Below are 134,888 nucleotides of genomic sequence, written 5' to 3'. Positions count from 1 at the left end.
CTTTAAGGAATGACGTAAGACCTTCAAATGGCAACTTGTCTGGGGCTGGGAGTTTGGAGTTTAGTGAGGTCTGGTGACAAACCACACCCCCTGCCCCTTGGCGGCCTCTGCCCATTCTCCTGGGGGGCGGGGCGCAGTACCAGGTCTATTTACCTCTCTGAAGTTAAGTCACAGGAAGGCACATTTTTGGAGACTGACTTTGAAAAGTAAAAGAGAAACGTGACCCATAAACACGCCTGGTGACTGGGGCCGGGCTGGAGGGCGGCGCTGGCGGCAGGGCCCCCCAGGTGTTGGCCCGTGTCTGGGAAGCGTGGCTCCTCAGGGAGCTTCCTGAAGGGATGTGGGTCCATCTTACAGGATCTGGTATACGTTTTAAATCCAACTGCTAGGGCAGCCCAGGTGGCTCAGCGGTTTAGCGCCCCCTTCAGCCCAGGGCGTGATCCTGGAGACCCGGGATCAAGTCCCACATCGGGCTTCCTGCATGGAGCCTGCTTCTCCCTCTGCCTAAGTCTCTGCCCCTCTCTGTGTGTCTCTTGTGAGTAAATAAATACAATCTTTTTTAAAAATAATTAATTTAAAAAATCAAATAAATAAATAAATCCGACTGCATGTTGCTGTCTCCTGCAGCCACGGTGTGTGGGTCTGGTGGCCAACGGGGGAGGCTAGTCCTCACAGCAACCACATCTGACAGCCGCTTGGTTTCTGCCCCCCCCCCACCCCACCCCCAGCAATGCTGGTTTGGAGGTCTAAGGCCTCGAGGGAGAAGTGTCTCTCCTTGGGGACACAGTAGTTCCACTGAGTCAGAAGAGGCTGTGCCGCCTGGCTGGCAGGGGCTCCTTAAAGGCTGCTGTCCCCACAGCAGAGAAAGGGGAGTGGTCTCCTGACTATATCAAGGGGGAGGCTGTGCCATGGAAGTGAGGACCTCCCAGCACTCAGGCGCTCCTCCTCCTAGACTCAGGAGCATCTTTTAGAGTCAGAAGCTCCTCCCAACATCCAGGAATTCCTCCTCCCAGCACTCAGGAGCACCTCCTAACACTCAGGAGCTCCTTCTAGCACTCAGGGGCACCTCCTGTGTCCAACAGGAACGGTTAGTGGGAGCCAGCAGCCCCCAGCGGTGACACACAGGGCTGTTGAGGACTCAGGCCCTCAGGGGTGAAGGGTTGGGTACTCAGCGGGGAAGAACTCTGATAGGCTGGTCTGACCAAGGGCAGGGGAGATAGGGAATGGATGGTGGAAGGAGTTGTAGGTTAGCAGGTTTCTGACCAGCTGTGGGAATGCAGACTGAAGTAGCCCCTGGGACCTGAGTCTGACATGTGTGATGATGGGTTCAAGTGGCTGCAAATATAAAACTGGACTCTCATCTGTGGAGCATCTATAAATGTCTAGGTTAGGGTGCCTGGGTAGCTCAGGTCATGATCTCAGGGTCTTGGGATGGAGTCCCACCTCAGGCTCTCTGCCCCCCCTGGGAATCTGACTCTCCCTCTGCCCCTCCCCACACTGGTTCTCTGGTTCTCTCTCTCTCTCTCTCTCTTTCTTTCTCAATTAAATAAAATCTTAAGAAAAAGTAAATGTCTAGGTTATGTCCATACCCCAGATTCCTCACCTCCTACCTCAATGCATCCTGAACTCAGAGGCCTACTGTTGCAGAACCAGTGGTGGGTGGCACTTGGGGAGCTCAGTCGGTGGAGCATCTACCCTGGGCTCAGGTCATGATCTCGGGGTCCTGGGATTGAGTCCTGTGTTGGGCTCCCTGTTCAGTAAGGAGTCTGCTTCCCCCTCTCCTCCCCCTGCTCATACGCTCACTCTCTCTCTCCTTCAAATAAATAAAATCGTAAAAAAAAAAAAAAAAAAAAAAAAACAGTGGTGGGTGCCTCATGGGAGAAGCAGAGGTCAGGACTCAAACAGATGAGTCCTGGATGCCAGGGGTTGCCTGAGCCACAGATCCCATCTGGCCCTTTCAACCAGGCCTCTCCCTCATTGACCAAAAAGATGAATCAAACCATTCACAATCCCGGAAATCTTTTGGTACCTACCTCTTTGAGTTGTTTGTTTGTTTAGAGACCTTATTTTTTTTTTTTTAAAGACCTTATTTTTAAGTGCTCTCTACATCCAGCATGGGGCTTGAACTCACAACCCCAAGATCAAGCAAGAACCACATGCTTCTACCCACGGAGCCAGCTGGGCAGCCCCTTTGAGCTGTTTTGAGAGTGTGTGTCCTAATCCCTGCAAAATACCTGGCGTGGTCCCTGACCTTGACATGCCCTCAATAAATCTCAGCCGTTCCTGCTGGAGTCCCAGAAAATGTTTGGCCGGAGTGTGAGTCCAGATGAGAATGGGGAAGCCAGGGGCCAGGGTAAAGACAGCAACCTTGTGCATGGTAGTGGGGGGTTAGACGGTCTCGGGAGGAAGAGCCCCAGGCTGTTGAGGGGCCCTGTGCCCCCTTCAATCCCCCAGCACACCGGCCTTCCCAGGGTGGCGTCGTCCGTCCATGCCTCCTGGTCACCGTCTCTGTCCAATGGGCCCAGCCTCAGCCCCTGCCCCCGCCAAGGCCTGGCCCCGCGTCCAGGCAGGCCTGCTGGGGCTCAGAATAGCCCAGCTGCTGCCTCAGCAGATGGCCGGGCTAATTTTAGCCATGTGGTGCTCACCCAGGGACCAGGCTGGGCTTTTTAGATTTGAATAAGCCAGTGTGCAGCTTTGGTTTGGAGCCAGTAACAAAGCTTTGAGTTGTTGTGATCGGGTGTCTGCTGAGCACTTTACAGGCATTCCAGAAATACACTGTTTAGAGCATTTTGTTTCTCTGAACCGACAGGAGCCCAAACTACAGAGCAAGCAGGCGGTGCAGCCTGCGGGGTGCCGGGGAGGAAGCAAGAGGCCGCGTGCTGGCAGAGGTGGCAAGAAGCAGACGCCACCCCAGCTCCTGCCCCACTCTCCCTGCTACCAGGCGGGTGGCAGGGCCTCGGGGTGCAGGCCGCGTGGGCTCTCTTGCTCCTCTGTCAAAATGAAAGCAGCGGGCTGGCTTCTCGGCGCCCTGGTTCTGGGTCTGGACCGCTCCTGGTGGATGGGCTGCATTTTGAAGCTGTGGAAGGACAGATCAGGAAGTTCCCAGCCACACAGGCCAACCAGGACCTGGGGACGGCCTAGTGTGATGTGGCCAACGTGGGACCTATTCTCACAGAAGCAGCAGACTCTGCCCAAGATCCCGACACAGGTTAGAATTGAGCCGTTTTTTCCTGCGTGGTGTTTCTTACTCATCAGCCTGCATCTTTGAAGACTGCCCTTCATGCCAATCCCCCCAGCACGTGAAAGAACTGCTGGCCCAACGTGGCTTAGAGACCTCTGTTCCAGCTGCCTTGGCCTCTCTCTCTGCTATGGAAGGTGAGGACCAGAGCAGACATCAGTAGGATGAGGAGACCCAGCTCTAGTTCGTGGCTTCCTAAACTGGTCCATGGACCCACAGAAGATGCTCCATGGCCGTTGGGGAGTCTGCTGTGACACGCCTGCTTTCAGCTACAAGAGAAGGGAAGCCCACCTGATGTCAGCTCCAATGACAAGGACACAAGTTCTATCTCTGTCAAGACATGGGCAGTGCCAGGGTTGATTAATGCAGCTCTGCATTACTCTTGGTTTCCCCTTCATTGTTGCAAGATGGCAGCTAGACTTTTTTTTTTTTTAAGATTTATTTATTTATCTATTTATGATAGATAGAGAGAGAGAGAGACAGAGGCAGAGACACAGGAGGAGGGAGAAGCAGGCTCCATGCCAGGAGCCTGACATGGGACTCAATCCCGGGACTCCAGGATCGCGCCCTGGGCCAAAGGCGGGCGCTAAACCGCTGCGCCACCCAGGGATCCCTGGCGGCTAGACTCCTAACATCAACAACCAAAAGCAGGAAAGGAGAAAGTTGCCCTGTCATCCGTCTCTGCTCCATTGCTCCCAGAAGACTAATCTCGTTGGCCAGGGTTGGGACCCAGGCCTGTGCCCTGGCTACAAGGGAGGTTGGACACACAATGATTGGTGTTTGCAGCTTGTTTTTAGGGTGAGGTGGGCTCTTCCAGCAAGGACCACGGAGTGGGGCCTGGTGGCTGCATGCAGGGCATCCCCTGGGAGCACACTCATTGGTGTAAGGACTCTCCAAAACACAGAGGATCTTAGTAGAGGATCTCGAAGTCTCCCTTAGCTGCTCTAACATTCTCTGACTTTCGTGAAGATGTAAACCACAGAAATAGAGTCAGTGCCCAGAACAGTCTAAATGGTGGTACTTAGTGCTGACCTCGCAGACCCATTGGGCTTCAATGACATTGCCAAGGTCATTGCCAGACACTCCTGGGATGACTAAGCCTCTACTTCCCTCTTTAGCTTGTTTTTTTGCTGTGAACCCCCTTGTCCTTGCCCCGAGGATGGTCCTGTCCTGCTTGTCAGTAGTGGAAATTCTTTGCCTGAGCAGTGCCTGGGTTCCAGCTGTCCTGCTGGTGATTCTGGGCCGCTGTGCTGCCAGCCATGGGCACAGCGGTAAGGGGCTGTGGTGACCTCTGGGTGGGGCTGGGGACCCTCTGCAGGTGGGACAGGTGGGCCCCACAGGAGCCACAGTGTGGTGTCCAGGCATTTCCCGCACCAGCCCCACACAAGGACCAGGGGCTGGCTCTGGGCAGCCGGCTCATGGCAACAATTGAGGGAACGCATGTGACATCCTGTCAAGCTAACAGACACTTGACACAATACATCCCATCTATGTTATGTCGACAAGCACAACAGGTGACCCAAACCATTTGTTCTTCTCCTGCTGCCCTTTAAGAATTGCTCAGCGGGCAGGGGCGCCTGGCTGGCTCATTTGATGGAGCGTGTGATTCTTGACCTCAGGGTCTTGAGTTCAAGCCCCCTACTGGGGGTGGAACCTACTTAAAAATAAATGGAATGGGATGGAATGGGATGGAATGGAATGGAACACAATAGAATAGAAAAATAAAATAGTTCAGTGAGGGAATCTTTCTCCTGCCCCTGGAAGAACATTCTGCAGGCAGGCCCTGTGACTTTGTCCTTCTGTAAAGAACAGTTGGCCTTTCACACCCCACAATGACTCTGAAATTCAAACACAGTTTCACCTTCCTTCCACACACTGACCCCTGGCCTGGCTGGAGGTTTCTAAGTGTCAGAGAACTCTTCGCAGACTGTTTCCTCCGCATGCCTGTTGTGTTTTGAAGTCTCCTTCATAAATTTGATCTGATTGCACAGCATTTATTTTTACCCTCGCACTAGCCTTATGAGGGAAACTGAGGCACAGTGTAGTTGAGTGATTTGCCCAAGGCTGTACAATGAAGTACTAAGTTCTAGACATGCCTTTCATTGCATGACTGCCACACAAACCCTGCTGAATGGGTAGGCCGAGCAACATCCCTCCTTATCCAACCCAAGGCCAGCTACTAATGACTACATGGTTGGTCATTGTACAAAGTAAGAATTATTGCACCTCCAAGAAACCTTCTGGTGGTGGTAGAGGTGCCAGGTACACTGGTTGTGGTATCAAAGTTACTATGTTGCATACTTTAAATAGATGCAGTTTATTGTAATTAAGTAACCCCTCAACGCAGTTGATTTTTCTTTTTTTTTTTTTTTGCTTTTGTTTTAAATATGCACCACATGGTGCATGGAGCCCAACGTGGGACTTGAACTCAGGACCCTGAGATCAAGACCTGAGTTGAGATCTAGTCAGACATTCAATGGACTGAGCCACCCAGCTGCCCCTTCAGTTGATTTTAAAACACCAATGGATTAAGTAGTAATAATGGCCTCTTGCCTTCAGAGGTGAAGACATCTCGCATCCAAGGCCGGGTTGGACTCTGCGTGATGAGCCCTGGGGAGTCATGAAAGGGTACAGAGGTATCCAGCAGGTTTCCAGAGAAGCCACATGACCCCACCCTGAGGGGAAGAGAAGACCAGCTCTTGACTTTCTGCCTCCTGCTTCTTGGAGAGCACGATTCCCCATGTTTCTTCCTATGGACTTTGTGACTTTACCGTAAGGTTCCTTCCTTCCTTTCTTTTTTTTTTTTAAGATTTATTTATTTATTCATGATAGATATATAGAGAGAAAGAGAGAAGCAGAGACATAGGCAGAGGGAGAAGCAGGCTCTATGCCGGGAGCCCGATGCGGGACTTGATCCTGGGACTCCAGGATCGCGCCCTGGGCCAAAGGCAGGTGCCAAACCACTGAGCCACCTAGGGATCTCCGGTTCCTTCCTTTCTTGAATCAGTTCAGGTGGGTGTCTTCCTAACCCCAGAGCCCCGAGAGCCTGTGCAGCAAGGGGACCCAAGCTCAGGCTCTCAGGCCCAGTTCCCTGCCTGTGATCCTGAGCATCACGTTTCTGCTGGGCTGGCCTTGTCCCTCCAGGTGCACAGCCAGCGACCCTCACATCCCTACAAACTGCCACCAGGGCCTCTCTGGGAAAAGCGCAGCTAACGGTGACATTCACAATGACCCCAGGAGGTAAGACACAGCCCCCTGCAGGTGTGGCTCCGGCTAGGAGAAGGAAGGCAGAGGGAAGTCGCAGAGGGAAGCCACACAGAAGCCACTGATCCTGAGTCCTGAACCAGAGACAGGAGGTCATGCCCCTGAACGGAGAGAGCCCTGGGTTTGTCCGAACATGGGAGTTACTGGGACCCTTTTCTGACTCCCTTGGGGCTTGAAGGGTGGGGGGCCTGACCCGGAGAGCCCACCAGCCGATGCCTGAGGGTAAGAGTGGCCCCTGCCAGGCTGCCTGGGCTTGAACCCTGGCTCCATCATCTGTGAGCCCTGGGACGGCTCACTGACCTCTCTGCACCTCCTCTTTTTCATCTGTGAAGTGGGGCTCACGGCACCTGCTCACGGAACTGTTTTATCTCATTTTCATGAATTAATAGGCATGAAGTTCTTAGATGGGTGCTCAGAACACAGTTATTGGCGTGTGACCATGGCAGCAAGGACCACATGGCTCTGGAAAGTCCCCCGACACTCAGTGGCCACAGGCCCCACGCCCCCCTCCTCTCGGTGGCTTCTGTCCATCTCAAGCATTTCAACCATTGTACTTGCTTATTGTGCCATCTACAGTATTGACTTTATTAGGATTGAAATCAGTTTTAAAAGGTGTTCAAGACTATATCTAAAATTTTTAAAAACTGTATTATGCAGTATAATGCAATTCTGTGAGAGAAAAACATTAAAATATACATGCCTAGAAAAATATGATTAAGACAACCACAAAACGTAAAAGTAGCAGTGTCTCTAGGTGGTAGGCTCACAGGGGACTTTTATCTTTTGGGCTTTTCACATTTTTTTCCACAATAAGCCTTTACAATCAGGTCATAGAAACAATGAATGTTTTTAATATGGTTGACGAATCTCTGCTTTCTGGCTACGCTCTCCTGATCCCCACTATGTACTACAGAGAAGCCCTGGTACTGGGGGCACCTCCTCTTTCCTGAGTTTTCCCTGGGGCAGGCAGGCCTAAGACAAGACACAAGTGGCAGGGGCCACGGGCACAGAGGCAGCTCTCTGCTGGGCCCCCCATGACCATGGCCTCCATCTGCACCAGCCAGGGCCACATCTCCAAGGAGCTCCTGGCCCTTACCCTCCAGAGCATGTCCCTGAATGATGGCTGCTGGCCTCCATGCCCCAGAAACTTCCTCCATGCCTCATGCCATCTCCAGGTGGGAAAGACACAGGGACCCAGTTTTTTTTTTTTTTAATACCTTTCCTCCATTGGTATTTTGCCCCAGGTGCTCAGCTGAGGCATTCCAAGGGCAAGTAACCAACTCTCCTAGAGTTCTCTCCTTCCATCTATCAAACCACTGGACCGAGGAGGCCACGTCACCTCCTGAAGCCTGGAAGCACTCCCTCTCCGTTTTTGAAGAGAATACTGTTAGCAAGAAATGATTTTGTGAGTGGGGGGTCAAGTGGCTGGCTCAGTCAGTAGAGCGAGCGACTCTTGATCTTGGGGTCATAAATTTGAGCCCCATGTTGGGTGTGGCAATGCCTTAAAAATAAAATATTTGAAAGAAAGAACAAAAGAAAAAAAAAAAGAAATGATTTTGAAAAACACCGAAGTCAAATATTTAAATATCTTCTGTTCTTTGTTATTCCAAGAAACCCTCTTGGAACCACCAACTTGGAAATCCTTCGGATTTAATGGACAGTAACTTAGTTGCTGGGCTTAAATGAAATAAGGTGGCAGGGCAGCCCGGGTGGCTCAGCGGTTTAGCGCCCCCTTCAGCCCAGGGCCTGATCCTGGGGTCCCGGGATGGAGTCCCACGTCGGGCCCCCTGCATGGAGCCTGCTTCTCCCTCTGCCTGTGTCTCTGTGTCTCTCATGAATAAATAAATAAAATCTTAAAAAAAGAAAAAAAGAAGGTGGCAGAAAATGGGTGAATGGCTCTGGGCCCAGGCGCTGAGCACCGCCTCCAGCCACGGAGACAGTCCTGTTGTCCTGAGGCCTCAGCTCTCGATCAGTCGGCAAACATCAGGGGCTCAGTGCCCCTGCTCCGCTTTAGAACGAAACGGAAAAGAAAAGAAAGAAAGAAAAGTAAAGAGAAGAAAACAAGAACCAAATGGAACCACACGGTAGTTGGCAAGGACCTTGGATGGAAAACACAAAGGAGGGGAGTGAAGGGGTGACGTGGAAACCAGGCTGAGCCAGGGCTGGGGGAGAAGCCTCTGGGGTTGGTTTTGGAGACTGCACCTGTCCTTGCGGATTTCCCGATCACGAGTTGTGAGCACAAGTGCTGGAGCTGGACGGTCCTCGGGGTGTTTTATGGAGGGATTCCACGGAGGGGCTGCAAGATCTGGGCCATCTCAACTTTAACATGGAAACTTCTGTTGCATGCAGGTGTGTTGGTTTAAAAATGCGTCCACATGTTCTTTGGCGATTTTCCCTTCCAAGAGTGAAAGCTAATTTATTTCCCTTTCCACGTAGGTGGTATTCAGGTAATTGCTTCTAGAAAAATAGGGCCTGAAAGGCACTGACTGTGGCTGCTCCTTGCCATCTCTTAGTTTTCTCTGGGGGAAGCCTAGGGCCGTGTTGTGAGGACACCAGAAGCCGAGGCCATGGAGGGAGTGAGCCCCTGGGAAGGAGATCTGTGGGATGGATTCAGCCAGTGGATCAGGCTTCTCAGCCTTGGCACTATGAACAATTGTGGCTGGGTCATTTTCATCATGAGCTCAAAGCACCCATCTAAGCTGCTTCCCAATCCCTGACCCACAGAAACTGAGATAATATACTATAGATAATACCTACAACATATAATTAATACAATAAATAGCATATATAGAGTATCTAAAGTTCCTGGGGGTGATTTATTGTGCAGCCATAAATTCAATTCAATGCACATAGTTTTTCAGAGGAAAAGAAGAGTCTCTACCTTTCTTCTGGTTCTCAGGGGGCATCCTACTCCAAAAGGCTTGAGGATCCCAGATCTGGTCCAGCCTCCCAGCCAGTGTAAAATTCCTTTCCACAACATGCTTGAGCGCTGGTCAAAAGGACTGCTTGGATGGTCCCAGTTTTCTTACCTCATAAGGTCACTCAGTTTGTTAAAAAATTTGGCTGTACTGTACTGAGCCAAAATCTGCTGCCTGAGCTCCAGCCTGAGAGGCTGACCTGGTTTTTCAGATTTCCTTACCAGCTCTTGATCCCTGTCAAAACTTAGCTTCTCTATGCCCCTCTTTCACTTCTCCTCCTCTCCTTCAGCCCTCTACTCCTCTCCTTCCTCCCCCACCCTTTCTTCAGACCCTCGTTAACTAGTGAACTAATTCTTGCCATTCTGAAAATAACAGCTAGCAAAAGCTCGTGCATATTCTGTTTAACACTCCTGGAAATAAGAGTGTTGGACAAATCATTTCAGGAGTGCTCTCTGCTGGTGGAGGTCCCCACTTGAGTTCAGGGCATTGGCAACTTGCAGTTGCTGGGCCTTTCTCTCCAAATTCCTTGAGGTCCTGGACATGCTGCAAACAGTTTCTTCCTGCCAGCTCCCTGGAACTGCTGTGATGTTTGAGGACTCTGGCTACCCTGACTTGCCTGCCCATCTTTCCTTTCCTGGGCTGCTACCTCCAGGGCCCCTATAGTTTCTGTTGCAATCCAACCTGATACTTCTTCGCTTCTTTGGGTTTGTTTTGTTTCTTGTTTTAAAGATTTTATTTATTTATTCATGAGAGACACAGAGAGAGAGAGAGAGGCAAAGACATAGGCAGAGGGAGAAGCAGGCTCCATGCAGAGAGCCCGATGTGGGACTTGATCCCAAGACCCTGGGATCATGCCCTGGGCGGAAGGCAGATGCTCAACCACTGAGCCACCCAGGCGTCCCTCGTGCACCTCTTTGACACAGGTCCAGCCCTATGACTTCCAAAGCTGGCCACTGTGGGCCAGAACCACTTGCCAGAAACAAAATAGCTGCATAAAGAGAAACCACAGAGCAATGAACCTCTTTCCAGAACCCATTCAATCAAGGAGAATGCAAGACTTTCATTGGCTGAGAGCTCACGCAGTAGGAGGCCCATGCTGGCGCTCATTGGCTCAGGCACACAGCACAGCCGGCTCGTCTTGGCTAAGACTGCAGACATGAAGGTACTCTTAGAGCAGGGGAAAGAGTGACCCGGTCCTGTGAAAATTTGTGCTTGGGTGTTGTTTGAAAGATTTTATTTATTTATTCATCAGACACACACACACACACACACACAGAGAGAGAGAGAGAGAGAGAGAGAGGGGCAGAGACACAGAGAGAGAAGCAGGCTCCATGCAGGGAGCCCGATGTGGGACTCGATCCCAGGATCCTGGGATCACACCCTGGGCAGAAGGCAGACGCTCAACCGCTAAGCCACCCAGGCATTCCTATTTGTTTCTTAAATAAAAATATTTCTAAAGATAAGTAACCTTGTAACGAGTTAGTGCTAGCAGGATGGCATTATGTAAGAATATGCACATATATTTACTCTCCTATTTAGAAAATAGACTAACCAAATTAAAAGCATTTGTCTCCTGAAAAGCCCTAACAATTTATTCTAACAATAGAACTTTTACATGCCTTGTGCTGACTTTGGCCACCTGGGATAAATTTGATAAACTCTCAAAAGCAGTTGATATGCTTGCCTGTGTGTTTCTCTGTTTTATTTTTTTATTTTTTAAAGATTTTATTTATTCATGAGAGACAGAGAGAGACAGAGAGAGAGGCAGAGACACAGGCAGAGGGAGAAGCAGGCTCCATGCAGGGAGCCCGACGTTGGACTCGATCCTGGGTCTCCAGGATCACACCCTGGGTTGAAGGCAGACGCTAAACCGCTGAGCCACCCGGGGATCCCCCTGTTTCTCTGTTTTAGACTGAGATCCAAGCAGGCAGGACCCATGTTCTGTTTGTCTTTGTATCCTTCAGTCCTCCATGTACAGATAATGAGTTTGTACACTGTACAAGGATGCCCAGCCAGGGGAGTGAGCCTGGGCTTAATACCAGTCTGTTCTTCCTTAATCAAACTCCACAACTTGGGGTTGTGTCTATCCAGGAGTGTAGTTCTATTTTATCTGATTCATAAATATCATTCCCTAAGAGTGCCCTTTGACTTTTCATCTCCTGAACATTGTGGGAACCCAATAAATGTTTGCTGGAAGAGGAAATGAATCCATGAAAGAATTAATGGACATACTTTGCTCTTAGGGAGGTGATTTTGTTGTTGTTGTTCTTGTTGTTGCCAGTGCAACAATCATTCCCCACCTTCCCAGCCCCATTTTTTTTTCCTATTCCCCCACCCCCATCCCACTCCTCTACCCCTAACCTATACTCAGGGTGAATCCTTAGGAGCCTAAGACAGTGGTACTGAATCTTGGCTACACATTTGGTACTTTTAAAATCCCTATGCCGAGGGCACATCCCAGCCCAATTGAAGTGGACCAGGGTGAGGTGGGCATCAGGCATCCACAGTTTTTAAACCTCCTCAGCTGATTCCACACCCGCAAGGCAGCTGGTCGATAACCTGACATTGGTGATCTAAGCCAATCACGGTGGTCCCATTCCCCTTGGTGGCACACAGCTTAGGACAAAGCATGTGGCCCAATTCTGGTCCATGAGGCTTGAGGGGAACTTCGCCAGGGGCTTTGGGAAAAGAGGTCCTCATGGAGGTAAGGTAGAAGAGTTGGCTCCTTCCCCTGGGCACCCCGATGATTGCACACGTGGATGTGGTAACCATCAGACACCATGAGAAGAGCTCTCTGCTTCTCCAGGACAAGCTGATGTGCTGAGGGGGGCAGGCTGACAACAGGGGCAGGACCCAGGTCCCTGATACCTTCCCCAAACTGCACGACCCCAGCCTGAAGACACATCATTTCCTTATCATTCAAAGACTTACAAAGGTATAACTGATATGGTTAAGAGTTCTCGATATGTAAAAGACTTTAAAAAGATTCACTTCATTGGAGGAAAAGTTTCATGATAGTGTGTGTATGTGTGGGGGAGGAGAAAGAGAGAGCAAGAAAGAGAGAGAGAGAGATCGAGAGATCATGTGTTTCCCCCAGAGGAAAGCAAGGAGGAGAGGAGCAATTGAAACACAACATGAAAACAGAGGAGGAGAGAGGACTAAACAGCCAAGAGCTAGGGGCTCCTGGCTGGTTCAGAAATCTTGGGGTTGTGAGTTCAAGTCCCATGTTGGATGTAGAGATTACTTGAAATCTTTAGGGGCACCTGGGTGGCTCAGTCAGTGAAACATCTACCTTTGGCTCAGATCATGATCTCAGGGTCCTGAGATCGAGTCCTGTATGGGGCTCCCTGCTCCACGGGGAGTCTGCTGCTCCCTCTCCCTCTGCCCCTCCCCCCTGTTCATGTGTGCGCCCTTTTTTTTTTTTCCCTTTTTTTTTAAGATTTTATTTATTTATTCATGAAAGACACACACAGAGAGAGAGAGAGAGAGAGAGAGAGAGGCAGAGACACAGGCAGAGGGAGAAGCAGGCTCCATGCAGGGAGCCCAACGTGGGACTCAATCCTGGGACTCCAGGATCATGCCCTGGGCTGAAGGGCAGGCACTAAACCGCTGAGCCACCCAGGGATCCCCTGTGCTCTCTCTCAAATAGTAGAATCTTAAATAAAATGAAATCTTTATTTAAAAAAAGCCAAGACCTAAATACAGACAAAAATTGGGGAGGAAATTATGCTTTAGAAGAGGAATTAGAATCATAAAGGAAGAAGTTAGGTTGGAGGAGGTGCTAAATAATTTTGAGGACAAAAATGCTGGTGATCAATGGAGTCGCAACATGGTTGCTGAACACAGAGGCCCAAGGGGAGGATTAGAACCCAAGAGCTAAGGTGGTAAGAGAAACAATAAATTCCAGGACCAGGTGGGAGCCAGGGAATGCACAAATAGTCATTAATACCCACTCTGTGTTTACTCATGCAGGTGACACCATAAATCCAACAACACTCGCAACCAAAGTATAAGATTTCCTCTCAAGAAGCCATTGGAGAGCACTCCATCCTGCACATAAGATGCATGCAATAAATATTAGTTGAGTCAACCAGGGACAATATATGATCAAGGAGCAAATTGTTGGATCAAGGCTATTATGTCTTTGGGATGCAGAGAAGGGGAAATTGGCAGACTTGCTGGAATGATTCTAGAAGGGACCACGAAACATAGGAGCTGGGTCTTGAAACATACAAAAGATTTACTCGGGCAGAGAAAATGGGCACAGACTCAATGACATCAGGGTGATGAATTTGCAATCGTGGATCCCTGGCAGTTGTGACAGGCCAAATAATTTCTATTACTATGATTCAGAGACAAGTACACTATTGACACAGTTACATTTGATGTATGACTACTTGTTTTTAATTTGAAAAAAGTAAAGTATTCCATTCAAACAGAAAAACATATGAAGCTGGGAGCAACTAAGGAAATCCTTGTGCCACTCTTTTCAATGTCAGTAGTTTATACATATTTTTTCTTCACAGATTTTTATTTATTTGAGAGACAGAGGGAAAGTAAGTGAGAGACAGAGCATGAATGGGGTAAGGAGCAGAGAGAGAGAAGCAGACTCACCACTGAGCAGAGTCTGATGTGGGACTCAATCCCAGGACCCCAGGATCAAGCCCTGTGCCAAAGGCAGACACTCAACCACTGAGCCACCCAGGCATCTCATCTGACTCTTGATTTTGGCTTGTCATGATCTCAAGTACCCGAAATCAAGCTCCACATTGTGCTCCACACTCAGCTTGAGTGGAGCACAGCTCCCCTTGGAGCCAGCTTGAGATTCTCTTCCTCTCTTGCTCATGATCTCTCTCAAATAAATACATCTTTAAAAAAATAAAAAATAAAGATGAAGGAGATCATTTTAAGACCATTTTCCAGCTTTGTTCTGAATTGGCTGTTTCACTCCATTTGCATTACAATCTAATCAAGTAGGTTACATTATAATCATCATTCAACACAAGGAGATAAGGCCTAAAGAGGTAAAGTCACTTACTTGTCCAAGGCACTGTGATAGTTGGTTAAGCTGATGGCCCCCAGGAACTATGCCTCCTAGTATGTACTCCCCTCACTTGGCATCTCAGCAGACCCATGGCTTGCTTTAACAAACAGAATGTGGCAGAAGTGATATTGGGCCAGTTCCAGCTTCCTGGTAGCTTCTGTTGTGCTCAGAAATCTGGCTGTTCTGCTGGAAGGGCTGGGTGGGGAGGTTAGCTGGAGGACCCCGGGGCTGGAGCTGGAGCTGGAGCCAGAGCCTGCATGGAGTCAGCGGGCTTCCCATAATTGAATACTTAAATGTATTACATGATTTTACTTAACTCTACTAGAAATATCTACTAAAAGGCCTCAGCTGTGAATTAAAAAAACCCAGAGGGAAGATCCTCATTTTACTGTATCAATAAACTGAGGACTGTCGGCTTACCTGCATCTACCTGGGGTACAGTGAGTGATGGATACAGTCAGTATTTACTCAGAAATGAATATGATTATCCAAAAGCAGAGTTCTGACACATTTTGAAAAAGCTAATCCCAATGAAAACAAAGTATTTACTTGAGTTGTCTTTTTTGTTTTATTCATGGAATAAAAGTGTTTTATTATCCTGTGTTTCCTTATCCTGTGGACACATATGTGTCCCGAAGGGATAGCTTTCCTAGATTAGAATCCAAAAGCCAGGGATCCCTGGGTGGTTCAGCGGTCTGGTGCCTGCCTTTGGCCCAGGGCGCGATCCTGGAGTCCCGGGATCGAGTCCCACGTCGGGTTCCCTGCATGGAGCCTGCTTCTCCCTCTGCCTCTCTCTCTCTGTGTGTCTATCATAAATAAATGAATGAATAAATCTTTAACAACAACAACAAAAAAGAATCCAAAAGCCACTCTATGGAGCTGTCCAACCCTCTGGTTTGGGAAGCTCTGATGACAAGGCGCTCCTCCTTGTGCAGCCTTGGTCTCCTGTGCTCCCTCATCAGTGTCCCCCAATTCAGGTAGGAATTCTGGACGATGATTTTTCATGTGTATGTGTGCTATAGGTCTTTCTACTTTCCCTCCCATGGGATAACCTGTCATAACTTTTTCATAGTTTGTTACACAAGATATCTGGTGAAAGAGGTTGCTATTATTCCTTCAAGGAAGTGGTGTTCTTAGTTCTGGCCCCATTTCACAGGCTGAAAAACAGAGGCCTCCAGAAATCACCTAGGGTACACCAATTTTGCTGAGCCAAGTCTTTAGAAGTAGTGCCTCAGAAATACAACAGACATTTAGTTCGTTTTGGGTACAAATCAGCAAAAAAGGTAGGTGACGAGGGGGGGCAGGGAGCTGGTTTTACATGCTGGGATGTGAGTCTTGTGTTTTATCTTAGTGTCCCTGTTTACTTCTCATTAGAGCCCCAGGAAATAAGTCTAATGATGCTTTCTGCTTTGTTTCATTTTGTTTGAACCAAATGATACTTTACTTGGGTCTCAGGAGAAACAGGTATTTGATGACCCTCCTAAGGGTCATTCTAAAGAAACAGGATCTGTCAAGAATTCAATTTGCGTCTACCTGCAGTCACTTGGTTCCAGTGGGAGAAGTCGCTTCTCTTTCCTGTGTAGTTTGCAAAATAGTAAGTAGCACGCTTGGCGAAAAGACAGTGGAAAGGACATTTGGATACTGTTATGTCTTTTCTTTGGTCTTTGGTTTGCAGCTATCATTGAAAATTGCCCAGAAGAGTGTCTTTGATTTTGCATTTTCATTAAGTGGCTTAGAAAAGCATTCTGTAAAAAGTGACTCCCAAGGGTTTTTGATGGAGACAAAACCCAAAAAGTCTGAAAATATGGTTCTTCTAAGAGCTTTATTGGGATATAATTCATATACCAAATGTGTCACCTATTTAAAATGTACAATTCAATGGTTTTTAGTAGAGTTGTACAAACATCACTATAGCCAATCAGTCGATTTTTTAAAAGATTTTATTTATTTATTCATGAGAGGCAGAGAGAGAGAGAGAGAGAGAGAGAGAGAGAGGCAGAGACACAGGCAGAGGGAGAAGCAGGCTCCATGCAGGGAGCCTGAGGTGGGACTCGATCCCAGGTCTCCATGATCACGCCCTGAGCTGAAGGCAGCGCTAAACTGCTGAGCCACCGGGGCTGCCCAATCAAACGATTTTAGAACATTTTCATCACTGCCAAAAGAAACCTTGTACCTTTAGCAATCTGATATCCTGCCACACCCCAGCCCCCAGTCAACTGATGACCTACTTTCTGTCTCTATTTGCTTATTCTGGACATTTCTTATAAATGGAATCATACGATATGTGGTCTTCTGTGACTGGCTGCTTTCACTTAGGATGCTTTTAAGGTTCATCTATGTTGTAGTACTTCACTTCTGAAGAATATTCTGTTATAGGGGATCTCTGGGTGGCTCAGCAGTTTAGTGCCTGCCTTTTGCCCAGGGCGCGATCCTGGAGTCCCAGGATCAAGTCCCGCGTCGGGTTCCCGGCAGTGTCTCTGCCTTTCTCTCTCTATCATAAATAAATAAATCTTCTTAAAAAAGAATATTCTGTTATATGGATGTAGCTTTTTAAAAAGTGGCTGCTTTTATTATAAAATAAAAACTTTAATTGACTGCACCTGGGTGGTACAGTCAATTAAACGTCTGACTTTTGGTTTCGGCTAAGGTTGTGATCTTAGGGTCCTGAGATTGAGCCCTGGGTCTGGCTCTGTGTTGGGCACTGAGTCTGCCTGAGGTCCTCTTTCCTTCTTCAGCCCCTCTCCCCCGTACTCTCACTCTCTCTAATTTAAAAAAAATTTACTATAGAAAAGTGATAAATGCAGCTACAAAGAAAATAAAAATCACACATAATCCCACTACCCCTGGGACGCCTGGGTGGCTCAGCGGTTAAGCATCTGCCTTCAGCTGGGGGTGTGATCCTGGAGTCCTGGATCAAGTCCCACGTCGGGCTCCCTACATGGATCCTGCTTCTCCCTCTGCCTGTGTCTGCCTCTCTCTCTCTCTCTCTCATGAATAAGTAAATAAAATCTCAAAAAAAAAAAAAAAGTAATCCCACTACCCAGGGACAGCCACTGCTGCGTATGTTTTGTTCTGGATTTTAGTTCACGCATGTATATGTGTAAATGGAATCATACTGTGTGTACTGTTTGTGCAACATGGACTTTTTTTACTGTTGTTAAATATACATAATATATAATTCTCCATTTTAACCATTTTTATTTTTAATTTATTTTTTTTAAAGCTTTTATTTATTCATGAGAGACGCAGAGAAAGAGGCAGAGACACTGGCAGAGAGAGAAGCAGGCTCCTCACAGGGAGCCCAATGCAGGACTTGATCCCAGATCCCGGGATTATGCCCTGAGCTGAAGGCAGATGCTCAACTGGTGAGCCACCCAGGCATCCCATTTTAACCATTTTTTTTTAAAGATTTTATTTATTTATTCATGAGAGATAGAGAGAGAAAGAGGCAGAGACACAGGCAGAGGGAGAAGCAGGCTCCATGCAGGGAACCTGACATGGGACTCGATCCCAGGTCTCCAGGATCACACCCTGGGCTGAAGGCGGTGCTAAACCACTGAGCCACCTGGGCTGCCCCATTTTAACCTTTTTTAAAAAAGATTTTAAGTCATCTCCACTCTGAGCGTGGGGCTTGAACATACAACCCCCGAGACCAAGAGTTGCACGTTCCACTGAAAGAGCTGGCTGGGTACCATTTTAACTTTTAAGTGTATAGTTTGGGGGTATAGTGTACAGTCCCATCGCTCTGCAACCATGGCTATCCATCTCCATTTCATTCCAAACTGAAATTCAGTACCCCCTACACAATGACTACCCCCGGCAACCACAGTTCTGTTTTTTGGCTCTACAAAGGTAACTGCTCTGGGTACTTCATGTAAGCGAGATCCTTACCGTATCTGTCTGTTTGCGACTGGCTTATCTTATTCGGCATAATGTCTTCAAAGCATATCTGAGAACTTTCCTTTTTTTTTTTTTTTTTTTTAAGAGAGCATAAGAGTCAAGGGGAGGAATCTCAAGCAGGCTCCATGTTCAGCACAGAGCTCAACATGGGGCTGGGTCGTGGATCCAGGACCATGACCTGAACCAAAATCGAGTCAGATGCTCAACCAACTGAGCCACCCAGGCACCCCTCTTATGTCATTTTAAATTGGAATACACAATTTAACAGCCTTGTAATGGATGTGTTATTGTCACACCACAGGGGGAGAGGCTGAGGCAGGGAGAGTGGGCCAGGTTCCTGATTCTTTCACCTGCTGGATGTTGTCCTTGAACAAGGTTCCAAGCTATTGGGAGAATCGAGTAAGCCAATGACTTAAACTCTTTCTCATAAATATCCAACAAAGAACCTCACTGAAAATAGTAGCTTAGTGCCTTGCTTGTAGTCCCACAGTTAACATGTGGTAGGATATGGGGCTGGGACACAGCTTCAGGCTTCAGAGTATAAGAAGACTCATTTAGGGTTTTTGCTTAACATGCAGATTACCAACTATCTATAGAAAACCTGAAAGACTCCACCAAAAAACTGCTTCAACTGATAAATGAATTCAGTGGAATCACAGGATATAAAATCAATGTGCATAAATCTGTTGCATTTCTGTGCATGAAGAAGCAGCACAAAGAAAAAGAAAACAATCCCATTTAAAAATGCACCAAAACCTAACCCAAGAGGTGAAAGACCTGTGCTCTGAAAAGTATAGAACACTGATTAAAGCAACTGAAGGCGAAATGCAAAGACAGTCCATGCTCATGGATTGGAAGAACAAATATTGTTTTTATTTTTAAAGATTTTATTTATTTATTCATGAGAGAGAGAGAGGCAGAGACACAGGCAGAAGGAGAAGCAGGCGCACTGCAAGGAGCCCGATGTGGGACTCGATCCCAGACCCCAGGATCACACCCTGATCCAAAGGCAGACATTCAACCACTGAGCTACCCAGGCATCCCAAGAACAAATATTGTTCAAATGTCTCTACTACCTCAAACAATTTACACATTCAATGCAATCCCTATCAAAATACCAACAGCACTCTTCACAGAACTAGAACAATCCTAAAATTTACATGGAACCACAAAAGACACCGAATAGCCAAAACAATCTTGGAAAAGCCAAGGTGGAGACATCAAAATTTTAGACTTCAAATTTTATTACAAAGCTGCAGTGATCAAGACAGTATGGTACTGGCCCAAAAATAGACACATAGATTAACAGAACAGAAAACCCAGAAATAAACCCACAATTATATGATCAACTAATCTTTGACAAGGCAGGAAAGAATATCCAATGGGGAAAAGATAGTCTTTTTATAGTAAATGATGCTGGGAAAACTGGACAGCCATGTGCAAAAGAATGAATTTGGACAACTTTCTCACACCATACAGAAAAATTTACTCAAAATGGATCAAAGGCCTAAATGTGAGACCTGAAACCATAAAACTCCTAGATAAGAACACAGAGAATAATCTCTCCAACATCAGCCATAGCAATGTTTTTCTAGATATGTCTCCTGAGGCACGAGAAATAAAAGCAATATAAAGTATTGGGACATTAAAATAAAAAGCTTCTGTAAGGGAGCTAGGGTGGCTCAGAGGTTGAGCGTCTACCTTTGGCTCGGGGCGTGATCCCGGAATTCTGGGATCAAGTCCCGAGATCGAGTCCCACATCAGGCTCCCTGCACAGGGCCTGCTTTTCCCTCTGCCTATGTCTCTGCCTCTCTGTGTCTCTCGTGAATAATTTTTTTTTTTTAAAGCTTCTGTAAAGGAAACACTCAACAAAAACAAAAGGCAACCTAGAGAATGAGAGAAGATATTTGCACATGAAATATCCAATAAAGGGTTAGTATGCAAAATATATAAAGAACTATACAATTCAACGCCATAAAAACAAATAATCCAACTAAAAATGGGCAGAAGACATGAACAGACATTTCTCCAAAGAAGACATACAGATGGGGCAGCCGGGTTGGCTCAGCGGTTTAGCACCGCCTTCAGCCCAGGGCATGATTCTGGAGAGCTGGGATGGAGTCCCATGTCAGGCTCCCTGCATGGAGCCTGCTTCTCTCTCTGCCTGTGTCTTTGCCTCTCTCTCTGTGTCTCTCATGAATAAATAAATAAAATCTTTAAAATATAAAAATAAATAAAAATAAAACCAGTTAAAAAAGAAAAAAGAAGACATACAGATGACCAACAGACACACAAAAAGATGCTCAACATCACTTGGCATCAGGGAAATACAAATCAGAACTACAATGAGAGGGAGAGAGGGATGCCTGAGTGGCTCAGCAGGTTAGTGTCTGCCTTCGGCCCAGGGCATGATCCTGGGGATCCAGGATCGAGTCCCACATCAGGCTCCCTACATGGAGCCTACTCCTCTCTCTGCCTATGTCTCTGCCTCTCTGTGTGTTTCTCATGGATAAATAAATAAATAAATCTTTTTAAAAAAACAGGGATGTCTTGGTGACTCAGCAGTTTACGTCTGCCTTTGGCCCAGAGTGTGATCCTGGGGTCCCGGGATCAAATCCCACATCAGGCTCCCTGTATGGAGCCTGCTTCTCTCTCTATGTCTCTCATGAAAAAATAAATAAAATCTTTAAAAAACAAAACTGCAATGAGATACCACCTCACAGCTGTCAGAATGGCTAAAATCAACAACACAAGCACAACAGGTGTTGGTGAGGATGTGGAGAGAAAGGAACTTTCCTGCTCTGTTGGTGAGAATGCAAACTGGTGTCGTTATTGTGGAAAGCAGTATGGAGGTTCCTCAAAAAGTTAAAATAGAAAAAAAAAGTTAAAATAGAACTAGTTTATGATCCAGTAATCACATTCCTGGATATTTACCCCAAAGAGCATAAGAACATTAACTCAAAGGGAAACAAGCATCCCTGTGTTTACAACAGCATTATCTACAATATGGAAGCCGCCCAAGTGCCCACTGATGGACAAATGGATAAAGATGTGGTATATATACATAATGGAATATTACTCAGCCATAAAAAAAGAATGAAATTTTTCATGTTGTTTGCAACAACATGAATAGACCTAGAGAGCATTATGCTAAGTGAAGTAGATCAGAGAAAGACAAGTGCCTACGATTTCACGCACATGTGGAATTTAAGAAACAAGGAAACAGAGGAAAAAAAGAAAAAGACATTAGGATGCCTGGGTGGTCAGCGGTTGAGTGTCTGCCTTCAGCTCAGACTGTGATCCCGGGATCAGGGATCAAGTCCCGCATCAGGCTCCCTGTGAGGAGCCTGCTTCTCCTTCTGCCTATGTCTCTGCCTCTCTCTCTGTGTCTGTCTCTCATGAATAAATAAATAAATCTTTAAAGAAAAAAGACAAACCAAGAAACAGACTCTTTATACAGAAGATGATCACTGAGGGAGGTAGGTGGGAGTATGGGGGAAACAGGTGATGGGGATTAAGGGGTGCACCTGTCCAGACGAGCAGCAGGTGATGTACGGAAGTGCTGAATCACTGAGTCATACAACTGGAATTAATATTACACTGTATGCTAACAATACTGGAATTTTAAAAAAAAGTTTAAGAAAACAAGAAAAAATAAAATGCAGATTATCAGAAGAAGGGCCTAAAATTACTTAACAGCTGGCCTGCTGTTACATGTGAAATCTGCATTAAGTTTTATCGCCTTAGTCTAATGATACATTGACCATGGGTTACTCTGCCAAAGATGACTTACTCCAGTCCTCTATTTTTTCCATTCTCAGAGCTGACCTTTTCTTGAACTCATCCCCAAATGGGTAGGACTTACTCCCACCTGCTGACAACAGGGACTCCTGGTTTGCAGCTTCTTAGAATGTAAATCAGAATGTGTTTAGAAGGCAGGGAGGCGTTCAATTAGCGAAGTCAGCGTTATTTTGTAAAACTGAATTTTCTTCACCACACCCCAGCAGCACCCAGTGTCTAAGGCAGAAGCTGGCAGCACCGGTGACACTCCCGACTGCAAAGTGGTGCTAGCAATAGCAAACATCTGAGCCACATCGGGCGAGAAACTATAATCAGGCCTGTACCTCTCTACCAACTCGCTGAATCCTTAAAACGCTCTGTGATCATCTGCACTTTGCACAGGAGAAGAGGCACAGAGATTTAAGAAACAAACCTGCGGAGCGCCTGGGGTGGCCCAGCTGGTTAAGGCCCAACGCTTGGGTTCAGCTCAGGTGGTGAGATGGAGCCCTGCAATCAGCCTCCCAGGCTCAGCGACGAGTCTGAGATTCTCTCCGCCTGCCCCTCCAGAGCCTCGCGGTAGTGCTCTCTCCCTAAATAAATGTTTAAAAAAAAAAAAAAAGAAGAAGAAGAAGAAGAAGAGGAGGAGGAGGAGGAAACAAACTTGCAATATAGATTATACAACTGGTAGCCAGAGCCGCACCCGGGCCCTAGCGCCAGGTGCAGACAGGTCTGTCCTCCCTTGCCTGCCGGCTCGCAGCAGCTTCCCCGCCACCACCGACAGGGGCTGGGCGGCCTCTGCTCTGCTCTCACCGCGCCGCAACCCGCCGCCCGCGTTTCTGTTTTGCAGCAGCGATGCTCTCTCCAGGGCCCGGCTCCCCCTGCTCCGGCGCTCTCAGCAAGTCTGGGTGCCGACTGGCCTCAGCGGCCCGCCCCGTCTGCACCCCAGCTCCAGGCACTCACCTGTGCTGTACCGTCGTTGCCTCACTGCCCCCCCCCCCGCCCCCCCGCCTTGCCGCAGACCCCCTTGGTTCCCGGAGCTGCCGCCGCGGAGTCCTGCCGCCAGCAGGGCAGCTGCCCGGGCCGGTGACCGGGCCGGGGCCCTCCCGCAGGCCCACAGATGCCGCCCGCCCGCCGCGTCTCCCCGCCCGCAGCCGCAGGCGGGGCGGACCCGGGGCGGGCTCCGTGCGGGCCTCCGGCAGCCGCGCCCCGCGCCCCGCGCCCGGCCTGGCGGCGCGGCCTCCTCCGCCACCCTCCCCCTCCCCCTCCCCCTCCCGCTCCCGCCCGCGGCCGGCCGGGGCGGGGGGCCGGGCCCGGGGACCGCGGGGCGGGGGGGGCGCGGCGCCGGGCCCGCTCGGCCGGACCCCTCCCCGGCGGCCGCGGGCGGAGCCGACCCGCCCGGGCGGGCCGCGGCGGGAGCGGGAGCGGGAGCGGCAGCGCCGCGGGCAGCGAGCTCCGCATTCGAACCTCCCTCGCAAAGACAGTCTCCGCCCCACAATGCACCGCGGCGGGCAGCCTTTGAAAAAGCGGCGCGGCTCGTTCAAGATGGCGGAGCTCGACCAGTTGCCTGACGAGAGTGAGTAGCGCCTCAAAGCGCCCCTCGCCTCCCGCCGGCCGCCCGCCCCCGGGCCGCGCCGGCCGGGGTGGGCGGCCGTGCCCTCCGCCGGGCGAGCGGGCCGGCTGCCAGCGCCCCGCGCTCCCCCGGCGCTCCCACCCTGGGGTTGCCGCCGCGTCGCCGCCTTTGTTATGGTGCCTGTGTGAGCCGCTTTCTGGGGTGGTGTGAGCGCCGGGGCCGGAAACCGGGAGCCCGGGGGCCCCGCGCGCGCGGCGGAGGCGGGGGCCGCGGCCGGGTGGGGGAGGAGCGGCCGCGGGGCCGCGGGGGCCGTCCGCGCCGCCTGCCCCGCTCGCCCGGCGCCCAGGGACGCCCGGGGGGTTATGTAAGCCGTCCCGCCGGGGCCGCGCGGGGCGGGAGCTGGGGAGGGGCGGCCGGCCCGGGGTCGCGTCCAGGCGCGGCGCCTGCCTCTGCAGGAGCTCGGGGTCCCCGTTGCCCTCCCCGCGACCCCCCCCGGGGCGTCCACCCCTGGAAGCGTTTCCGTGTCACCGGGCCGGCCCCTTCCTCTGGGACCACAGGTGGCTGTGGCCCTTCCCGGGGGGGGGCGGGGGGCGGGGGGCAGCGGGCCCCGGCCCCGGCCCGCAGACTTCCTGGTGTGCTCCGGTGCCCTCGGAGCACGGAGGGGGCGGGGGAGCCTCTGCGCGGCTGCACGCGCGGCGCCCCTGCTGACACCCACCCTGCCACTGCCCGCCTTGACCCTGTGTGCCCCCCCCCCCCCCGCCGCCTCTGACCCGCGCGCTCCCCCGCGTTGAGGAAGTGCCAGCACCAGTTCCCTAGTTTCTGCACGACTGGACTGGGGTCTTGTCATTTACAGTGTTGCGGGAAGCGTGGGAAAAGGCAGGTACTTGACTTCATTACAGAAGGGTCCTGGCCCACACTGTTACTCAGTTGGTGTGTGCCTCTGGGTGAAACAAACAAACCCAAGTCTCAATCACTGCTCAACCAACTGTGCGACCCTCGGGCAAATAGACCCTTTTAAAAGGAGAGCCCTGTACAGCCCATTCTGTCTTCTTTGTGGGGGTCCTGTATCCTTAATGTGTTACAAAGTTAAAGGTTCAAGTTACCAAACTGGTGAAAAAGGGTTTGTATTTTAAATTTGTTCTAGACCAGAGCTACCTTCCAGTAGAATTTCCTGGTTGATGGAAATACTCTATTTTGTAACGTCCAGGAGGGTAGCCACTGGGCACCCTCAGATGTGGCTAGACTGGCCCAGGAACAGAATTTTAAGTTTTATTTTCATCGATTGAAATTTAAGTGGTCACAGGTGGCTAATGGCCACTTCGTTGGACAGGGCACATCGGTAGACCATGGATGAGTTTTATAGTTTCTTGTTTGGAGAGCACAGTTGTGATTTTAGATGCTCCCAAATAAGGGTGAACCTACTAAACAAAGCGCTTGTCATCTGAAAATCTTTGCTGTCTTAAGGATAAAGATGTTTTATCACGCCTGAGAAGTCACAACCACTAGACCTCTCATTTTGATTGCTGTGGTCATTCTGTTGAGATGACCAATGTTTTAAATGCCTTTTTTTTTTTTTTTTAAGATTTTATTTATTTATTCATGAGAGACAGAGAGAGGTACAGACATAGGCAGAGGGAGAAGCCCACTGTGGGGAGCCTGATGCTGGAATCGATCCTGATCCCGGTACCATGACCTGAGTCAAAGGCATACACTCAACCACTGAGCCACCCAGGCCTCCCTAAGTGGCTTTCTTTTAACTGTCATTTGAAATATTTGCTTGTCATCGTTAAACATTTATTGAGGACTTAACTGTGGTTCTTTGTAGAGACTTGGGACTCACAGTAGGGTTCAAATTCTAGCCACACTTTCAGACTATATAGCTGACATTTATATTTGTGACAGCTCTGCTGCATTGGGGTATATATAGGAGTACATCGTGTTTGTGTGGTGTAGCCCTTGTTTGGCTAGACCACAACTTGTAGAAAGCAGGAATTGCCTTACTCTGTTGGTCACACAGTGCTACGTATCAGGTATATGTAAATACTTGATTTATACTGAATGGAAGATAGGATGAGAGGCATGCCTAATAAACCTGGAGCGGAGTCTTGGAAAGGGAAGGAAAGTGATTTCAGTTTGATACTGGAAATAGTATGTTTCTTTGCAATTTTTTTTTTGTCAAAGAGGCTAGCTAATAAACTAGCCAATAGTCGGTATAACATTATCAATAATATAAGCTATCATTTGAGTGCATACTATGAACCAGATGCTATACAAAGTATATGATACACATTTACTCATTAAATGCTTATTTCAGTTGACTACATACTCTCACCAGCAGGATTGTGTGTATGAGGCTCCCTTCTGCCCAGACCTTTCCTCTGAGCTTCCGGACCCATATCCCTTGCTGTTTCACATCTCTTAGCTGCTTCAGTGGCCCCTCAGACCTCATGGGTTAAAGACCTACATCATAATTGCACCCCTCTAGGACAGAGATATTTCCAGGGGTCCTGTCTTAATGGCTCCACTGTGTGTTCCCTGAAACCTAAAAGCTAGCTTGGCCCTTCCATGTCCCACACTGAAGCCCATACTCGCATCTTGTGACTTTGATTCTCCACGTCTCAATCTGCCTACTTCTCACCATCTCCTGCCCCAGTCCAGGTGACACTCCTGGGCACCAGTCACCATTAACCCACACCCCGCCCCTACCCTGCAGCCTTCCTGCGGTCAGAGTGGTCCTTCCAGAATGTGTACATGTCATCCTGCTGCTTGGAACACTTTCGTAGCCACAAGAGCCTTTGGACTCTGGCCACACCCCACTTCTCCAGCTTCATTTTGTACCACTCTTTCTCTCATCCCTTTGGGCTAAATTTGGCCTTTTTCGTTCCCTGTACTCACCAGGCTTTCTTCTTCCTTCTTCCTTCTTCTTCTTTCTTCTTCTTTCTCCTCCTCCTTCCTCCTCCTCCTTTTCTTCTTCCTCCTTCTTCCTCAAGGCCTTTGCATATGCTGTTCTCATTACCTGGAATGCTCTTCCTTCCCCTCGCTTGCAGTTGACGGCTACTTATCCTTCAGATCCCATTTCAGCTTCTTTAGAAAATTATTTTCTGTCCTTGACAAAGATTACATCTTATTAAAGCTGTTACAGTGGCAACTTTATGATGGTTACATGCCTAACACCTGGCTCATGCATTTCTGGTTCCATGAGTAACACCTGGCACACTTCTCTGACCCTTTTCATGACCCTCTTCCCTTGCTAGCTAGTCCCTAAGCACACTGCCCTTTCCCCCTGTTCCTTGAATGTTCTAAATGTTCTATCTCGGGGCTTTTTTTTTTTTTTTAACCTGTTATTTCTTTTGCCCAGACTCGTTGCTTTGGCCTCCTACTCCCTCAAGATGAGTCCTTTTTAGATGTAACCTTCCCAGAAAACCTTCTCTCACTACCTTGTGTAAAGCAACCCCCACCCCCCACCCCAGATCACCTCATTTGTTTCCTTTATGACAACTGCTATGTATCATTATCACTACATACTGGCTTATATAATGTGTGTCTCCCCCACTAGAGTGTAAGCTCTCAGCAGAGGCCTCCTCTCTGTGCCTTCAGGTAATCCCAGCCCACAGAATAGTGCTGTAGCAGTCATTCAGTGGGTACTTTGTTGTTGTTTTGATTGATCAAAGTAATGGTAGCAATACGCATGATCTAAAAATTAGTCATATGCTCTGTGCATTGTTCTCTAAGCACTTTTACATATGTAACTTGTTTAATCCCCATTTTACAAATGATCAGCGGCACAGAGAAGTTAAGTAAATTGCTTAAGTAACCCAGCAAAAAGAACCAGTATTCAAACACACCTCCAATGTGTGCTCTTAACCCTTAGGCTACACTGCTTCTCAGAGAAAAGGTTGAGAGTGGTAGGTCAGAATCGCCAGGACAGAGTCTTGCCTTCATGGAGCAGGAATGAATATCCTTGGGGCTTGGACTTCTTCCTGCAGATCTCTGCTCAAATATCACCTTTCACAGAAGCTGATCAAGAACACTTCTTAGAAAAATAGTCTTCTGTCTCCCAACTCCCCACCCACATTCCTGTTATATCCCCCACCCCCTCCAGTGCTCAACATCACTTGATGTATGTATTTGTCTGTCTCCCCTCACTGGAATGTAAACACCATGAGAGTGGGGACTTTGGTTCTTCTGTATGCTGTCCTATACCTAGTGCCTAGAGCAGGGACTGGGGGGGTCCTATGGCACTACATATTCACAGGGATGAGTGGATGCTATTACTTTTTCTAAAACTAGCCATGTTTCTTTTTTTTAAGATTTTATTTACTTATTCATGAGAGAGACAGAGAGAGAGAGGGAGAGACACAGGCAGAAGGAGAAGCAGGCTCCATGCAGAAGCCCGACGTGAGATTTGATCCTGGGACTCCAGGATCACGTCCTGAGCCACCCAGGGATCTCCAAACCATGTTTTTTTTTGTTGTTGTTGTTGTTTTGTTTTTTTTTTTTTTTTGGTAGCTACATGGATATGTGCCCTGTCCAGTAGCTGCTTCCCAGTTGTGCTGTTCTGTGTGAGGCTTTTTAGCTAGACTCTGCCCCAACAGTACTGCTTCTGCTTCTCATTAAACCAGCTTGCTGTTTGGAGACCGCTCAGGTATCCTATTACCTGGTCTCCATATCTAGGCAAGAGAGTAGAGTGAGAGCAAGGGTGGCTTTGGTGTTGATGGCTTATCTGTTCTACAGGCTTCTCATACTGCCCTGCAGAGGGAAAGTCAGCTGAAGCTTAGGGATCGGAGTGGCATAAAAATATTTCATTGCCCGAACTGCAGTACATTCTCGTTGCTTCTCCTTTAAAGTGTTGTCCATTTGTAAGAGTTGTAAATCATGCTACTTCTGGTAAACACCAAGAAGAATTAATCTGTCTTCTCTGATTGTTTTTCCCTAGTTAGTATTCTTCTTTCTTACTTTATCCCCTGGGATCATCCTTTATTTATTTTTATGTTTTATGAAATGCCATAATGGATTGGCTTCTTAGAGATATTTACACACATCCTAACTTGCCATTTAAAAATTTGTCTTTTCTCAGTGCAGGTAAATGACCAGCCTTTCGAATAACATTAAGTACAGCCTAATCTTAGATTACATTCTATCAAACATAAATGGATGTCATAGTACCTAATTTTAAAAATGAGGAATGATATGTAATAGTTTGACTATAATAAGAGAAAAAAGCGTTCTAAACAGGTTTTTTTTTTTAAGTTAAAAGAGGAAGATTTCACTCATCCAGAATTCTGTGACTAATTTTTATTTTGGAGCATGGAAAGGGTTTTTTTTTTTCCTGTTAATTTTTTTGATGTTGTTGAGCTATAATTGACATTTAATGTTGTATTCGTTTTAGGTGTACAACATACTGATTTGATATATGTGAAAGGATTGCCTCACCTGGGTTAGTTAACACCCATCACCACACTTGGTTACAAATTTTTTTCTTATGGTGAGCACTTTTAAGATCATTCTTAGCACCTTTCATGTCTACAATACAGTATTTTTAACTGTGATCGCTGTGCTGTACATTACATCTCCAGGATTGATTTATCTTGTAACCAGAAGTTTGTACCTTTCAACTGCTTTTACCCATTTTGCCCACACCCCCAGCCCCCACCTCTGGCAACCACCAGTCTGTTCTCTGTATCTAGGAGTTCAGGTTTTGGGGTTTGTTTTTTTTTTTTAAGATGCCAAATGTAAGTGAGAGAGATCATCCTTTATTATTTTTCGAATGACTTGGACTTTGCAATATCCATATCCAATTCTGAGATTTTAATTTAGTACTTTTTTTTTTTTTTTTTTAAAGATTTTATTTATTTATTCATGATAGTCACACACAGAGAGAGAGAGGCAGAGACATAGGCAGAGGGAGAAGCAGGCTCCATGCAGGGAGCCCGATGTGGGATTCGATCCTGGGTCTCCAGGATCGCGCCCTGGGCCAAAGGCAGGCGCCAAACCGCTGCGCCACCCAGGGATCCCTTAATTTAGTACTCTCCCAGTCTCATAAAAATGTATTTCCCTGTGGTTTCTCCTGCTTCCCTTCACCCATAGATCCCATCCTTTATTCACACCAGACCCTGTATCCCAGTGTGTCTTCAGAGTGGGCCTGAGGGTTACCTTCAACAGAACCCCCAAGCACCTTTATTAACAATACAGATTCTGCTTGCATGAGGAGCTTCCTGCTTATTTTAATGTACACTAAGGGTTGTTTTCACCTGTGAACCCCTCCATTGGTATGCTAACCCCTCTTGGCTCTTCTGAAATCCCTTTTCCAGCTTGGGTCTTGAAAGGTTGCACACACCTGCATTCTAGAGTTTCCGAGGCACTTGTTGCTTGATAACAACAGCGCCCCTGGATGATTTTTGTTTGCTCTTCTCTCCACTCTATTACCGCTTCTGATCTTTGCTTCAGTAAATGTCAGTTCCTGTCTCTTCTTCTCCAGCACCAGAACATTTCTGGATCCAAATCTCTCCAGCTCTTCCTTACCTTATCAGACTTCTGGCTGATAGCTTGAATGGCCCACTGGTTATTTCTATTTGCACATCCCACCATCACTCCAGCCTTAGCACTACTAAAAAATCAGATGGGTCACTCTCACCCTGTAGCCCAAGTTCTTTTTCTCTCACATTAATTATGAAATAATATTGATTTGTTTTAATTGCAGGCTCTTCAGCAAAGGCCCTTGTCAGTTTAAAAGGTAAGATCATAGCACGACTCTGTAGGTATGGCATAAGCTAGAAATTTAATTCATTAAATTGATTTGGATATAGTGTTTCTCTTTACTGTCAAAGTTAGCATTCATTATAGCTTTTAAGTATTGGTTTTCACTGATGATAATTTTAAATTCATGGGTTGTTTTAGAAGAATTGGTCCTTGGTTGTTGGAAATTATTAAGAAATTTATTTTTCTGAGAAATACTGATTTAAAAAACTTTTTTCTTTTTAAAAATTTTTATTTTTTTAAAAGATTTTATTTATTTGACAGAGAGAGGGAGAGATAGTGTGAGCAGGGGGAGGAGGGCAGGCAGAGGGTGAGGGAGAAACAGGATCCTCACCAAGTGTAGAGCCCAATGTGGGACTCAATCCCAACCTCGGGACCACTACCTGAGCCAAAGGCAGACACCCAACTAACTGAGCCACCGAGTCCCTCTTTTTAAAAATTTTTAAAGTAAGTTCTTGCCCAGTGTGGGGCTTGAACTCATGACCCAGAGATCAAGAGTCGCACACTACACCAACTGAGCCAGCCAGGCACCCCAAGAACTTTTTTTTTTTAAGATTTTATTTTTAAGTAATCTCCACACTGAATATGGGGCTTGAACTTATCACTTTCCTTTTTTTTTTTTTTTTTTTTAATTTTTATTTATTTATGATAGTCACACACACAGAGAGAGAGAGGCAGAGACATAGGCAGAAGGAGAAGCAGGCTCCATGCACCGGAAGCCCGACGTGGGATTCGATCCCCGCTCTCCAGGATCATGCCCTGGGCCAAAAGCAGGCGCCAAACCGCTGCGCCACCCAGGGACCCCGAACTTATCACTTCTTATCAAGAATCACACACTCCCATGTGCCAGTCAGATGCTCCAAACCCCAGGAACTATTTATTTTTATTTCTTTAAAGGTTTTTATTTTATTTGATGGAGAGAGCCAGAGAGCACGAATTGGGGGAACGGGAGAGGGAGAAGCAGGGAGCCTGATGCAGGGCTCGATCCCAGGATCCTCGGATCATGGCCTGAGCCAAAGGCAGCCACTCAACCAACTGAGCCACCCAGGTGCTCCTCACCAGGAACTTTTTTGTTAAACATTGCAGATATCTTACTAGAGTAAAAGCATTTATTGAACAGCTGTGCTCAGCTGTATTTTTGTTTGAGTTTATTATTATTTTTAGAAATTCTGCTTTCTAAGTAATGATGCAAGTCTCTTGAAATAAAAGAATGATAGTATTTTTCTTTATCTGAGAGCAGAGTTATACATATGCCTTGGTCTTGTTCTTTCTTTCTGGAAGTACTTTAGACCAACTTTCTTACTGTGGTTTGTTTTGAATTTTTGCTTGGGCAGGGTTCTACTGAGTAAGTAAATCTGGAAGCAAACTGTGCTCAAAAGTTCACTAATACTTTTAGTTTTTAAAGCTACTATGTTGTGCTTTGGACTGGTGATTTATCAAATCAATTCCTGGCTTGAGAACACCTACCTTCCAGAACTACCCTAATTTATTTGCCTAGCTGGATCAGTCCTGGTCCATCTCTTTTCTTTTGTACTTAAAAGGTACGTCTGAAAAAGTATTTCATTATTCTTTTCCTCTCAATATCAAAACCATTTTTCTTTTCAAAACAATAAATATATAAGTGATATATTTCTTACAGAAAAAAATTAGTAAATGCTGATGAACAGCTAGAAGAAATGAAAATAACTATCTTGTGTGTCTTCATCCTGGCTTTCTGTGACTTTCTCTACATAAACATATCCTTTTTATAAAAATTAAACTCACTGTTCTGTATTTTCATAATATGTCTAATCAATTACTTGATTGGAATTTTTTTCTGGTTGCATACAACTCTGAAGACATTTCTTTGAATCAAGGAAAACAGAAACACCCACACATTTTATTTTTGTATATCCATGGTTTCACTTACTAAAGCAGGAAACATTTAGAAATATACTCTAAATTCAAGGTTAGAAGCTTTTTTCCATTTTTCCACTGCCCTGTTTTCAATCAGATTATACTTAAGCTTCTTAGCAAATTAGAATAAAGAAATTACTAAAAATACAAAGAAGGAAACCACACACACTTTCTTTCTTCATTCATTCATTCATTCATTCATTCATGAGAGAGACACAGAGAAGCGGGCTCCTCACAGGGAGCCTGATGTGGGACTCGATTCCCAAACCGGGATCACACACACTGCTCAGCCACTAAGCCACCCAGGTGTCCCCCACACATACTTTAATATGAGAATGTAATACTTTCACGATGCAGCGCCTTGTCAAATTATGTAGAGTTTGACCAAAAAAAAAAAAAGATTTTTCATTTGCAATAAACCAAAATTACTGTGGTTAGTGTATTTTTTCCATATTGGTAAATATTTCATATATATTGCTATTAATAGAAGGCAGTGTTAATTGTATAAAATCCTTTGACCTAAACTTAAATCTTACTAGTAGTAATTACTTATATTACAGAGGGAAGCTTATCTAACACATGGAATGAAAAGTACAGTTCTTTACAAAAAACACCTGTTTGGAAAGGCAGGAATACGGGCTCTGCTGTGGAAATGGTAAGGAATTAATTTTTCTTACTCTTTAGAATATGATAACTAAATTGTTTGTATTTATTGTCACGTGCACAGTTCTTATACGACAGTAATAGTTTTCCAAGGTTCTCCCCAAACCCAAGTGTTTGAGGTTTTTTTGCGTTTGAGTCTTTAAGTGCCATTGAGTGTAGCGTATGAGATCAAACTTAGATAAATGGTCTGTAGCCTTTGATAATCTGGTCATCGGTAAGCATTTGTTAAGTAATTGCAATTCTTTAAATAGGCAGGGCAAAAAACTCTAACAACCCCAAATAATACTTTATTTAGAATATAAAAAAATTTCGCATGATTCTGGTCCCTGCAAAAAGATGTATAAATAAGTGTAAGATAACAAAATCCCATGAAGATCAAGGATAATTACATGTAGGGTAGAAGGGTAGAAGAGACTTCTTTCAGGGCTATGGAGTATTAAGGCTCTCAGTGGGTTTAATTTCAAGAGTCAGGACCTCTGGCTTTGACCCAGTTGGATGCTGCTCGTATGTTGCTAGTCCTCTGTAACCTACCTCCCTTCCGACTGGGCATGCAAGTCTGTCTGAAGTTCTGGCAGAAGAATTTGAAACAGGATGTTGGTATGATTGGGATATTATTTCTATTGTTCTTCTGCCTTTATGAGGCCTCTGAACCTAGAATGGATGGTAAAATTGTTCATATTACAGAGCCTTAAGTGTATGATGTCCTTTGGGTATTTCAGCAAGTTAGTTCTAGTTCTGCAATCTAGTGTAGTCTATACTCACTTACCAAATACCTGTTACAGGTACCTTGTACTTTTATTCACAGATGGAAATTCGTTAACAAATTTTGACAGTGCATATAGTGCGTTATTATACATTGAGATTGACTCTCTAGAGTGATTAGTAACTTTGTCCAGCTCAGGGCCTATGCAGCAGACACAGCATGCAATACACCCAGCTGCTTTTACTCCAAGCACTAGCATAATGAGAACTGGAATTTCCAGAACTTGTTTTCCTCTTGTCACCATTCAAGGCTGCTAAGGATACTAGGGTTCCAGTTTTAATTGTCAGCTAGGTGTTTCATTTAGTCATCAGCTAGATGTTTCAATTGTAAACAAATTGCATACATATGTACTACTTTGTAAATCTAAGATTATTTGTATTCAATGTGGTATACTTTGTATTACCCATACTTATCCTTCCAGGCTGCTGATGGTCCAGCCTTAGCTCTATCTCCCAAGTGGAGAAATGTATTTTGGAATAAAAATGGGGAGTGTTCAGTCTTTTTATTAAATCAACAAATTTCTGTCATAGCCTTTCAGAAATTCAAAGCGAAGTCGACTCTTTTCTGATGAAGATGACAGACAAATAAATACAAGGTCACCCAAAAGAAACCAGAGGGTTGCGATGGTCCCACAGGTATGTGTGTCATTAGCGTTTGGTTCCATGTGAAAGGAAGTGAGCAGTTGCTCAGCATAATAAAATTTATGTTTTAGTGTTCTATTACATGTTGAGTAACAAGCTATTTTTCTTAAATCAGTGCTCCAACTCGGCTCCTATGTTCGTCACCTAGAAAGGCCATTATTTTATTGATGGACTTTTTCCAGGAGTAGAAAGCCAATTCTCAGTCTTACAAATGCACAGTTTTAAGCATGGAGAGGAGAGATGGATTTGGCAATAGGGAATCAGTTTGGAGTTTTTCATGGAAATGAGAGGGTGAATAACACTTTATCGCTGAGGAAAGTATGTTGAAGACTTCCTTATCTAAAAGAGGAAACTATAGCACAAGATCGCATCATAGTTTTCATTTTTGGCACTCTTTTTTTCAGTAAGAGATTAATTTATTTGATTTCCTCTCCTCATTATTGTTATTTTTTAAAGATCTCATCTAATTATTTGAGAGAGAGAGAGAGAGCAAGCACAAGCAGGGGGAATGGCAGGGAGAGGGAGGAACAGACTCTCCGCTGAGCAGGGAGCCTGATGCTGGGCTCCATCCCAGGACCCTGGGATCATGACCTGAGCCGAAGGCAGAGACTTAACAGTTTGAGCACCCAATTTTTTCTCTTTAGTTTTTTTTTTTTTAACTTTTTAAAAAATTGAAGTATAATTAACACACAGTGTTACATTAGTTTCAGGTGTACAGTACAATGATTCAGCAATTTATACATTACTCAGTTTCATCATGATAAGTGTACTCTTTTTTCTTTTTTTTAAGATTTATTTATTCATTTATAGAGAAAGAGAGCAGGGTGGGGAGGGGCAGAGGGAGAGAGAATGTCAAGCTGGCTCTGAGCTGAGCACAGAGCCCGATGGGGGGCTCGATCTCATGACCCCAAGATCATAACCTGAGCCAAAAGCAAGAGTTGGATTTTTTTGTTTTTGTTTTTGTTTTTTTAAGAGTTGGACTCTTAACTGACTGCATGGCTCAGGCGCTCAATAAGTGTACTCTTAATTCCGTTCATGTAGCTCACCCACCCATCATCCCTCTGGTAACCACCAATTCTCTACATTCAAGAGTCTGGGGTTTTTTTTGTCTCTTTTTTGTTGTTGTTTTGTTTTGTTTCTTAAAATCCATGTATGAGTGAAATCATATGGTATTTATCTTTCTCTGACTTCATTTAGCATTATATTCTGTATATGTCTGTCCATGTTGTTGCAAATGGCAACATTTCATTCTTTTTTATGGCTGAGTAGTTTTCGTGTGTGTGTGTGTGTGTGTGTGTGTGTGTGTGTGTGTGTGTACTACCTCTTCTTTATCCATTCATCTATGGAGGGACACTTGGGCTGCTTCCGTATTTTGTCTATTGTATGTAATGCTGCAGTTAACATAGGAACCTATCTTTTTGAATTGTTTTTTTTTTTTTTTTTTAAGATTTTATTTATTTATTCATGAGAGAAACAGAGAGAGAGAGAGGCAGAGACACAAAGGGAGAAGCAGACCCCATGCAGGGAGCCCAACGGTGGGACTCAGTCCCGGGTGTCCAGGATCATACCCTGGGCTGAAGGCGGTGCTAAACTGCTGAGCCACCCAGGGATTCCTGAATTAGTATTTTTATTATCTTTGGGTAAATACCCAGTTGTGGGATTATTGAATCATAAGGTAGTTCTATTTTTTAAAAAATTTTTTTTTTGAGCAACCTCCATACTATTCTCCAGAGTGGCTGCACCAGTTTGTATTCCTAGCAACAGTGCACATGTGTCTGTAAGCTACCCAGGCACCCTGTAATTTAAAAAAGTTTTTTAAACAAGTTTATTTATTTTAGAGAGTGCAGAGAGGTGGGAGGAGGGATAGAGGAAGACGAAGAGTCTTAAGCAGACTTCACACTGAGTGCAGAGCCGAAATTGGGGATTAGTCTCATGACCCTGAGATCACAACCTAAGTTGAAACCAACAGTGATGCCCAACCGATGTACCACCTAGGTGCCCCCTCTTTTTAAAAATTTTTTAAAAGAATTTATTTATTTTAGAGAGAGACTTGTATAAGTTATTTATATATTTTGGGTTTTTTTTTTTTTAAGATTTTATTTATTTATTCATGAAAGACAGACACAGAGAGGAACAGACACAGGCAGAGGGAGAAGCAGGCTCCATGCAGGGAGCCTGATGTGGGACTCGATCCTGGGTCTCCAGGATCAGGCCCTGGGCCGAAGGTGGCGCTAAACCGCTGAGTCACCTGGGCTGCCCTTATTTTGGGTATTTACCCCTTTTTGGCATCTTAAAAAAAATAATAGTGGACACGTGAGAATCAAAGAGAAGAATAAAAATTATGTAAGGAAAATACTATTTTTAAAAATAATGTAATTTTTCTCTTGTCAAATTTATTTATTTATTTATTTATTTATTTATTTATTTATTTATTTAAAAGATTTTACTTATGTATTCATGAGAGATAGAGAAAGAGAGGCAGAGACACAGGCAGAGGGAGAAGCAGGCTCCATGCAGGGAACCCGATGTGGGATTCGATCCCGGGTCTCCAGGATCACCCCCTGGGCCGAAGGCAGGCACTAAACCGCTGAGCCACCCAGGGATCCCACTTGTCAAATTGATAATCTCTGATGTAATTATTGCCTTCTTCCCTTTCTTCTTTTTTTTTTTTTTTTTTAAGATTTTATTTATTTATGACACACACATGCAGAGAGAGAGAGAGAGGCAGAGACACGGCAGAGGGAGAAACAGGCTCCATGTAGGGAGCCTGACATGGGACTCGATCCAGGTCTCCAGGATCACGCCCTGTGCTAAAGGCAGCGCTAAACCGCTGAGCCACCCAGGCTGCCCACTTTCTTCCCTTTCATTTGTTTCTAAAAGTGGTATAAAATTATCCATAGGAGGGATCATAGTAGGGGTGATTTTTCTCTATCAGGATTTGGCACCAAATAAAATAAAGGCATGACCAGCAATATTTAACAACAGTTAAATGAATAACACTTATTTCTGTATTGACTTTAGAAGAGCTGTGTTATTAGAATAATTTAGATGCCTTAACTTTGTTTAGATTTTAAAGTTTCAAATAGTGATTTTTTTTTTAAGATTTTTTTCCTCTCCAACTATTTATTAGGAAAATTTTCAAACTGACAGAAAACAGGTCTTTATGACTCTGAAACCATCTTGCCCCATCTCTGTGCACTCTCCTTCCCCCAGGTACATCATTCCTTCCAGAGGTAGTTTACAGAGTGCTTTCTATTTCTGAGCCACACAGAGCAGGCAGGCATAAGTAAGACAAACATGATACAAGACTGCTTCAGATATGTGAGAAGGTTTTATATCCTGTGAGTTTTCTCTTTTCTTGTAACTTTCCTATTTCTATCCACTTTGATTTATGTGGTGTGGCTTGTTCCCTTCCCCTTCTGATCTGAATCTTGAATCTGTTCATTTGTGGGTTTCTTTAAGGAGCCCTGTCTGGAACTAACTAGTTGTAAAAACCAAATTTGACTGAGTACTTAGTGTGTACCAGGCTCTGTTTTAAGCCCCGCATATACATGGCTTTGATTTAGTCTTCAACAACCCTGATGACCTAGGCTACTGCCTTATTTCCCGTTTTTCAGCTGAGGAAACAGACATGGTGAAGTATCCTGCTCCCGATCCCAAAGATTGCAAGCGAAGGCTAAGAGGCGAATGGCCGGCAGCCTGTCTCCAGGGCCTCCTTTTTTGTGTTGTCCTAATAGCTTTATTTTTATTTATTAATTTTCAAGATTTATTTATTTATTTTAGAGCAAGCGAGCAGGGGGAGGGGTAGAGGCAGAGGGAAAGGGGAAACAGACTCCCTGCTAGCTCGGAGCCTGATGGGGGCCTCGATCTTCCCACCCTGAGATCTTGACCCCAGCCGAAACCAAGAGTCACATGCCCAACCCACCGAGCCAATCAGGCGTCCCCTAACAGCTTTATTGAGATAGGATTCACATACCATACGTTTCAACCATTTAAAGCATACTATTCAGTGTTTTAATATACGTACAGAGTTTGTAAGCAATTTTAGGACATTTTCATCACCCCCCAGAAAACCCTGTACCAGTGACTCTGTTTTCTCTCTGTTAAAACTACCCTACAAAGGGCAGCCTGGGTGGCTCAGTGGTTTGGTGCCTGCCTTCAGCCCAGGGTGTGATCCTAGAGACCTGGGATCGAGTCCCACATCCGGCTCCCTGCATGGAGCCTGCTTCTCCCTCTGCCTGTGTCTCTGCCTCTCTCTCTCTGTCACTCATGAATAAAAAAAAAAAAAAAAAAAAACTACCCTACAAGGGTGGTTGCTACAGCTGGGATATTTACATTTAAACTTTGGAAGATGCTACTAAATGTTCATGGAAGTTGTAGTAATTGATACTTCCACTAACAGGGGATCTTTAATGGTTTTATAGCCAGGGAGTCACCAATACCTTATTGAAATAAAATCTGGGTCAATAACTCAATAGAAAAATGACACTATTTCTGATAATAGTGTTTTATGATAATTTGGTTATTTGGTTGTTATTCTAAACCACTCCTAGAATACAGAAAAAAAATTTTTTTAAAGATTTTATTTATTTATTCATGAGAGACACAGAGAAAGAGAGAGGCAGAGACACAGGCAGAGGGAGAAGCAGGCTCCATGCATGAAGCCCGATGTGGGGCTCAATCCTGGGACTCCGGGATCACACCCTGAGCCAAAGGCAGACACTCAACCGCTGAGCCACCTGGGTGTGCCACAAAAAAAATTTTTTTACATTAAAAAGTTAATTTTTCAAAGTACAGTATGCTATCCTGAATTGGATTCTGGGACAGAAAAAGCACATTAATGGAAAAACTGAAGAAATCTACATGAGATCTGTAGTTTAGTTGATAGTATTGTACAGTGTTAGTTTCTTAATTTTGACACACCATGTTTATGTAAGATGTTCACGCTAGGGAAAGCTGGGTGAAAGGCATATTAGAACTCAGTACTATCTTTGCCACTTTCCTATAAATTTACAATTTTTCCAAAGCTAAAGGCTTTTGATAATAAAAAATTATTTACCTATACTAATTCTCCAGATCTACATCATTAACTGGTAACCACTGGAATTAGTTTGATTAGCCTTTTGATCTTTTTTTTTTTAAGATTTTATTTATTTATTCATGAGAGACATAGAGAGAGAGAGGGGCAGAGACACAGGCAGAGGGAGAAGCAGGCCCCATGCAGGGAGCCCGACGGGACTTGATCCCGGGACTCCAGGATCACGCCCTGGGCCGAAGGTGGCGCTAAAACGCTGTCACCCGGGCTGCCCAGACTTTTAGATCTTTATAGACCTTTCTTAAAAGTTTATATGTGTGTTCATAGAAAATACATGGTAGTTTTTTTCTCATGGTAGTTTTTAATGTTTGTAGTTTTAAAATTATAATATTTTCATGATCATATGTCATGCATCATTCTGTAATTCAGTTTTTCATTTAAAAATCTGGTTTTGAGATTTGGCTGTGCTGATTGATTTAGTTTGATAACAGATAGGCAGACTTCAATCTTTTGTTTCTTTTTCCTGTTATATATTATGCAGTCTTATGATACCGTAGTTTATACATTCTCCTATTTATGGGCATTTAAGTGGTTTCTAAGGTTTTACTATTACAGACAGTGTTATAGCGAATACCCCAACCAAGCATGTTTGTATAAATTTGCAAGTGTTTTTTCAAGGATGGATGCCTGAAATGTAGAATTGCTGGATCATAGGATATGCACATTTAAACAGTCTGAAGTAGTACTAAATTATTCTCCAAGGACATTGTACTGGTTTATACTTTCTGCCAACAATATATCATAGTACCTGTTTCCCCAAATGCCTGCCAGCTCAGTATATAAACAAACATCTGAGTTGTTGCCGATCTGATAATAGCATCTCCCTGATTCTAGGTGGCATTTCATCTATGAGTGATGTTGAGGTACTTTTCACATGGTTTTTTTTTTTTTTTTTTTGAGATTTTTTATTTACTCATGACAGACACACACACACACATACACACAGAGAGAGAAGCAGACACAGAGGGAGAAGCAGGCTCCATGCAGGGAGCCGGATGTGGAACTCGATCCCAGGTCTCCAGGATCACACCCCAGGCTAAAGGCAGCACTAAACCGCTGAGCCACTGGGACTGCCCTTCGCATATGTTTAAAAACAATTTCTTGGGATGCCTGGGTGGCTCAGTGGTTAAGTGCCTGCCTTCAGCCCAGGGCCTGATCCTGGGGGCCCGGGATTGAGTCCCACATTGGGCTCCCTGCATGGAGCCTACCTTTCTCTCAGTGTCTCTTATGAGTAAATAAATAGAAGTCTTAAAAAAAAAATTCTTTCCCATAAACTGTTTGTCTTTTGTCCCTATTTTCTAATTCGTTTGTAAGCATTTTGTATATATTAATATTAGCCCTTTGGCTGTTTATATTGGTTGTAATTTTTTTTTCAGTTTGTAGTTTGTCTTTTGACTTTTTAAATTTTTCTACAGACATGCAGGATTGAAAAAAAAATGTAAAGGTCAAATATAACTGTGTTTTCCTTCGTGTCTTTCTGGGTTTATACTTAGAAAGATCTTCTCTGGTCTAAAATTATATCTTTTGGGCAGCCCGGTGGCTCAGTGGTTTAGTGCCGCCTTCAGCCCAGGGCCTGATCCTGGGGGCCCAGGATCGAGTCCCGTGTCGGGCTCCCTGCATGGAGCCTGCTTCTCCCTCTGCCTGTGTCTCTGCCTCTGTGTGTGTGTGTGTGTGTGTGTGTGTGTGTGTGTGTGTCTGTCATGAATAAATAAATAAAATCTTTAAAAAAATAAAATTATACCTTTTAAATTCACTCATTTATTTCATTTTTTATTAATCCTTAAATTTTCAATCCATCTGGATTTATTTTGGAGTAAAAGATGAGGTAAATCTGCAACCTTGTTTTTTTTCCAGAGGACTACTTAGTTGTGCTAATAACACTGAGGAAGTAATCCATCTGCATCACAGCTAAATTCCTTTATATATTTGGGATTATTTCTGATCTTTGTATTTATCTGTATCTAGTATGTCTCTGTATGTGCTAGTGTCAGATTGTCTTAATGTGTCTTTATGTAGTGTTAATATCTGGTGAGTCATTATTACATATTCTTTTTTAGGATACTTTCTCCGTAGGAACACTCTCGAATCAACTTGACTAGGAAAAAAATCCTGTTGGGATTTTTCTTGGTATTGCACTATTATGAATTAATTTATGCTATGTGACATATTTGTAGCATTGAAATTCTCTGTCCAAGAACTGGTTTTAATTTCACTTATTTTTTTTTTTAAGATTTTATTTATTTATTCATGAGAGACACAGAGAGGCAGAGATAGAGGCAGAGTGAGAAGCAGGGAGCCCCATGTGGGGCTCAGTCCAAGGACCCTGGAATCATGACCTGAGCCAAAGGCAGATACTCAACCACTGAGCTACCCAGGCAACCTGAGAGTAGAAATTCTTAATTTTAATGAAGTCCATATTTTCTTTTATGGATCAAGCTTTTGTGTGCTTTAGCTAAGAAATCTATGCCTAACTCAAGGTCACAAAGATTTTTATATGTTTTCTTCTAGCAGAGTGGTGTTTTTATTATTTATTTATGTATGTATGTAGTTATTTATTTATTTATTTTTAAAGATTTTTATTTATTCATGGAGAGACACACAGAGAGAGGCAGAGACACAGGCACAGGGAGAGGCAGGTTCACCAGAGGGAGCCTGTTGTGGGACTCGATCCCAGGACCTTGGGATCATGACCTCAGCCAAAGGCAGACACTCAACCACTGAGCCACCCAGGCGCCCCAGAGTGGTGTTTTAAAATCAAATCACACCACTACCTTGCTTAAAACTATGCAAGGAGGGCAGCCCAGATGGCTCAGCGGTTTAGCGCCACCTTCAGCCCAGGGCATGATCCTGGAGACCCGGGATCGAGTCCCATGTCGGGCTCCCTGCGTGGAGCCTGCTTCTCCCTCTGCCTGTGTCTCTGCCTCTTCTCTGTGTCTCTCATGAATAAATAAATACAATCTTAAAAAAAAAAAAAACTATCCAAGGATGGATGCCTGGGTGGGTCAGTGGTTGAGCGTCTGCCTTTGGCTCAGGGCATGATCCTGGAGTCCCGGGATTGAGTCCCACATCAGGCTCCTTGCATGGAGCCTGCTTCTCCCTCTGCCTCTCTCTCTGTCTCTCATGAATAAATAAATAAAATAAAAAAAAAAACTGTCTAAGGATTTTCCCTCATATTTAGAATAAAAATCTAAACCCCTATTGCTGATCTACAAAGCCCACCCAAGCATTCCCTAGTTCCACTTATTCAAGCCTCAGTGTCCCTCTGTAGACTAAAATATTTTTCCAAAAAAAAAAAAAATAAATAAATAAAATAAAATGTTTTTCCATGTTGATCTTGCACATTTGTTTAGTGTATTCCTGGGTGTTTAATACTTTTGTGCTTGTCATTTTTGCTTTCATAAACAGGATATTTCTTCTGCTTTTTTTTTTTTTTTGAAAGTTTTTATTTATCATGAGAGACACAGAAAGAGAGAGGCAGAGACACAGGCAGAGCGAGAAACAGGCTCCATGTAGGGAGCCCGATGCGGGACCTGATCCCGGGACCCCAGGGTCACTCCCTGAGCTGAAGGCAGACGCCCAACCACTGAGTCACCCAGGCATCCCTTCATCTGTTTTATTATCTAACTAATTCTCCCTTATATAGAGAAAAGTAATGATTTTTTTTTCACTGTTTCCATGATTTTTTTTAAGATACTGATTTTTATATGTCAGCCTTGTATTTGCCCACTTTATTAAATTCTCTTACTATTTTAAATGATTATAGTTGTTTTCTTGAGTTTTCTAGGACAGTCTTATCACTTGCAAATAATGGCTTTTATCTTCTCCTTTACAATTATTAGTTAAAAAATAGTAGTGATTGTCAAGTAGTGATCTTCTTCCTCTAATGACAGTGTTTTGGATCATAACCTGAGACAAAGGCAGATGCTTCACTGACTAAGCCACCCAGGCGCCTCTGTCTTTTGTATCTTAACATTGAATGTGATCATGACTTTTGGATTGGAATGAGGAGAAATAAATTTTACAGGTTAAGAAAGTATCCATCTGTTTTTGTTTTCTTGGTCAGTAGAGCTAAAAGCCTTGTCAGTTTTGTTGACCTTTTTTTTGTTGTTGTTGTTGACCTGCATTTGGCTTAGGTCATGATCTCAGAGTCCTGGGATTGAGTCCCGCATCAGGCTCCCTCTTCAGCCTGAAGTCTGCTTCTTCCTCTGCCCTCCCCCCCCCTCCCCCCCCCCCCCCGCCTCGTGCACACACTCTCTCTCTCTCTCAAATAAATACATAAATAATCTTTTTAAAAAATAAATTGAGACAACATTGACATAACATTGTATGTTTCAGGTACACAACAGATTTGATATTTGTGTATGTAGTGAAATGATCACTATGTTGAGTTAACATCTGTCAGCACAGTTATAATTTTTTTTCTTGTGATAAGAACTTTTAAAATCTATTCTGTTAGTGACTTTTAACTCTGTAATATATACTATAGTCACCATGCTGTACATTACATCTCCCTAACCTACTGATTTTATTTTATTAATTTTTTTAACCTACTGATTTTATTTATTTATTTATTTATTTATTTATTTATTTATTTATTTTTAATTTATTTTTTATTGGTGTTCAATTTACTAACATACAGAATAACCCCCAGTGCCCGTCACCCATTCACTCCCACCCCCCGCCCTCCTCCCCTTCTACCACCCCTAGTTCGTTTCCCAGAGTTAGCAGTCTTTACGTTCTGTCTCCCTTTCTGATATTTCCCACACATTTCTTCTCCCTTCCCTTATATTCCCTTTCACTATTATTTATATTCCCCAAATGAATGAGAACATATAATGTTTGTCCTTCTCCGACTGACTTACTTCACTCAGCATAATACCCTCCAGTTCCATCCACGTAACCTACTGATTTTAAAACTGAGTTTGTGCCTTTTCACCCCTTTCACCCCATTACCTAGCAACCACCAGTCTGCTCTTTGTATTTATGAATTAAGTTTGTGTATGTGTGTTGTTGTTGTTGGTTTTTTTGGGTTTTTGTTTGTTTTGTTTTTCAGGGGAAGTTTTTTAGATTTCACATATAAGTGAGATCACCTGGTGTTTGTCTCTCTCTTAGTTCACTTAGCATAATGCCCTCAAGGCCCATCCATGTTACTGCAAATGGCAAGGTTTCATTCTGTTTTTATAGCTGAATAATATTCCAGTGTGTGTGTGTGTGTGTGTGTGTGTGTGTGTACCACATTTTCTTTATTTCTTCATCCAGTGATGAACACTTAGGTTGCTTCCATGTCTTGGCTATTATAAATAATACTGCACAGAGCATGGGGTGCAGATATTTTTTTCAAGTTAGGGTTTTTGTTTGCTTCGGATAAATAACCCAGCATTGGAATTATTGAATCATAAGTTTTAGTTTTAATTTTTTTGAGGAACCTCCTTATTGTTGTTCACAGTGGCTGCACTAGTTTGCATTCCCACCAACAGTGCAGGAGAGTTCCCTTTTTTCCACATTTTCACCAACACTTATTATTTCTTATCTTTTTGACTCTAGTTGTTCTGATAGGTATGAGGTGATATCCCACTGTGAATTTGCATTTCCCTGATGATAAGTGATGTTGAGTATCTTTTCATGCACCTGTTGGCCATCTGGATGTCTTTGGGAAGGTGTCTCTTCAGACCCTCTGCCCATTTTTTAATTGGATTTGGTTTTTGTTTTTAAAGATTTTATTTATTTATTCATGAGACACACAGAGAGAGAGAGAGAGGCAGAGACATAGGCAGAGAGAGAAGCAGGCTCCATGCAGGGAGCCAGATGTGGGACTTGATTCTGGGATTCCAGGATAACACCCTGGGTCAAAGGCGGGTGCTCAACCACTGAGCCACCCAGGATTGTTTTTTTTGCTATGGAGTTGCATGAGTTTTTATACAGTTTGAATATTAACTCTTTTTTTTTTTTTTGAATATTAACTCTTTATGAAATATACAACTTGCAAATATTTTCACTAGTTCTGTAGATCTCTTTTTCCTCTTGTTGATGGTTTCCTTTGCTATGCAGAAGATTTTTAGTTTGATGGAGCTCCACTTGTTAATTTTTATTTTTGATGCCTTTGCCTCTGGTGTCAAATTCAAAAAAATCATCACCAAGACCAGTGTCTACCTCACCACTTACATTTTTTCCTAGAACTTTTATGGTTTCAGGTCTTACATTCAAGCATTTAATCTATTTTTTATTATTATTTTATTAGAGAGGGGGAGGGGCGGAGGGAAAGAGAATATTAAGCAGGCTCTGCACCAAGTGTGGAGCCTGATGTGACACTCGATCTCATGACCTTGAGATCATAACCTGAGCCAAAAATCAAGAGTTGGATGCTTAGCCCACTGAGCCATGTAGGTGCCCCAAGTTTTTAATCTATTTTGAGCTAGTGTTAGTGTATGGTGTAAGACAGTGGTCCAGTTTGATTCTTTTGCATATGGCTATCCAGTGTTCCCAGCACCATTTATCAAAGAGACTGTCCTTTCTCCGTTGTATATTCTTTTTTTTTTTTTTTTTTTAAAGATTTATTTATTTGTTCATTCAGAGAGAGAGAGAGAGGCAGAGATACAGGCAGAGGGGGAAGCGGGCTCCATGCAGGGAGCCCGATGCGGGACTCGATCCGGGACTCCAGGATCCTGCCCTGGGCCAAAGGCAGATGCCAAATCGTTGAGCCACCCAGGGATCCCCTGTATACTTGTTTTTATGACATTAAGATACTGTTTTGATTACTATAGCTTATAATATAGTTTGGAATTAGGGATTTTTTTTTTTTTTTTTTTTTTTTTGAGTTAGGGAATTTGATGCCACTACTTTTGTTCTTCTTTCTCAAGATTGCTTTGGCTATTCAGGATCTTCTTTGATGCCGTACAAATTTTACGATTGTTTTACTTCTGTGAAAAATGCCATTGGAATTTTCATAGGGATTGCATTGAATTTTAGATTGTTTTAGATAATATGGATATTTTTACAGTATTCTTCCAATCTATGAGAATGGAATATCTTTCCAAGAATTTAAAAAATTCATGCAGGGGCACCTGGATGGCTCAGTCAGTTAAGTGTCTGACTCTAGCTCAGATCATGATCTTGGGGTCCTGGATATGAGCCCCACATTGGTTTCCATGCTCAGCGGGGAGTCTGGTTCTCTCTCTGCTACTTCCCCACTCATGGGCTCGCTCCTTCCTTCCTTCCTTCCTTCTTTCCTTCCTTCCTTCCTTTCATTTTTTTTTAAGACTTTATTCATTTATTCATGAGAGGCACAGAGAGAGACAGGCAGAGATATAGGCAGAGAGAGAAGCAGGCTCCATGCAGGCGATGTGGGACTTGATCCTGGGACTCCAGGATCACGCCCTGGGCCAAAGGCAGATGCTCAACCACTGAGCCACCCAAACATCCCTCTCTGTTTGTCTTTCAAATAAATAAAATCCTAAAAAATAATAATAAAGTACATGATATTTTTTGAGATTTCCTTTTATTGTACTTTGGTAAATTTTACCTATTTATGCTGCCTTTATAAAAATAGTTGGTATCAGGCTCTCTGTGAGGAGCCTGCTTCTCCCTCTGTCTGTGTTTCTGCCTCTCTCTCTCTTGAATAAATAAATAAAATATTATAAATTAAAATAAATAAATAAAATAGTTGGGAAGCTCTTTTTTTCTTGATTGAACTGAAGCATTTTATTTTCATTTCTTTTTTTTAATTTAAATTCAATTAACCAATTTATAGTAAGTACATCATTAGTTTCAGATGTAGTGTTCAATAATTTATCAGTTGCATGTAACACCCAGTGCTTATCATATCATGTGCCCTCCTTAATGCCCATCACCCAGTTACCCCGTCCCCCCACTCACCTACCCTTCAGCGACCCTCAGTTTGTTTCCTAGAGTTAAGAGTCTCTCATAGTTTGTCTCCCTCTATGATTACTTCTTATTCAGTTTTCCCTCTCTTCCCCTAAGGTCCTCTGCCCTGTTCCTTATATTCCACATATGAGTGATACCATATAATTGTCTTTTTCTGATTGACCTATTTTACTCAGCATAATACTCTCTAGTTCCATCCACTTATATGTAAATGAGTTGAAACATTTTAATAGCATTGGTGCTGTGATTTGATACAGAATTCACTGGTGAAACTTTCTGGGCCTAGTGCTGCTGTTTGCTTGCCTTTTCTCTGTCTCTCTTTCACAATTCTCTTCTCCCTACATACCTAAATTGAAATTGTACCACAGTACAAACATGGTGGGGGCAAATGATATCACTTTCCTTGTCAGAATATGTTAAGAAACTGGAGGCTTTAACTTTGTAAGAAATAATCAGAATGTTTATTTTGTTAAGTAATATGAAAAAAAACTTATGTTGTTGAGTCTTTTTTGAGTACTTAACCATAATGTACCTTTTTACAAATGCTACAGATGTTCATTTTTACTTGCTGGACCTGTAATTAATCTCTTTTTTTATTGTATAGAAATTTACAGCAACAATGTCTACACCAGATAAGAAAGCCTCACAGAAGATTGGTTTTCGATTACGTAACCTACTGAAGCTTCCCAAAGCACATAAATGGTGCATATACGAATGGTTCTACTCAAATATAGATAAGTATGTATCATGGCTTACATCATGGGTATCACTTGAACCAGAAATTTAAGTTTTTCAAACGTTACAAGCTATATTCTTTTCTGTAGGCCTGTTTTGATTCTTCTTTTCCCTTAATTTTTCCTTTTTTTTTTTTTTTTAGCAGCAAGATTTTTTTTTAAAGATTTTATTTATTTATTCATAGAGATGCAGAGAGAGAGAGAGAGAGAGGCAGAGACACAGGCAGAGGGAGAAGCAGGCTCCATACAGAGAGCCTGACGTACGACTCAATCCAGCATCTCCAGGATCACGCCCTGGGCTGCAGGCGGCGCTAAACCGCTGCGCCACTGGGGCTGCCCAATTTCTTTTTTTTTTTTATTCTTCATTCTTCTTTGATCCATTTCCATTCCTCATAGCTTTCTTTTCCCCTTCCCCGCTTTGGAGAAGTTATACTTTTTTTTTGTTATACATTTTTATGAAAGTATAACCTATATTATAATTTACAAAGACTGTGGAATGGAGATACCCTAGAACAAAACTCCTTTATTTGTAATGAACGAGATATGTTTTTTCTTTTTTTTTTTTTTAAAGACTTTTATTTATTTTAGAGACAGGAAGTATGAGCAGGGAGAGGGGCAAAGGGAAAGGGGGAAGCAGACTCCGCTCTAGGCAGGGAGCCTGACGTAGGGCTTGATTCCAGGAGCCTGGGATCATGACCTGAGCTGAAGGCAGACACTTAACCTACTGAGCTGAGCCTCCCAGACGCCTCTAGGATAGTCTTTCTATTTCAGACATAACATTTATATACTTTAATTATACGTAAATGTTTAAACAGAACATAGTAAGAGATTTGGGTGAAATCCAATTATTCAACAGCAGTATTTACTGAGAAAAATTTAAATTTCTTATGCATCTTAATTTAATTGAATCCATGCTAGTCACTGATGCTTGCTTTGCTGGTTCCTTGTCTTTACTTCCCTTTCCTGGTTTTTAAACCAGTTACCTATGCTACAGGGAATCTCGTGAATGTTTGTATTTTTTTTTTAAGATTTTATTTATTTATTCATGAGAGACACAGAGAGAGAGAGAGGCAGAGACACAGGCAGAGGGAGAAGCAGGCTCCATGCAGGGAGCCTGACGTGGGACTCTACCCTGGGTCTCCAGGATCACACCCTGGGCTGAAGGCAGCACTAAACCCGCTGGGCCACCGGGGCTGTCCGAATGTATTTGAACCCAAGACCTTCATGTGTCATTGATTGCTGAGACTGGTTCCTGGTTTCCTAAACTCATGAATGAAATTGTTTTATTTTGTGTTTTAAATTTTTAATTAATTTGTAAAAGATTTTATTTATTTATTCATGAGAGACACAAAGAAAGAGGCAGAGACACAGGCAGAGGGAGAAGCAGGCTCCACCCAGGGAGCCCAATGTGGGACTCGATCCCGGGTCTCCAGGATCACGCCCAGGGCCAAAGGCAGCACTAAACCGCTGAGCCACCCGGGCTGCCCTAAAATTTTTAATTTTTTTTAAAGCTTTATTAATTTTATTTGACACAGAAGAAAACAAGCAGGGGGAGCAGCAGGCAGAAGGAGAGAGAGAAGCAGACTCTCACTGAGCAGGGAGCCCGATGTGGGGCTCAATCCCAGGACCCCTGGGATCGTGACCCGAGCAAAGGCAGATGCTTCACCAAGCCACCCAGATGCCCCAAAATTGTAAATTTATTTTATTATTATTATTTAAGGTTTTATTTCTTTATTTGACAGAGAGAAAGCACAGCATGGGGAGCAGCAGAGGAAGAGGGAGAGAGAAGCAGGCTCTCTGCTGAGCAGGGAGCCCGATGTGGGGTTTGATCCCAATCCTGAGACCATGACCTGAGCTAAAGGCAGATGCTTAACCAACTGAGCCACCCAGGCACCCCTAATTTCTTTTTTTTTTTTTTAAGATTTTATTTATTTATTCATGAGAGAGACAGAGAGAGAGAGGCAAAGACACAGAGGGAGAAGCAGGCTCCATGCAGGAAACCTGACGTGGGACTCGATCCTGGGTCTCCAGGACCACACCCTGGGCTAAAGGCAGCACTAAACTGCTGAACCACCCGGGCTGCCCCCTAATTTCATTTCATTTCATTTCATTTCATTTCATTTCATTTCATTTCATTTCATTTCTTTATTTTATTTTATTTCTTTATTTTATTTATTTTTATTTATTTTATTTATTTATTTTATTTATTTTAATTTAATTTAATTTAATTTAATTGATTTGATTTTTTTTTTTTTTTTTTTTTTTTTTTTTTAGATTTTATTTATTTACTCATAGACACAGAGAGAGAGAGGCAGAGACACAGGCAGAGGGAGAAGCAGGCTCCATGCAGGGAGCCTGATGTGGGACTCGATCCCGGGTCTCCAAGATCACGCCCCAGGCTGCAGGCGGCGCCAAACCGCTGCGCCACCAGGGCTGCCCTAATTGATTTGATTTTATAAGATTTTATTTATTTGGGGATCCCTGGGTGGCACAACGGTTTAGCGCCTGCCTTTGGCCCAGGGCGCGATCCTGGAGACCCGGGATCGAGTCCCACATCGGGCTCCCGGTGCATGGAGCCTGCTTCTCCTTCTGCCTGTGTCTCTGCCTCAATCTCTCTCTCTGTGACTATCATAAATAAAAATTAAATTAAAAAAAAAGATTTTATTTATTTATTCATGAGAGACACAGAGAGAGAGAGAGGCAGAGACATAGGCAGAGGGAGAAACAGGCTCCATGCAAGGAGCCCGATGTGGGATTCGATCCCGGGACTCAGGGATCACGCCCTGGGCCGAAGGCAGGCACTAAACTGCTGAGCCACCCAGGTATCCCCCTAATTTCTTTTTAAAAGACCTTATTGAAGTCTAATCTCTGTATCCAACGTGAGGCTCAGATTTACAGTCCCAAAATCAAGAGTCACATGCTCTACGTACTGACCCAGCCATGCCCCCCTGAAATTGTTTTATTTTCGTCCACTGATTTTTCCATAGTTTATGAGGCTTTCAGGGTATCTTGGTGTGATCTGAGTTCTAGAATTCCCAAGAACTGATATAACCCTCTAGAGTCCCTATTTTTCTAAAATTTACTTAATCTCAAAGAGGACTCCTTGCTGTTGGTATTACCTTTGGGACAAAGATACTTTGTAGCTAACATTGTTCATCCTCACTGGATGTAATGACAGTGCCAAGATATACTAGGATACTCATATGTGAGATTTAGCAAAAATCAGAGTCTCCTGGAATCTCCAGCACAGACATTTCTTGAGTAAATTGTATACATTAATTGTTTCACAAATGCCACTTTTAGTTTTAACAGTTTGAAATTGTGCCAATTTTGTATATGTCCTGGGTAGAAGTGAAAGATGCATTTGAGGATTAGTATAATGTTGAAAATTGTAAAGCATATTTTGAATTTATGCCTCTGAAATAATTGTGATTAACCACTAAATTACCATTTCTGTCTTACAGACCACTCTTTGAAGGTGATAATGACTTCTGTGTATGTCTGAAGGAATCTTTTCCTAATTTAAAAACAAGAAAGTTAACAAGAGTAGAATGGGGAAAAATCAGGCGACTTATGGGAAAACCACGGAGGTAAAAATATTTTTATTTAAAATAAACCAGTAAGTTAGTTGGTAGTATAATTACCACATTGATTACTTTTCATCTTTGCAAAGACTAGTCCTGAAACATAACTTTTCAGAATCATTATATTTTAAATATATCCTGATAACTAGCTTTTTTTTTTTTTAATTTTTATTTATTTATGATAGTCACAGAGAGAGAGAGAGAGAGAGAGAGAGGCAGAGACACAGGCAGAGGGAGAAGCAGGCTCCATGCACTGGGAGCCCGATGTGGGATTCGATCCTGGGTCTCCAGGATCGCGCCCTAGGCCAAAGGCAGGCGCCAAACCGCTGCGCCACCCAGGGATCCCATAACTAGCTTTATTTTTTTTTTTTTTTTTTTTTTTAATTTTTATTTATTTATGATAGGCACACAGAGAGAGAGAGGAGAGAGGCAGAAACACAGGCAGAGGGAGAAGCAGGCTCCACGCACCGGGAGCCCGACGTGGGATTCGATCCCGGGTCTCCAGGATCGCGCCCTGGGCCAAAGGCAGGCGCCAAACCGCTGCGCCACCCAGGGATCCCCCATAACTAGCTTTAATATAGGTGCTTTTTATATCGATGCATCTTAAGATTAAATACAGTTCCATTTTTCAAATTATAGGATTCGAACATAATTTTCTTACATTCTCTATGCCCCACTATGTTCCAAAAAATATTTAAGAATACACTAGAAAATATATTTGATCCTTTAACAATATGGAGGTTAGGGATGCCGACCCTGCACAGTCAAATCTTCATATAACTTTTGACTCCCCCCAAAACCTAACTACTAGTAGTTTACTATTGACTGGAAATCTTACTGATAATATAAACAGTCAATAACACATATATATTACTGTGTTCTTACAATAAAATAAGCTGGAGAAAAGAAAATGGTATTAAGAAAATCATAAGAACGGAAGATACATTTATAGTACCATACTATATTAAAAAATAAAATCCATGCATAAGTGGACCTGAGTGGTCACATCCTTGTTTTTTAGGAGTACACTATATTTAATGAAGCTCTCGGGGTATACTAATACATTGTTATCTTTTTAGAAACCATCTATCACCGCAAAAGCCTTCTTACATATTTTACTTTATATAAAAACAAGATAAAGGGGTAGGGTGAGATGGGTGAAGGGGATCAAAAGATAGAACCTTGCAGTTATGAGTCATGGAATGTAATGTATAGTGTGATGACTATAGTTAATAGTATTGTAAAGCTTTTTTTAAAAAAAGATTTTATTTATTTATTAGACTGTGAGAGAGCATGAGTGAAGGGTGGGGAGAGGGAGAGGGAGAAGCAGGCTCCCCACTGAACAGGGAGTCTGATGTGGGGCTCGATCCCAGGACCCCGAGATCATGACCTGAGCCAAAGGCAGATGCTTAACTGAGCCACCCAAGTGGCTGTAAAGCATATTTTAAAGTTGCTGACGGTAGATCTTAAAAGTTCTTATCACAAGAAAAAAAAATTGTAACTATATATGGTGACAGATGTTAACTAGACTTAGTGTGGTGATCATTTCACAATATATACAAATATTGAATCATTCTCTTGTACACCTGAAGGTTACATAGTGTCTTATATATCTATTATACCTCAGTAAAACAAAAACGCATTCTATCTAAAAACAAAAACAGAAAAACCCCAGAAAGAAAAATCAAGTGAATCTCTCCAATATGTTATTTTCTGAAAATTACTTTTCATGTGAAATGACTTTTCCCTTTGTAGTGTTATCTTGCTTTCTAACATAGCCACCCAGACATCCCTGGCTTCTTTGGTTTCTTAAAAGGGTTAAACATACACTGACCATACGACCCCGCCATTCCACTCTTAGGTATTTAGTTAAGAGAAATGAAAGCCTATATTTATACAAAAACCTATACACAGGGACACCTGGGTGGCTCAGCAGCTAAGTGTCTGTCTGTCTTTGGCTCAGGCATGATCCTGGAGTCCCAGAATCGAGTCCCACATCAGGTTCCCTGCATGGAGTCTGCTTTTCCCTCTGCCTATGTGTCTGCCTCTCTCTCTCTCTCTCTCTCTCTCCCTCTCTCTCTGTCTCTCGTGAACAAATAAATAAAATCTTAAAAAAAAACCAAACCTATACACATAAATGTTCATATCAACTTTGTTGTAATAGCGCCAAACTGAAAATAATACAAATGTCCACCAGTAGGTGAATGGGTAAACGGTGGCCATTCATAGAAATGGATACTGTTCTCCAATAAAAAGAATGAACCATTGGTACATGTAACAACACAGATTAATCTTGGAATAATTCTGCTGAGTGAAAGAAGCCTGACAAAAGAGTTCATTCTACATGATTTCATTTGTATAAGATTTTATTTTTATTTATTTATTTATTTTGTATAAGATTTTAAAAGGTAGAAACTATAATGACTGAGAGCACTTCAGCAATTGCTTGAGAAGTAGGGGTACAGAAATGGGAGGGATGCGAAGGAGGGATAATAAAATGCCACAAGGAAACTTTGTGGAGTGATTGATGTCTTCAAATGTTCATTATCTTGTCTGTGATGATTGTTTTATGGATATATATTTTGTGACACGAAAGCTATATTTAAGTTACTTTGATTCATCCCAGTATTTGAAAATAGAAGTAAAACAGTCCCTAAAGATAAGAGTAAATTCGGTATTTATGCTTCAAGGCAGGAAGTATGATTAAACATTTACACAGTGGTAAGCCTCATCTTTAGTTCTATATTGGTGTGCTCATGGGGTCACAGGGAAAATATCATGTTCTTCTGAATAGAATATTGTAATTGAACATTGTCCCAGAGGGAGTCCTATGATCCAGATGCAGTGTTGTCAGAGGATGGTGGACAAATCCTCCTGCTTTGTAGGAAAGGATGATGTAGACTTGCTTATAAATCTTTAAGTCTTGCAAAGTCCTGTTTTTAAAAAGATATAATTTACTTTAAAGATAATTATTATTTCTAAGAACTCATTTTTAAATACAATTACTTGAAAGAAAGAGAGGAAAAGAAGTAACAGTGAGATGGATGGTTTGATTTCAAGTTTTGGGTTTTTTTTTTTTTTTTTTTTTTTTAAGATTTATTCACTTTAGAGAGATAGAGAGTGAGTGAGCACAGAGTGGGTAAAGGGAGTGGGAGAGAAAAACTTTTGCAGACTCTCCCTGAGCTCGGAGCCCAACCTGGGGCTCAGTCTCATGACTCTGGGATCATGACCTGAGCTGAACCCAGGAGTCAGATCTCAGCCGACTGTGCCACCCATGGACCCCCTGATTGCAAGTTTTTGTATAGGATAGTTATCAGTTTATATGATTTTTATAATTTATTCTAGATGTTCTTCTGCATTTTTTGAGGAAGAGAGATCAGCATTAAAACAGAAACGACAGAAAATAAGGCTTTTGCAACAAAGGAAAGTTGCAGATGTTTCCCAGTTCAAAGATCTCCCAGATGAAATTCCTTTGCCTCTGGTTATCGGGACCAAAGTTACGGGTAAGTGAAGATAAGCTCCTTACCATTTTGCTTTATAATTTTAACCTAGATAACCACTAGACCAATGGCTTTTAAATTTAAAAAGCGTAAACTATAGTTCTATAGGAGTATATTATAGAAGTTATTATTTTATCATCTGTGATGTCTGGTTTTTTGGTGTTTTTTTTTCTTTTTTAAGATTTATTTTTTATTTATTCACGAGAGACACAGGGAAGCAGAGACATAGGCAGAGAGAGAAGCAGGCTCCCTATGGGGAGCCCAATGCGGGACTTGATCCCAGGACTCCTGGATCGTGGTCCTCAGCTGAAGGCAGATGCTCAACTGCTGAGCCACCTGTAATGCCTCAACTGCTGTAATGTCTATTTTTTAAATTACTTGGGAAAAAGTACAATTTATGTAATCAAGAAATAACAAAGGAGTTAAGTGAGTAGATAAATTAGTAATTATACTGAAAGGGCCCCCTAAAGCTCTCTAAAAGCAATATTTTAATGTTTTTATTTGATCTAGAGCAGGGGTCAGCAAACTATGGCCCATGGCCCAAATCTAGTTTGCTACATATTTATCTATGGTCTGTCAGATAAGAATGGACCTCATTAAGGAGGAAAGATGCTCTCAATTTAGTTCATACCTGAAACAGACTTAACAATAAGAGCAAGCAGGCAGGGCCAAAAAAATTTGCCAGTAATTTTTTGTCTACCAGAAAAAGTTCAACATATTGTCTAACATACAATACAAAATGACTGAACCTATGAAGAAACATGAACACAAGTTCTGTAGTCGAGAAAAAGCCATCAGTAGAATTAGTTGCTGAGATGGCTCAGATATTGGAATTAGCAGTGGCTTCAAAATGTTTGTTATAAAACATGTTCAAGAATTTAAATGTAAATGAAATCATAATGAGGGGGGATATCTCAGTAGATAGAGGAATTATTTAGATGTAACAAATTTAGAAGTGAAAAGTGCAGTATCTGAAAAGAAATTCTAAGTGGGCTTAAAAACAGATTGGAAACAGCAAAGCAAGGGTCATTGAATCTGAGAATATATCCATAGAAATTATCCCACTCTGAGAACAGGGTGGAAAAACTGGAGAAAACTGTAGTAGAGCCTCAGAGACCTCTGAGACAATTATTAAGCAATGTAACAGATGTTTAATTAGAGTCCCTAAAAGGAAAGGAGAGACACAATGGCCCCGGGGGGCGGGGGGAGACAAAGGATAAAATGTTCCCACATTTTTTTTTCCTTTGCCACATTTGTTTTTAAAAAGGTACAGATCCAAAATACTCTGAACCCAAGCCAGATAACCCACATGTATGCAAAGCCCATAATTAGATACCATACAGAAAAAGTACAGAGAAAATCTGGAAAGCGGTCATAGAAAAACAACATACTACATAAGAGGAACACTGATATGAATAGCAGCTGACTTTACATCAAAAAATATGCCAAAAAAAAAAAAAAAAAAAAAGCCAGAAGTAATGCCAAAGATATTTTTCAGATTGAAGGGAAATGATGGAACCGCAAATCTACAGAAAGAAGAAAACACCAGAAAATGGCAAATATGTGTAAAATAGAACAATCATGTTGTAAGCTTGTTGAATTTTTTATAAGACCATACAATGTTGACTATGAGTAGAGTGTAATAAGTAAAGACTGGGTATTCTAATCTGTAGAGTATTGAGGTTCAGAACCTTCAAGGTGCATCAGAATTACCTAGAGGGCTAGATGAAACAGATTGCAGACCCCACCCCCTTCTGAGTTTCTGATGCAGAAGATCAGGCGTAGGGCCTGAGAATTTTCATTTTTTAACAAGGTTCCAAGTGATGTTGATGCTGTTGGTGTGGGGTTATCCTTTGAGAACTAGTAGAAGGACCTACTTTTTTTTAAAGCGAGAGAGAGTAAAGGTATCTTTAGCAGGCTGCACACCCAGTGCAGAGCTGGATATGGAGGTCAATCTCACAAAAGATTGAGTCACAATCAAGACTCAGACACTTGGGATCCCTGGGTGGCGCAGCGGTTTAGTGCCTGCCTTTGGCCCAGGGCGCGATCCTGGAGACCCGGGATCGAATCCCACGTCAGGCTCCCGGTGCATGCTTCTCCCTCTGCCTGTGTCTCTGCCTCTCTCTCTCTCTCTGTGACTATCATAAATAAAAAATTTTTAAAAAAAATTAAAAAAAAAAAAAAAAGACTCAGACACTTAATCAACTGAGCCAGCCAGGCTCCCCAGGAGCTACTTTTTTAAAAAATGCTAAGAGGCATACTTAAAAAAGCCAATAGAGAAGTTAATTTTGAAATTCTAACAGTTAAAACATGATGAGAAAGAAAGGACAGGGAAACAAAAAACACATGGAGTAAATAAAAAATAAATAGCAAGATGGTAGACTCAAGTCTGATCCTATTTTCATTATATTAAATGTCAGTGAACCAAGCACTATACTGAAAAAGTAGAGATTATCAGACTGAATAAAAAAAAAAAAAAAAGAAGTGCCCAACAATATGCTATCTTTAAGAATTGTACTTAAAATATATAATCACAGATAGATTTTTTTTTTGTTTTTTTTTTTAATTCATGAGAGAGAAAGAGAGGCAGAGACACAGGCAGAGGGAGAAGCAGGCTCCATGCAGGGAGCCCGACATGGGACTTGTTCCCCAGACTCCAGGATCATGCCCTGGGCCAAAGGCAGGCGCTCAACCGCTGAGCCACCCAGGTGTCCCGAATCACAGATAGATTAAACAAAAGTGTGAAGGGACTCCTGAGAAGCTCAGTGGATTAGTGTCTGCCTTTGGCTCAGGGCATGATCCCAGTCCTGGGATCGAGTCCTGCATCCGGCTCCCTGTGAGGGGCCTTTGCCTGTGTCATTGCCTCTCTCTGTGTATCTCTCATGAATAAATAAATAAAATCTTTAAAGAAAAAAAAAGTGTGAAAAAGATGTGGCATGCAGATACTGACCACAGACTGTTGAGGTGGCTATATTGACATTAGACAAAGTAGAGTTCAAAACAAGGAGTATTACCAGAGAGAGAGAGGAATATTTGATAATGATAAAATGGTCAATTCAGCAGAAAAATGCAACAATCCTAATTACATTCATTAGTAAGTCCCTAATAGCAGAACTTTAAAATACTTAAAGCAAAAACTGAGACAGCTAAAGGAAGCTATATACAGAAGATCATATGGTAAATTTTAACACCTCTCTCCCAGGAACTGAGAAGAGGGAAAAAAATCAGTACAAACATAGAGAATCTGAAAAACACTGTCAATTATGTCAGTTGATATATATTTTTAAAGATTTTATTTATTTGAGGGCAGCCCCGGTGGAGCAGCGGTTTGGCACCGCCTGCAGCCTGGGGTGTGATCCTGGAGACCTGGGATCGAGTCCCACGTCGGGCTTCCTGCATGGAGCCTGCTTCTCCCTCCGCCTGTCTCTCTCTCTCTCTGAATGAATGAATGAATGAATGAAATCTTTAAAAAAAATGATTTTATTTATTTGAGAGAGAAAGCAGAAGCTTGGAAGAGGGGCAGAGGAAGAGGGAGAAGCAGACTCCCTCCTCAGCAGGAAGCCCAATGTGGGGCTCGATCCCAAGACCTTGAGATCATGACCTGAGCCAAAGGCAGATGCTTCATGGGCTGAGCAACCCAGACCCCTCCTAAATAAATCTTTAAAAAAATATATATCTGTTCTGGGGTACTTGGCTGGCTCAGTTGGAAGAGCATATGATTCTTGGTCATCGATTTGAGCCCCCATGTTGGGGGTAGAATTTAACGTCTAAAAAAAAGAATTAAGGGATCCCTGGGTGGCGCAGCGGTTTGGCGCCTGCCTTTGGCCCAGGGCGCGATCCTGGAGACCCGGGATCGAATCCCACGTCGGGCTCCCGGTGCATGGAGCCTGCTTCTCCCTCTGCCTGTGTCTCTGCCTCTCTCTCTCTCTGTGTGTGTGATTATCATAAATAAATTTAAAAAAAAAAAAAAGAATTAATAGGGCAGCCTGAGTGACTCAGCAGTTTAGCGCTGCCTTTGGCCAAGGGCCTGATTCTGGAGACCGGGAATCGAGTCCCACATCAGGCTCCCTGCATGGAGCCTGTTTCTCCCTCTGCCTGTGTCTCTGCCTCTGTGTGTGTGTGTCTCATGAATAAATAAATAAAATCTTAAAAAAAAAATAAATTTTTTTTTAAAAAGTCAGTTCTGCCAAGATTGATATGCTGAGGCAGACAGTCCAAATCACAGTGGACATTTTCTTTTTTCTAATTGAAATTGATATGCTTATTATAATATTTCTATGAAAGTGGGAAGGATAATCTAACTCAGAAGTAGATCCTCACATATGTGCAGTTGACTTCCCAAAGGTATCAAAGTATTTCAGTGGAAAGGAACGGCATTCCAGTAATGCTGGAGTAATTAGATATCCATATGAAACTTGGCGTTTCCTCACACCATGCAAAAAAACTTTACCTAGGATGGACCAAAGGGCAGGGACCTGAGTGGTTCAGTCGGTCGAGCATTTGCCTTCATTGCAGGTCATGATCTCAGGTTCTTGGGATGGAGCCCCGCATCAGGCTCCCTGCTCAGCGGAGAGTCTGCTTCTCTCTCTGCCCCTCCCCTCTGCTTGTTTTCTCTCTCTTTCTGTCTCTGTCTCTCTCTCTCAAATAAATTAAGTCTTAAAAAAAAAAAAAAAAAAACCAAAGGGCCAAACATGAAAGCTAAAATTATAAAGCTTCTATAAGTAAATACAGGAAAATATCTTTGGGATTTGTAAATAGGCAGAAATTTCTTGGATCTGACAAAGAAGATAACAAAAGATGATTTTTAGGTTTAATTTAAAAACTTGCTCTTTAAAAGCACCATTAAGAAAATAAATAGGCAGGCCACATATTGAGAATAAATATTTCCAAAATATATATTTGAAAAAAGACCTGTATCTAGAAAATATAAAGAACTCTAAGTTAGTAATAGAAAGGCAATCTGGTTCAAATAACTAGACAAAACACTTGAATGGACACTTATGAAAGGAAAATATATGAATGGCCAATAAGCATATAAAAAAGTACTCAACATCATCAGTCATTAAGAGAATGCAAATTAAAAGCATAATGAAGTACTCACACCAGAATGGCTAATGTTGAAACAACCAATGCCACCAAGTGTTGTTAAAAATGTGGAGCTACCATAGTTCCTGGGCTTTTTTGGTGGTATTGTGAAATGGTCCGCCACTTTGTAGAAAAGTGTTGTAGTGTTTTACAAAATTAATTCTATGCCTGCCCTGTGATCGGGTTGTTGTCTTCCAAGGTATTTAATTAAGAGAAGTGAAAACAGCTGTCCACAGAAAGCTAGCTATGTCCTAGAATGTTCATAGCATCTTTGTTCACCATTTTAAAGCCAAAACCTGGAAATAATGGGAAAATGGATAGATGTGGTATTTTCTTATGATAGAATACAAATTGGCAATTAAGAGAAACTAGCTACTGACATATAGATTAACTTTTGCTGAGCAAAAGAAGCTGAAAACTATAGAATGCATTAGGGTTTCATATCTATGAAGTTGTAGAACAAGCAAAATTAATTCATGGCAGAAAAATAACAGAAAAGTGATTACTGCTGAAAAAGGTGTTGACTAGGAAGGAGGAAATTTCCAGAGTGATAGGAATATTCTGTGACTTGATAAAGGTTTCTTTTACATGGATATTTGTCATAATTTATAAAATTATACACATTTTTAAAAGATTTTATTATCATATATATATAAATAAATTATTATTTATTCATGAGAGAGACAGAGAGAGAGAAGCAGAGACATGGCAGAGGGAGAAACAGGCTCCATGCAGGAAGCCTGATGTGGGACTGAGCAACTCAGGCACCCCAACATGACTGTTAACGGTTGTGTCGGAATTTTGATTTCAGTTCCAGTCATGATCTCATGGTTGTGAGATTGAGCCCCACGTTAGGCTCCGTGTTCAGTGCAGAGTCCGCTTGAGATTCTTTCCCTTTCCCTCTGCCCATCCTGTTTGTCTGTGCATGCTCTCTCTTTCTCTCTCTAAAATAAATTAATAAATCTTAAGAAAGAAATGACTGTTAGGGCAAAAGCTATATTAGAGACAAAGAAGTTTAAACCAAAATTTTTTAAGTTTTTGAACCAGTTAGTTTCGAATAGAAGTTAGTCATCCCTTGAACCGATAGATACTACTTTAATAATTGGGGAACCTGACTTGACCTTCAGGCAGAGATCTGTGGAAGAGGGGCACAAATGTCATCTGCAGATAATTTATTTAAAATGTGGCAATATCTTTTTTTCTTGATCTATGAAAGTAATATATACTCAAAAAAAATCCCCAGTAGCTCCCTTCACCCCCCGCCCCCAGCTTTATATTTCCTCCTCTAAAGTTTGGTGTATTTAGGCCTAGAATACATGGACTAATTACCATACATGTCACAATACTGTACACACTACAATACTGTACATGCGACAGTACCATACAGGCCACAAATTAGCTTGTACTCCCTCCCAATTTTCCCTTGAGTTAGTTGCTTTATATTCAAATTCCTACATTTTTCATTTTACAAGTATTCTCTCAGGTTATTTTATATACTCAAGTGCTTTTGGAGAAGACTCACTGATTTCTAACAATTTTGTTGTGGTTTGAGCATGCACTTTGTATGACTTCAGTTCTCTTGAAGTTATTGAGACTTGTTTGGCCAGCAGATAGTCTGTCTTACAGAATGTCCCATGTGTGTTCCAGAGGACTGTTGTGATGCTGGGTCACACATTCATATGTGTTAGATCAAAATGGTTGAGAGTGTTGTTCATGTCTTCTATATACTCACTGATTTTTCTGTCTCATATCAACTACTGAGAAAAATATTTATTTTGTTTTTACATTCTGGCAGTTTTTGCTTTGTGTATTTTGGTGCTCTATTAAGGTATACATGTATTTTTTTATTTGTCATATTTTCCTGATACATTGACTCTTTCATCATTATGAAATGTCCCTTTTTGTTTCTAGTAATATTCCTTATTTTTAATTTTTGTCTATTATTAGTATAGCCATTTTGCTACTCCTACAGTGATTGCTACCTTGGTGTATCTTCTTCTATCTTTTCACTTTCAGCTTCTTTGTGTCTGAATCTAAACATGACTCAGGCATTTAGAAATATATAGATAGCATATAGTTAAGTCTTGTTTTTTTTTTAATATTTTATTTATTTATTAATGAGAGACACAAAGAGAAAGAGAGGCAGAGACACAGGCAGAGGGAGAAGCAGGCTCCATGCAGCGAGCCCGACCTGACATGAGACTTGATCCCGGGTCTCCAGGATCACGCCCTGGACTGAAGGCAGCACTAAACCGCTGAGCCACCCAGTCTGCCCTTGTTTGTTTTTTTTTAATCCAGTCTACAAAGCTCCACTTTTTGATTAGTGTTTAAGTCCATTTGCATTTCATGTAATTATTGATATGGTTGTGTTGATGTCTGTAACTTTGCTATTTGTTTACAATATGTCTCATCTTTTATGTTCCTTTGTACCTCCTTTGCTGCTGGCTTTTGTGTTACACAAATATTTTTAATATACAATTTTAATTTTTCTTTTGTTATTTTTGAGGGGTTTGTGTGTGTGTTTGCTTTAGGCAGTATGATGCATTTTTAACATGTCACAACCTAGTTAAGGTTAATTACTGGCTTCTGGTGAAATATAGCAACTTTGCTTCAGTTTAGCCCCATTTCTTCCCACTTCCTTTTTACTGTCGTCATCATCTGTATTACATTTATATCTGTGATAAACCTGGGTATACAGTATTATAATTATTGCTTTAAGTGATCTTATGTTTTTAAGATGAAATTAAGAGAACAGGGAAGAAAAGTGTGTATGTATGTATTCTGTACACACAGTTTTTTATGGGTACCCACATATTTAAAATTTCTGGTGTTCTTCTTTCCTCACTGTGGATTTTAGTTAATGTCTGGTATTTCCTTTTATCTCAAAGGGTGTTTTTTAGTATTTCTTCCTAATTTGTTTTGTAGCAACAGATTCTCTAGATTTTTATCAGAGAATGTCTTTATTTCTCCTACGTTTGTGAAGAATAGTTTCGTGGGATTCAGAATTCTTGCTTATTTTTTCTTATTGGCACATTGAATATATTGCTCTATTGCCCTTGACCTTCCTTATTTCTGATGAGATTGTGTCTAGTGAGATGTACCTGTTAAGCGTGTTGCTATTCTTCTATATATGAGGTCATTTTTCTTTTGATGTTTTCTCTCTGACATTGGATTTTGGAAATTTCACTATGATGTTTTGAGTATGATGCTATTTGTATTTCAGTGAGCTCTTTGAATGTTCAGTGAGCTGCTTGGATTGGTAGGTTAATTTTTAAATCAAATATGGGAGATATTTGGCCATTAATTCTTCAGATATTTTTTCTGCTTTCTGTCTTTTGGGACTTTTATTACAAATAGGTTGATAACTTGATATCTTCACATAGGTGTCTGAGGCTCTGTTCTTTTTCTTCCAGTCTTTTTTTCTCTGTGTTTTTGGATCAAATAATTTCTGTTGGTCTCTTCTTCATAGATCATAATCCAGACTTCTACAATATATAATTTGAAACATTCACTGATTCTTCTGCTACCTCAAATTTGCTCTTTAATTCTGGAGTTTTCATTTGGTTCTTTTGTAGGTTCTATTTGTTAAGATACCCAATCAAGTATTGTCATCTTTCTTTGACTTCTCTGAACATATTTATAGTATTTACTTTTGAAGTCTTTGCTAACTCTATAATTTCCATCAATTTCTACTTAATACCCCTTTAATCCTGAGTTAAAAGTCATGCTTTTTTATTTCATTACATGTCTAGTAATTTTTGGTTGAAAACTTGACATTTTAGATAATGATCATATTAACTCTGCCTTCTGATTTTTTTTTTTGGTAGTTGTTGGGTTTGCTTTAGTAACTTGCCTTATATAACCACTGATGTCTCTGCTCAGTGTTTTTGTTCTTATATTTTTAAGCTTGGCCTCCTAGTGGTTGCACCTGTGTCTGTATAATTTAGTGAGCACCCAGTGACTTGGGCAGAGGTTATGAAAAAGGCCTCAGATTTATCTGTATGTGAGTTGGGAAACACACACAAAGTTGCTTTCAGTTTTCAAGTGAACCTCAGCTTTTACTTTTTACCAGGCTTGCTTACATCTTCTCTAGCCATTTATATAGTTTTCTAGTTAGCTAGAGATTTATGGAGAGTATTCAGCCCTTTTCAGCTCTTTGGTTTCCAGGATCTCCCTGTTCTGCCAATCTCCTCAGGCAATACTACACCTTGGCCTTACAAAGCTGTGGGCTTCTCTTTTTCTCTCCTGATCAAGTTTACCACTTCTAACTGGCAGACTCACAGCTTTTACCCATTGGTCCACATTGAATCTGCCCTCTCTGGAGATCACACTACCGTTTTCATGACCCAGACATACACTAATAAAACCATTATTACTGGGGCACCTGGGTGGCTCAGTCAGTTGAGCATCTACCTTCTGCTCAGGTCATGATCTCTCAGTCCTGATATTGAGTTCCACATTGGGCACGCAGCTCAGCAGGGCGTTTGCTTCAACCTCTCCCTCTCCTTCTCCCCCTCCCCCTGCTCATGCTCTCTCTCTCTCCAATAAATAAACAAAATCTTTAAAAAAAAAACAAAACAAAACCTTTTTACCAACCAAAGTAGTGGTGATGGTAGGGATATGAATAGCCTCATGCAAAAGGGCTACTGACTTCCCCTGTCCTTACCTGAAGGTGTAGCAGTTTTTCAACAGTAAATGTTTCTTTTTTTTTTTTTTTCTTTAAGATTTATTTATTTGAGAGAGGGCACAAGGGGGAGGGGGGCAGAGGGAGAGGGAGTAAAGCAGACTCTGTGCTTGATCCCACAACTCTGAGGTCATGACCTGAGCCAAAAGCAAGAGTCAGATGCCTAACCAACTGAGCCACCCAGGTGCCCCGACAGTAAACGTTTTATAATTGTTTTTCTGCATTTGGTCCATTTCTAGTACCCTGAAATGGTTGTCTTGGACAATCACAGTCCAAGTACAGTATACCACCTCCGTTAGTATCAGAACAGTGGAAACACTCCTGAAATTCAGGTTCCAAGATGCCAACCGTGCAGGCAGGCCTTTGTGAGGATAACGATCTTAGCTGTAGTGTATTAATCTTTTCTGAACATCATCCCAGCCTTTTTTTTGTAGTTAAACTGTTCCTAGTGTTTCACTTGAGTATAATAACTAAATTTCTTCTGTCAACTTTTTTTTTTCAATTTGGGGTTTAAAGCAATGATTTAAAAATATTTTTCCCAGGTAGATATATGATTACTTCAAATATCAAATTAGCGATCATCATTTATAGTTGTATTTAAATTTTTTTTGTTGTTTCTCTAAACCTAAAATCCTTCTTTGAAACTAGAATGGACAATAATACTATACTTTCTATATTTTAAATATATATATTATAAATATATATATATTGGAGCAGTTTAAATTTGACAATTTGTTGTATCTTCCAAATATCTTAATGTCTTTTTGTTTGTTTTTCCAGCTCGATTACGAGGTGTTCATGATGGTCTCTTCACTGGACAAATAGATGCGGTGGATACTTTTAATGCTACCTATAGAGTAACTTTTGATAGGGCAGGGCTTGGAACCCATACCATCCCTGACTATGAAGTTCTTGTAAGTATTTCATGATACCTTCTGTTTTATGCCTATTAAATATGCTATATGGGGCACCTGGCTGGCTCAGTCAGTAGAGCATGTAACTCTTGCCCTTGGGCTTCTGAGTTCGAGCCCCGTGTTCTGTGTGGAGTTTACTTTAAAAATAAAAAATAAAAAAAATTCTTTTTAAAAATTTTATTTATTTGAGAGAGCACACACAAGCACGGGGAGCAACAGGTAGAGGGAGAAGCAGGCTTCCTTCCCACTGAGCAGGGAGCCCAACCTGAGATCCCAGCGCAGGACCCCGGGATCGTGACCTGAGCTGAAGACAGATGCTCAACCGACCAAGCCACACAGGCGTCCCAAAATTTTAAAAATCTTAAAAAAAAAATGTGTAGAATTTTCTACAGACTGTATTTTGTGGTAGAATCAAGACTTCAGGTCACGGAGGAAGAAATCCTTAGGAGTTTGCGGTCCTACCTACCAGGCCCCTAGACCAGAACTACACTCAAGTCTTCAGCATTGTCTAGAAGTAAACATCCTTCCATTATACCCATAGAGCATTTTAGTGTGACAGAACTCATTAAATAACCTTGGGGGATAAGCTACAAGATACTTTTATTCTAGCTATTTTTTTAAAGTATGGTCATCTTGCAAAATTATTTTAAAAATATGAAGTAATATCTTGCATGTTAAGATTTATTCTTCTATTTTATCCTCAGGATTATGCAGGGTAGATGTTAATTACCCTCATTTTTTGCATGATGAAACTTAAGACATAGTACATTAAATAATTTATTCAAGGCTCTAGAGCTGGTTTCCTGACAGGGTGAGAACAGATTCCATATCTTTCAAATTCTTGAATCAGTCCTTTAAGCTACTAGGCCATTACTTCATGCTCATGTGTGATTTAGCAGTGTCATGAGAGTTATGCACCTTTCTAATAAGTCAAAATTATTTTAAGAAGACAACCAACTCTGCAATCTAATAAAGTTTTTAAAAAGTTGAATAATGAACTTTCTTTTTTTTTTAAGATTTTAACTAATCTCTGCACCCATTGTGAGGCTTAGACTCACAACCCTGAGATCAAGAGTTGCATGTGGCATACTGTACTGACTGAGGTGGCTAGGCACCTCAGTAATGAACTTTTTATAACAGAATTGTTTGCCTTTAGGACACCTGGGTTGCTCAGCAGTTGAGTGTCTGCCTTTGGCTCAGGGCATGATCCTGGAATCCCAGGATCAAATCCCACATTGGGCTCCCTGCCTGGAGCCTGCTTCTCCCTCTGCCTATGTCTCTGCCTCTCTCTGTGTCTCTCATGAATAAATAAAATCTTATTTAAAAAAAAAAAAAAGAATCGTTTGCCTCTAAGCATTATATTTTTTTTTTTTTTTTTTTTTATTAATTTTTTTATTTATTTATGATAGTCACAGAGAGAGAAAGAGAGGCAGAGACACAGGCAGAGAGAAGCAGGCTCCATGCACCGGGAGCCCGACGTGGGAATCGATCCTGGGTCTCCAGGATCGCGCCCTAGGCCAAAGGCAGGCGCCAAACCGCTGCGCCACCCAGGGATCCCGCCTCTAAGCATTATAGAAATTAAATTGTTCACTTTTAATCTTTCTTTTTTCATTTCTTTGTTGTAAACTTGATTTTTAAGGATTGTCATCTTACAATTAAAAATCAAAATTTCTTTATCTCCTTAGTGCAAATATAGAAGAATCTTCTTTTTCTGATATGTACTTTTTAAAAATTAAGACTGTTTATTGTGAGCATTTCCTTATTTTTTTTAATAAATTTTTATTTATTTATGATAGTCACACAGAGGGGGGGGTTGGGGCAGAGACACAGACAGAGGGAGAAGCAGGCTCCATGCACCGGGAGCCCGACATGGGATTCGATTCCGGGTCTCTAGGATCGCGCCCTGGGCCAAAGGCAGGCGCCAAACCGCTGCGCCACCCAGGGATCCCGAGCATTTCCTTATTAAACATACTTTTTTTTAAAGAGGAGAAATGGGAGAGAAAATTTGGACTATATTTGTAGAGCAAAGTATACGAATCCTAAGTGTTTTTCCTTAAAGGATGCAATCTTTCAACCTCCCCTTTCAAAAAAGGAAAGTTGCTTTTCTGGTTCATTAATGCAGTTTCCTTTATGAGATATTTCTTGCTGGACAGATAAAAGAGGACTCTAACTGCAGAAGGTAATACTGAGACAGCCTTTAGCCCATAACAAGCACAGATAACCATAGTACACTAATATTTTTTATTTTCCAAATATTTCCGTCCAGTGGTCTTTTTCTTTTCTTAATTCTTCTATTTTGTGAATTACTTTTTTGTGTGTGTGTGAGTTACTTTTTGATCGCAAAGTAGTGTTTTCATACTCGGACTTCAATTTTAGCCCTCTGACCTTTGTAGAATAATAGATTCTGTGATAAATCATAGCACATGAGTTGGTACACATCTCCAGCTGCAACGTAATGTTTATAAAGCTAAGATGATTGGTAAAATTCTTCAAGATTTCTGGACTTTTCTCTTTTCTCAAAGAGTAATGAGCCTCACGAGACAATGCCAATTGCTGCCTTCGGACAAAAACAGCGGCCTTCTCGATTCTTTATGACTCCACCACGATTACATTATACTCCTCCTCTCCAATCACCGATCACAGTAAGTAATATTTTTTAAATGTCATCAGTAATTTAAATGATTATTATGAATGGGAGTTGGTTTTTATGAAATACAAATCATTAAAGCAACTTTAGAAGGTAGCTGCATTATTTTAAGTTGTCAGTTATTAAATAAGCAAATAATTGCTTCAACTCTGGAATTATTTTCCTTTTTGTAAGATTCTTAATGTAATAGTAATTACAAATGGATTTACTTTTTATCTAAAAATAAAATGCTTTCTTTTGAACAGTCAGTAGTTAAATGATTCCCTTTTGTTCCCATAGGATAATGACCCTTTACTAGGACAGTCACCTTGGAGAAGTAAAATTTCTGGCTCTGACACTGAAACATTAGGTGGTTTTCCGGTAGAATTCCTTATCCAAGTGGTAAGAATTGCTCTGAGTATCTTGACTTGTTTATGAAAAAAACTCAACATCTTTTGTGTTGATCAAAATTGAAAATTTTTCTATGACCAAATATTTTTAGTTTTTTTTTTTTTTAATCATTGTGTTGGTTTTATTTTATTTTATTTTTTTTATTTTTTATTTTTTTTAATTTATTTATTTACGATAGTCACACTCAGGGAGAGAGAGAGAGAGAGGCAGAGACACAGGCAGAGGGAGAAGCAGGCTCCATGCACCGGGAGCCCGACGTGGGATTCGATCCTGGGTCTCCAGGATCGCGCCCTGAGCCAAAGGCAGGCGCCAAACCGCTGCGCCACCCAGGGATCCCCATTGTGTTGGTTTTAAGAACTCAGTTATTTCCAGCAAAGCTCAAAAATAAAAGGGCACTTGGGTGGCTCAGTCAGTTGAGTGTCCACTCTTGATTTCAGCTCAGGTTGTGATCTCAGGGTCCTGAGATCTAGTCCCACATGAGGTTCCACGCTCAGCAAAGAGTCTGCTTGAGATTCTCTCCCTTTGCCCCTCCCGTCCACTCTCTCTCTCTCTCTCTCTCTCAAAAAAGAAAGAAAGAAAGAGAGAGAGAGAGAGAGAAAGAAAGAAAGAGAGAAAAGAAAAGAAAAGAAAAGAAAAGAAAAGAAAAGAAAGAATAATAATAGTAAAGTAACCTTAAGAAAGTAAAAGTCATAACAGCCAAAAGAGACCTATAGGTCTTTTTTGTTGACTCTTCTTCGGTTTGGTTCTTATTTTGCTACATTAAGGACTCCAACATCAGAGCATGTGCTCTATCAAACCTAAATGGTTGGCTGTTAATAACCTGTGTACGGGGAGCCACATCTGGGTGGCTCAGTGGTTGAACGTCTGCCTTTGGCTCAGGGCATGATCCCAGAGTCCCAGGATCGAGTCCCGCATCGAGGTTCCTGCATGGAGCCTGCTTCTCCTTCTGCCTATGTCTCTGCCTCTCTCTCTCTCTCTCTCTCTGTGTGTCTCTCGTGAATAAATAAATAAAATCTTAAAAAAAATAACCTGTGTACATAAAAAGGCCTTTATTAGTGACCTCAGTGCATCCCTCAATTATCAATCACTTGAGCAGTTACAGTGCATTGGCTTGCTAAACTAGTGATCGACACCGAGAACTAGAAGCCTCACCTGAAACAAGTTTAGAATTATTATGTAGAACAATATTCTTGAATAGACTGACTCATCAGAATGTAATGAGCTGTCCACTTTGAAAATTAAATTAGTCGTTTATTTTGAATCATAGTCTAATAATGCTTGATTTCCTTTTCTGAAAAGAAAAACTACTTTGGCTTGAGGTAGAGTATAAATAAAAATATTTGTAACAGAATCCACTAAAATGTTCAGTGTTACCACTTGCAATTGATATTTTAAGGAAACATTTTTTCATTTATGTGCATATGTATAGCATTTTGTATTCCTTGATCATATGTTGTTGGTTATCCTTACAATGCAGAATTTCTTATGCCTTTTAGCTTCCAAAGATAAGATATTTTTATATGAAAAGTTGAAATTATGAACAGAGCCAAGGCTTATCTTCTTCACATATAGGACACTTGTTTTTTTAAAGAAATTCTTTTAGGTAGTAGAAGTAAAAACAAAGCTACTATGACCTATTTGGATGTGTTGTGTGTGTGTGTGTGTGTGTGTGTGTGTGTGTGTGTGTATGTTTGAGAGAGAGGGAGGGAGATACCAGCAGAGGGAGCCAGAAGCTAGGTACTTCTGCACTACCTCTAATATACTAATATTTTTATTGATGCTTACATATTTGGTTTAATTGCTTAATTTTAACTTCAAAAACTAGGTGTAAAGCCCAGCTAAAACACTTTCATTATTATTTAAAGCCATCTCAGAGGTAAAAATAAAAGTTCTTGTATGTACTTTTCTTTTATAATCTGTAAGGTTTTATGAAACTCAGGTTGCTCTTGTTAACTTTAAGGTTTGAAGTAGAGAAAAAAAATAGAAAAAAAAAGGTTTGAAGTAGATATGTCTGTATAATTTTTTTTTAGTAAGCTCTGCTCAATGTGGGATGCTTTATTTTTTTTATTTTTATTTTTTTTAAGATTTTATTTGTTTATTTGAGAGAAAGAGATATCGAGAGAGAGTACAAGCAGGGAGGAGAGGGAGAAGCAGAGTCCCAGCCAGGCAGGGAGCCTGACATGGGGCTTGATCCCAGGACCCCAGGATTACGACCTGAGCCGAAGGCAGACGTACTCAACTGAGCCCCCCAGGCTTAAACTCAAGACCCTGAGATTAAGAGTTGCACCCTCTACTGACTGAGCCAGTCAGGTGCCCTTGAAATAGATATATTTTTATTTTATTTTATTTTATTTTTATTTATGATAGTCACACAGAGAGAGAGGCAGAGACATAGGCAGAGGAAGAAGCAGGCTCCATGCACCGGGAGCCTGACGTGGAATTCGATCCCGGGTCTCCAGGATCGCGCCCTGGGCCAAAGGCAGGCGCTAAACCGCTGCGCCACCCAGGGATCCCGAAATAGATATATTTTTATCTTTCTCTGTTCTTAATAGTTTTTTCTTATGACAAAACAAGTATTAAAAATATTTTGCAAGTTTCAGGGCACCTGGATGTCTCAGTAACTTAAGTGTCCGACTTGATTTCGACTCAGGCAGGATCACGGTCTTGAGATGGAGCCCCGGGGCTGGTTCTGCCCTCAGTGGGGAGCCTGCTTAGATTCCATCTGCCCCTCTGCTGCCTCCCCCCCAACTCCCTCTGCTCACTCTCAGAAAAGAAAATTGCAAGTTTCATAATTCGTAGTTTACAACGGATTTTCTTTTTGAGGAAACTTTTTATTTCCTGGGGTTGAGGATTTTGAGGAATCCAAAGAGACTGATCTGATTTCTCCCAGAGAACTCAGGGTTGAAAATAATGAAAATGTAACGGCATGATTTTCTATCAAAAACAAGCAACAGGGATCCCTGGGTGGCGCAGTGGTTTGGCGCCTGCCTTTGGCCCAGGGCGTGATCCTGGAGACCCGAGATCGAGTCCCACATCAGGCTCCCGGTGCATGGAGACTGCTTCTCCCTCTGCCTGTGTCTCTGCCTCTCTCTCTCTCTGTAACTATCATAAATAAATAAAAATTTAAAAAAAAATAAAAATAAAATAAAAAAAAACAAGCAACACAAAACTGAAGTAGAAACAAAAAAGGGACAGTTGCCTTCACCCACCTTTTCCTGCTTTCATCTCTAAAGAATCACACATATTTCTGTACAAATCCAATAGTTTGGAAGAGAAGGGAGATGTGTCCCCAGCTCTGGACCTGCTGAGCACTAAATACACTCAGTTCCATAACAAGTATGGGGCCCTCTGCCTGTATCAATTTAGGCCAATTCTTAGGGGTTTTTAATTATTGAAAATTAAAGCATATCAAAGCAGACAGGGGCACCTGGGTGGCTCAGTCAGTGAAGCATCTGCCTTTGGCTCAGGTCATGATCCCGGGGTCCTGAGATCAAGCGCCATGTTGGGCTCCCTGCTCACCGGGGAGTCTGCTCCTTCTGCCTCTCACCCCACTCGTGTTCTCCCCCCCTCCATAAATGAATAAATAAATAAATAACTCTTTTAAGAAAGGTTTTATTTATTTATTCATGAGAGACACAGAGAAAGAGGCAGAGACATAGGCAGAAGGAGAAGCAAGCTCCGTGCAGGAAGCCTGATGTGTGGGACTCGATCCCGGGACCCAGGGATGACACTCAACCACTGAGCCATCCAGGTGTCCCAAAAATATATTTTTTCATTAAGAAAAAAAAGCAGACAGTTGTTCCCTCTCCACTGTGTACCCATCAGGCTAGATGGTTCTCAGCAACTCCTGGCTGGTCCTGTTTCATTTGTACTTCCACATACCTTTTCACTTTTGCATTATTTGGAAACAAATACCAGACATATCATTTATATGTAAATATTTTATTATGTGTCTCTAAGAAATAAGGGCTTTTTTTTTTTTTTAATTAAAGAAACCTAACTAAAGGATACCTGGCAGAAACATAAGTAAAGGATATCTGGCTGGCTCAGCTGTAGGAACATGCAGCTCTTAATCTCCAGGTTATGAGTTCGAGCCTCACACTGGGTGTAGAGATTACTTAAAGAAAAAAAAAAAGGAAAAGAAACATAACTATAATATCATTATTATAGCTAAAAAGTTAACAGAATTGCTTTTTTTTTTTTTTCCAGAATTGCTTTAATCAGTTGTCAAGTCAGCATTCAAATTCAAATACTTGTCTCTTAACATTTTGGTTTTTTTTTTTTAATTTTTATTTATTTATGATAGTCACAGAGAGAGAGAGAGAGGCAGAGACACAGGCAGAGGGAGAAGCAGGCTCCCTGCACCGGGAGCCTGATGTGGGATTCGATCCCGGGTCTCCAGGATCGCGCCCTGGGCCAAAGGCAGGCGCCAAACCGCTGCGCCACCCAGGGATCCCATCATTTTGGATGCTCTTTTCCCTGTAGTACTTACTTGTTGAAGAAACTGGATTATTTGTCCAGAGAGTCCAGTAGTCGATTTTTCTAACTGAATCCTTCTGGTATCATTCAACATGTTTTTTTGTCTTTTGTATTTCATGTAAGTTGCTCACTGGATATAGTTTGATTAGATTTGGGGTTTTTATTTTGTTCTTTTGTTTTTATTAGGACTACTTTTATAGGTGGTTTTGTGCTCTGACAGATCCACGCTATTTTGTTTTTTAGATAAAATTAGCTGCCACTGATTATCAGTGCCTAGATCCAGTCGTTTATTAGGATTGCAAAATGGCCTTGTTCTTGTTCTGTCATTCCTTCTTTGTTTGCTAACTGAAATAGTCTTTTTTAAAGATTTATTTATTTATTTATTTATTTATTTATTTATTTATTTATAGGATTCCCACGTACATGAGAGAGAGGAGAGAGAGAGCGCAGGGGGAGGGGGAGAGGGAAAGGGAGAAACAGACTCCCCACTGAGCAGGGAGCCTAACGTGGGGCTTGATCCAAGGACCCCGGGATCATGACCTGAGACAAAGGCAGATGATGAACCAACTGAGCTGCCTGAGTACCCTGCACTGGTTATTCTTACTGTTCAATGAATTGTCCTATGTGGGCCAGCAAAAGCTTGTTCAAGTTGACTCCTTAGTCCTTTTGACATATTCTTGTTACAGTGGATTTTAAGAAAATATTTTTCTGGAAGCCAGTCAGATTTATTTTTTAAAAAATGCCTGTGTTATATTTATTTATTTTGAAACACTAAAATTTGCCAGAATACCTTAGTGAAAAATTGGTAATTTGATGTTTGTTGTACTTATATGCCTCTATTCCAAAACTTTTCTTTTTCTTTGTCTATAGACCAAATTATCAAAAATTCTCATGATTAAAAAGGAACATATCAAAAAATTAAGGGAAATGAACACAGAAGCAGAAAAATTGGTAAGGATGTTTCTTGTTTTTCTTTGTCAACTTTTAAAATGGTGGGGACTTCTATAAGAAATTAAAAATACTTTATGGAAGAAAACCTTGAGATAAATGTTATTTTTAAATCCTCGTTTGCTATCTTTAGCTCTTTTTATACTGAACACATGCTAAATAAATTAGCAGTGCAATGCAGTTCATTACCCCAGACCTCATTATGCCACTGACTGTCCGGTTGAATAGGATTAATGGGTATGCTGGGTTCTTTGACAGTTTGCATGAATGTAGAATCCCTAGCACTGGGTGTCTTGACTAAGGAAGTCATGTTAACAGAGGTTATTAAAAATGATTCAGAATAAATTAGGAAATATGTAAGTTGGCATATTCAGGTTATCTTGACAGTGCTTTATATCCTATTAATCTAGTCAGTCCAAAAATATGAAAGTCAGTTTTAGTCATAGGAGAGAATTATCAGAGTTTTTTTTTTTTTAATGTAGAAAATGTTCACTAAGAAAGTTTTTTAATTGTACTGAAAGTCATAACTTGCTTATGGATTTGTAGGATGGCAAACATTTCATCTCAAGTACCATCTCCAAGTAATTGCAAATGGCCATGTGGAGGTTTGAAAGTAAGAGAGAACTCAGTCACTAGACCCAGGCAAGCACTGTAGCTCATTACCAGCATCTGCCTTGAGTACAGGACTAGGAAATCATAGCATTAGTCATCTCTAGCATGTGTGGGCAGACAGATGGACAAGGGATGCCAAGCTGAAAGAGGAATAGTCTCCTTTTAAGATGATAGAACTTTTTATCTGAACTTGACTTTGAATTTTCTAATTTGAACCTCCATTTTTATGGAATTGGAAACTGAAAACCCAAGATGTAAAGGCATTTCAATCTATGATCATCCTGCTCTTTCGTAGTAGAGATACTAAACCAGGCTTCATGGGGCAGGGCGCCTGGCTGGCTCAGTTGGTTAAGTGTCTGATTCTTGATCTCAGCTCAGGTCTTGATCTCAAGGTGATGAGTTCAAGCCCCATATTGGGCTCCATACTGGGTATGGAGCCTGCTTAAAAAAAAAAGTGAAATAGACTTCTTGGTCCCAGCTTAACTCATTTAGGCACAATATGAAAACAGTATTGACAGATAAATAGACTATCAAAGACAGCAAAAAATTAGCCATACCGCATTGCAATTACACATGCTAAATATAAAAATGTATATATTTGCTTCTTTCCTACTGGACTCTTAATTCTTTTTTCTTTTTTTTTTAATATTTTATTTATTTATTCATGAGAGATAGAGAGTCAGAGACATAGGCAGAGGGAGAAGCAGGCTGCCCACAGGGACCCTGATGTGGGACTCGATCCCTGAACCCTAGGATCATGACCTGAGCCAAATGCAGACACTCAGCCACTAAGCCACCCAGGCTTCCCAGGACTTATCTTGGGATGGACTCTCTTAATTCTTATCTTGATTTCCAGCAGTTCTATTTCTACCCTTTTCTCTAGGCCTTTTTTTTTTTTCTCTATGCCTTTTCATTGCTCCCACGCTATGTCTCTTCTGTTCATCTTACCATCTCTTCCATCTTTTCTTTTAATGTTTTATTTATTTGCTTTTTTTTTAAATTTTTTTAAATTTATTTATGATAGTGACAGAGAGAGAGAGAGAGAGAGAGAGAGAGGGGCAGAGACATAGGCAGAGGGAGAAGCAGGCTCCATGCACCGGGAGCCCGACGTGGGATTCGATCCCGGGTCTCCAGGATCGCGCCCTGGGCCAAAGGCAGGCGCCAAACCGCTGCGCCACCCAAGGATCCCTAATGTTTTATTTATTTATGGCGTCCCCATCTCTTCCATCTTTATGCATAATCAAATCATATTACTTCTACAGCACTAGGTAGGACTTTTCCCTGTGTCTAGGTTCCACTTCTAAAAGTGCTGGGCTTGCTTTAGCCTGGTTAGTGCTACCTACTTCGAATAGAGGCCTGTTTGTGTGTGTGTGTGTGTGTGTGTGTGTGTGTGTGTTGTTTTTTTTTTTTTTAGATTTTATTTAGGGGCACTTGGGTGGCTCAGTGGTTGAGCATTTGCCTTCGGCTTAGGGCGTGATCCTAAGGTCCAGGGATTGAGTCCCATGTTAGGCTCCCCACAGAGAGCCTACTTCTTCCTCTGCCTATGTCTCTGCCTCTTTCCATGTCTCTCATGAATAAATAAATAAAATCTTTTTAGGGATCCCTGGGTGGTGCAGCGGTTTAGCGCCTGCCTTTGGCCCAGGGCGCGATTCTGGAGACCCGGGATCGAATCCCACGTTGGGTTCCCGGTGCATGGAGCCTGCCTCTCCCTCTGCCTGTGTCTCTGCCTCTCTCTCTCTCTCTCTGTGTGACTATCATAAATTAATAAATAAAAATTTAAAAAAATAAAAAAATAAAAAAAATTTAAAAAAATAAAATCTTTTTAAAAAAAGATTTATTTGTTTATTCGAAAGACAGTACACATGAGGGGAGGGGAAGAGGGTGAAGCAGACTCCCTGCTGAGCCAGGAACCTGACATGGAGCTCAATCCTAGGACATTGAGATCACAACCTGTGCCAAGAGTCTAATGCCCAACCGAACCACCCAGGCATCCCGTAAATGAACATTTTAAAGATTTAATGAAACTTTTAGTTTAAGGTGGTAAGCTGAAAACATGTTTTCTTCCTGTCCCCTGCAATTCCACATAAAATAAGATGTACAAGAAGAAATAAATAGAATAAATGAAAGCAGACTGTTTAACAATGTATGCGAGATTTAAAAAATGTTTCATATTGGATGAAACACAAACCATGGCTAAGAATTTGCATGTTGGAACCCTAAAGAGGCTCCAGGCCCACAGTTGCACGTATGATGGAGGAATGCAGAAGTGAGGTGCAGTGCTTAAAAGGAATTGATCCAATGTCTGTTTCCTCATTCCCCTTTTTTATCCTAGTGATAGAACTGGGTAAATGTGACATTTACCCAGGGTAAAAGGAAGAGAAGGAAACAGCTGCTCCTCTAAAGAATTTGAATATGGTATTTGGGGGAAATTTGAGGCTTCTGCTTCTAGTAGTGCTAGACTAGGTAATTTGGATTAACCTTTCTATCCAAATAGTTGAAAACAACTACTTCCTCTGGAATTAAATACAAAAATAACCTCCTTGAAAGCACTAGAGCATTAACTAGATCTTAAAGAATTATAGGGATAGGATCTGGGAAAAGAAGTAAACTCAGAAGGGGAACCTGGTATTTAGCCTCAATTTTTTCTTCAGGGGTTTTCCACAGTTCCAGAAAGGGTAGCTGAGAAGCTGAGTGGCATTCCTAAAGCTGTACAAGGGTAGAGGGGACAAAATAGAGTCCAGATACCACCAAGGGTCAGGGGAAGCTGACAAACCTTCCATCCTCTGTGTTGGCACTCCAAATGCAACATTGGCCCAGCTTCAGATTATCTCATCTTTATTTTTTTTTTTTTTAAGATTTTATTTATTTATTCATGAGAGACAGAGGCAGAGACACAAGCAGAGGGAGAACCAGGCTCCATGCAGGAAGCCGGACGTGGGACTCGATCCCAGGACCCCGGGATCATGCCCTGACCCAAAGGCAGATGCTCAACCGCTGAGCCACCCTGGTGTCCTAGATTATCTCATCTTTAAAATGGAATTAAGATGATTATAGAACTTGAGGCCCTTAAGCAGCCCACCAGAAGTAAATATTCTTCTCAATATAATATATCATTACACCAGGCCTCAAATTATTTCTGTACTTTTTTTTTAAGATTTATTTTTATTTATTTATGAGAGAGAGAGAGGCAGAGACACAGGCAGAGGGAGAAGCAGACTCCATGCCTGGAGCCCCGACACAGGACTCGATCCTGGGACTCCAGGATCGCACCCTGGGCCAAAGGCAGGCGTGAAACCACTGAGCCACCCTGGGATTCCCTACTTTTTCATATACAGTGTCTAACACTCAATTTTAAACCTCAGACACAATAGGAAACAAGATAACCCTAACAAAAAACAAAAGACAGTATAGACAATTGGCAGGTTCTAGATAATGGAATTTTTTATTTTTTATTTATTTTAAAGATTTTATTTATTCATGAGAGACACACAGAGAGAGAGAGAGGCAGAGACACAGGCAGAGGAGAAGCAGGCTCCATGCAGGGAGCCCGACATGGTACTCGATCCGCGGTCTCCAGGATCACGCCCTGGGCCAAAGGCAAGTGCTAAACCGCTGAGCTACCCAGGCGTCCCGATAATGAAATTTTTTAGACGTAGATTTTAAGTCCTTAATTGGTTTAAAGAAATGGAAAAGTTTTATTATTTTTCATTTTTTTTATTTTTTAAATATTTTATTTATTTATTGAGACACAGAGAAAGAGAAGCAGAGACACAGGCAGAGGGAGAAGCAGGCTCCATGCAGGGAACCCGACGTGGGACTCCATCCCAGATCTCCAGGATCACACCTGGGCTGCAGGCGGCGCTAAACCGCTGTGCCACCGGGGCCGCCCAGAAATGGAAAATTTTAGAAGAGAACTGGAAGCCACGAAAAAGGACCAAATGAAAGCTCTAGAAATAAGCTACAGCAATCAAAATTAAGAACTCAGGGCAGCCCCGGTGGCCTGGTGGTTTAGCGCTGCCTTCAGTCCAGGCTGTGATCCTGGAGACCCGGGATCGAGCCCCACATCAGGCTCCCTGCATGGAGCCTGCTTCTCCCTCTGCCTGTGTCTCCGCCTCTCTCTCTGTGTCTCTCATGAATAAATAAATAAAGTCTTAAAAAAAAAATTAAGAACTCAGTTGGGAGGTATTATCACTGCAGATTAGGAACAGTTGAAGAGAGAGCTAATAATTGAAAATATATCAGAAAATATCCAGAACAGGGATCCCTGGGTGGCGCAGCGGTTTAGCGCCTGCCTTTGGCCCAGGGCGCGATCCTGGAGACCCGGGATCGAATCCCACGTCAGGCTCCCGGTGCATGGAGCCTGCTTCTCCCTCTGCCTATGTCTCTGCCTCTCTCTCTCTCTCTCTCTCTCTTTCTCTCTGTGTGTGTGTGACTATCATAAATAAATAAATAATTAAAAAAAAAAAAAGAAAATATCCAGAACAAAACATAGAAGGAAAATGGATGGAAAATACAGAAGAGAAATAAGGGATAGTGAGAGGTCTAACATATCTAATGTATTAAGAAAAGGAGAAGAGATGATGGGACAGAAAGAATACTTAAAGCAATAATGACCGAGAACTTTCCAAAACTGATAAATAATAGACCACAGATTCAAGAAGCCCTATGAATCTCAATGGAATAAATAAAAAGGTAAAAACTCTAAGGCACAAGATAGTAAAACTGCTAAAAACTAAACACAAAGTGAAAAATATTTAAAGTACCCTGAACCAGGGGCACCTGGCTGGCTCAGTCAGTAGAGCATGTGACTATTGATCATAGGGTCATGAGATTAAGCCCCACATTGGATGCAGAGATTACTTAAATAAAGTACCCAGAGCCACATGGGTACCAAGCAACAATTTATTTGACATCTCACTTCTCCACAGAAATAATAGAGAACAGAAAATGGAATGACATCTTCATAGAGCTGAAACAAAATTGCTACCAACCTAGATTTCTCTACTCAATGAAAATTGCATCAAGGTAAAGTTAACATAAGGACAATTTGCAGAAAAAAATTATAGAAATTGTTAACAGAATACCTATACTAAGAGAAATAATAAAATTTTTGTTCAAGCAAAAAAAAAAAAACGACGTTTCAGAGAGAATGAAGAGAAACAAGAAGGATAAATATGTGGATTAATCTAAATGATACTATTTAAAGTCATACCTTATGGCATTTAAAACATAAAGATTTTAAAATACAACTCTGGGACACCTGGATGGCTCAGCAGTTGAGTGTCTGCTTTTGGCTGAGCGCATGATCCCGGATTCCTGGGATCGAGTCCCACATTGGGCTCCTTGAATGGAGCCTGCTTCTCCTCCCACTGCCTGTGTCTCTGCCTCTCTCTAGGTCTCTCATGAATAAATAAATAAAATCTTTTAAAAATATAAAATAAAAATAAAACTCAACAATTGCCTATTGGTTAGAATGGGGGGGTATACATATAGACTTTGATAAATCAAGGATGCACATTTTAATTTCTGAGGTACCTCTTAAAATAATAATAAAAGATGCATAACAACTAAGCTAATCAGGGAGAGGTGGGTAGGGAAATATAACAATAAAAATGTTCAATCAGTCTTTAAAAAAAGAAGGCAAGAAAAAAAGAATGACACCAAACAGGGACAAATAGAAGGGAAATAGTAAGATGGTAGATTTAAGTCCAAATATATCAGTAATAATATTAAATACAAGTGAACCAAATCTTCTGAATAAAAGGCAAAGATTGCCAAACTGGATAAAAAGTAAAACCTCAACTCTATAATGCATGTAAGAGACACATTTAATATTAAAGGATCCTGAAAATAAAAAAATTTAAATGTATGAAAAGTATACAGTGCAAAGTTTTAAAATAACAGTGGAAGGTCTCATAGCTATAGTAATATCTGACAGTAAAATTCAGGGCAACAGATATTATTGGGTATAAAGAAGTGTGCTTCTTAATGAAAGATTTCAAAATAATTTCAAAGTTATTTATACATAATAATGGCTTCCAAATACATAAAGCAAAAATTGGCAAAAATCAAAGGAAAAAGACATTACCACTATATAAAGGGACAATTTCCATAGTCTTCTTAATAACTAAAAGCAAGTAGCAAAAAAAAAATCTAATGAGGAGGTCCTGACTGACTCTTGATCTTGGAGTCATGAGTTCAAGCCTCATTTTGGGCATAGAACTTATTTTTAAAAAAATCAAAATAAATCTACTGGTTTTAATAAAAATTTTAAAAAATCAATGTTATTTTAAAAGTCTGGGCAGGGATCCCTGGGTGGCTCAGCGGTTTAGCGCCTGCCTTTGGCCCAGGGCGTGATCCTGGAGTCATGGGATCGAGTCTACATTGGGCTCCCTGCATGGAGCCTGCTTCTCCCTCTGCCTGCGTCTCTGCCTTGCTCTCTGTGTCTTTCATGAATGAATGAATAAATAAATAAATAAATAAATAAATATTTTTTTAAAAATTAAATAAATAAAAGTCTGGGCAGCCCGGTGGCTCAGTGGTTTAGCACTGCCTTCAGCCCAGGATGTGATCCTGGAGACCTGGTATCGAGTCCCACATCAGGCTCCCTGCATGGAGCCTGCTTCTCCCTCTGCCTGTGTCTCTGCCTCTCTGTGTGTGTGTCTCTCATGAGTAAATTTAAAAAAAAAAAAGGGGGGGGGGGTTAGCACTGCCTTCAGCTCGGGGCACGATCCCAGAATCCAGGTCGAGTTCACACCTGGTTTCCTGCAGGGAGCCGCCTTCTCCCTCTGCCTATGTCTCGGCCTCTCTCTCTCTCTCTCTCTCTCTCTCTCTCTCTCTCATGAATAAATAAATAAATCTTTAAAAAAAAATCAAGTAAGGATATAGATTTCAAAAACACAGTTAACAAACTTGATCACATTGACATACCTAACAGCTGCTGGATACCTATTATTTTCAAGCTTACATAGAATATTTACAAAATTTAATTGTATGCTGGCCCTAAATAAAATTTCAACAAATTTCAGAATGATTAGACTTCTCCAGATTATATTCTGGGATTGAGTCCTAAATCAAGCTCTGTACTCAGCAAGGAGTCTGCTTAAGGATTCTCTCACCCTCTGCCCTTCCCCCACACACTCACGTGTTCATGCTCTCTCTGTCTCTAAAATAAATCTTATTTATTTTTAAAGATTTTATTTATTTATGAGAGACAGAAAGAAGGCAGAAACATAGGCAGAGAGAGAAGCTGGCTCCTTGCAGGAAGCCTGATATGGGACTCGATCTCGGAACCCCGGGATCATGTCCTGAGTCGAAGGCAGACACTCAACCGCTGAGCCACCCAGGCATCCCAATAAATCTTTTTAAAAAGGATTTTTAAAAACCTTTCATGCTTGAAAATTAAAGGATGCAATTTTAAATTTCCCTTAATTTCCATTAAATGTTTTTAATTGGATGGTATTGAAAATTACATGTCAGAATGTTGGGATGCAGCCATGCCTATTTCAGAGTAAAAGAACATGTTTGAATTGAAGAAAGACTGGAAAAAGCAGAAAGTCAAGCATACATCTCAAGAAGTGCAAATAAGAACAAATTAAATCCAGAGAGAAAAGTAATGAAATAGAAACAAATCTAAAATAGGAATGATCTGGGGCACTTGGGTGACTCAGTGGTTGAGCATCTGCTTTTGGCTCAGGCCATGATCCCGGGATCCTGGGATTGAATCCCATACCCGGTTCCTGGTGGGGGGGCCTGCTTCTCTCTCTGCCGGTGTTTCTGCCTCTATCTCTGTGTCTCTCATGAATAAATAAAATCTTTTTAAAAAATACAATAGGAATGATCCACAAAGTAAAAAATTGGCTCTTTGAAAGAAGTAATAAATATGATAATCCTGCAAATGCCAATCAAGAATGATACAAATAAGAAAGAGGGCACATTACTACAGTGCCTACAGATACTAAAGATCATAGGAAGATATTGTGTTACACATTGAATTGTGCCTTCTAGGATTCATAGGTTGAAGCCCTAACCCCCAAGGTGATTTTATGTAGAGCTTCAATCTCCAAAGAGGTAATTAAGGTTAAATGAGGCCATAAGGGTGAGGTCCTAAGCCAATAGGACTGGTGTCCTTACGAGAAGAGGAAGAGGCACAGAGATTTTTCTGATTGTGCAGTGTGAAGAGAGCCAGGAAGAAAGTTCTCATCAGAAACCAATCCAGCCAGCATCTTGATCTTGGATGTCCAGCCTCCAGACTGAGAAAATGTACTTCTGTTTAAGCCACCTAGTCAATGGTATCTTATAATGGCCAAAGCTGTACATATTATAAAGAACTTTCTGCAAATAATGTTTGAAGATTGAGGTGAAGTGGACATATTTCTGGAAAAATACAGCTTGTTAAAATGGATACAAGAAGAAATGTTAAATTGGAATAGTCCTGTCACTACCTTATAAATGAGTCAGTAATTTAAAACTTGACCAAAAAGAAACTACAACCCTCGATGAATTCTTCCAAAGAAGTTAATTCAGCCAAGTAGTTATCTTTAACATCCATTTTTCAAAACTTATTTGAAGTGGGACACCTGTGTGACTTAGCCAGTTAAGTGTCTGCCTTCCTCTCAGGTCATGATCTCCAGGTCCTTGGATCAAGCCCTGCTTCCCATTCCCTGCTCAGTGGGGAGTCTGCTTCTCCCTCACCGTCTCCCTCTGCTCCTTTTCAGGCTTTCTCTCTCTCTCTCTCTCTGCCTCAAATAAATAAAAAATAAAATCTAAGAAAAAAAAATTCTTCTAGAGAACAGAAGAAAAGGAACAGTTTCCAATTCATTTTATAATGCTTGAATAATTTGATATCAAAACCTAACAAGATGCTACAAAAGAATTAGTAGTCAGCCTCATTCATGAACATAGATGCAAGAATTCTAAACAAAATATTAACGAATAGGAATTTGATATGTATTTTAAAAAATACATCAGGGGGCCTGGCTGGCTCAGGCAATTAAGCATCTCCTTTCAGCTGAGGTCATGATCTTGGGGTCCTGGGATCAAGCCCCACATCAGGCTCCCTGCTCAGCAGGAAGTCTACTTCTCCCTCCCTTTTGCCTTTGTCCCTGTTCATGCTTTCTCTCTCTCTTAATCTTGAATAAATAAATAAAATCTTTTTAAAAAATGTATGCTGCAAGGGAGGAGCAGGCCAGTCAACAGAGACAAAGGCCTTGAAACTCCGGGGTTTTGAGCTTACATCAATTTTTTTCTTTTGGGTGAGTCCTAAGGACACAACATCTAGTGACAGGCCTGGATTATATAATAATTACCCAATTGTATTTAAAATGCCTACACCTGGTAGGAAACCACACATTATTGCTATTCTAGAGGTACAGGTCAGATAAGGACAGGTGGCTTTCTGTACAACACTTTCTGCAAGTACAGCACTTAACTCTTCCTCTGCCAGGATGTTGTCACTGCACACCAACTGCGAGATGGGTGGACTGGGGTGGTCCATGGGCAGTTGCTCCCTGTCAGGATGTCTGAGGTCCATCCTCTTGTCACTCATGCCTAACTTTGGCCTAACAGAGTGATCTAAATATCCAGAAGTTCCTCCATTAGTTAGATTGGCAGGAAAATTTAATATGGATAGGGTATTTCCCATGTTCTGTTAATGGCAGATTAACAGAACATAGCAGACTTAACAAAATGGCAAAATTCATGTAGCATTAAAACATTACTTGAAGAGGACGCCTGGTTGGCTCTGCAGTGGAGAGTCAGCCTTCGGCTTAGGGCGTGTTCCTGGGATCCGGGATCGAATTCTGCATCGGGCTTCATGTGGGGAGCCTGCTTCTCCCTCTGCCTGTGTCTCTCATTAATAAACAAATAAATAAATCAAGGGATCCCTGAGTGGCTCAGCGGTTTGGTGCCTGCCTTTGGCCCAGGGCGCAATCCTGGAGTCCCAGGATCGAGTCCTGCGTTGGGCTCCCGGCGTGGAGCCTACTTCTCCCTCTGCCTGTGTCTCTGCCTCTCTCTCTGTGTGTGTGTGTGTGTGTCTATCATGAATGAATGAATGAATGAATAAATAAATCTTTAAAAAAACCTTACTTGAACTAGGAAGTCTGATGATACTGAAACAAAATATGAAACTTCCACAGGCATCAAAAAAGTTGAAATAGACAGCAATTGATTTTAGGAGATCTCCAAGTTGTCATAAATCAACAACCTTCTACTTATGTTAATACCTTGACTGAGTATTACAGTGCAAAGCACTCAACATTTAATAAAATAATTCCAACTGGTTAGGTAATAAAATATTTAAGACACACATACTCAGGACACCTGGCTGGCTCAATCAGAAGAGTGTGCAACTCTTGATCTCAGGCTCGTATGTTTGAGCCCCACATTGGGTGTGGAGGTTACTAAATAATCTTTAAAACATAAAATATAAAACAAAATACACACGCTCATATTTTCAGACAACAGGAGGAAAAATGTACCACGATATTTTTTCTCCTATCAAGGCCCTATCATTTGAACACAAACCTGGAAGCGCTCCAGTGGCTCAGTTGGTGAAGTATCTGCCTTTGGCTCAGGTCATGATTTCAGGGTCCTGGGTTGGAGCCCCACATCAGGCTCCCTGCTCAGTGGGGAGTCTGCTTCTCTCTCTACCTGCTGCTCCCCCTGCTCGTGCTCTCTCTCTGACAAACAGAAAAAAAGAATCTAAACATAAACTTGGAATTCAGGTTTACAGGATAAGAACAAGACAAGAAGTATCAGATTACTGTAGAATAATGTTTGTTTCCCAAAGGAGGAAAAGCATAAATAACATGTTTACTTGGTGAGAGAGCTGAAATTTAAATTGTTTAAAGTAGCAGGTAAAATGAATACTATTGCAAATTATGTTATTTTTGAAGAGATGCTTGTAACTAGTGATATCAGAAGTATGTTCAGGAATGTTTTTGATACCTGTATTTATTACAAACAAATGGTGGGGCAGGATGGATTTATATTCAAAGTACCTCCTTTGTATTACATGTAACAAACCATACTTTTAAGTGAAATAATCAAAAAAAGGAAATAGGTGTATGATACATGATTTGGGGATTAGTTGTAGAATGTAAACAAAATGTTGCAAGTATCTTTAGAGACTGTACCAGTTCTATTATATTGATGTATATATGTACAGTGCCTTGTAGAGTGGTAAAAATCGAATGCTATCTTTTTTTTTAAGATTTTGTTTATTTATTAGAGTGAGCATAAGAAGGAAGAGGGGCAGAGGGAGAGGGTGAAGCCGACTCCCCACTGAGCAGGGAGGGAGCCTGATGCAGGGCTCAATCCCAGGACCCTGGGACCACGACCTGAGCTGAAGGCAGATGTTTAACAGACTGAGCCACCCAGGTACCCCCAAATGCTGTCTTATCTTCACACAGCTGTTACTCATCCTATTTTCTGTATTACTTATAAATTGGAAATTTTACGGAGTATTTCAGGGACAAATACAAATTATTCAATTTGGACAGCCCAGGTGGCTCAGTGGTTTAGCACCCCTTTCAGCCCAGGGAGTGGTCCTGGAGACCCAAGATCGAGTCCCACATCCGGCTCCCTGCATGGAGCCTACTTCTCCCTCTGCCTATGTCTCTGCTTCTCTCTCTTTCTCTCTCTGTCTCTCATGAATAAATAAATAAAATCTTTAAAAAATTATTCAATTTAATTCCTTCTTTGCAGAAGAATTCCAGATATAATGTGAGATTTTATTTTTTAATACCTTGAGACCTAATATTTTAAAAAACTTTCAGAAATACAGTAGTTCTTTCAGATTTATGAATTATAAGTTTTCTGGGTATATATTCCATTTATTCCTTATGACTTTTTTCCTTATTTTTCTATGAAGCTTCAGGTTAATGACATGAAACTAACTGAACGTTTACATGGCTAACCCCTCGTGTATTTAGCAACAAGGAGGAGTAATTTTATCTACCTTATCCCCATCTAGCCTCTGCCCTAACATATATGTAATTTAATTTAATTTGATTTTGAAGCTGAAAACTAATTTATATTCTATTTTTACCAAATGTCCTGATTAGTTTACTGTTTCTCACCTCAAAGGACTGGACATATTATTTTGTTCAAAGTTTATTTTCTTATGGAATTTACAAAAATAAATAAAATATTGGTCTGATAAAGTCTCCTTTAAATTTGGAAAGCTTGTTTATCTCATACTTTACTCAGGAAAAGCAAACTAAAACCAAAGTAGTCAAACTATGAAATCAGATGTTCAAACTTTCTATTTGTAAAGTGAAAGGGAAAAATTACTTTATATTAAAATGTTTAGTCACTTTTATAATCCAACAAGGACAAATTTCTCAGTCATACACCTGAGAAATTTTTATGGAGTTTATTGAAAGTTAAAGCTTTGAGCAACCTGTTGTAAGTCAAATTATATAGTATATTAAAATCAGTGAAAATGTGAGTTTATTCATTTCAAAATGCCCTTTCTATTTTGAATATCTTAAAATACACATACAGAATGTTCACAGATTAATAGAGCATATGGAATTTATTAAAATAGGTTTGAATTGCTTCAGCACTATATAAAAGCAGATATTAAACCAATCATCTCTAATAATTACTTTCTCACTTGAAAATGTGTCTTGTCATACCTGGAGATTAGTAATAATTCAAGAGGAGGAGGGATCTATCCCCGAGAATTCTGTCTCAATTAACCATGTTTAAAATCTCATATTAGGGTTCTCTGGGTAATAGACCTCTGTGCTTCTTCCTCTGTCCTGTCCTGTTGTAAGTTGGTTTTCTTGCCCAAAATATGTTGTCAGAATTATCCTTGTCATGTTTTTAGTCGTCTTTTATTTGGATCTCTGCAGGAACCTGCTTACTAGTAAACCAGTCTTCAAAATAGAGTCCATTTTGTATGTTACGCTCAACCTGTACGTGGCAGTCTAAAACAGACTGGTTGATTATAGGAGTATTGGTAGGAAAGCATGTTCAATTATAGTAAATATTTAAAAGGCCAGGTTTCTTTTTTTATAACAGCTTTTTATTTTTTTAAGATTTATTTATTTGTTCGAGAGAGTGATCAGGAAGAGGAAAACAAGCAGATTCCCTGCTGAGTGGGGACCCCAATGCGAGGCTCAGTCTCAGTACCCTGAGATCACGACCTGAGCCAAAAATCAAAAGTCAGATGCCCCTATAACAGCTTTATTGAGACATTGGTCATATTCATTTGTCATGAATAAATAAATAAAAATCTTTTTAAAAAAAAAATCTTTTTTAAAAATTTAAAGATTTTATTTATTCATGAGAGACACACAGAGAGAGAGGCAGAGACACAGGCAGAGGGAGAAGCAGGCATCATACAGAGAGCCTGATGTGGGACTCAATTCAGGGTCTCCAGGATCACACCCTGGGTTGCAGGCAGCGCTAAACCGCTGCGCCACTGGGGCTGCCCTAATAAGAAAATTTTTAATGTGATTTACCATGTTAAGAGTGTAAAGAGAATCCACAAGAGCATCTCAGTAGTTGCAAAAAAAAATAAAAATAAAAATTAAAAAAAAAATTACATAATTAAGCATCCCTTCCTGGTGGAATAATAAATACTCTTATCAAACTAGGAATAATTAAGATCAAGATCCCTTAATCTAAAAAAAAAAAAAAAAAAAAAAGATCCCTTAATCTGACAGGGAATATTTACCAGGCTACTTATAGCAAATGTTATACTTACTAGTGAAGTGTTAAAAAATTTCTCTTTAGGGACACATGACTGTAGAGCATGTGACTCTTGATCTCAGAGTTGTGAGTTCAAGTCCCGTATTGGGCATACAGCTTATTTAAAAACATTTTTTTTCTCTTTAAAAATGAAAATGAGATATGAAAGCCTACTATCACAATTGCTATTCAGTAGTATAGTGGAGATTCTAGTCAGTGTAATAAAGCAAAAAATTTATAAAGATTGGAAAGGAAGAAATAAAACCAATTTGTTTTATTCACTGATGATGTATTTGTATACCTAGAAAATCTGAAAGAATCTTCAGATAAATTATTAGAATTAGTGAGTTTAACAAAATTGCTAGATTAAAGATTAGTTTTTTTAAAAAGCAGTTATGTTTCCATATATCAGTAATAAGTAGTTAGAAAATGAGATTTCAAAAATACCATTTAAATATATACCTTGGGGGCAGGGAAGCCCAGGTGGCTCAGCGGTTTAGTGCCACCTTCAGCCCAGGGTATGATACTGGAGACCTGGGATCGAGTCCCACATCCAGCTTCCTGCATGGAGCCTGCTTCTCCCTCTGCCTGTGTCCCTGCTTCTCTCACTCTCTCTCTGTGTCTCTCATGAATAAATAAAATATTTTTTAAAAAATATAAATAAATAAATATATACCTTGGGACGTCTGGGTGGCTCAGTGGTTGAGCATCTGCCTTTGGCTCAGGGCCTGATCTTGGAGTCCCAGGATCAAGTTCCGCATTGGGTTCCCTGCATGGAGCCTGCTTCTCCCTCTGCCTGCGTCTCTGCCTCTCTCTGTGTCTCTCATGAATAAATAAATAAATAAATTTTTCTAAAAAGTAAAGAAAAAATAAATATATACCTTGATGTAAATCTAACATGTATTAAACTTCTATATAGAAAACTAAAAAAAAAAAAAAAAAAAAAAACCTAAAATGTTGAGAGAAATTAAAGAAGACTTAAATAAAAAGATATATTCATGACTTCAGGCATAGTGTTGCAAAGGTGTCCATTTTCCCCAATTTATCTATAGGTGATTGAATGTAATCTCAGAGTCCTAATCCATCTGTGCACATACACATGCATGTGTGAAGTTTGTGCAAATTGACAAGCTGATTCTAAAATGTATGTGGAACTACAAAGAGCTAGGATCTCCAAGGTTTTTTTTTTTTTTTAATTTACTTATTCATGAGAGACACAGAGAGAGAGGCAGAGACATAGGCAGAGGGAGAAGCAGGCTCCATGCAGGGAGCCCGATACGGAACTCGATTCCAGGACCACAGGATCATGCCCTTAGCCAAAGGTAGATGCTCAACTGCTGAGCCACCCAGGCGCCCCCAAGGTATTCTTAAAGAAGAGCAAGGTGGAATGACTTATTGTCCTGGAGATTGGTACTATTACAAAGCTAGAGCATTCATGTGTGTGCTGCTGGCACAACATAGGCACATAGCCCATGGAACAGAATAGAGATCCCAGGAAGAGACATTCACATGTGTGGACACTTGTTCAATGACAAAAGTAGTTCTTCAGAGTAATGAGGAAAGAAAGGTTTTTGAAATAATGGTGCTGTGCTCGCTTCAGCAGCATACTGAAATAATGGTACTGAGTCAACTGGGTATCAATATAGCAGGGGTGGGGTCCCTGCCTCACTTGAAAAATGACCAGTATTACATTTTTTTAAGATTATATATTTTTAAAGTAATGTCTACATCCAACATGAGGTTCAAACTCACAACCTTGAGATCAAGAGTTGCATGCCCCTCTGAATGAGCCACCTAGGAACCCCAAAAATTATTGGTATTTTAGATCTAAATGTGAAAGCCAAAATGTAAAACTTCTAGAAGATAATATAGGAGAATATTAGGACCTTAGGGTAGAAGTCTTTAAATGAGATCAATAGAGTATAGAACACAATAACCATAGAGGAAAAGATTGATACATTGAACTATATTGAAATTATGAACCTCTGTTCATGAAAAAAATACAACTATAAGAAAATAAAAGGCAAACCACAGAATGGAAAGAAATGCTTACAGCACATATAATTGACCGAAAGCTTACATCTAGAATATATAAAGAACTGTAAGTCAATAGGAAAAAGATAGGCAGGGGCGCCTGGGTGGCTCAGTGGTTGGGTGACTGCCTTCGGCTCAGGGTGTGATCCCAGGGTGTCAGGATCAAGTCCTGCATCAGGCTCCCCATTAGGAGCCTGCTTCTCCCTCTGCCTGTGTCTCTGCCTCTGTGTTTCTCATGAATAAACAAATAAAATCTTAAAAGAAAAAGATAAGCAACCTAATAGAAAACAGGAAAGAGAATTAAAGAGATACTTTTTATTTTTTTATTTTTTTTTAATTTTTATTTATTTATGATAGTCATACAGAGAGAGAGAGAGAGAGAGAGGCAGACACATAGGCAGAGAGAGAAGCAGGCTCCATGCACCGGGAGCCCGACGTGGGACTCGATCCCGGGTCTCCAGGATCGCGCCCTGGGCCAAAGGCAGGCGCCAAACCGCTGCGCCACCCAGGGATCCCAAGAGATACTTTTTAAAAAGAGGATATTCAGATGTACAAAGAAATTGTGATAAGGTACCCAGCCTCATTAATAATAGAGAAAATGCAGATTAATACCACAAAGAGATATCACTCAAACCCTCTAAAAGTGGCTAATATTCAAACACTTAAAATATCAAAGATTGGAACATTTGTGAAGCAGCCAGAACTTTCTTATTCCATCACTTTGGGAAACTCTTTGGCTCTATCTACTAAAATTAAACATGTTGGGTACCTGAGTACAAAATGTCCTAGCAGCACTGTTCATATTAGCCAAGAACTAACTACATGCAGTCCTATTGCCCAACAACAAATGGAGCCAGTAGAATAACTGAATATTTCTACAAAAGAATACTATACCACAATGAACGAACTAAATGGATACACACGACCATGTGGATGAATTCCACAGTGTTAATTGAAAGAAGTGAGGAAGAAAAGTATATACTATATAATTACATTTTGCATTAATTTCAAAAGTCAAACTATGATGTTTGATATCAAAGTACGGTTGCTTTGGAGAGAAAAGAGAAAAATTTGTAAGGTGACACATGGGGGCTTCTGAAGGGTTAGCAGGGTTCTTTTGATATGGGTAGATTTTCCCCATGACTTCCCCAACTTTGTTGAGGTATAATTGGTGCACAGTAAACTGTATATTTTTAAAATGTATGGTTTGATCAGATATATGTGTGTGTCCATATACACATACACACCCATGAAACCATCACCACAGACTAGATTACAAGTATTTCTGCTTTCTCCCCTCCTCACCAGATTTCCCCAAGCCCTTTATAATCTATTCCTCCATCTATTCCAGGCTCCCAGCAACCACTGATCTGCCTGCTGTCATCACAGATTAGTTTACATTTTGTAGAATTGCACATAAATGGAATCATACTGTATATATGCTTTTTTGCCTGTCATCTTTTTTTTTTAAGGATTGTATTTATGTCTTTGTTAATGAGAGACCGAGAGAGAGGGAGAGGCAGAGACATAGGCAGAGGGAGAAGCAGGTTCCATGCAGGGAGCCTGATGTGGGACTCGATCCCAGGATTCTGGGATCACACCCTGAGCCAAAGGCAAACGCTCAACCACTGAGCTACCCAGGTGTCCCTTTTGCCTGTCATCTTTCATTTGGTATAACGATTTGGATTCATCCACTTAGTTGTGTGTCCCACAGTTCATGCAACATACCATAATTCTTTTTTATTGCTGAGCAGTAGTACCACATCATATGGACGTACCACAAAATCCATTTACCTGTTGAGGGACATTTGGATTGTTTACATTTTTTAGCTATTACAAAGAAAATTGGACATTTGTGTGCAAGGCTTTACATGGACAGATGATTTCATTTCTCTTAGATCATATGGTACATGAAGGTGTTTAACTTTTTAAGAACCATTGGTTTTGGGGTTTGTTTGGGTTTTTTTTAGATTTTATTTATTTGAGAGTGAGAGAGAGAGCACAAGCAAGGTGAGGGGCAGAGGACTAGCATACAAAATCTATACAGAACTTATCAAATTTAACACCCAAAGAACAAATTATCCAGTCAAGAAATGGGCAGAAGACATGAACAGACAGTTCTTCAAAGAGGACAGAAAATGGCCAACAGACACATGAAAAAATGCTCAACATCACTTGCATCAGGGAAGTACAAATCAAAACCACAATGAGATACCACCTCACATCAGTCAGAATGGCTACCATGAACAAGTCAGGAAACAACAGGTGTTGGCAAGAATGCAGAGAAGTGGGGACACTCTTCTGCTGTTGGTAGGAATGCAAGCCGGTGCAGCCAATCTGGAAAACATTGCAGAGGTTCCTCAAAAAGTTGAAAATAGAACTACCCTATGACTCAGCAATTGTACTACTGGGTATTTACCTCAAAGATACAGATGCAGTGATTTGAAGGGCCATGTGCATCCCAATATTTATAGCAGCAATGTCCACCATAGCCAAACTATGGAAAGAGCTCAATGTCCATCAATGTATGAATGGATAAAGATGTGATACACACACACACACACACACACACACACACAATGGAATACTAAGCCATCAAAAAAAAAAAAAAATCTTGCCATTTGCAATGACATGGATGGAACTAGGGGATATTATACTAAGTAAAGTAAGTCAGAGAAAGGCAATTATCTTATGATCTCACTGATAATGTGGAGTTAAAGAAACAAAACAGGATCTTAGGGGAAGAGAGGAAAAAATAAGATGAAATCAGGGAGACAAACCATAAGAGACTTTTAATCATAGGAAACAAACTGAGGGTCTCTGGAAGGGGGAGTGGTGACAGGACAGGGTCACTGGGGGATGGACGTTAAGGAGGGCACATGATGTAATGAACACTGGGTGTTCTAGAAGACTGATGAATCACTGAATTCTACCTCTGAAACCAATAATATGTTATATGTTAATTAATTGAATTTAAATAATTTTTTTTTTTTTAATTAGGCTACTGGCACAACATGGAGCTTGAACTCATGACCTTGAGATCAAGAGTCGCATGCTTTATGGGCTGAGCCAGCCAGGCGTCCCTGTGTACATTTTGATATATATATATAGTCCTCATATGTCTTTATTTAAGTACCTCATATATATGTTGAAGACAGAAATTAAGGATCGAGGCCTTTAACACCTTGTAGTGAATTCTGTGCAAAAACATACGGAGCCTTAGAGCCTTAGGGCACCTGGGGGGGTACAGTTGGTTAAGCGTCCGACTCTTGGTTTCAGTTCAGGTTGTGATCACAGGGTCATGGAATCAAGCCTCCTGTCAGACTCCATGCTCCAGAGTCTGAGACTCCCCTCTCCCTCTGCCCCTAGCCCCCACACTTGTTCTCTCTCTCTCTCTCTCTCTCTCTCTCTCTGAAATAAATAAATCTTAGGGGGAAAAAAGATACAGAGCCTTTAATAATTTTGATTTTGATTAACTAGTTCTGAATTTGCCAAAATATATACTTATCTTTAAGAAGGGGAAAAAAAAAAAAAGAAGGAAATAGGTCGGGATGCCTGGGTGGCTCAGCAGTTGAGCATCTGCCTTTGGCTCAGGGCGTGATCCCAGGGTTCCAGGATCAAGTCCCACATCGGGCTCCCTGTGAGGAGCCTGCTTCTCTCTCTGCCTATGTCTCTGCCTTCTGTCTGTATCTCTCATGGATAAATAAATAAAATCTAAAAAAGAAAAACTTCTTTAAAAAATAAAAAAAAAAGGGACTAGGTCAAGTGTTTGGTGAAACTATGTCATGGGTAAATCCCCAAGCCAACCCAAGGAGATGAAGTTAAATATACTGTGTCCTCTTTATCCTAGCATTTTTATTAAAGACTGGCTGTTCATTGGGACACCTGGGTGGCTCAACGGTTGAGCATCTGCCTTTGGCTCAGGGCGTGATCCCAGGGCTCCAGGACGGAGTCCCACATCAGGCTTCCTCCATGGAGCCTGCTTCTCCCTCTGCCTATGTCTCTGCCTCTCTCTGTTGATAGATGATAGATAGATAGATAGATAGATAGATAGATAGATAGATAGATAGATAAAAATATTTTTATAATACTGGCTGTTCAAATAGTACTGTGGGCTTAACTGAACAAATCTGAAGCTTAGGAAGGGGAAACCGTTTAGGAGGCACCAGTGGTAAACTGAGTCAGACGCCTTTATGTGATTCCAGGGTCAGCCCTGGAGTGTGCCCCTACCCTGCTCTTCCAGCAGGATTCTGACCCACACAGTCTGCCTTGGGATCCTGCATGCTTACCACTTACTGGGATGCATGGGCCTCAGATTCCTCCATATATAAAACGGGGATAAGTACAGCCCCCTTCCTATGGGTTTGTTGTGAAGTCAGTGAGATCCCGTTAAACACCTAGAACAGTGTCTGACACATCGATCTCCAGTCCCTATATGCGTGTTAGCCATCTCCATCTTCATCATCAACACATTATTGACGGTGTGTGTTGGTAAACAACTCATCAGCTTCCTTCCGCCTCCGTTTTGTCTTCCGTCAAATGACAGGGTTGAGTGGATGATCGCTGAGGCTTGTGTCAGCTCACACCATTATAATTGTGTGATGTGTACCACCTGTAAGTGGCTTCTGGGCCGCTCCCTGTCCTTCACTGTGCTGCCCAGATGGAGCGGTTGTGCCTCCCAGGGACAGGAGGGGCTGCTTCTGGGAAACCCTCTGGAGGAGAAGAGGTGACTGCATGTGGCCTGACTGGAGCATCTTGTTGCAGCATCTGCACTGGGGTGGGATGGGTAGTGTATTTATTGGAGCCACTGTGGAGCAAGGAGGGGTGATGGGACCAAAGTCCACCAAGGCCCACACTTACTGATGGCAAGCACATCAGAGTGATGGCCATGGTGATAAGAGTTAACACTTACTGAGCATTCTCTGTGTGGGCAGGTGCTGTCCTCTTAGGTTGGTATTCTCATTACCCCCTTTTTACAGATGAGAAAATTGAGCACAGGAAGTTAGGGAGCTTGCTTATGGCCACACAGCTAGAAGGTGGCAGAGTTAGGAGTTGAACCTCCGTTTGTGATTCTTGCACCCATGCGCTTAACCATTACACTACACGCAGTCGATTCCAGGCAGGGAGTAATGCAGTTTCAATAACTAGACTACTTCAGATGAGTATATTCAGGCTTTTACGTTCTGTTTTGAAAAATGGCAAGCTTATGAGAAAGTTGGAAGACTCCTGTAAGGAAAAAGTATGCAGATTCAACACTTCTGCATGTAACCTCTTTCTCTAGTGATCTCCTTTAGGAAAAAGTAAATGGCAGACATTGTGATGCTCCTAAGGATGTCTCCTAAATGACAATAATACTGTTGTCACACACAAGAAGTAGAACATTGAGTACAGATTATTTTGAGTACAGATAATTTTTTTTTTTTTTTTTTTTATTTATGATAGTCACAGAGAGAGAGAGAGGCAGAGACACAGGCAGAGGGAGAAGCAGGCTCCATGCACCGGGAGCCCGACGTGGGATTCGATCCTGGGTCTCCAGGATCGCGCCCTGGGCCAAAGGCAGGCGCTAAACCGCTGCGCCACCCAGGGATCCCGAGTACAGATAATTTTAATAAACTTCTGTTTGTTTTGGACATATCAGATCTGTTAGATCATTGAAAGTGCCCTGCTGAAAAAAAAAAATCCTTATGAGGGGCACCTGGGCAGCTCAGCACTTAAGCATCAAACTCTTGATTTCAGCACAGGTCATGCTCTCAGGGTCGTGAGATCAAGCCCTGAGCTGGGCTCCTTGCTGACGTCTGTTTAGGATTCTCCCTCTACCACTTCCCCTTCTGTATGCTCTCTCTCTTACTCTCTCTCTTGTTCTCACTCTCACTCTCTCAAAAAAAAATCCTTCTCAAAATCTGACTTATTTTTTTTCTTATAGAAATCCTATTCCATGCCCATTGGCATTGAATTTCAGCGGAGATATGCAACGATTGTTCTGGAGTTGGAGCAACTCAACAAAGACCTCAACAAAGTTTTGCACAAAGTTCAACAATACTGCTATGAGGTAGGTGAGCTTTGCATAAAGTCCAACAGGATGGTATGAATTTCCCCTGAGGGCCTGTGCCCACCCCTCTTTTATTTGAAGCTAAATAGTTTCACATTTTAGAAAACTCAAACTAAAGCAACATCATTATAAAGTCCTTTAGTATAACCATATTTTACTACATTTTTACTCGTTACAGCATCAGCATCTGAGTGCTTTACACACAGCAAGCTCTTGACTCTGTTGACTTTTGTTTCAATTACAAATGGTATACCTCTTAAAAAAAAACTTTAGAAAAATCCAGAAAAATGATTACTCTTAAACTCTTAATTCCACTGTCCTTAAAACTGCATTTTGGTTTATTTCCCCTAGTTTTTTTTTATATATATGCCCTTTATCTCACAAAGTTATGGTCATGCTGTGTATATAATTTTGTTTCCTTCTTCTTTAGACTTTACATTAGAACTATAGATTCTTGAACTTCAAATATGTAGAGCATAGGGTTATTTGTGAATTATTAACATGTACATGAAATTATATATAGGAACGCAGTTCAATGATTTCACCTAAAATTTGATTTTCTTAAAACAAAATAAGAATTAAATGATTGCGATGAGTTTAGAATGCTCCAGCACTTGCATTTTTAGAGGTTTAATGTTTCCAGTGAGCCACCTCAATTTATGAAATGAGGCTCTTCAGCAGCTCTTTATGACTCTAGCTTCCTAGTTAAGTCCCAGAGATCTGCCACCAGCCACGTTATCAATCCACCTGTTTTGAACCGAGGGAAATGAACTGTGGTTGCCGCTAACTAAACTCTGAGGATATTTTGATCATTCCTCTACCCATCTATTATAATTTATTTTTTTTTTATTTTCCTGGTAGTTGCCACCCACATAGCAATAAGTGTTATCCTAGCAAATCGATTTCCCCCTCCAGACTAGCAACTAACCCATGAGAGACACAAACCAAGCAATCTAAGACAGCACATAACAAAGCTGATGACACATGTAGAAATGGGCTGCTCATCAATCTTTTTGTGTAATTGCAGTATACACACAAGGCCTGTTGTGATAGGCTCATTTTCCAATGAAGTAAAATGACTTAATTTTTACAAAGCTCTTGGGGAAGTACAATATTGATTTTATTTTTTAAAGATTTATTAATTTGAGAAAGAGCATACATGCATAAGCAGGGGTGGGGAGGGGGAAAGAGGGAGAGAGAATCCCAAGGAGACTCCCTCCTAAGCATGGAGCCTAATACAGGGCTCGATCCCACAACCCTGAGATCACAATCTGAGCCAAAACCAAGAGTCAGATGCTTAACTGACTGAGCCACCCAGGTGCCCCTACAATACTGATTTTAAAATAAAAGCAGGGATCCCGGGTGGCTCAATGGTTTGGAGCCTGCCTTCGGCCCAGAGTGTGATCCTGGAGTCTGGGATCAAGTCCCACATCGGGCTCCCTGCATGGAGCCTGCTTCTCCCTCTGCCTGTGTCTCTGCCTCTCTCTCTCTGTGTCTCTCATGAATAAATAAATAAAATCTTTAAAAATAAATAAATAAATAAATAAATGCAGAGAATTCTATGATTAAGCAGTTCTGTTCCTAATATATTTATCAAATACGTATGTGAACTTGTATTTACCAAAAGATATGCATTAGAATGTTCATAGCCCCTAAAAACAATTCGAATTTTTTTTTGAAGTATTAGAGACAAGGTTATTCATTGCAGCATTCCTGGAAATTGCCAAATATTAGGAAAAACATAAATGCCCATACATAGAGAATTGGCTGAATATCTTAGGGTACGTTCACACCATGGAGTGCCTTGCTGCTGTAAGAATGAACGAGGAAGCTCTCTCTATTTCCTGATACGGAGTGATTTCCAGGATATATTAAGTACAAAGGTATATATTTTAAGTGTTACCTTTGGAGAAAAGAGAAATATGTAAAAATAAAATTAACACATAACTGCTTAGGTTTTTGAGAATGAACACAGGAAGGATAAACTAGAACTAACTTGGGGGTGGGGCAGCTATTGGGGAGTGAGGGGGAGTGACATTTCTCTGAGTGTGTATTTCCTCAACAAATACAGATGAACTCTAAAATGGAATATAAGTAGAAATAAATGAACCCAACTCTGTGTCAGAGGAATGACATAAACACTAAAGGAGACAAAAATGAATCCAAATGACCTAAACTTAGTATTTTTAGACCTTTAGTCTGAGGGTAAATCGAACTTTAAATAAACATTGACCTCTGGTTAGTAAGGTTTTTGCTCCTGGTGATGTGGAATCACAGTCCTGAAACTCTGCATTCCAGGATGGAGCAAATGAGAAACTAAGTATATTGTGGACCAGGGAGGTCTGCTCTCTCGCCTCTGGAGGAGGCAGCTCTGAAGAAGGGGAGACTACGACGAACCCCGTGGTGTTGGCTCAGAATAGGAGACTTGGTCTGACTCCAAGATTCATTTTCTTTCTGGGACACAGATACAAGTGTGTATGTATGTGTATAGGCACATGCCGAGAGAGCCCAGAAGCACACACCCTGATGGCAGTGAGCACCCCCAACACCCCATCTTGGCTTTCAAATGCTGCTCTCCAATAAAAGGAAGCAGAGCTTGAAAAAGCGACTGATCCCAGAGCCTGAGCAGAGAAGGTTGAGGAACCCCAGGCCATGTTGCTGTGCCCCCAGGTTAAGGTAATGTGTCCAGTGGAACCAGCTAGACAGAGTGGGTCCCCACTGACTAGATCTGGGGCATTGTGGGCTTCAGCATAAGTAAGTATGCTTGGAGATGACAGCCTTTTGAATAAAGTAAGAATCCATGAGTCCTTACTAACATTCACTAAGTAACCAGTGAACTTTTAAGGAAAACTTCTTAGGGTAAAATATCAGCTAGTAACTGTAGAAGGAATGATAGGAGTGAGACAAAGGGCATCTGGGAGCCATCACCCTAATAACCAGTAACATCAAGACCCATGGTAACCTAGCAGATAAATGTGTGATGGCAAGGAGCCTCCAAATCTTTCTTCACAAGTGCTTACTCATTACAAAGGGGAGGATCCTGTTCAGGTTGGGGAGGTGGATCTGGCCAGCACCTGACTGGCTCAACCACGTGGTAAGAGGTAGCACTGCCCATATCGGGGCAGATCGACATCAGGTGCCTCCTGACCATGATGCCCTGAGCAAGAACTCAGCATCACTCTTAACAGTGTTCCTCCCCAAAAATGTATAACTTCAGTGTAATCATGAGGAAACACACACCCATGTTGAGGGACAGCATACAACATAACTGACTGGTACTCTTCCAAAATATCAGGGTCACAAAAGAGGAACTGTTCCAGAATAAACAAATCTACAGAGACATGGCAACCAGATGTTTTCATGAGGGAGAGCTATGTGTAGGACACTGTTGGGATGGATGATGGAACGTGCATGTGCCCTGTTAGGAGATGGTCTTCGGGCACCTGGTGGACTCAGGTGGTGAAGTGTCTGTCTTTGGTTCAGGTTATGATCCTAGGGTCCTAGGATCAAGTGCCGCATAGGGCTCATTGCTCAGCAGGGAGTCTGCTTCTCCCTCTCCCTCTCTCTTCCCTTCCCCGCTTATGCTCTCTTTCTCTCTGCCAAATAAGTTTTTTTTTTTTAAGATTTTATTTATTAATTCATGAGAGAGAGAGAGAGAGAGGCAGAGACACAGAAAGAGGGAGAAGCAGGCTCTATGCAGGGAGCCCAACACGGGACTCGATCCCAGGACCCCAGGATCACACCCTGGGCCGAAGGCAGATGCTAAACCACTGAGCCACCCAGGGATCCCCTAAATAAATTTTTAAAAAAAAGAATATGGTCTTCTATTAGTGATAAATTTCCCGATTGTGACAGTTGCCCTGTGGTTATGTGAGAGAATATCCTTGTACTTAGGAAATGGAAGCTGGAGTAATTTAGGGGTAAAGAGGCTCAGTGTTTGGAGCTTATTCTCAAAGAGCCTAGGGGAAGACATTATATCTATGACACGGAGGGAGAGCAAATACTGCCACACAGAATAAACCATAATCAGTGAATCTGGATAAAAGGTTTCAAGATACTTTTGTTCTGTTCCTTTTTAGAAGTTTGAAATTATATCAAAATTAAAGGTTGCCAAAAATATAAAACAAATCAAGAAAACTGTTGGAGAAAATCACTTCTAAGGTCGGGTGAGGCCCATTTTCATTATAAGTGCTAGTTTCATAACAATCCACAACCAAGAAAACAAGGCACAAACACACAGAAAACATTCTGGCCTTATGAATGTACATCTGATGGTCGAATCCTCTGTTTCCAGCTTGCTCCAGACCAGGGCCTGCAGCCTGCAGACCAGCCCACAGACATGAGACGGAGGTGTGAGGAGGAAGCACAGGAGATTGTCCGGCATGCCAACTCCTCCACTGGACAGCCCTGTGTTGAGAACGAAAATCTGACAGATTTAATCTCCAGGCTTACCGCTATTTTATTACAAATTAAGGTACATCTCAGAGAAAAGGTTTTCTTAGTTTCAACACCTACACAAACTAATTTGTTGCTAAACAATTTTAATACACAGATTGTATTGGGTGTGTCTGTATTTGAACTATAATTTAACTAAATTTTGAACTATTTCTTCCTTCAGTGTCTGGCAGAAGGAGGAGACCTGAATTCCTTCGAGTTCAAATCACTTACAGATTCATTAAATGATATCAAGAGTACGATAGATGCTTCTAATATCAGGTAATTGGTCAGGTGGACCCTAATCATTTCTAGAAGTTCATGGTGATTTTCAGTACAAGTTTTAAGAATTAGGCATATTTGTGAAGCATTCATATAATTTTTATCCTGTAAGGAAATTACAAGAGAGCTCTTCAGTTATATCCCATCTATAGACAGAGATTTCACACCGATTTTGTTTATGTTTGGGTTTGGGTTGGAGGTTCCGCTGAGTAGTTTCCCCAGTCTGAGAGCGAGCCTTCCCCTGCCCACACTCCCACGGTTCCTTTGCCCCTTCCAGTGTGTGTGTGTGTGTGTGTGTGTGTGTATGTATATATATATATATATATATTTTTTTTTTATATATATATATATATATATATATATATATATATATATTTTTTTTTTTTTTTTTTTTTTTTAAATTCATGAGAAACACTCAGAGAGAGAGGCAGAGACACAGACAGAGGAGAAGCAGGCTCCATGCAGGAAGCCTGATGTGGGACTCGATCCCGGGACTCCAGGATCACACCCTGGGCTGAAGGCAGGCACCAAACTGCTGAGCCACCCAGGGATGCCCTCCAGCAGCTCTTCCCATCGCCACTGTTGCAGACTGGGAACTGATGGGATGGGAGCTTTCGTCCTTCCTTGGGATCATTATCTTAGCTGGGCTTGGGACTAAAACTCAGCTCTTCCTTTTTAAAAAGTATTTTCCTAACATAGTGAAATAAAGCAGTTAACCATGTGCCTTTTTCAGTTGCTTTCAGAATAATGTGGAAATCCATGTTGCCCACATTCAGAGTGGCCTGAGCCAGATGGGAAACCTGCATGCCTTTGCAGCCAATGACACCAACAGGGACTGAGCCGACTTCATGGCTCCAGCAGCATAAGACGCTGTTCTTCCTTCACACAGGCTTCCAACACCAAATAACCCAAGTGCTGGGAAACAGATAAGGCATTTAACATACTGTACTGCTTCTTAAACCAGCGTTGCTGACCAGCATTCTATTTATTTTCCTTTTATTACTCGGCTGCAGTAGCATTGCTTACGTTACATGTTTATTAGCAAGTATTTTTAAACTGAACATGTCTGAACGTAATACACTTTCATGGAAGAGTGTGCTGACCCTTTTCTGAACGTGCATGAATTCAGGCCGACAGGCGCAGATAGCAGCTTCAGGGGAGAACATGCAGAAACGCGGTCTTCTTGCATGTCTGTGGCACGGTGTGGAAGCTCTGACCAGATGACAGCTCAGGCTCCCTCAGCTCGTCACTCTCTGTCTTTGAAAGAGGTCACCCTCGAGAGATGGCACGTCCACCCTTGGAGGAAGCCACTGGAATATAGCTGGGAAGTATGGACTTAAGTATACATGATGGGTACTTGCGGTATGACATGGGTCTAGAGATCATTTTATAATAATAAATATTTTAATTTATCATAATTTATAAAAGAAACCTTTGTTGTTTGTCTTTTGAAAGAAAATGAAGGAGCAGGAAAAAAATGACTTGCAAAATGCTAAATTTCAGCAAGTGGATTTGGCATGACTTTCCCGTCAATTCAGGGCAAAAAGTGCTATTGTTATGAGATTTATTTAAAAGACTGATAACACACTATTTTCATATTTTGTTTATTTGCACAACTTTTGAACCAGATGACTGGTTAAAATCCAACCATACACAATTTATAAAGTCAAAAGATTTTATAAGGAAAACAAATATAATAACCAGTGCTGTGAAATGCAGAAAAAAAAGGTTTGTATTTGGTTGTGGGGTTTTTTGTTGTTTTTGGTTTTTTAAAGGAAAAACCCTGCCTAAATGTTAATCTTGTAAAAAGTGTGTATTTGGAATTTTCTTTGTTTTAATATAGAATATTATAAAGTCAAACTATAATAAAATTGTTTTCAGATTTGGAGTTTAAGATATAGCTGTAGAAGTGGCTTTGATTCTTTTAGATGTCTCATAAGATGGGACTTTTTATATGTTAATGTATAATAAAACTAAAACAAGATTATTTTCCATTTGAAATTTTTGTATAGTTTAAAAATGCTTCCATATTCTTTGTTGGTATGGTGCCACTGCAAAACTTTAGTGCAGAGTTTATATTTAGCTAAACTGTTATGTTAATTAAGAAATGCATAAATCCTTTATTCTTAATATTTGTAATTCTAAATAAATTGATCTATGAAAAGTAATATTGACTACCATTTTCATTTGATTAATACAAGTCGGTAAGTATCCCTTCAATTTAAAAAAATTTAAGGGGGGCACCTGGGTGGCCCAGTGGTTGAACGTCTGCTTTTGGCTCAGGTCATGATCCCGGAGTCCCATAATGGAGTCCCACATCAGGGTTCCTGCAAGGAGCCTACTTCTCCCTCTGCCTATGTCTCTGCTTCTCTGTGTCTCTCATGAATAAATAAATAAAACCCTTTTTTTTTTTAAAGATTTTATTTATTTATTCAGAGAGAGGCAGAGACCCAGGCAGAGGGAGACGAGGCTCCACACAGGGAGCCTGATATGGGAGTCGATCTCAGGACCCTGGGATTATGACCTGAGCCGAAGGTAGATGCTCAACCTCTGAGCCACCCAGCTCCCTAAATAAATATTTTAAGGAACTGTGATTTCCACAGATTGATTACCAAGTCATTTTGAATTATAATATCATCCAATATGATTAAGGGAGAGGTCCTTCCATCTCTACAAATCTCTGAAAAAACACTTAGGCCAGCTCTTGGCTTACTGTAGACCTAGTGAGAGGCTGCTAGAATTATGTCAACACTTTTCACTTTTTGGGTCAATTTCTTAAGGCTGACTCATCACATTTAAATTCTGCCTCATTTTAAATACACATCACCCAGCTCTGCTCACGCCTTTCAGGACCACCGTGCATTGGTGGCTAGAACTGTACCCAAGAATGTATTTGAATTTTATTTCTGTTCAGGGAAGAAGAAATCTATATTGCTCAAACCAGTCATTTTGGGGCAGCCGTACGTTCATCTGAACAATGCTGCTGCCACTCAGCACATTTCGCGAGCTCTAGGGACCTCTCCAGGCCTTACCAGCAAACAAGCTAGCACACCACATGCTGCTGTGTAGGTTTGGTTCTGAATTACCTTCGGTGAGTTCCCAACACCAGACTCACTCGCTAGTGTTGAGAATCTACCCAAAGATTTGCCTATTAAATTCTTTCTCCTAAATTCACGTACTTTCTGAGCCAATGGCACTAGTTCTCCCTCTCCGCCCAGCCCCAGGCACCCCCCACCTGGTCAGCGGTGCCCCTCCCTTCTCTGCAGCACACACTCTGCCCCCTCCACTGCAGCCTTGAGGACTGATGGTCTTAAAATGCAGAATTGCTCATGTTCTCTCCATCTAAGGTCTTAGGCTCTCAGAGCAAATTCAGAACTAGAAAGCCACGTGTGGTCTGATGTCCCCCAACGACTTCTCTGCCCTGCTTTGTACTCCAGGACCTTTGCACCTGCAGTTCCCTCCTCACCTTGCTATCCCCTGACCATCCTGTACATAAGTTTCTCCAGGAAGCTTTCCTTCACCACGACACACCTCCAGGTCCTCATGTACCTCTCCGTGTGGCGCATGTCACATTCGCGATTTTATATTTCTTCTTTTGTCTGTGTCCTGGCCTCTCTGCTCCGTGAGGGGAGGGACCATTTCTGGCTTGGCTTACTATTTTATTTCCAAGCCCCAATAAAGTGCCTGCTTATAGGCAGCAAATGTTTGTGCAATGAACCAACAAGTTTCAAAAGAGCTCAAAGTGATGTTAGTGTCACTAGAATAAGCTGTCTTTAAGCATCCTCACTAATCCTGGTCCTGACTTAAAGGCCCAGGCAATATAGAAGGCATTATTTGCTGGTTGACACTCGGTGGACAGATCCCTAGTTTTGCGTCCTGGCTGTCACTGATCACTTGTGACTATGAACCACAAAATTTTCTTACTTTTTTTTTTTAAGATTTTATTTATTCATTCATGAATGAGAGACACAGAGAGAGAGAAAGGTAGAGACACAGGCAGGGGGAGAAGCAGGCTCCCGGCAAGGAGTCCGATGTGGGACTCGATCCCAGATCCCAGGAACATGCCCTGAGCAGAAGGCAGATGCTCAAGTGCTGAGCCACCCAGGCGTCCCAAAACTTTCTTACGCTCTAAGAACATTGATAGTTCCTACCTCATACGCAGTCCCAAGAATTAAATCCAGTGCCTGTAACATTTAGCAGTTAGGGTCTCAAGAGTTCAAGAGAGGTGCAGGCTAACATTCTTGGAGGGTCCCACAATTTTTAAAAATTAAAAATGACAAGATTTAAATATTTGTAGACTTTGGGCAGCCCGGGTGGCTCAGCGGTTTAGAGCTGCCTTTAGCTCAGGGTGTGATCCTGGAGACCCAGGATTGAGTCCCACATCGGGCTCCCTGCATGGAGCCTGCTTCTCCCTCTGCCTGTGTCTCTGCCTCTCTCTCTCTGTGTGTCTCTCATGAATAAATAAATAAAATCTATTAAAAATATATATATATTTGTAGACTGTGTAGGTGTTAGCTGGGGAAAACAACGCAATAGAAGTGAATAATATAATTCATAAGCTAATTACAAGATTTACCTTTACATGTGACCCTGAATGGACTGTAAGTTCTGGGCATCAGGTTTTCCATCTCGTGAATATGAATGTAGCCTCACATCTGGTGGGTCAAGTCCAGATTTGAAAGCAGAAGGCAGCCCTGTGACAACCTCCTGCCAGTCCTCACCCACAGACCCGAGGCTCTGAGCTCCACGTCGCTGAGTTCTGAGCTCCACATGGCAAACCGTGAGCATGTAAATAATCACAACTAATGTTTACCATCTCCTGTCTAGTTTCAGAGCGTTTCCAAGGGTACAGAGGTCAGATCTGCCACTGAAGCCTGAACTGTCTCCTGGCTACTTCTCTGAAAAGGGCAAGTCATCTGAATAACACTTACCAGGGCAACTGGCCTGTATTAATCTCCCAGACACTCTTAGGAACTCAGACTGTTCTAGCAACACCCAGACAGGAGTCCTGGCTCCACCCACGGCTCCTGCAAGCCTCCCCCTGAGTGACCCATACACCCCCGGCCACCCTATAGACAAATGGTCTCCCCAGACCCCCAGAAGTTTGAAAAACCCTCAAAACATCAAGACAAGATTTTAAGTTATCTCAGGCTTAGACACTAATTTGCATACGTTCTTTTTTGTTGTTCTCAGATGCCAATTCATCCTTTTTAAAAATATTTTATTTAAATTCAATTTGCCAACATATAGTATAACATCCAGTGTCCATCCCATCAAGTGCCCTCCTTAGGTTTGCACATTCTGAAAATACATAAAGTGAGAGAAATCTGAAACCGACACTCATGTGACACTCTTAATGAGCCCTCAGCACAGCAGCCTGATGACCCAAGGACCTCCAGCGATCCACTACATCTGCAGAGACTCTGTTCTTCCACAGTTTTCAGGGCCACGCAATGTGTGCCAAGCAATTGTGGGGTGACGTACTGCACAACGTGCAATCCAAAGGACAGAACTAATTTCAACAGAATGACAGTGAAGCATTTGTGAAAAGCATTTAATAACCCACCCAAGTTGCACCAGGTACAATGGCAAGTGCTACAGGCAGTGCTGGTGCGGCTGGAGTAAGAGGTAAGTAAGATCAGGATTAGAAGACAGTTCAGATGTGGGGTGGGGGGGTCCTTTGAGTGACTGAAGGAACCAGGTACTCATTAGGTCCCTGACAATCAGGAGGGCCGGAGACAGGCACAGCCGTGCACGAGTGACCTTGAGTTCTGCACAGCTGCCCTGATGGCTGGAGGTGTCAGGTGGTTGTCTGCAAGGGTCAGAAGGTTTTTTCAATCTGGTGGCTACTGGAGGCTACTACAGATTTCTAAAGAGAAGATGTGTGAAAAGCCAGGGGATGTCAAGGGGGCTCTTGCAATGATCTGCGTGCAGAATCACTGGAGCCGTGCTCGAGCCTAAAGATGACTGGCCACCTAGAAGAGCAGTAAGTCTCGGGGACAGGGCGTGGACGGGGTTCAAGTCAGTTCAAGGCCAGGGGGAAAGGAAGCCTGGCTGCAGTGTTCCTGTGAAGGGCGCAAGGGGTTCCGACAAAGCCCTTTGGAAAGTGAGGGCAGGACGGAAGGTGAGGGCAAGACGGTTGAAGGAGCAGGGGCGCAGATCTGGAGATGCGCGGGTCTGAAGACTGAGGGCCTGGCAGGGAGGGGGCTTCGGAGGAAGGAGAACCGGGTCCAGGCTCACGGGCTGAGGAGAGGGAGCTTCCCAGGCAAGAGACGCTGGTGAAAACCCCCACCAAGGCCAGGACGCGCGTGTCCCCAGCATGGGAGCCAGAAGGGACAGCATTCTGACATGTGTCGCCCCACTCAGTGACAGCCCCTCAGAGCTTATCCTGACCTCGCCCTGACTCAAGAGTGACCAAAGGTAGAAAAGATGTGTTCCTCCCATGAGTCCAGCTTTGAGCCAGCGTCATCGGAGAGGGGAGAATAGGTTCCGAAGCTCTGACCTTGGCTGCTGGGGTGGGAAACGCCCTCTCCAACACTGTTGGCGTCAGGCAGGCAGTTCACGTCCACTTCAAGAGGCAGCTGCGGCTTCAGACGCTTCGCTTCCGCTTCCTGAGCAGCTTGGTGGAGGAAAAGCTCGGGCCCAGAGGGGGGCTGGAAGGATTTCCCGCTCTGCCGCCTGGACTTGGCGCGCCTGTTCTGGAACCACACCTGGAAGAGGGAGAAAGAAGCTGCTAGGGGCTGGAGTCCTTCCGCCAGCTCCAGGCTCCTGAGTTCCAGTCCAACGGGCCCTGGCTCCCTGCACCAGAGCCTCAGCGTTTTCAGAAAGCACGGGGCCCACGTGGCCCAGTCTACAGGCAGGGGTTCAGGCCCCCAGGCTCGCCCTGCTTCCCCATTCCCAGGCGCAAAATGGGAAAAACCACACAGTTCTACCTGCAATGTCTGCAATGAAAAGCCGGGGGGGGGGGGGGGGGGCGGGGGCAAAAGAGAAGCACTTAGAATTTGAGAATGAAATGCTTCTATGCTTGAAGATGACTGACAGGTGTTAAAGCAATTTAGAAATTCAATTTCTGGAAGTATAGCCCCTTGTCAGGTCAATCAAGAAGGCGTTTTTGCTCTGCGGACTTGACTTCTGTGGATGTTTCTGCTCACCGTCTCCCCGCCAATATTGAGGGTGTCCTCTTAAGCAGCTTCTGTGCCAACTGCGGGAGCCCACAAGCATTCCACCGGGGACGCGGGAGACAAGCCCGCTCCCGCCAGGGTTACACCGAGGACTCGTACTTAAAAGCGCGTGTGTCACAGGCCAACACGCTGCAGACTCGCGCGCAAAACGGCAGGCTCTTGTCCACAGCAACCTGCAGGATTCCGATCTAAATCACCGGATTCTTCAAAGTGTCACCAGAAGCTCCACGTGCTTCAGGCTTTACCCCGAGAAGTCACATCCCTTCGAACCAAAATTCCAGGCCCAAGACACCCCGCCCAGGAAAGTGGCCTCGGGGGCGCAGGGGCCACTCGGAGAGTCAGTGTCCCACCACGGGAAGCCCCAACCGCACCTCACCTGTCTCTTCCCCAACAAGGTAAAAGTGCGAAAATCCTTCTCACCCTCCTGCTCGGGGTGGACTTTCGGACCCTTGCAGGGGCCCCCATGAAGCCGTACCGACCTCACGCCCTGGGCGGCCGGGGGCGGCAGGTGGGGGGCTCACCTGGATCCTGGACTCGGGCAGCAGGGTGAGCGCCGCCAGGCGCTCGCGCAGGTGGATGTCGGGGTACCTGGTCCGGCGGAACACGAGCTCCAGCAGCTGCAGCTGCTCCGCGCTGAACGACGTGCGCTTGCGGCGCTGCGAGGCCGACGGGGCGGGCGCGCCCGCGGGGCACGTGGGGGGCGCGGGGCGGGCACCCAGGAAGCCGGGGAAGGGGCCCGGGACCCGAGGCGGGGCGGCGGGGGCGGCGGGGGCGGCGGGGCCGGGCGGGGGCGCGGGGAGCGCGGGGAGGGCGGGGGCCGCCCCGAAGCCGAGCTGGTGGGACCGAGCCGCGGCCATCGCAGCGCCAGCGAGTGCGCAGCCCGAGGGGCCAGGACCCCGGGTTATAGGGCGCGGGCGAGGGAGGGGCGGCGGCGCGCTCAAAGGGCCGGGCGCGCCGAGGCCCGTGTCCCCCAGAGGGGCCGGCCCGCCCCCAGCCCCGCCAGACGCCGTGGGAACTGCCGCTTCCGCCGCCGCGCGCGGGGGAGGGGAGGCGTGAACTTAGCCCCCCCCACGGACGGCGACCCCCGCCCATCCTGCCCCGCCTCCGGCAGTGCCCCCGGCCCGCCGGCCCCGGCCTCCCCCCATCACCCCCCCCAGCGATGCCCCCGGCCCGCCGGCCCCGGCCCCCCCCATCACCCCCCCCAGCGATGCCCCCGGCCCGCCGGCCCCGGCCTCCCCCGATCACCCCCCCCAGCGATGCCCCCGGCCCGCCGGCCCCGGCCCCCCCCATCACCCCCCCCAGCGATGCCCCCGGCCCGCCGGCCCCGGCCTCCCCCCATCACCCCCCCCAGCGATGCCCCCGGCCCGCCGGCCCCGGCCTCCCCCGATCACCCCCCCCAGCGATGCCCCCGGCCCGCCGGCCCGGCCCCCCCCAATCACCCCCCCCAGCGATGCCCCCGGCCCGCCGGCCCCGGCCTCCCCCCATCACCCCCCCCCAGCGATGCCCCCGGCCCGCCGGCCCCGGCCTCCCCCGATCACCCCCCCCAGCGATGCCCCCGGCCCGCCGGCCCCGGCCTCCCCCAATCACACCCCCCCCAGCGATGCCCCCGGCCCGCCGGCCCCGGCCTCCCCCGATCACCCCCCCCAGCGATGCCCCCGGCCCGCCGGCCCCGGCCTCCCCCGATCACCCCCCCCCAGCGATGCCCCCGGCCCGCCGGCCCCGGCCTCCCCCAATCACACCCCCCCAGCGATGCCCCCGCCCCGCCGGCCCCGGCCTCCCCCGATCACCCCCCCCAGCGATGCCCCCGCCCCGCCCCGCCGGCCCCAATCCACATCCCGGGCCGGCCGCCCCTCGGCGCCGCACCAGGCCGGGGCAGCGACCCAGGCCCGCGTCCGCGTCCCCGGAGGTGTTTACCGACCCGCGCACACACACCCCGCTACGTGCCAGACCCGGTACCCGGTGGTCCCGCAGGCCTCCCCGGCGCATCCCGAGTCGGGACTGGGGGTGGGAGTGGGGGGTGCGGAGGAAGAGGCCGCCGAGGGAGGCCGAGACCTAGCCTGGAGCGGGGGCGGCCCTTCTGGAGGGGCCGGAGGGTCTCCTGGGCACGGCCCGCCTGGAAGCGCCCTGGGTTACAGGCTCGGGACCTGGCCTGGGCCTCCAGCGGCGCTCGCCAAGCCCGCCTGCCGTCCGACGCCGCGGGCGGGCGGTCAGGGAGGCCCCGGCGCCAGACCCTCCCCGCCGCCGGTGCGCAGGATGCCCCTGGCTTCCCTTAGTGGGTCCTGCCTGCGAACTGCTCCACGCAGGGGAGGAGCCCGGCTTCCTGCTCCCAGAACCGCAGCCCCGACTTCGCCAGGACTCTGCAAGGTGGCTATCCTTTGGGAGGGGCCTTCAGGCACTGTCCCTGCCTGGCTACCCATTCTGGGATGCTGTGAGGCCCCCCGGGACGGCCTGGGGTGTTGTCGTCCTGCGTGGGCTTTCCTAGCATCCGAGCAGAAAGCCTGCTGCGGCCAGAAGCTCTGTGCCTGATTCTCTCTCGGGGGCCAGGGGGAGGGGGGTGGGGATGGGGGGCCAGGAGTGTGACAGGGGTGCCAGGGGCTGGGTGTCAAACCCTGAGACTCTAACAGTCAGCCCAGCCGGTCCCCAGCCTGCTCCTCTATCTTCACCCCCATCCCCTCCCCTCCTTTTCCTTTGCGGGATCATTGCAGTCTTCAGGCAGAGGGCATAAGGGGTGAGAGGTCAGACCCTCTGTTTTACTATGCTCACTCATTCTTTCATTAACCCAAACCCCGTTTTTTAAAAAAGGTGGTTTTTTTTTTTGTTTATTTGAGAGAAGAATGAGAAAGAGAGCATGAGCAGGGGGAGGGAGAGGGGACAGAGGGAGAAGCAGACTCTCCACCAAGCAGAGAGCCCCACACAGGGGTCCATCCCGGGACTCTGAGATCTGACCTGAGCCCAAGGCCGACAGCTAACCAAGAGAGCCATCCAGGCGTCCCATCTGAGAACATTTATGAAGCATCCCTGTGTGAGGCATATGTTCCTATGAAGCAGGTATTCCCATCCCAATTTTACGGATCAGGAATAGTTTGACAATTCAGACAAGACTCCTGTGCTCACCGCTCAGTCCCCCTGCACCTTAGGAAGGAGGGCAAACCCCCCCCCTCCAGTCTCCAGGGTTGTCTTGCAGGCTCATTGGGTTCATCAGAGTCCCAGTCGCAGGCAGTGGTGATGGAGCCAGATCCCTGCAGACCCCAGTTCCCTAGCTGTGGCTAAGCTACTGGGACCAGAAGACCAGCCTCTGTCCAAGGCAGAGCTTTGCTGCCACTTGAGGTCTAACAGCGGAGGGGATCCAGCAAGCCAGAAACAGCCTCGGTCAGGAGCCACAGGAAGTTTCTGGCTCTGTGGACACCCCCTAGTCCTGCATCCCAGCCCTGTTCCTCTGTGGCACTTGCTCCCTGTGGGGCCCCACAGGCCTGAAGGTGGACCTTCCCAGAGGAACCAGCAGTCTGGTCATGGGTGGAACAGGGGATGGCTGGATGGAGCAACCTGCATATGCAGCCTTTTCTGCATTTTTAACTGGCAGTAAGAGGTGCCAGCACTTAGGCTGTGGCCTGCTCCTCCTGCAGACCCAGCCAACAAGTGTTTTCCTTCCTGACTTTTCTGGGGAGCTTGTGGTATCATAATCCTCCATATTGCAATAAGATTTCAGCCTTTCCCCTTCTCTCTTCCTTTTGCTCTAAATGAAGTTTTAATTGTGTGCTTGTATATACCTAAGGAGCCACCTTGGTGGGAATACAGTGGAAACCCAGGATTGAAACTGGGAGTGAGCAATAGGAGAAGGAGGCTTCCTTTTACACTCCTTGGTGCTGCTTTCTTATTATTATTTTTTAAGATTTTGTTTATTTATTCATGAGACACAGAGTGAGAGAGAGAGAGGCAGAGACACAGGCAGAAAGAGAAGCAGGCTCCATGCGAGGAGCCCAATGTGGGGCTCGATCCTGGGACTCCAAGATCACACCCTGGGCCAAAGGCAGGCACTAAACCGCTGAGCCACCCAGAGATCCCTTTCTTATGATTTTTAAATTATATGCAGATGACTATATGCAAAGTGATATTCTGAGTTGGGTCCTTTTTTTTTTCCTGGATTTTATTTATTTATTCATGAGAGACACAGAGAGAGAGAGGCAGAGACATAGGCAGAGGGAGAGGCAGGTTCCATGCAGGGAGCCTGATGTGGGACTCGATCACATCCTGAGGCGAAGGCAGGTGCTCAACCGCTGAGCTACCCAGGCATCCCCCCGCCCCTTTTTTTAAGTAAAGTCTACACCCAACGGGGCTGGAACTCAAAACCCCAAGATCCAGAGTCACATGTTCTACCCATTGAGCTGGCAAAGCGTCTTGGGTTGGATCCTTAAGAAAGAAAAAAATTAGTGGGAAAACTGTTAAAATGTGAATGTTTTTATAAAACTAGCGTTATGAAACTGAAGCAGAGGGTGCGAGCAATATATCTGGAAAGAGATACTGCTTCACCAGGAATGGATTTCCCAGTTCCAGGGTTTACCCTGATCAGGTAGGTTAGGAAACTATAAGCTTCCACAGCTTTCTTCAGAAGCTCTGATGTGGGGGCGCTGGATGGCTTGGTGGTTGAGCATCTGCCTTCAGCTCAGGGCTTGATCCCAGGGTCCTGAGATCGAATCCCACATGGGGCTCCCTGTAGGGAGCCTGCTTCTCCCACTGTCTGTATCTCTGCGTCTCTCTGTGTCTCTCATGAATAAATAAATAAAATCTTTAAAAAATAAAAAAAAAGAAGCTCGGATGTGTCCATTCACTCAAAATCACAGGTACTTTCTGCTCCTCTTGTCTGTGACAGACACCTCTAAAATCATAAGCAGGTTCCATGAAACCCAAGTTCTAGATTCCTTACTCAGTTATCCTGCTGCAGGCATACACTGAATATTTGCTAATTCTTCTATACCTGTTTACCCAAATGGAAAACAGAAAGAGCCCGATCCTTGACAATATCTTAAAAAATAATTATTGCAAATTATTTTCCCAAAACATAATCTGTGAAATTTAAGTACTTTTAAAAATTTATTTATTTATATGAGAGAGAGGGTGAGCGAAGGAGAGAACATAAGCGGGGGGGGGGGGGCGGGGGAAGGCAGACGCTTCACTGACTGAGCCCCCCAGGTGCCCCTAAGTATATTTTTAATAGACTCCAGAAGGAACCTTCCTGCACCAAAGCCAGTTTACCGGTTCCAGGATAGCACACCTCACCTAAGTTCAGGATTAGCCAAAGGCAAGGGTCGCCGCCATCAGGGGGTCTCCTGCACACCTGAGCTCTGCTCAACCACCTGACTTGCTCAGGGCTTCAGTCCTTATTTGCGTTTGGTCTATGGGTAACACTTGTTGAAACAGCCCGAAGCCCAAGGTGACAGAGGAGACAGTCCCCGGAGACACACCCTGTATCCTGAGGGATGGCCGGTAAAGAGGCAGTAGAAAAGCAACAAGCTAAACAACAAAAAAATATATATATATATATAATTATTTGGAGCAGCCCCAGTGGGGAGGCAGGAGCCCCTCGGGGTGACCCCATCCTGCTCATCCTCCACATTTCCCACCACAGCTCCTGTTGCTGACTCCCCCAAACATCACAGCCACCTGCCTTTCCTCTCTAAGTGCTAAGTACCGTCTTCCCGGCTTTGTTGTTCAGGTCTGGCCCTCGGCGGCGTTGCCTGAGACCCAGCCCTCACGCCCTCGCTGGAGCTGGGGTGTTTATTGACCAGAGAACCGGGAAAAGGAGAGTTGATGGCTCTGCTTCCACCCTGAGCCCCTGAGCTGTGGGCTCCTTTGATCCTGGCTTTGACTTCCTCTCTGCCCGCTGCCCCAGCCTCTGGAGTTTCTGAAGTGTATTCCAGAAGCAGAGGTTACAAGAGATTGAGAGACCACATCCCCTGAAAGGTATCAATGCGCCAGGAAAGTGATAAAAGGTTAAGAGGGGCCTCTTTTGTTGTTAGGTTAACATCAAATAAATTCAAATAACAAGCGAGGTGTAGGTTTGGAGCTCAACACAGGGAGTTTTGTTTTTTTTTTTTTTTTAAAGGATGACTCCGTGTCTTCTTTCAAATATTTCTACCCAAAGCCTCTGGGTAGTGTTTTATCACCCAGGCTCACATAAGCAAGGAAGTTAAAGGAACAGCGTAACCTCAGACAGAGAAGACCACTGATTTTCCAGGTGTGTGTCCACATGCTTGATGATGGAAGCACCAAAAGGACAGCCGAGTATTTGGTCCTCAAACTGTACATTTTGTCTGTGTTTCTTTCCACAGCATGCCCATTGACACTTTCGATGGACCTGATGCCCCTGGACTGGGTTTTTTTTGTTTGTTTGTTTTTTGTTTTTTAACTTTATTTCACATTAACTGATTTAAACGTAAGCAGCCTCATGTGGCCAGTGGCTACTGTATGCACCAGGACAGCTCAGGTCGTCAGCCAGCAAATTCCTCTTCTTTGATAACTGTTCATATGCAGATACAAAGAGGTATTTAGTTGGCTCACAATCAGACACTAGATTTGAATTCTGGACTCTCATTTTGTGTTGTTTAAACAGAGCTCTAGGGAACCCTGGGTGGCACAGCGGTTTAGCGCCTGCCTTTGGCCCAGGGCGCGATCCTGGAGACCCAGGATCAAATCCCACGTCGGGCTCCTGGTGCATGGAGCCTGCTTCTCCCTCTGCCTGTGTCTCTGCCTCTCTCTCTCTCTCTCTCTGTGTGACTATCATAAATAAATTAAAAAAAAAAAATCTCTAAACAGAGCTCTAGGGGATCCCTGGGTGGCGCAGCGGTTTGGCGCCTGCCTTTGGCCCAGGGCGCGATCCTGGAGACCCGGGATCGAGTCCCACGTCGGGCTCCCGGTGCATGGAGCCTGCGTCTCTGCCTCTCTCTCTCTCCTCTCTGTGCATTCTCATGAATAAATAAATAAAATCTTTAAAAAAAATAAAAATAAAATAAAATAAACAGAGCTCTGGATCATCAAAATAATGACCTCATCTCCACACTGGACAGTGCCACCCAGATGGGGCCACGGATGGGGCCACGGATCAGGGCGCCAATCCTTGCTGTGGTCTTTCTTCAGAAGTGGCCATGCCAGCACATGAGGTGGTAAAAGCTTTTTTTTTTTTTTTTAAGATTTTATTTTCTTATTTGTGAGAGACACAGAGAGAGGCAAAGACACAGGCAGAGGGAGAAGCAGACTCCCTGCAGGGACCTTGATACAGGACTCGATCCCAGGATCCTGGGATCACATTCTGAGCCAAAGGCAGACGCTCAACCACTGAGCCACCCAGGTGTCCCTGGTGAAAGCTTTTTGAGGCGTCTTTCACATCGACTTTGGACTCAAACCCCGTTCCATTTTGACGATTTTGTCCTCTTCCACCATATGGTAAAACTTTGCTTCAAAAGTTCTCTGACTCTGTGTGGGACATGGTCTGGTACAGAATTAGTGTATATCACATATCCTGCGTGTGCTCACCCTGGACAAAGGCAAGCGGAGAGAGAGGCATTAGGAGAACACAGAATCTGCCAATACCTGTCTTTTCTACTCCCAAATAATTTATTAAAGTGTTAGCAGATAGCCAGTGTAACCTAAGATTGGTTCCAGACCGGCAAGCAGTGGGTGTGTACTTCCACAGTACTACCCTTTGCTGGATATTGTTGCCCACAACAGATGAGGGACATCTGAGCAAGTAAAATACCACTTGAAGTTGGTCCGATCAGACACAGACTGTCAGTGGACATAGGAGAGAAGGCACTTCCAAGGAGATACTATTTCATTTTAATTTGCACCAGGATGTCTGGTTTTATTTTAATTTTTTTTTAAGATGTAGGGTTTTATTTTTTATTTTTATTTTTTTTTCCAAAGAAGATCTTTTACTGAGACTTATTTAAAATCCAAATAGTCCTTAATCCAAATAAACTTCAACTCAGCTGAATTGCTGATGGCTGATCTAGGCAAAGGCTTCATGGAGACAAAAATAGGCCCCACCTACAAAGACCCTAAAATGAGTTCCTAACAAGAGTGTGAATGTCCTCAGGGTCTCTGTCCCATCTTCTTCAGAGTTCGATTGAGCTCCTCAAATTTGTGAATCTGCCGGATGAAGAAATCCCCATAGCGCCTGGCGACCTTGGTGTCTGCAATGTGGATCATGTCCTTATCAATGTAGAAGTCAACTTCGGATGCCGACTGAAATTCACCGTCAAGGGCAGAGATGCCACTGGTCCACACTAGGTTCTTCATCTTATGCTTGAAGACAAGGAGCTGGATCCTGAACTCCTGCTCTGTGAGGTCCAGGAAGCCGGCCAGCTTGGCCACAGGCATGGTAGTGTACAGCTTGAGGAAGCTACGGATGGTGGAGAGCTGGGCCTGCTGCTGCACTTCATCAGAAAACACCTTCAGCTGCTGCAGGAAGGGCTCCTTGTGGTAGTTGGGGTGCACATTATCATAGTTGGGCACCACAGGTGACAGGAATTTGGGGCACGAGTAACTGAAAAGTTCCTCATAGACCTGTGGGTCACCCTTCTGCATGCGTAGCATCTTATCCCCGTATTTCTCCCGCAGCTGCAGGTGAATGCTCTCATCGATTCGCATGGGGTACATGGTGAGGGCGATGGCCAGCAGCGCGTGCATCTGCTCATTTTGCTTGTTAATCATCTCATACTTGTATGTAGTCCTTTGGAACATGCTCTTGGTCCTTTGGATGTAGAGGAGGATATTGGCAAATACCCGGATGGCATCCTGGTAGCGACGCATCATCAAATATGCAAAACCGACATAGTAGTATGTGGTGACCTGACACTCAGGCACACGAGAATACATACTCTTCTTATTCAGTTCAATATTCTCCAGCACCTTGATGGCCTGGTAGTAATCCCCTAAAAGGGAGTGCAGACGCAGAAGCCCCACCAGGCTGAAATACCCAAGCATCTTGTAAAGGGAGTGCCGTCCATACTCGCCAGCCACACTCTCGGGGTCACCACCACTTGTGTACACCTCCAATTGCCGGTTAATATTGGATTTGTCGACCAGGGAGTGGAGGACATTGAGGACACTGTGAACATTCCAGATTTTGGGATTGGAGCGAAGGAAGTCAATCTCTTCCTCTGACTTCTTGGCAGTCTTACAGCGGTACTGGCTGAATGACTGAAACTGATAGATGAACTCATCAATGATATCCCAAAGCCACTGGTTAGGTAGTTCAAGGGGAGCAGGACCATCAGCATTAAGAATGTAGTTGAAGAGATTGCAGTAGTTGTAGTAGGATTCAAACCTCTGCTCCAAGGAGGGGCCCCCACTGACTTTGGCATATATGTGCCTGTAGTATAATTCTTTGTACAAAATCAGGAAGATGGCATCGTTGCCAACCTGTGGAGCTATGGCTTCAGCCTCAGGCCAAGGTGTATTCTTGAAGAACCTTTCAGTCAACTTGGTCCAGCTGTTCTCATAGATGTCCTGGATCTCATATACTTTCTGATCAATGACATCGCTGGATACACGACTAGCCTGCAGCTCATACACCTTCTGGTCAATCAAATCCGAGACGGTTTTGTGAAAATACTGGATGAAGTTTTTGATCACTTCGGGGATCACCTGATAGGTCTGCTGTTCATACTGACGTTCGTAAGCCAGATCCTGCTTTGGGTCTCCTGTGTGCATATCATAGTCGCCTGGGTAAGCATAGGGATCATAAGCAGCCTCGGACTCGTAATCATCAGCGGGGTAAGACATGGCTTCTGGGCTCACGAGCACCTCCGGAGAGCAAGATGTAGGGTTTTAAATAAACAGTTCCACTCTCTCAGCGGAAGAGGAAATGATGCAGGCCTCTTTCAGATTATAGTCAATACGCTCTGAGTGTCAACTTTGGGCCAGGCACTCAGCTCCAGGACCAGGACGAGGAGGAGGGTCCCCTTACACTGGGCCTTCCGTGAGAAATGGCTCATTTTAGGTCAGAGGCAGCAAATGGATGAGTCTGGAATAGTCGATCATATCTGCAGAGGACAAAACAAAAACTATTAAGCTAGCTTCTCAGGAAATAAGTTGCAAAGGCTCCCACTGGTTGAACAGGATGACTTGAATATCAGTAAGAATAATGAATAGGTTGAAACATATCAAATATATTAGAATCAGGGCACCTGAGTGGCCTAGTCAGTTAAGCATCCAATTCTTGGTTTCAGCTCAGGTCATGATCCCAGGGTCATGAGGATAGTGCCCCTCGTCGGACTCTGCACTGGGTATGGAGCCTGCTTGAGATTCTCTCTCTCTCTCTCTCTCTTTCTCTCTCCCCCTCTCCCTCTCTGCCAACCTCCCCGCTCATGTGCCATGCACATACATGCTCTCGCACTAAAAAAAAAAAAAAAAGGAGATAGATAGATAGATAGATAGATAGATAGATAGATAGATGATAGACACACATATATATCTCTCTGTTATTTCATAATGGTCATAAAAAACAAAAATTGTTTGTCTTAGGGAACAAATCCTGTATACTAAGAACTGGTAAACAATGAAGCAAGTATTTGTCCTGCCTTTTCTGTATGACTGTAGCTCAAGGTAAACAAACTGTTGATAAAGAAAAGTTTCATCTGGGTGGTTCAGCAGTTGAGTGTCTGCCTTCAGCTCAGGGCGTGATCCCAGGGTCCTGGGATCGAGTTCCACATCAGGGTCACCACAGGGAGCTTGCTTCTCCCTCTGACTATATATGTCTCTGCTTCTCTCTCTTGTCTCTCATGAATAAATAAAATGGTAAAAAAAAAAAAAGAAAGAAAGAAAAGTTTCTCCTTATGGAAGTGCTCTGCTGATAAACAGGGAAGGAATGATAGGGTTAGGACATCCTCATTTTGCAGCCTCCAGTCAAGTAATGAGCCTGAGCAATGATCAGCTTGGCTGCTAGCTCTCCTTCCTGGCAGAAATACACATCACCGCCTATGAATGCATCATTCTCCCCAAAGAACCCGAGTGTAAGCCGGCTATTGGAACTCACTACCAGCTTCGAAGAAGTACAGGGACTAGCAACAGCTCACACATTGCCACAGCAATGCAATCAACAAAACCCAGACTGTGGGAAATTCAGGACAAATGTCAGCCGCTTCATCAAATAAATAGGAGAGAGAGGGAGACAGAGAGAGAACCATCTATAGACTAACAGGGACCAAAGAGCCCTATCAACTTGATGCAATGTTTGGATCCTGATGTGAACAAACCACCTGTGAAAATTCACTTCTGGTGCACCTGGCTGGCTCTGTTGGTGGAGCATGTGACTCTTGATGCCTGTGTTTGTGAGTTCAAGCCCCACGCTGGACACAGAGATGTCTTTAAAAAAGAAAAATTCATTTCTGTTTTTTAAAATATTTATTTCTTTGAGAAAGATAGAAAGAGCACAAGTGGAGGGGGAGGGGCAGAGGGACAAGCAGACTCCCCACTCCACGCAGAGCCCAAGGACAGGTGGCTTGATCCCAGGACCCTGAGATCATGACCTAAACCCAAGTCAGGTGTTTAACTGACTGAACCACCCAGGTGCCTGAAGAAAAATTCATGTCTAGGACTAGTTAGGACATGTGAACATTAACTATGAGATATTAGAGAATTGCGATTAATTTTTTTTTTAGTTATGATAGTGATTTGCTGTATTTTTATTGTCTTTCAGAAATACATAGAAATACTGGCAGAAGAAATAATAAAATGTTTGAGATTGCTCCACAATAATGTAGCTTGGGGGCAGGATGAAGAAGAGGGGAATCCAGAAGAAGCAAAATTGGATATGAATTGACAACAGTTGAAGCTGGGTTTGGACCATTGACTATACCATCCACTCTACTGTTTGAGATTCTTCCAGAATGAGAAGTTAAAAAAAAAAAAAAAAGGGATCCCTGGGTGGCGCAGCGGTTTAGCGCCTGCCTTTGGCCCAGGGCGCGATCCTGGAGACCCGGGATCGAATCCCACGTCGGGCTCCCGGTGCATGGAGCCTGCTTCTCCCTCTGCCTGTGTCTCTGCCTCTCTCTCTCTCTCTCTCTCTCTCTCTCTCTGTGTGACTATCATAAATAAATTTTTTTAAAAAATTAAAAAAAAAAAAAAAGCAAAACTCAGTGTCTTTGAAAGAAGTGGAAGGGAGTGCCTGGGGGGCTTAGTGGGTTCAGTGGCTTCCATTGGTTCAGGTCATGCATGATCCCAGGATCCTGGAATTGAGCACCACATGAGGTTCCCTGCTCAGCGGGGAGCCTGCTTCTCCCTCTCCCTCTGCCCCTCCCCCTGTTCATGTGCTCGCGCTCTCTCTCTCTCTCTCTTTCAAAGTAAATAAAATCTTTTAAAGAAAGAAAGAAGTGGAAGAAGATACTGAACCTGAGGACAAGAGCATGGCTCTGGGAAGGTAGGGTCCGCTGCTTTGTGAACACAGGCACAGGAGGTGAGTTTGGGGTGGTGTGGAGAGTGGGCACGATGGGTGTCTGGGCTTCAGGCCCCACGAGCCCCAGCCACCAGATCAGAATGGAGTAAGCTCAGTGGGAGCCCTGGGGAGCTCCCTACACAAGGGGCAGAGGCAGAGTGTAGGTGCATTAGGACAAAGCCTTGGGGAGAAGAGTGTGGACATAAAGGCAGGAATGTTGCAGGATGATGGGGGCCAGGCCACAGCCAGGCTGAGCCCCGTGAAGGCCCTAAGTGCTGACCCACACCTCATCCTCAGCATGCTGGAAGCAACACCCCACCTGCTGCATGCATGGCCCTGGGCCTCTGGGCCCACGAGAGGTGAGGGGCCTCTCCCAGAGTGAGGGGCTCAGGAGCCCACCAAACAACGTTCCAGAAGAGGCAAGGCTGCCCTTGGTTCACAGCCGCCAGAGAACCCGTTGCAGGTTCTGCACATGGCCTCCTGCAAACCTAATGGGGGTGTTTACCAGGTGCTGCCCAGTGTGGGGACCCTGTGTAGGGGTCCCCTTCCCAGACTTGAGCAGAGGGTGATGGTGGGGAGACAGGTCCAGAGCCAGAGGTCATCTCGCACCCCTACTCCACCTGGGGCCATCCCTCCTCACCTCCCAAACCCCACCTGCCCCTGCTCAGGCCCCTGCTCCGGCCCTGCTCCTCTGAGGGCTCATGCTCCTCCTAGATACCCCCCACCCCTGCCACCCCAGCTCAAACCCTCTGCCGTGAATCCACAGTTCCTCTTGGGCCTGCCCACCCCTCCTCCCACCCCACAGCTCCCTGGTGTGAGTCCTACTTTCTGTAGAAATCAAATAGAGCCCCAGGAAAAAGGAGAAACCTGTAAATAAATCAAGCTGGGGGCAGCCACTATGACCCCTCTCCGAGTATGGGCATGTGTGTAACGTTCATACCTGGAAGTTGACATGCAGAGTTTTTATACAGACAAATCTTGTTCCCCGAACCCGAGAATAATTTCTTGGTGAGCATGAATGCATGATACGATCTTGTGCCTAGCATGCCATCAAATCTGTAGGTAATAGGCTCCCAATACATATGTGATTCCTTCAAAGCGTCTCAGAGCCCACAGTCCAAACTGGGTAGGTAGGCTCATCTGTGGGGCAAGGGGCTTTCACGCTTTACCTCACACATGTGTCAAATATCTGTGGGCGGCTCAGTCGGTTGAGCATCTGACTCTTGGTTTTGGCTCAGGTCATGGTCTCAGGGTCGTGGGATCCAGCCCTCTGTGGGGCTCTGCACTTAGTGGGGATCCTGCTTGTCCTTTTCCCTCTGCTCCTCCCTGCCTCCCCTTCTAAAATAATAAATAAATAAACTATCCATACTTCTTGTACAGCAGCTACTCTTAAATTCTTGTAACCTTCCATGTGTTCTGGATTTGGGAGGTCTTGGGCTGTGTCCAGGATGCCCCAGGGGAAGTCCCAGGGGCTCCCATTCTGGGAAGACCTTGCTTGGAGGGAATCAGCCCTGCTCTGAAAGCACCTGACTCCAGCTCTGCAGGTGGGCCAGGAGCATGATGCCCTTCAGACAGGGCTCCAGGGAGGGCAGGTCTATGCTGAGCCCTTGGGGCTAAGATACCTTTGTCTTAACCCCAAGATGTTTTGGAAGCATTTAGGGCAGGAGAGGATCAGAAACTTGAGCACATCTCTGCCTCCTGGCGGGTCCAAAGAGAGAATTAGATTGAGTGGACGTCTCATTTGGATGACAAGTTTGCAGACAAGTTTGCGTCTCTCACTTGGAGGTGAGAGACCTGGAATCTCAGGCCTGGGGGTGGAGTCCAGGGCTGGATAAGGGGGCTGGGGAGCCTCCATTTTAGGCTCCATAAGGCCTCGCCCTGTTTCGGCCCCACGGCTATTCATCGAAGTCAGAGCTGGTTCAGGAATGGTACAGAGCTGTTCCTTGGGAGGTCATTTCATAGCCTGGAGCCCAACAGGACAGCCTCCAACCTCCTGCAGCCTCATCCAAGTGACACCTGTCCTCCCACGCAGACACCAAAGCTCCTGGCCTGAGATATATGACTTGGGGTTCTGTCCCCCATGGAGGTATGGCTGCAAACACTCAAAAGTTGTCTTGGACCAGGACCAGGTCAGGGTCTTCTGCTGCCTGCCTGCCCATCTCACCTGCCTGCCTTCCCTGTCAGAAGCTGGGTCTGACTTTTTCTCCAACCAGCCCAGTACCTGGTACACCACAGGGGCTCAGGGTACATCACTGGGGGGCCAGGGAGCCTCTGCCACCGGCATGCTCCATGGGCTCAGGCAGCTCCCCACGCTCAAGACTCCCACACCAGGAAGGGTGCAGGTGCTCACACTTGTCTTCACTCTAGTCCCTTATCCATTGTCGGAGCTCTGGCAGAGCAGGGCCCCCAAGCACTCTGAGCTGCTAAATGTGCCTTGGAGCAGCATAGGAGCTCGCCTAGGAGAGGGCTTGCCCAGCTGGGGAGTCAGGCCAAGTGCAAGCCACAGCCAACCTGTGCATGAGAATGAACACCATCCTGCCTGTGGCATTGGCCATCTTGTGGATTGAGTGAGGTGGGGGGCCCTGTGCACGCTCTCTGCCTCTGCCCCCTCCCACCCTCCATGGCCTGCGACTGGCAGGGCTCCCCGGCACCCACACTGCCCGTCTGTCACATCTTAGTGTTTTCCCAGGTGTACTCACCTGGGCGTCCCACCTGGCCTTTGAGCTCTCAGGGGGCGGGGTGGGGGTGTGTGTGTGAGCAGGACCCCAGGGGCATGTGGAATTCTGGGCCCAGCTCACACGGTACATGACGGCCAGGAGCTCCTGGGCGTGCAGAGGCAAGGAGCACAGCACCCAGGGAAGGTGTTGAGACACAAAGGACATGGGAGAGCATATGTCCAAGAGCAACTGTGGGCCTCACCATCTGTTTCTGGAAGCCTCAGTGGCGTCTGGTCAGTGCCTGTAGATTTCCCATTAACTGATTCGTCTCAGGAGGAACTGGGCCTCGAGGAAGTAGGGACGCCTGGCAGCTCTCACAGAGCCTTGGTTTTGTCAGCAGGGAAATGGGCAAAGTGGTACCTGACTCCCACCTTCTTTCTTCCTGGAGGTTCTCTGATAGTTGAAGCTTTCCACGGCACTTTAAAGGGCTCAGATGAAAGGCAGGGACTGGATGAAAGGTTCTTGGGGCCATATTCAGTTTCTCGCAGTTTTGAAGCGTTGGAGGAGGCCGGAGGAAGTGGTGAGCTGACAGGTACTTGTGAAGCCCGGAGGGTGAGCGCTGGAGAATTAGCATCCCAATCAGCCACACCCAGGGTGTGAGGGCTGGGGAGCTGGGGGCCCTGATGTGGGATGAAGGTCTGTCATGTCCCTGAGGAGGGGGCTTGGGGTAAAGTGCTGAAGACACTGGGCCCAGGACTGGAGGCCAGAAAGGCAGGGCCTTGGACAAGACCTTCCCCTCCCCAGGCCTGTTTTCTGATGTAGGAAAGGCAGAAGCTAACTGGGGGGTGGGGGTCCCCAACTTGGCTGCCCTTTGCAATTACCAAGGAAGATTTTATTCTATTTATTTATTTTTCACCTAGGAAGGTTTTTTTTTTTAAGACTTTATTTATTTATTCATGAGAGACACAGAGAGAGAGGCAGAGACACAGGCAGAGGGAGAAGCAGGCTCCATGCAGGGAGCCCGACGTGGGACTCGATCCCGGGTCTCCAGGATCACGCCCTGGGCTGAAGGCCACGCTAAACCGCTGAGCCACCTGGGCTGCCAGTTTTGTTTGTCTGTTTGTTTGTTTTTTGTTTTTTTTAAGCACTTAGGAAGGTTTTAAAACCCAACTCCCGGCTGCACCCCAGACGGAAGACCGCTGAGCCTCAAGCAGGGGTGTGGGGACCCTGGCGTGGGAAGATTCTAAAGCTCCCAGGTGATTCCGTGTGCAGCCCGGTGTGAAAATGGAACCAGATCCATAGAACTCTGTGATTCACTAATCGTAACTCACTCTCCCACCACATGAGGAGTCTCCGTGGGGGGCATTAGGTGAGGGGTTCAGAAATTTAACCCAGGATTCAGAGCCATTCAGGGTGCCTTCTCACTTGTACCGGGGAAGGCAGAACAAGGCCCATGAAATCATGAAATCATTCCGGGAATCTCACCAGTTGGATTTTCTCCCCCTTGACCAACGCCTTTTTTTTTTTTTTTAATTTTTTATTTATTTATGATAGTCACAGAGAGAGAGAGAGAGAGAGAGAGAGAGAGAGAGGCGGAGACATAGGCAGAGGGAGAAGCAGGCTCCATGCACTGGGAGCCCGATGTGGGATTCGATCCTGGGTCTCCAGGATCGCGCCCTGGGCCAAAGGCAGGCGCCAAACCGCTGCGCCACCCAGGGATCCCGACCAACGCCTTTTTAAAAACAGAGCTGCAGGGACACCTTGGTGGTTCAGTGGTTGAGCACCTGCCTTTGGCTCAAGGCGTGATCCCAGGGTCTTGGGATCGAGTCCCGCAACAGGATCCTTGCAGGAAACCTGCTTCTCCTTCTGCCTACGTCTCTGCCTCTCTCTCTGTCTCTCATGAATAAATGAAATATTTATAAATAAATAAACAAACAAATAAATAACAGAGCTGCAAGTAAATAATCCCATCAGATGGTGTTGAGTTCACTCTACTTCCTTGGTGGAACCCCACTGGGCAGAGAGAGGGGACCCCAAGTCAGTGGCCAGGAGTGAGGAGGTGCCCATGCAGGTGGTCAGCGGGAGGAGGGGTTTCAGCTGAGACCTGGCTCCTCTCATGTTTCTGCTTGGGAGGCCTCACACCAGCCCCTCCATCCCTGCCCAGGACAGGCTTGGGGGGCGCCAGCCTCAGAGTCTCACCAGCTCCCAGGGGGGCGGGGGGGTGGTGGTGGTTGGTGCTCTGGATCTGCCCCTGGACCCTGCACAGAGAGAACAGTAGTGCCTGCGGACAACAGGGATTCTCTCTGCTTGGCCAAACGTTAGTCTGGCTCCTGAACCTTCTCCCAGGCCCTTCTGTGCACTTCCGTGTCAGATCTGGTTTTGGCAAGGACCCTGCTGGGTCAGTTTGGCGAGAACACACCCTCACTCCTCCCCATCCCCCAGTATCTGACCCCAATACTCTCCATCTGACCCCAAGGTCCCCACATGATGTCTGCCCACCTTCGCCTGTCTTCAGCGAGGATCCCATTGGGTCAGTTCAGCCAGGATCCAGCCCCCCCCATCCCCACCCTCTCCACGTAATTTAATATAATTTTAGTAATGACCTCTTAGAGGGGTCAGGTGCTGCTCCACCTGCTCCTTGGCTGTAACCCCCACTTGCCTGTGCTGTGTTAGCATTTGAGACCACACTCTGTCCCCTCCCCTATCCAGATTATCCTGAATAAAGTCTGTATTTCCATTTTATTTTAGATTTTTAAAATTATTTATTTTTTGACAGAGAGAGAGAAGACATCAGCAGGCAGAGCAGCAGGCAGAGCAACAGGCAGAGGGAGAGGGAGAAACAGGCTCCCCTGCTGAGTGGAGAGCCTGATTCAGGACTCAATTCCAGGGACTTGATCCCAGGACCCTGGATCATGATCAGAGCCGAAACTGAGTCAGACACTTAGTTGACTGAGCCGCCCAGGTGCCCCCATAATTTTTTCTTGAGAGGCCACTTTCTGGAGTCTGGCCATTTTGAACACACTGTGCAAAGGCCTCCTGACCCAGAGTGGCCCTCAGGCCATCTGTCTCCAGGACTAAGGGAAATGGGAAAAGAGTGGTTCTGTGTTTGGAGTTGCAGGGACAGAGGTGGCCTGATACCCAGTGGGCTTCTCTTTTGTACCGAGTTCTTTGGCACCTGGCCCCTCCTGTTGCTAGGATCACTGTCTGCTCCTCCTAACTATTCCAGAATCTTCCCCTACCCTCCACATCTGAGGCTATATAGCAGGCCCTGGGTGACACCCAGGCCTATGTCACATCCTGCAACAACTTTCCTACAACACCTGTCTCTGGGGGACAGAAGTTGACCCTCCACTGTGTCCAGGCAGCCACCTCCTTGCCACCTCTGTTGGAAGATGCAGCCATGTTGCCATCTGACTGCTAAAGACCCTTAAGGATGTCATACATTGGGCTTTCACTACAAAATCTTCTCCTGAACTCTGACCAAGCATACTTCATTGTAGATCAGCCTATAAGCCTTCTAAGGAGACCTAGCTCCCAGGCACATCTACCTAGAAACCAACGTAGCCAGGCCCCAGGCTGAAACCCCTCCCACCACTGACTACCTGTGCTGGGTGGGGGAGTGTGGAGAAGTGGAGAAGGGTAGAGTGGGGAGGTGGATCTCTGCACCTCCTCCCTCCTGGCTGCTGGGTTGGAGTCCCTTTCTCCCTTCCCATTGGGGTTCCCACCAAGGAGGGTCAGTAGAAAAGAAGCAATGGAGAACCCAACATGGCTGGATGGGATTATTTACTTGCAGTTATGTTTTTAAAAAGGAATTGGGGACACCTGGGTGGCTCAGTGGTTGAGTGTCTGCCTTTGGCTCAGGGCTGGATCCCAGGGTTCTGGGATTGAGTCCTACATTGGACTCCCTGCATAGAGCCTGCTTCCCCCTCTGCCTGTGTTTCTCTGTGTGTTTCTCATGAATAAATAGATACAATCTTTAAAATCTTTAAAAAATAAAAATAAATAAATAAAAATCCATCCATCAGATGGATGATGGAATACTCACCACAGAAGTCACCTCAAAGGCTGCTTGCTGCCTCTACCTACCTTTCTCTTTGGGGCACAAGAGGGAGGCCCTCAATGGTTTCAAAACTCTTCCCAGGGCAGGAGAATCCTTCTTTGATGGAAGGAAGGCAGGGATGGTGGGGTGTGAGGCGGGGAGGAACTGATGCCATAGGGTGGGTCGACAGGTTGGCTGTGGGGACTTGGGAGCCAGTATGGTTCCTCTACCAGCTGGCAGTGATTTGGCCAATCCTTAACCACAGATTTCTCATCCACATGGTGTGGGCACTGGACTCCTAGTTTCCTTGTAATTCCATGATGCAAACCCTTACCCAGTTAGCACAGGGAGAAGGGATGACCCACACAGCATAGCCACCTGCCGGAACGTGGGCCCTCTGCCCTTCCCCAGGTGTGCTGGAAACATGCCTGCATGGGTGAGTTCATTTTTGTCAGGTTTGCTGTACCCCGCACCCCCTGGGGCTCCAGAGTGCACCCACTTCCCAGTTAAATAAATGGGGGTGCATTGGTTTAAAGGAAATCTAGGCCCAGCCAAAAAGAACTTGTAGCTCTCAGTGTACTATTATGGAAAGAAGTCCTCCAAGATATTGTAAAATGCAGAAAGCAAACTGCCAAACAAGATGCATATTAGAAGCACACATCTGTGTTTTTAAAAAGGTCTATGCTATATTTACATGTATATATTTGCATATGGACAGAAAAAATTTCAGGGAAGGTTTGCATGAGAAACTCTAACCTCTGGGAAATAGAACTGGGGCTTTGGGGGTGGGAGGAGGGGAATTTTACTTTTCACCTTATATCCTTCAGTGCTGTGTGAGTATATTTTTACCATAAATACACACCCTTTTGTGGTTAATTAAAAAATAAATATATTAGAGAAAAGTTAATAAGGAATAAAGGCTTTTCCTTTACTAAGGATTCATATTAATTATGATTGATATTTGTATAATTATATTAATGATTATCTCATTAATGGGTTATATATTGGTTTGAGTTATATATTTATATGTTGTACTTGTTAAAATACAGCATATATTGAGATGTATGAATTATAGAGAAGATTAGGAAAGATTAACAAATAAAATTTGCAAGGAATAAAAATAATAAGAAAATATTGCCTGCTCTCACCGCCTGGGTTTGACTGGTTATGTTCCCTGGTGCTCCTGCCCTGATCTACACCCTGATACAAGAGCTGCCATAGCCTCACTTCCCAGGCAGCTTAAAATATGTATATATTTTAAAAAATAAATAGATATAGTCTGGCACACAGCCCTGTGCCAGGGGGGAGGCCAGAGCTGGCACACTCTTGGTATTTTTATAGGTTTTAAGGTCCTTTATAACAGAGATTTTATTTGATTATCACCTTTATGTCTGCTTCAGCTGGAATCCTGCTGTCTGGCACCTGGAAAGCCAACCCCCCAGTCCCCAGACCCCCACCACATTTTTTCCTGGGTGTCAGGACTTCCTGCTGTTTGAAGATATGCAGTGTGACCGGGCTGTTCTGACTCTTCAGAGGTCCTGCCCCTGAAGCCTCCCACGGCCACCAGCCACCCTGGACCTAGAGTTCTTGCCAGGCAATGCCTTCCTTCCAGGCAGTTCTGCTTTTCTCAGCCTTGGGGACAAGGAGCCGGAGCAAGTGGTTAAACTGTGGGTGGGCCAGGGGACACTAGATGGCTAATCCTGCTAGGCTCCTATCATTCACCCAACCTCCCACTTTCTACTGGACAGTCATGGAGACAAAGAGCCAGTCTGCCATGATCTGAGCAAAGAACGTGAATTTTACAAAGAAACATGGTGAATTTTTGCACAGTTTTAACATGCACCAAAATTTCCAGCGAAGTGTCTATGCATAAAGTAATTTTTTGGAGTTGGTCACAATTTCAAAAGTGGTATCACCCACAGCAACCCCATTATCCATCTGCATTTGTAGCAGATGATTTCAAGGTGGCCCCAAGTACAGGTGAAGCATCGGAGCACTTCACTATTATCCTGGAAGTCATGCTCAAGCATATACACTTTTGTTATCACTGACCTCACCTGCATTTTTGCTTTATATTGTATTTAAAACATTACAAAAAATGATTGTGTAGATATGCTCTTTTATCTGTGGATTTCTTTCAGATGGCAAGAGATACTAAACATGATCCGATTTATGAAGAGGCTTTGGGTCTGATGGGGTTGAGAGTGATGGCACTGGGACTTCCATGCCCATAGAGCAGGACCACATCTGTTTTGCACACTCCATCAGCTTCCACATCTGGAATATATGGTAGGTGCTCAATAAATATTTGCTGAATGAATAACTATAAAAATAACCCAGGGAAGCTGACACCAGCTCCTTGTTCTGCCCTGGGCATGTAGTCAGTGACCAATAGATGTTTCTCAAATGAACGTGTGAAAATTGTTGAGTTTTGGGGAGAAGTGGATGGCTGTACAAGTTACAAGCCTTGTCAGGGGGCCTGGGTGGCGCAGGTGGTTAAGTGTCTGCCTTCGACTCAGGTCATGATTTAGGGGTCCTAGGATTGAGCCCCACGTCTGATTCCCTGCTCTGCAGAGACCTTGCTTCTCCCTACCCACCCCCATTCATGCTTCCTCTGTTTTTCTCTCTCTCAAATAAATAAACAAAATCTTAAAAAAAAAAAAAAAAAAAAGATAATCTTGTCACTTCACCTGCTCTTCAGAGATTGTGGAAGGGTTTGAGAGGCTGAGACCTATTGCTACAATGAATTTAATTCAGGAAATGTCCACTGAAGGGAAATAGAGATCAGAAAGAAATGTTTCCAACATATTCATTCACGGCATAAATGTTTACTCAGTATCTATTATGTACTGGGCACTAGCAGGGGTGCTAGTCACAGTACCAATAGCAGCTGGCACCTCAAAAACTCCTACAACAGGCTTTGAAAACAAGATTATTATTTTTTTTTAAATATAAGAAGAGAAGGTTATTTTAGAATACAACAGTAAAGGATCATTTTCTTGATTTTATTTTATTTAAAAAAATTTTTTTTTTTTTAATTTATGATAGTCACACAGAGAGAGAGAGAGAGGCAGAGACATAGGCAGAAGGAGAAGCAGGCTCCATGCAGGCTCCATGCACCAGGAGCCTGACGTGGGATTTGATTCCAGGTCTCCAGGATCGCGCCCTGGGCCAAAGGCAGGCGCTAAACTGCTGCGCCACCCAGGGATCCCTTGATTTTACTTTTAAGGGCAGTCTGGGTGGCTCAGTGGTTTAGCGCCACCTTCAGCCCAGGGCGTGATCCTGGAGTCCCAGGATGGAGTCCCACATCGGGCTCCCTGCTTGGAGCCTGCTTCTCCCTCTGCCTGTGTCTCTGCCTCTCTCGGTGTATCTCTGCCATCATCTTCCTTCCCAGATAATCCTCAGTGACATTTTTAAAAAAGATTTTATTTATTCATGAGAGACACAGAGTGAGAGGCAGAGACATTGGCAGAGGAAGAAGCAGGCTCCATGCAGGGAGCCCAATGTGGGATTCAATCTCAGGACCCTGAGATCTGGACCTGAGCCGAAGACAGATGCTCAACCGCTGAGCCACCCAGGTGCCCTAGTCCTCACTGACATTTAAAAAAAATAGTGCCCTGGGGACCCCCCAGGTGGCTCAGTTGGTGGAGCACTTGACTCTTGATCTCGGGGTCCTGAGTTTGGGCCCTATGCTCTGTGTAGAGATGACTTAAAATTAAAAATAATAATAATAATAATAATAATGCCCTGGGCAGCCCAAGTAGCTCAGTGGTTTAGTGCCACCTTCAGCCCAGGGCGTGGTCCTGGAGACCCAGGATGGAGTCCCAGGTCGGGCTCCCTGCATGGAGCCTGCTTCTCCCTCTGCCTGTGTCTCTGCCTCTCTCTCTCTCTCTCTCTATCTCTCATGAATAAATAATAAAAAGAAAAAGAAAAGAAAAAAAAGAAAATGAAGGGTTAAATCCTCCTTCCTATATCCCATATATATCGATTTCTGTAGCTGTGTAGATATGCTAACCCAGAAGAACCATATTATGGACAGGGCTCTGCACCTTGCCTTTGAAACAGTCACATTTTTTAGCTTTTTTCCATATTGGGGCTTTTTCTTTTTAAGATTTTATTTATTTATTTATTTATTTATTTATTTATTTATTTATTTATTTATTCATGAGAGACACAGAGAAAGAGAGGCAGGCAGACACAGGCAGAGGGAGAAGCAGGCTCCATGCAGGGAGCCCGACACGGTACTTGATCCCAGGACCCTGGGATCACGCCCTGGGCTGAAGGCAGATGTTCAACCACTGAGACACCCAGGCATCCCAAGAGCTTTTTTTTTTTTTTAAAGACACTTATTTTTAAGTGATCTCTACACCGAATATGGGGCTTGAACTCATCACCCCAAGTTCAAAAGTTGCATGCTCTACCGAATGAGCTAGCCAGGTGCCCCCATACTGGGGCATCTTTTTTAGCAGCTACTAGAACTCCACTGACTGGACGTACCATTATGTATGCTGCTTGTCCCTTATTGCCAGGCACTTTGGTTGCTTGGTTGCTACTAATTTCTTTTTTCTATTAAACCACTGTTGTAATAAATATTCCTGTGCTTATATCTTAGCACCCTCTTGAGGGACTGTCTGCACCCTGCGCCAAGAGACAGGAATCAAATGTCCTCTCCTGGCCAGTCCCAGGCAAAGCTAGAGGAATGGGAGGGAGACTTTGTCTCTCCAACAGCAGCCTCTGCTGGGCTTGGCCAGGAACGCGCAGTTAGAAAACAATGTGGATGCTACTAATAGGCCCTGTGTCAGTACCGGTCCCTGGGAAGCAGAATTCTGTGTGATTGTTCGTCTTTACATTATTCTGTACTGACAAACCTTTCTACAACAAACATATACTTTTACAGTTAGGAAAAAAAATCAATCTAGACTTTATTTATTTATTTATTTATTTATTTATTTATTTATTTTATTTATATTTATTTTTTTTACCTAGACTTTATCTTAAATAATTTTATGGCACATCCTAGGGGGAGGTTGGGTGCCTTTCCTTCTTGTGGAGGGTTCCTTGAAACGGTTTTGCCTGCAGCAGCCCGGATGTGGGGTGGGAGCTGGAGCTTCTCACTATGTTTTGGAAGGTGTGGTGACAGCATCTTTCTTACCCTTCTTGACTCAGGATTCTGGGAGGCGTCTTTAAAAACAGTGATAATAGGGATGCCTAGGTGGCTCAGTGATTGAGCTTCTGCCTTTGGCTCCAGGGAGTGATCCTGGGGGCCGGGATCAAGACCCACGTCAGGCTTCCTGCGTGGAGCCTGCTTCTCCCTCTGCCTGTGTCTCTGGCTCTCTCTCTGTGTGTCTCTCATGAATAAATAAATAAAATCTTTAAAATATATATATAAATAAAGTCATTATTTATTTAAAAACAGTGATAATAAAAGAGCTGATATTTATGGAGGATGTATTGTGCTAGTTACTATTCTAAGTGCCATTATGGGTGGTCACATATGTTGGTAAGACACTATTATCTTTTTGCAGCTGTAGAAACTGAGGCATGGAATGGTTGTGTAACATGCTCAAGATCACACAGCTAGGATGGTGGGAGGACAGGCTCCAAATTGTGCAGACTGGCTCTAGAGTTTTGTGTGCTTAGTAATATATTCCCTTCCCTTTCTGTTAAATAATGTTCTATTATTACAGATCTCCCTGACCCTGTTTGCTCTTCTGTAAAAGGGGTTCATGATATCTATTTTATGAGATTTTGAGAAATGAATGATATAAAGCATGGGAAGTGTTTAGGGCATGATATGTGTGAAATAAATTAATGGACAATCATTAATATCGTGAGGGGGGCTGTTTACCAGGATGGGGATCCAGAGGTGAATTGTCTGTGGACCTGTTCTTACAAGGACACTCTTGATCTGCTCAGTGGAGGGGAGTGATGGCTCACAGTGGCTTTGGCTCTGGAGCAGACATATCCAGAGCACAGAGAAGCTGTGTTTATCGTCTCCAAACTGCACATCGGCAACGCAGGCTGGCCTTATCTGGCAGCATGCCCTCGAAATGCTGTGCATATTCTGTGTCTGAAACCCCAGGGCCTCAGAGAGTTAGCAAGATTTGGAGGTACAGACAGACCAGGCAATGCCAGACCTGTGGAGTGAGGAGCCAGATGGTCCTGGCTGCACTGGAAGCTTCTCCACCGGCTCTGGGCAAGAGTGTGCCAGGTGCCTCAGCTCTGTGATTTGGTTTCCTCATTTTTAAATAGGGACAATGACACTTACCTCAAACAGCTATTCTGAGGCTTAAGTAAGACAATGTACATAAAGGGGTTGGGCAAATTCTTTCCTCAGTAGCTACTATTGGCTGTCTTCAATGATCGATTCAATTTTAGAAAGTTTTTCCTCTTAGTAAATTAAAGTTGGTCTCCACAAATTTCCTTGCATTCCTATGAAACATGCGTGCTCTTTCCGTCATTCAGCAAACATATATTGGGCATCTTCTGTGTGCCAGGATCAGGCAGGTCTGTGAACACATCCAGAATAAATGGGGCTTGAAGCTTATTCAGTTATGGGAGGAAGGGGAGTTCTTTAAGAGAAAGAATAGAAAATTAGGTACAGAAATGGATGCTTATTCAGAATGAGAAATGAAACCCAAATGAATCATAAATGTTATGAAAGCTGATGAGTATGACAAAATTCAAATAACATAATAATAGGGACCCTTGGGTGGTTCAGTCAGTTGAGAACCCAACTCTTGGATTCAGCTCAGGTCATGATCTCAGTGTCCTGAGACAGCTCCACTTGGGGCTCTGTGCTCAGCAGGAAGTCTGCTGGAGATCCTCTCTCTTTGCTCCTCCCCCTGCTCCTTCTCTCTCCCTCTCTCTAAAAAAATAATAAACTTTAAAAAAAATGACACAGCAATAATAACCACTATTATTCATATTACTTGACTTCCTGATACATCTCTATGCTTATTTTTCTTCCTACATTTTTTTCGGCTGCATATCCATTGTTCTCCACACGATAACAACTTCAAAATTTAATTTTCTATTGAAGGGGTGGGAAGATAATTGTTTTTCCTCTAGATGGCTGATTGAATTTGGGTTTTT

At 43.7% G+C, this 134,888-nt stretch overlaps 3 protein-coding genes and 1 long non-coding RNA gene across 8 annotated transcripts; 1 reads left to right on the top strand and 3 right to left on the bottom strand.

The window, feature by feature from the left end:
* Positions 1 to 13,844: 13,844 nt before the first annotated feature.
* On the bottom strand, positions 13,845 to 27,162 carry LOC140635487 (uncharacterized). The gene is made up of 5 exons (XR_012032800.1): positions 27,053 to 27,162; positions 26,610 to 26,820; positions 22,578 to 22,734; positions 14,459 to 15,270; positions 13,845 to 14,288 (listed from the first exon to the last, which is right to left on the bottom strand). It is a non-coding gene; the product is annotated as an uncharacterized lncRNA (long non-coding RNA).
* LIN9 (lin-9 DREAM MuvB core complex component) lies at positions 23,595 to 103,654 on the top strand. Of its 4 annotated transcripts, XM_072830199.1 has the most exons (16): positions 23,660 to 23,717; positions 29,104 to 29,199; positions 30,415 to 30,447; positions 32,927 to 33,021; positions 34,323 to 34,427; positions 48,014 to 48,147; positions 51,608 to 51,733; positions 55,073 to 55,230; positions 65,777 to 65,910; positions 68,433 to 68,552; positions 68,837 to 68,938; positions 74,297 to 74,377; positions 96,645 to 96,770; positions 101,065 to 101,244; positions 101,389 to 101,486; positions 102,220 to 103,654. In XM_072830199.1, the coding sequence occupies exons 4-16, from the start codon at positions 33,019 to 33,021 to the stop codon at positions 102,323 to 102,325; spliced, it is 1,473 nt and encodes a 490-aa protein (XP_072686300.1). In that variant the 5' UTR covers positions 23,660 to 23,717; positions 29,104 to 29,199; positions 30,415 to 30,447; positions 32,927 to 33,018; the 3' UTR covers positions 102,326 to 103,654. The 4 variants fall into 4 exon arrangements, with proteins under 4 accessions (XP_072686298.1, XP_072686299.1, XP_072686300.1 ...); XM_072830197.1 differs by lacking the exon at positions 29,104 to 29,199 and having other exon boundaries at positions 23,595 to 23,717; XM_072830200.1 differs by lacking the exons at positions 23,660 to 23,717; positions 29,104 to 29,199 and adding an exon at positions 27,278 to 27,311.
* A 3,036-nt stretch (positions 103,655 to 106,690) lies between these two features.
* MIXL1 (Mix paired-like homeobox) lies at positions 106,691 to 109,957 on the bottom strand. The gene is made up of 3 exons (XM_072831532.1): positions 109,511 to 109,957; positions 109,189 to 109,395; positions 106,691 to 108,196 (listed from the first exon to the last, which is right to left on the bottom strand). Exons 1-3 carry the CDS (start codon positions 109,955 to 109,957, stop codon positions 107,891 to 107,893), a joined length of 960 nt encoding a protein of 319 aa, XP_072687633.1. The 3' UTR covers positions 106,691 to 107,890.
* Positions 109,958 to 116,551: 6,594 nt separating this feature from the next.
* LOC140635483 (eukaryotic translation initiation factor 3 subunit L-like) lies at positions 116,552 to 118,497 on the bottom strand. Of its 2 annotated transcripts, XM_072830195.1 has the most exons (2): positions 118,156 to 118,369; positions 116,558 to 118,084 (listed from the first exon to the last, which is right to left on the bottom strand). In XM_072830195.1, the coding sequence occupies exons 1-2, from the start codon at positions 118,231 to 118,233 to the stop codon at positions 116,753 to 116,755; spliced, it is 1,410 nt and encodes a 469-aa protein (XP_072686296.1). In that variant the 5' UTR covers positions 118,234 to 118,369; the 3' UTR covers positions 116,558 to 116,752. The 2 variants fall into 2 exon arrangements, with proteins under 2 accessions (XP_072686295.1, XP_072686296.1); XM_072830194.1 differs by having other exon boundaries at positions 116,552 to 118,497.
* Positions 118,498 to 134,888: the final 16,391 nt, after the last annotated feature.

This window comes from Canis lupus, chromosome 6 (genome assembly GCF_048164855.1).
Source record: "Canis lupus baileyi chromosome 6, mCanLup2.hap1, whole genome shotgun sequence".
Classification (NCBI taxonomy): domain Eukaryota; kingdom Metazoa; phylum Chordata; class Mammalia; order Carnivora; family Canidae; genus Canis; species Canis lupus.
This window is presented reverse-complemented; position numbering and strand designations above follow the sequence as displayed.

Coding starts and splice junctions, on each gene's coding strand:
- MIXL1 (XM_072831532.1), bottom strand. CDS start 109,957: ATGGGGGGGGCCGGGGCCGGCGGGCCGGGGGCATCGCTGGGGGGGGTG. Junction 109,396..109,510: donor GCTGCGATGGCCGCGGCTCG/GTCCCACCAGCT, acceptor CCGGGCCCCTTC/CCCGGCTTCCTGGGTGCCCG. Junction 108,197..109,188: donor TGCCCGAGTCCAGGATCCAG/GTGAGCCCCCCA, acceptor TCCCTCTTCCAG/GTGTGGTTCCAGAACAGGCG.
- LOC140635483 (XM_072830194.1), bottom strand. CDS start 118,447: ATGTCTTACCCCGCTGATGATTACGAGTCCGAGGCTGCTTATGATCCC.
- LIN9 (XM_072830197.1), top strand. CDS start 23,639: ATGCACCGCGGCGGGCAGCCTTTGAAAAAGCGGCGCGGCTCGTTCAAG. Junction 23,718..30,414: donor CGACCAGTTGCCTGACGAGA/GTGAGTAGCGCC, acceptor TTTTAATTGCAG/GCTCTTCAGCAAAGGCCCTT. Junction 48,148..51,607: donor TTCTACTCAAATATAGATAA/GTATGTATCATG, acceptor TCTGTCTTACAG/ACCACTCTTTGAAGGTGATA.